Source organism: Zeugodacus cucurbitae, chromosome 2 (genome assembly GCF_028554725.1).
Source record: "Zeugodacus cucurbitae isolate PBARC_wt_2022May chromosome 2, idZeuCucr1.2, whole genome shotgun sequence".
Taxonomy (NCBI): domain Eukaryota; kingdom Metazoa; phylum Arthropoda; class Insecta; order Diptera; family Tephritidae; genus Zeugodacus; species Zeugodacus cucurbitae.
In genome coordinates, this window is record NC_071667.1 from 43,278,494 (window position 1) to 43,422,672 (window position 144,179).

Here is a 144,179-nt window from a genome sequence, read left to right on the forward strand (position 1 = left end):
TCCCACGTGATCTGTCAAATACTAATGCATGAAAATCCTAACCTCAAAAAAATCACCCGTTATAATAATTTTTTTAAAGCCATGAAAAGGATATATATATACTTTTGTAAATATTATATATTTGAAATAAATATTATATACATAGACGCTTATATTATATTTTCTCCGCCACCTAGCAATTATTTTAATACGGAGTTAATAAGAATAAACAAGATAGAAAATATATATGTACGTATACGTATATATTTTAGGAAGCAAGAGAAATTTAACAAAATAAGAAAGGAGGTACTGAAGTCTGTGTAATTAAATGCTGATAGTCCTTTGTACTTGTCGGCTAGTGCTGGTTTTATCATATAAATACAATGGGCTAAAAATGGGCTATGTACTAATCAGGTACCAGAAGAATGGAATTCTAGAGCTCCGCAACAAAATCAAATAATTACATACACTATCGGACAAAGTGCAAGTACATCTTGTAAATGTAGCGAATTAAGTGCATATGTTCAGATGGATTATTGTACATCCACAGCAGCGCACACCTTGCAAGCGGGAAGCCCACTGAGAAGTTAACTTGTCACACTCTGACACAAATGCACACATACGAACATGCAGGGAAATGTGGGCGTCGAGGTAATTTCCGCATTGTTTACACGCATAATATTGGGAAAGGATTTAACATGGTGAGCCCAAGGACCGGCATAATGAGTGCAAAAATTACAATGGACTAAATGGCCAAAAATAAAGGATAAAATTAGTAAAACGACTCGGCAGATGAGACACAAAAGATTGTCGAGTAATGAAGCAATTGAACGATGATGCGAAACGAAAGAAAAGAACCGAACTTTCCCATTTAGTGTACCTGTGGGCATCCAATATAATTTCAAATGCGACTGTGATTGCCATTTCGTGCACTACTTGCGAATATTGACAAAAGGATATGCTTGGAATAACGAATGCGGATGCGAAAGGACGTGATTTGACTGCCGTGCTAAGAATGCGAAGGCATAGCGAAGTGATTGACAAAACTTTGATTTGGCATTGATGCTTGGCTGTCAATCGAATGTTTTGCAAAAAAAGGATTTGCCCTTGGGCATTTATTTTATTGCAACTGATTCTCTTTCAATAAATTAGGTTTTTAATACGACTTCAACTACAGTAAAAATATAACCAGGTGCCCTAATAATATTATATTACAATAACAAAAATAAAACATCTGTAACATAGAATATAAAATTGTTTAAATAATTTACTGAAATTTGTTAAAAACATTATTAATTCATTTTTTTTAGATAAACCATCAACTCTTTTGAGGATGTTTAAAGCTAAAAATTGAATAATTTAAACACTTTAAACTCAGTATTTCAGTATATATTTAAGAAGTTACAGAAGTGGCGAGTTATAGAAGTCAAATGCTCACACCAGCTGCAAGAAAACAAAAAACATATATACGTACGTAACAAAAAAAAGTAAATGCATATACATAGACATGCATATACTGAGAATCGCAGACCACCCACAAAAATATCAATCATCAAATAAATGAGCCGCACGCAGGACATGCGCGATACACAGTAGGAGCGAGAAATATGCTTGGATGCTGATAACGATATATTGTACTCATCTGCGTCAGCATCACACGCGAGAGGGTGGCTTTAGGCTATTGCACAGGACGGTCGGATCGGTAAAGAGCTTTTAAACAACATTTCAGGGAGTGGGAAACTTTTTCGAACTTCAGTAACTGATATTAGTAGAAAATAAGGACAGTTAGAATACAGTAAGCTTGCATAAAAGACAAAATTATATTCATACATATGTATATGACCAATTCAAAGATCAAACCGGAAAAAATAAATAAATTTTGAATTTAAAATTATCAAGACAATATTCGTTAGCAATACAACACAATATTGTTCTGTATTATTATTTTTTTGTTTCGATGCAGATGAGTACTAATGCATATACGTGTATGCATCTATATGAGCTTTATTTAAAAAATTAAATTGTTTCAAATTCTATAAGATTTGTAATTCTTAAAATGTGTAGAGAGATAAAATTATTTTCGCGGTTTGAAAAAATATATACATCCCCAAAGATGTAACATAATATTATTGCACGGACAGTTAAATAAATTATTACACGAATTAATTCAATTAAACTATAATTGTCTGAATTAGGTTGTAAAACTAAAAATACACATTGGCAATGGCGCCCACTGAACGTGTCTTATAATAAAGGTTAAAGGTTACAAACTACAAAACTTTAAAGTATAACGTGTAAGAAAGGTTGTGGTTCGAGTAGAACCAAATAGGGAATCCTCAAGAATTTCAAAAATCATGTTATATACGAGATAAAATTGATCGAATGTTCGTAATAAAGGGTTTGGGAATATTAGTAAATTTATTAATTTTGGGCACGACGTAATTATATATATACATATATCTAATATATATAATTTTTGTATATATTTATCAATCCGCTATTATATTATATTTGAGTGTTTATGCGAGAAACATTCAACATTCAAACATTATGCACGTTTTCTGTACAATTTACTTATGTTCGAAAAATTTGATAAAAATGATAAAAATGATTTGATTAATTTTTTGATTAGTTTCTTTGAATTCCGCCATAGTCTGCAGACATGACTCGATACATTAAAAAAAATTTATCGGAGCAAAATTTCATAGATTTTGTAAATATGTATTCCAGTTATATGTAGAATCGCTGCCACAACCATTAAGGTACAAATTCAATGGTCACTATATATGTATATTCAGTCTCCTTTTTTCATCATTTCATATATAATTTCACACTCACTTTCATTTTCATGAACATTAACTATATACTTCACTTCACATTAGAGTTCAGAATAGAACTGAATCCTAATTGAATTGTTTCGCTTTGTCCCATACAGCTTTTTAATATATTCCACTCAACTTCCCCATTTGCTCTAAAAGTCAGATTATGTTCCTACTGCGGATTCAGCTGACAAACATTTATCATTAACAAATACAGATGACAAACAAAATCAGTGCTACTGAAAACATTCGGAATAAATTTAAAAGTATGTTTATTTGTATTATACCACGCAGAAGTACGACATTGTAAAGAATGTCATAGCTCAGACGATCTTAATGCAGGATGGTTTAATGCTACTGAAACCTGTGTTCTGCTGTAGTAATTGCTTTCAATTGAATTTTAATGCTATGACATTATTCAAACTTGTTGCCCGTGTTTGTAAATTATCTGATTTCTTTTTATAAAATAAGAAGAAAGTTGTACAGGTAAAACGGGAGCCACTATGTATACACTTGACCAACATATGCCTACTATTAAAAGCTTCCCAAAATTATATGCATATTTTGTAAAGGAATTTCATTTCATAAGAGATAATTAATTCCAAATATTTAATATGAAATAATCTATTGGTTGTTTCAGTCAGCGCTACTTCTATTTCTGACATTTGAGGTAACGACTTTTAGACGGCGCGATGATGTTTATCGACTTTTATATAGATAAGTATAGTGTGTGAAGTTATACTATAAAATGATTTCAATGAGAACTTTGTTTTAGACCTCCTTCATAGGATTTTTGGCTCTTTGGTGAACGCTTCTCTTAACTGTTGTGCTAATAATGTTGAAAGTACTATGTCCTTAAACTTAAACTTCACGCCTCTGCGGAAATAAATTTCAAACGCTAAACTTAATTACAGATTTGGAATTTCCTTGATTGAAGCTCTCTATACGAAAATTCCATTTGTACTTATGAGTACGTATGTGCTTACTTCTGAAAGACATCTGTTTGTTCTGTTACTGGAGCATTTCTTATGTTGTTAATGATTGTGGTGCTATTGCTGGTACTTGTACCAGCAGTTTTTGATGTTCACGATAACGCACATTTTAAAAACACTGGCTTCCACAGTTTGCCTGCATGCGCCAACGAATGGGCTTGTTCGAGTTTAAATTTTTATTCTGGTGCCAATTTCTTCTTTTGCACTAATACCCAGCTTCACATTTTTTCATGTATTTAATTCATTTGTTTAATTGAAAATGTCGTTACGCTGCAGCCTCAACACAGTCGAAACAAAGAAGACCTTTTAACTCAATTGGTCTCTTGTTGCACAAGAACAACCGCTTAAATTATAAGGAACCATCTACACCGTTGAGGCTAAGTGCAAATGGCATTATTCGATCTTTCTTGATTCAATTTTTAATACTTTTAATTTACTTTATTTTATTTGTTTGAAACAGTAAAAATTACGAATAACTCAACCACTTTCTGGATCGAAAGTTCGAACAAAAACATACATATCCGTAAATTGCCGTTTTATAAATTGTTTTGTTATATACTAATATTATATAAACCTTAATAGAACAATTCAAATGCTGTCTTAAAAGAAGTAATGTGCTTAAGGGGCTATTCGATCGAATGTTTCGAAGTTTTTTGGACATAATAAGTTATATTTTCAGCTATATTTTAAGTTTTTTATTTTTACAAAAATATTGAAAAATAAAGGAGTTATGTGCTGTCCAAACTGCGGTCATGAGTCCGGCCGAATGAGTAGCTGTAAAAAAAATTAAAAATGTTATTAAACTTGAAGGTAATTTTTATACAATGACCTACAATTTTTTAAAAATATCAAAAGTGCCATAGTTCTGAAAAAAAGTTTCGTTTTTTGGTTTAAAAAAAGGTCGTTTTTGTAATGCCAAATTGATATTTTCAACCAATCAAAAAGTTCGTAGGTCATTGTATAGTAAATATATTTATGAATACTCAGTTTAAATTTGAATTTCGGACAATTTCTCGTTGCGTTATGAGGTCAACAATTTTGAAAAATGTCGTTTCGAGAAAGTTTCAACCAAACTGTATTCAACAAAGTGAACTAAGTATTTGTCATACCCGTTTGTGACAATAAAATAGTAAACAATTCATGTATTTGTTTACATTAGGCCGTCTTTTTTATCTTGAATAATATATTATATATTGATAAAATTGTTTGCAATTTGTCAGTTGGAGCACAAAACATTAGTAAATTACTTCCATGAGTTGTTTTGCATAAGCAGAAAGTATTCGGCATTTTCTTTTATTCATTTAAAATATATATTTTTTGGTTTGAAATTTGTTTACTTTTGAATTTCAAAATTTGAATTTTTGAATAAATGTAAGGGTTAAATCAATGGCAACAAACATGTCAAATTCGGGTAAAAAAAAATTAAATGTCATATACTTAGTTCACTTTGTTGAATACACTTTGGTTTCAACTATAGATGTTTATACCTGTGAGCGGTCGCTTTTAAAAACGCTGCCCTTCCCGATTTCTCGAGATATTTTTGTATTTAAGTATAAACTATCGAATTAGCCAAATAAAAAAAAAATCGATTTTTTGAAAGTGTCACACTGAATGTCACACTAATCTATTTGGTGCTGATCAATAATTTTAAGCTTTTCTATCAAATTCAATATTTTCTACTTTTTGTTTTCAATTTGCACATTTCTTTTGAAATTTTTCAATATACAATTTTAATTCTGTTTTTACCACAATTTTATTTGATTTTTAACTCTTTCTAAATTTATCTTCTTCATGTTGTTCATTACACCAATTACTTACAAATCCCTGATGTTCGTTATTTAATGTACTCAATTTAATAAATTTGCTTGTTCGTTATAAGCGGTTTTCATTAAAACGAATATTCGTTATTTCGGAAAACTACTGTATATATAATATTATGGTCGAAAACTTATTATTTTACAGTACGGTACATAAAACATATAATATGTTTTTAAATTTTACATATTTCTTGGTTTTATAAACGGAAATGTAAATAATTTTTTTAACAACTTCTAAGCCAAAAATTAATCGAATGCAATTGAAAATGTCGTGCAGAATAAATGTTATCAAAGATCCTTAGAGTTACATTCACATTTGTAAATACATTTCAGAATCTTTTTTGAGAAAAATTACAAAAGTAATGTTCTTTTATTTCTATTTGAAAATATTAATACCACTGAATAAAAGTATTAATAACGTAGTAAATACATATATGTAGCATATAAATATCGAGAGTATTCATAAATACATATTTATCACTATCCATTACCTACATAATTATTATGAGTCCTCGCCTGCTTGCTGAATCAGTTATACAACTTAAATCAAATCACACTTCGCCATACGATTATGAACAAGCAACAGCTAAAATTTTACTTTTATTTAACATATTTATTTTTTCTTTATATGAGCCAACTAGCTCTAAACTAAAAACGGAATATTTAATAGAAAAATTAAAACAAAGCCATGTATGTCTTATTATTTAGCCAATAAAACTACATATTATTAATTTTATTTAGCATTTCGATATGACTGTATAATTCTTCGGGTTTTTATATACTATTCAAGAGAGCGTCATGATCATCAACGATCTTCATTCAACATCATGGTTTATTGATTCCTCACCAAATAAGTAGTAAGAACTTATGTTGCTGGCGCTTTAATTTCGAGCATATTAACCGGCTTAATGATTGGCACCTCCATTTCTTCCTCCCCGTGATAAGCACGAGTAGGCTAATTTTCAAACAACATTGCTCCCCAGTCAGCTTTTTTTTAGGAAGCAAGAAAATTCTGCCACCACACTCTTGCTTCCCGTAATAACTACCTGTTTTCCAAACTCGTCCAAGCAATCCCAGCAACGATTTATACAACCATCACCAAACAGATAGATAAGTCTTTCTCGCTCGCACTAATTGTTGTGATGCTCTCGCCATTGGCCTTTTCCACCCTTCGCTCGTAAATCAATTATAGAAGGCGGAGCCAACCACGCGTGCGACCGCAAAGGCAGTATTTTCGAAATTGCATTAGAGAATGGCATCTCGCTCTTACCAGCGGTGCACGCGCGCACCGTCGCTATGATTTACGATTTTCGAAACTCCTCGCCATACAATGTTGCTCTAACCAACAGACGTTCTCTTTTGTGCGCCACAATGTACAAGTGCTTTTGCCAACTTGTAGAATTGGCTGCTCAATTCCAACGCGGACTTCGAACGGGGAGCTTACGCGTATATCAATTGTTTTTATTGCCGATTAGGAGTTTCCGTTGGCGTTCGTCGCAGTTATCGGTCGGTATTAAACACGCGTTTATTTTACGTACTAAGTTATGTGCAAGCTTCGCGTCGAAAATATCAAATTTGTCTAATAGGAAAACTGTTACTTTCCAGCAGGAGCATAATTTTGAAACTTATAAAGATGAAGTGAAAATAAAGCTGATAATATTGTGAGATTTACATGTTACCAGGTATAAAGTGAAACTAAACTACTAAAATTTAAAAGTAATAAAAGTTACGAGAGCGAAAACTTCACGATTTCAAATAAATTATATTGTATTTTAACTATATTAAATGAGAAAGTATGTCAATGAGGCATATAGTATAGTAATATTATAGTGAAAATGACTATTCAATGATTAAATGTGCACTAAATATGTAAAGTACTGCCAGTGACTATGAGCAACTAACAAATTTTCGAATGCACAATATAAAGAACAAAAAAATAACTTGGCAATTATGAAAACATATTTACATATTGCGCCTTTCCGATAGGAGACGGTTTAAAAGACAGGCAGATGTTGGTCGCATTGACTCTTGAAACGTGGAAAGTGGATTACGCTAATATGTTTGTTTATATCGGAAAGATATTTATCCATTTATTAATAGGATCAGTAGTATTTTCCAGTATAAACGATAGAAGAAATACCTCTTTATGGTATAATATTACAATTGAAAACATATATATATACATATATTGTATACAAAGAATCATATATAAATATATTTTGTTTTTATTGTCAAATTGAGAATGGCTTAGCATGCTAAAATCAAATATTCGAAAACAACGAATATGATCCTTCAAGTACGTACACATATGCATTTATTATTTGTGTACGTATACGTCACATGTATGGACGTACAGGCAGTGTGTGATATTCGAAAATTCTAAATTCGAAACTGAAGCAAATAAATATACATACATGTACAGAAGAGCACCACAGATCGAGAAATAAAAAATATCAAACATCCCAACCATAAATGCATGTGTAGATATGTATGTGTGTACATGAGCAACATATAGAGAAGATGTCGAATAAATTGAGACACTCAACATAAGCTCTTTCTCTTTATTTTCGAAATCGACAATTTCTGCTTTAGAAGAATTTGTTATTCCAATATACAACATACATACATATACATATACGTACATGCACACGAACGCCACAAATAAAGGCATATCAATTCAACTGAGGTTCACCACATACCTCGCATGTATCCATATACACATTTACATGCATATGAATACATACACACACTCACAGGCTCGAGTCGACGGGTAGGCCAAAAGCCACTGCCTTGACTACTTGCTGTACCAATGCGAGTGAGCGCAATAGACGAGGCAACGACAACCAGAGCAGCAAGAATTGCGGGTTAGCATTGGCAGCGCCGTTTCAATATTGTTATCTTCGTCTTTTATTCGACTGCTATAGAGGGTCGGGCATTCGTCTACTTTGGTTCGAATATTTCATTTTTTTACTTTTCTCAATTTTTTCGATATCAACTTTTTTCTTAGTTTTTTACTCTCTGGCTGTTTATAAATAATGTAATGCATTTTTATTTTATTCAACCCTACACCCCGCTTCTGCTATAACGAGCGCTCTTTTTCTCATACTAATTTATACTCAGCGCCGCAGTCGCGTTGCCGCAGCTACAATTGGATATTAGCAGCTACTCGCGAGCAAGACGATAGGCATACATACATCCATACATGTGTATGTACTTACACTGTGTATGCACACAACCATACACATACATACATACATGTGTATGTACTTACACTGTGTATGCACACAACCATACATATATACATGTGCATATCTATGTATGTGCTATTGGATTATGTGCGCCGCTGCTGGTATCGCAGAGCAGAGGAGTTTTTTATTGATGCCGAGATATTTGTGATTTGAATTATGTCCAAGTAGTCAAACAGAAACATTGGCGCTTCAAGCACGTATTCTCGGGTTAAACAATTCTAAGTTCAATCAAACTAACTAACCCATACGATCCGAGCAGATCCCATCCGATCAGCGCCATCATCCATTAATTTAACTAGTTTTGTGTAAAATACTCTTGGAACGGTAGACTGCGTGCCCGTGTGTAAGGTGCATCGACATCAAGTGTACTGATAATAAATGATGGATTATTAGCGGACTACATTAGCCTTTAACTGATGGTGATTCAAATCGCATCGCCGTTGATGGCGACTCTTAAATCAAAAGGAGCAACAGTTCCGGGACTGCTTGCAAATAAACGATAAATTTAATTCTACTTTTATGAAAAATAATACCAATGGGATGATTCAAATAAAATTGTTCGTAAATTTCGAATTATTTGAATAAAAACTATTATAGGGTACGCGACGGGTTAAAAAATAAAATAAAGAAGAAAATGTAAAGTGGAATAAAACTAAAAAAACAAAATAACTACTTTCATTGACATTTAAGTTCAGTGTTGTACAAATTCTTAACTGAGAAACTATCAAGTTTCGAAAGTAAAAACGATACTATGAAAAATTATTGAAAAACTAATGGGAAATTCTCAAAACTCGTAGATAAGCGATCTGTTCAAATTTGTGCGTAACTACCCCAAACTACTGCAAAATAATATTTAACTTCATCTGCGAAATACCAGTAAAGACACAGCAGCAGCCGTAATTTAAAAATTTAACAAAGTGAAAAGTTGTCTGTCTGCATTGTCATTATTTATAAAATTTATGTGATCGAGTGCCACATTATGCTACCCCAGACTAGTGGTAAATTTATATATTTGCGCCGCAATCATACACTGCCGCCTCATTGACCGATCAACTGAGCATATCTAGTTCAATACATAACGGTTGCCTAGAGTTCAGTTGTCACCGGCGGGGAACTAACCGAACGCCATCAACTCACTAATACCATCATCTGCTCGCGCTGAATGCGGTACAACACATAGTATTTGTAGTAGCAGTGCGCTTTATTGTCGGCCGGCAACTGAGCTAACAGCAAAAAAAAAAAACATAACATCTGTGTGTACCGACCAATAACAATTAGTCACCCGAATATCCGCTACAGGAATTGTGGAGCCAAAGTTGAAAATTACAACCTGCAAACTGCGGCGACGGCGACGGCATTTAGTGGCAATTGTGACGATCTCGTTTGATTTATGGCTGCATGCGTTTTGTTGGACCGTTGTATTTATAAGTTGTTTATGATTATGTTATAATCAATGCTTTTTATAGTGAATGAAGTGCATAGTTAACACTGAATTTGGTGGAACAAAATACTGTGACAATTTTAAAAGTAATGTATAATTATAACAATTATATAATTGGAAATTTAAACTGAAGCCGATTAAAAGATAATACATCGTACATGATCAACGTACACTAACAACGTTTCATCTACATCAGTGCAGTCGTTTTACTTAGGTGAGTTACCATCTAAATCTTATATTTCACAGAAATATCATTATTACCTACTTTAAAGTTTCATTTAATATTTTTACAGAATTATCAGTTTTTAGTTTAGTTTTTGTGTTAAGAGTGGATAAAGTGGATATAAACAAGCGGATATAGGCCTGTTTAATAATTTTTTTCCTAAGCAATATGTAAAAATTCCACTGATGTCGCTGTGTTATTTTTAAGTATTCTCAACGGTCTGGTTTTGGTATATTCTATAATTGGACGACTCTTACGTGCATATTTCATAATAATCTCAGATCTTAGTTCTTAATATAGAAATTTCATATTTATTTGCAACTCTTAGATGTATGTAGGTGCTATCTTTTCCTAAAAATAGACTATAAATACGATAAAAAATACCAAGATACATTTTATACAACAAATTCATAATTTGCTTAAATGTTTAAAATCGCTTTCGTTCTAATAGGTTTTTATAAAATGTTTGACTATATTTAAAAAATATATACATATATATATTGTGAAAGACCCAGCTAAGTTTGACGTTCACCAAGTTGAAAAAGTCTAACCCTTTAGAGTGGGTTTCAAAACTATGTTTATAATATTCTCCAAAAATTTTAAATCTATCAGTGTAAAATTCTAAGAGAAGGGTTCCAAAGGGTCTAGGAAGTTCCACCTAGATCTGAGCGTTTCAATTTAAAACTTAATTTTATCTCAAAGCTACGATTTCACGATTTCTTGAAAAGTTATGAAGCGATTTTGTTTAAATTTTGCATACATCTTTACAAAATTAACTTAAATATGCGAAATTTTAACTAAAAAAATATTTTTCGGTTAAAAGTCTTTAAAGAATTCAAATTCCAGAATTATCAATGTTCTGTTGAAATATTTTTAGTTTACTGATTCTAGATATTGATATAAAGAGTTATGCTGTCCACGGCAAGAGCATTGTTGTCTTTAGACGTCAAGTGAGACGAGGTACCAGCGTCTCAGTTTTCGGATTTTTTAAATAAAATTTCACAAAATACTGTTTAACCCTCTCATGTCCGAATTAAAATGGGCGGATACAACATTTTTTAGTACAGATACATATTAGTCTGAACACAAATAAGAAGTGATAAAAATTTCAAAGTCCTATAGTCACGAATTAAATCATTTTAAATAAACTAAACACTTTTCTCATGACTGATTTTTTTTTACCTCTCTTATCTTTATTTATTTATATAGTTCACTTTGTTTTAAAATAAAATAATTATTTATAAGTTTAATAAGTTGAAACCAATTAAAATTAACAAAAATAAAAAAATTGAAAAATTAAATTTCTTCAACAAAAATATTTTTCACGGTACCACAATATTTTGTTTCTCGATGTAATAAAATATAATCATCAAGCAATTTTGAAGCTCGTAGCAAGCGCATTAGTTTTTAAGTGTTCAGTTGCCATTTAATGTGAACAACATTTCTTACCGATATTACTTGTGTCACATTTTAGATTTGTAATTTGGTAATTTCAAAATGTCTCAAATATGATTATAATGTATATAAGAAAATATAATCAATAGAACTTGGGACTGGACTCATTTAAATAAAAATAAAATTTAAAATTAAAAAAATTATATTTGAGTAAACTAAAGTATATTTAATTAAAATTAATTTAAAAGTGATTTCGCTGAGGTCAAAAACATTATGTTTAAAGGTATGAAAAATCGTCATTACATTATTATATGTATGTCTACGGTGTTCAAGATCGCTCGCGTGTCACTTATCGTGAAAAAAACTTTTCACTTCATTAAAATGAATGCAGGGGTTTTCAAAATAATTAAGCTCGAGAAAGCGAATGTCGGACAAAACAAAGTGAAACAAGTGGAATATAAATAATCGCATATACGAGTATATGGATATGTACTTATGTATGTATATGTATACCTGAGCATATACAAATTAAGGCAAAACCGGCATTCTAAAGAATTCGTAACAAGACAGTTCAAATGATAATAAATAAATATAAATTATTCTACTATCTGTGCCATACCACAACTGAGCTATAGTTTTAAGTTGCGCCGCATTACAACTTGTGTAGAATACCATATTTCGATTCGATTGACCGAATGGACTAACAAGCGCACTTCATCTCTGATGTATTGCATTTTTGGGAGACAGAGGAAGTCATGCTGATCACAGTTTGAATATGGTCTTAATTTGGGCGTGCAACTACAAAGTAGCATATGTGAGTCTACTCGTATGCTTATCAACATGATTAAAATATATTTAGATTTATACACTCCACAGTGAAAATAGATGTTAACGCACCTACTTAAATAACTAGGAATTATGCAAGAATACCAAATGAGCACGAGTACATAGGAAACTCTAATTTTATAATGCAAACCTAAAATGGAACTCACATGGTGTCTAAATAATCTATAGTGTTTCCAGGCCATCGCAGCATTGAGTGAAAGTGAAAGTATTTGCTTATTTGATCCATGTGCATTCACTATGTATATACGTATATGTACATATATATAGAACATAAATCCTTTAACAGAAGTAAAATTGGTCAACTCGTCCCTGCTCACTGCTCTTTGCATACTGTGCACTTTGAAGATATCCAGCGGGTGGCATGCAAATAAATGTTTGGAGCGCTATGCACTGCGGCACTCCAATTCATTTAGTCCAAACTATTGCACAATGTGGCTCAACAAATGTCATGCGTGCTAGGTAAAACCCATTACCAGCAGAGATCTCCAGTAGACGTCAGCAAATGAATGGTGGCTTGCTGTTTCTGTTTCATCGACAGACGAAAAATGCGCCGCATAAAATGAATTTAACTCGGTCTTCCTTTTATTTTCCCTTGATTAAAAGAAAGAAATTTAATATAATTTTTTCTACACCACATGAAAGTGGCCGCCATAGCAATTCATTTCAATTTTTCAAGTTGCAATCGTATTCAGAACTGTGGTTTTGACATCCCTCGGTCCGTCCGTTGCACTAACTTTTTTATATTTAGTAGTGAATAATGCTTTATATAATATTTCGTTTCTCGAAGCACCTTGCGATTTCAACGCATTTCGGTAATATTATTCATCGGCAAGTGTATCAATGAAATGGCGGCAATATTAAGGGAACACAGCATATAATAAAATTTCACATTTCTAAGAACATTTCAACTTAGTTCTCTTTTGACTATAAATCAAATATGAAAACGGCATCAGGAATCACGCAAACTCTTAAGAGGTTAATATTTATTGGTCTTGTTTATGCTATTTCAACGAAAAAGACAAACTTTCATAACAAAGGCGGCGTTGCAATTCATTCGAAAAAAACTGAGAGTCAAATATTGTACAATAAGTGACTGCGTACATTTGTTTACACTCGTGACAAGACTCAGGAGAAGTTTGCACGCTATCCGAACGCAAATTACGCTACAAAGAACTTGAGAAAACTCAATGTGGCAGGCGGGGACTGAGAGCGTGTTAAGTTTAAATTTTTAAAATATTAACAAATAACAACTTATAGGAACATATACAAATAATTTAGATAATAATTTAAACACAAAACTGTTTTTCGTTTATTCTATTACTATGAAAAGTTTATATTAATCTGTTATTTCTTTGAATATCCGAAAACATAACGTTTGTATTATTAGATGACATCAAGCAAATAGGCAAATATTAACTAAGGATATAGTTACTTATATCATGTCTTGTAACTTAGTTGAAAAATATACACGAATATTATACGGTTTCAAAATTGGATCGTTGAAAATTATAAGAACCTTATATTTCGAGAAATACGATTCTACTCCTGGTACGTGTAATATTTAAAATATATTTTTTTAATATTAATTAATAATAATAATTTTTTAGAAAATCTCACTTTAACTCTCTGTCATATATGTATGTATGTTCTATGCAGGAATATTTACTAACAAATTGTAATAATAAGAAAACGGTCAATATTTTCGTATTGTTACTAATTTCCAATAAGCTGAATTTCGAAATTACAAGTCAAATATTACGATTTTCTCTTGCTAATGCTATTTGCGTGTTTCTAAAACATACTAGAATTGCTTGATGTATCATTTGAAACATTAAGTTATGCGGCATCAGCCCTGTTAAACAAAAATCCATTCTTAACTCAATTATTGGGTTTACGGTTTCAAGAAACCCACACTTAATATTATAACGGGTGATTTTTTAAGAGCTTGATAACTTTTTTTAAAAAAAAAACGCATAAAATTTGCAAAATCTCATCGGTTCTTTATTTGAAACGTTAGATTGGTTCATGACATTTACTTTTTGAAGATAATTTCATTTAAATGTTGACCGCGGCTGCGTCTTAGGTGGTCCATTCGGAAAGTCCAATTTTGGGCAACTTTTTCGAGCATTTCGTCCGGAATAGCCCGAATTTCTTCGGAAATGTTGTCTTCCAAAGCTGGAATAGTTGCTGGCTTATTTCTGTAGACTTTAGACTTGACGTAGCCCCACAAAAAATAGTCTAAAGGCGTTAAATCGCATGATCTTGGTGGCCAACTTACGGGTCCATTTCTTGAGATGAATTGTTCTCCGAAGTTTTCCCTCAAAATGGCCATAGAATCGCGAGCTGTGTGGCATGTAGCGCCATCTTGTTGAAACCACATGTCAACCAAGTTCAGTTCTTCCATTTTTGGCAACAAAAAGTTTGTTAGCATCGAACGATAGCGATCGCCATTCACCGTAACGTTGCGTCCAACAGCATCTTTGAAAAAATACGGTCCAATGATTCCACCAGCGTACAAACCACACCAAACAGTGCATTTTTCGGGATGCATGGGCAGTTCTTGAACGGCTTCTGGTTGCTCTTCACCCCAAATGCGGCAATTTTGCTTATTTACGTAGCCATTCAACCAGAAATGAGCCTCATCGCTGAACAAAATTTGTCGATAAAAAAGCGGATTTTCTGCCAACTTTTCTAGGGCCCATTCACTGAAAATTCGACGTTGTGGCAGATCGTTCGGCTTCAGTTCTTGCACGAGCTGTATTTTATACGGTTTTACACCAAGATCTTTGCGTAAAATCTTCCATGTGGTCGAATAACACAAACCCAATTGCTGCGAACGGCGACGAATCGACATTTCACGGTCTTCAGCCACACTCTCAGAAACAGACGCAATATTCTCTTCTGTACGCACTGTACGCATTCGTGTGGTTGGTTTAATGTCCAATAAAGTAAACTGAGTGCGAAACTTGGTCACAATCGCATTAATTGTTTGCTCACTTGGTCGATTATGTAGACCATAAATCGGACGTAAAGCGCGAAACACATTTCGAACCGAACACTGATTTTGGTAATAAAATTCAATGATTTGCAAGCGTTGCTCGTTAGTAAGTCTATTCATGATGAAATGTCAAAGCATACTGAGCATCTTTCTCTTTGACACCATGTCTGAAATCCCACGTGATCTGTCAAATACTAATGCATGAAAATCCTAACCTCAAAAAAATCACCCGTTATAAATATTGCATAACAACAGGACTGCTGAGTTCAAGCCAACATAACGCTGCCATACAATGGAAAACTGAACAAAAAGCAAAATGACCACAACAATGGAAAAACATTAGCACCCACTTCGGCCAATCGAGAATGAAACCCCCATCAACCACACATGCACGATAACAATGGCTACCACGCAGTGTCACTTTGCCTTTTGCCTTGAACAGACTCATTTCGGCTGTTCGAACCGCATTATTACCATAAAATATGCCATCCACCAATAATAATGACGCAAAAATTGAAAAACCATTAATGTCTGAAAATTATGAGTGCACACAATGGAAACAAAGACAACCACACAAAGGCCCAACAGCCAGCCAACTGTATTGAGATACAAGGTATTTACGAGCATATCAACAACAAAAACTACGCAGTCATAACCAAGCAAGCCGAAAAATGCATTGAAAAAATATTTATGACTGTTTTTATGAGGTGCTTACAAATTTTTATGTATTTTTAATGGGCTGTGAACAAACAATGTAACACACAAACAAGTATGCGACATGAGCTCGTACTATTTGATGCCTGCCTACCATAGCGAACACAAAGTGTGTGAGCGGTACGGTGAATGCGCGTGCGCAACTGCCCTGAAATTCATATTTTCACTTATGAATTGTTTGTAAACGCACATACATATACACATGCACATATCGTATAATGTTGGTGTGTACGTGATGATCTTATTGTCTGAACACTCATTTTGTAGGCGATTGTTCGCGAGCGTAACACCGCCCATGTCGGCGACAACAAATATGCAATTGCAAATATTTTTAGTTTGTAAACATTTATGATTTATTGAATTGATAATAAAATGACATATACCTTTATCGAAAAACCTAAAAAAACGCGATTTTTTATTGTAAAAAAAATAATAATAATAATTTTGTAGGCGATTGTTCGCGAGCGTAACACCGCCCATGTCGGCGACAACAAATATGCAATTGCAAATATTTTTAGTTTGTAAACATTTATGATTTATTGAATTGATAATAAAATGACATATACCTTTATCGAAAAACCTAAAAAAGCGCGATTTTTTATTGTAAAAAAAAATAATAATAATTAGTCATTTATTAATAAGAAAAAAGAGATGTAAGAAAAAAGAAGATTCATCAGAAACAAGGTTTCCTATTGGTATCTTCGCGAGCTCCTTGGAAGATTTTGTACCAAATTTACATATAACTTTTTTATCCATTTCCATTTATTTTAAAATAATAGTGTATAGACATATATTTACATGTCTTTCCAATATAACCCGGCGTTTACCCTTGATAGGGTGTGATCTCTTAGTTTAAAGTGATTTCCAAACAATTTTATATGGAAGGGACCCTGTCGAAGAAAATATTTATTTCTATCATTGCAGTTTTGAAAAATTCTTTCAATTTTTCATAATTTTTTACTTTGACATAGAAAAGACACTATAGAAAATTTACATACTTTCACAACTAATGAACTTACACACAAATAAGGTCGAGTAGATGCCAACAACATCCACTATTGTTGTAAAAATTACGCCAAATAAGAATTACAGAACTGTCACATTATGTGAACCTTCTTCAAGTGTCGATTTTTACTGATTTATTGCATTATCTAAACCGATTTTAAGGACTGAAATGAAAATAATGCTATCAAACAGAATTCGCCCTTACCTGCCGCAATACGAATTCGTTCTGCGGTTTGATTATTATCAAATTGCACAAAGATCTTTTAATCGACAATATTTACTTACACACAAGAAGAAGGGTCGACCCTAAAGTGAAATGCAATTATGTGGAAAACAAAAAAAATTCAGATGGGCGTACAAAACCTTAACAAAAGTATTTATATATATATATGTATTCCATTGTATATACATATGTATCTATATACATATTTTAACTCTTCATATAAGTAAATACCGACAAAAGTAGTAAGGCCTATTTATGAACATATGATTGTCTATTTAAATACGCATGCCTGTATACCTTCGACTAAGCACCACATATTTAAAATGAAGCACTCATACATGTGTACATGTGTGCATACTTCAAGTGTGAACTTCAAATGTGAGGAAGGAAACGAATAAATGCCCAACTGTCGCAGCAATGAATTGAAATAATTTATTACTTTCTCATAAGACAATTAAAGCGGGCAGACGAGAGCCGACTTTGAGTCAGACGGAGTCAGTTGTACAAGCAACCAGCCGTAGATTCAAAAATACAGCTAGTGACTATTGCGTTTGCGCGCACTTTTCTTTGTTTGTACTCGCATATAGTATGTACATACATATGTACAAATACTTTCTTCGACTAGTTGGTGTTTTTTTTTTATGAAAGCGGTGGAAGAACTGAATGGAACAGCAGATCCCTCCATGTCATTGAAAGTATTTATATGTATGTGATTATAAGTACATAAATATTTGTACTAGCATTTTAGCGCCAATTAAATGAAACCCTCGAGCGCTTTGCGGTGCTCAAAAATATCTTTCTAGTTCATTTTCATTTGCATTCGAAATATTTATTATTCATGGATTTAATTAACACCAATTGAACTGCATGTCGCACGAACTATTACTCGTAAACTAAACGAAAGCAATTCCTAACCAACGTAAATAAAATTTATGGCCACATATGATGACGTTCACAATAACAAAATAAAAAGGCGATTCACTGTGTATGATATGAAATATTAGGTAGTTTTGAAAATCCCAAAATCAAAGCGGACGAATTTTGAATGACTCTTTAATGCTGTATTTCTAAAATATATGTATGTATATTTCATTTGTTAATCGAATTTTCAATCTGAATTTCACTACAGAAAGTTGGTTTAAAATTTATGAAATTAAATCAATTTAATCAATGCAGTTGAGTACATGAATGGCGGCCAAAAAACGTAACAAATTGTGAATACCGCTATTGAATTAAATCAGTCTGAGTTCAACGCAGAACGGCGATACATCATTCCTCCGATTATTGTATGAATTATAGATGCTGCCGCGAACGTGATGTTCTATATGTCCGCTACCAATTGGATTGAACGAATATCATATTTTTTTAAATTTAATTTATTAAATTCTTACAACTAATTATTCCCAAATAATTCAAAATTTACATGTTATAACTATATAAATTCGTGTCAAATTCCACACGCCGTATCCAATTTGTATACGTCATTTACACTTAGACTTATTGCGATGGCGTAATAGACTTACGACTTCCTTAGCGATGACGTAATGATTTCTACGGGAAGGTTAGCTGGTCAAGAACTTTTGCTACAATAACTATACCTGTACATACGTACATATAGTCTTCCTTTAGGGAAAATGTATTGTCAGTAAGCAGAAATAATTTAGACAAACACCATTTGAGCTCTTTACCATAAATATGGGTGTATTTGTATGTATGTATCACTCATTTGTATTGATGCAACTCCTGCTCACAGATGGGCATGACCACGAACACAACTGAAGCCAACGAATTTTCTGCCTCTTTTTGCCAAATTAAACGATAAAACCAACGTGGCAAACCTACTGTTGTTTCTCCATTAGTTCCTCTGTTCGGCTGAATGCCTTCCCCCGTTAGTTGATGCAATCATGTGAACAATGAAGATTGCTTTTATTTTATTATTTGTCGTTATTTTAAATGTACTTGGCAGTAAAATGTTTAGACTTTAAGAAATAATATACTCATATGTTAGTTCACATATTTGGTAGCCTTTAAATTAATTATTTTCATTATTATTAACTTAAATTGTGCAAATAAAAAAATAATAACATTATGTAATTATTTAGGTTTTAAAATTACCGTTGAAGTAAATGCATACATTATATACTATCGCTATAAAGCAGAATACAAGTTTATCGCCATTTTATTACCTCTTATCCTTTTTGACATAAATACGTGAATATGTGTGTTAACCAGTTCCGTACAATGAAAGCTTTACGCCGAGCAAAAAATTTCTGGTCTTGCCGGTGGCATAAATTGCTCGCTGGCTCCAAATTATAGGTTCTTCCTCAATAACAGTACATTGCTATTGTAATAAAAATGAGGCAAAGAATAAACGCAAAAGCATATGATAAAGTTAGACTTACTTCTTTCGTCTGAACCCCTTTCAATTTGTAGCCCTCATGATGATTTGGTTGCTACTTAAGTGAAAAATAAGTATCCTAACAGTTGTAGTTTTGTTTGTTCATTTTACTTTCACGCTGTTTTAAGTTGGAGTTGGTTGGGCTTTACATGTACTGGCATCGTGTCAGGTTGTGGGTTAACAATTTAGTTTTTAGTCTTATTCTCAAAAAATTCACCTGGAAAAAAGTAAGTATACTTAAATGTTTAAATCTACTTTTCCTATGCCAATAGCCATTGAGCCAATGTGGCTTTAAATTTCCAACTTTCAATAATTGAACACAACAATTTTACACGTCAATTCTGGCGTTAAATTAATTTATTTATTTATATATATTTAATAGCATTTAATAGTTATCAACTCTTCAATTACTTCTATATTTATTATCTTTGAAGACTCTCAATTCTTTATGTAAACTCCTATTTATGCTAAAATCATTTGAATTTGGAATATGACCAACAAGTTTATAATATGTCTTCCTTTTTGGTTATTTACAGATATTTAAAAAGCTGTAAACACGAATTGACTGGCTTGAAAATTTTGCGCTTACCTCAGCTCCTAAATAAACCGACAACATGGATCCCGACTGTTTTGCAATGTCTTCATATCAGTTCGTCAATTCGCTCGCCTCTTGCTATCCCCAACAAATCAACCCTCAGCAAAATCATGCAGGGAACCCCACCGGCGGAGCAAGTGTCACAAACAGTACTGGCGGCCCTGGAACGAGTGGCGGTGGCAGTGGTTCCGGAGGACAAAGCAATTCTAGTGCTGGCACTCCTGGCGGCAATGATTACTTTCCAACTGCCGCTGCCTATTCACCAAATCTGTACCCAAATACACCACAATCCCACTATGCCAACCAGGCGGCGTACAGTTTAGGTGGGACAGGAGGAGGTGGACAACAAAATCCCGACATGGTGGACTACACTCAGTTGCAGCCGCAACGATTGCTTCTACAACAACAGCAACAACATGTGCATGCGACGGCGCAACATGCCGCTCAACAGCAACAATCACATCCGCAACAACAACAGCACCAGCAGCAACAACCAGCGCAACAACAAACCAATCTTATTTGCAAATACGCCAATGATCCCTCAACGCCCACCGGCAACAATAACAACACCAACACCAGCAACAACAACACAAACACTCAATCTTTAGCCAGTCCACAAGATCTGTCGACGCGGGAGATCTCACCGAAACTGTCACCTACGTCAGTGGTGGAGAGTGTGGCAAGATCGCTAAACAAAAGTGTTTTAAGCGGCAATCTGGCCGCGGCAGCAGCGGCGGCCAACATAACAAACAATCATGGCGGTGTAGGTGGCGGCGGCGGGTCTGGCGTGAATGTCAACGTCAATGTGAATGTGCCAATGCACAGTCCTGGAGGTGGGGACTCCGACTCGGAAAGCGATAGCGGCAACGAGGCTGGTAGTAGTCAAAATAGTGGAAACTGCAAGAAAAACCCACCTCAGATTTATCCGTGGATGAAGAGGGTACATTTAGGACAAAGTAAGTTCAACAAGCCCTTGAATATTAGTTGATTTGATTTGATATTTTTTTGTTTGAATTGACCTTTCACCATTACCGATTGCTTATGGATTAATAAGTAGCTAGGCTATTTGAAAATAATCAAAACTGTTTGTGTTTTGTTTATATCAAAAAGTTCATATAGACAAATGATAACGTTGAAATTTGATGTACGAGCTCACACCAGCTTGTCTGCTCTGCTCGGAACGAATAAATCATGCAAACATTGGGGTAACGGAAATAATTTTTATAGTCCAATTTTTTGTATTTCAATAACAAAACTGTGGAGTACTTCAACCTCAATACCTCGAACCCTTAACTTTCAACAGAGCATTATGTCAAAACAAATAAACAATCTTTTCATGGCACTTGTACTTTCTCGCGCCAAAGTGTCAGAAGAGCCGCTGCGGGAAAGCTTCTCCAGCACTCATGCATAGTCCATACACTGATATTTATGTAGTGCATTCACTGGTACTAACAGCATATTACTCTCCAGTACACGCTTTGCCTCGAGTGCTCTTGCGCTACTCGCTTGAGTACCAACGCCCTCTCAAACACTCCCAATTATCATCGATATGGAGAATTTAATACCTACATATGTACTTTCTATTCTATACAGAGAGGCAGATAAACTCTATTGTTGATATTATTTAACTATTATTATTAACAGAACAATATCAATGTATATCAGCTAATTAATAGAAAGATTGTGGTGCCTTATTTCATATTGAATTTCACTCGATTTTTCTTTCTTTATAATTTTCATATCAATGAACTCTTCCTCTTATAATGTGAATAACCTCCAAACTTTTACCTTTTTCTTTTAAACTTTTTTAAAAAGCTCTCAATATTAAAATCTCTTAAATTAAGGTGAATATGTGAAACTCCGGCTGTACGTTATGCAGGATCAAAAACATTTGTTTTTACTTGGATAACTTTAAAAAAATATTTAGCCAATGCAATGTCTCCGTGACCACTTTTACAGATTCAAATAATTTTTTTTGTTTCTAACTCAATTAACAAATCAAAAACATTAAAAATATATATGCTCTTTATGGTAGCTTACTATAATAATAATCTAGATACTCATACATTGTATTAAGCTGAACTAAAGTAGAATTAAATTAAGTTAATTGCTCTCCATTAACTTTAAATACGAATTATAAAGCGCATGTACATACGTACATACAATATGCATATGTAAGTGTGTGAGCATTCTAATTTAAAAGCCAAATAGCACCTAAGCGTTGCATCAACAGAATTCAATTTTTCACAGCTACGAATATTACAAATGGATTTCGTGCTCCACAATCAGATACCAACAAAGCAAGAAGTCAAGAAGCTGCAATAAAATACTAAACGAGTGCGCCATAATGATTATAGAATAGCAAAATGTGCCAGAACATGCACACACATACGCGAGTGCAACAGCATTCATGAAAATTTATTCCACAAACAAACATGTGTACATATATAGGTAATGAGGTACATACATACTCCCACATATAAAATATGAATATACAAATGTATATGTACATATATATTTTGTATGTTGTTTGTGTGAGAAAATTTGTGTTATGAAGCATTTGAAAATAATTACTAAGTAATTATTAGTAAATTGTAGTATCTGATGCGTTTAAACTGAAGCATGCCTCTGCCGAATGCCCACCTAGCAGACGTCCGCCCTTAGTTAGCCACTAGCTATAGCTTTTCTATGTATTAGCAACTGATACAAACGAAACGGTTTGATCGCGGCAGTTTCGGAATTCATGTGATGCTTTACTCCCAATTCCTTGCAGTCCACAAATTATGATAAAAGTAATTAAATGCCAACGATGCATGAAAAGTGGTCACGTAGGATTGTATTCGTCTTGAAGCCAGCGAAGCCATTGGCCATTGTTGCCATTCCATATGATGTTAGCAAGTGCATAAATATTGCATATTTATACTCTCGCAACATAGTTGCTAAAGAGAATTTTATAGTTTTGTTCACATAACGGTTGTTTGTGTCACCAAGAAATAAAAGAGTTAGATATGGGGTTATATACATATATATAAATGATCAGGATGACGAGTGGAGTTGAAATCCGGTTGTCTATCTCGCACACCAATAAAGCTATATAAACAAAACTGCAGTCGATTCTATTACACACACCATGAAAATATTTAGTTGAAATCGGATAGTAACCACGCCCACCTCTCACACAAAGGTTATGTTGAAAATTACTAAAAGTGAGTTAACTCACTAACGAAAAACGTCAGAAACACTAAATTTTACAAAGAAAAGAAATAGCAGAAGGAAGCTGCACTCAGATTTTTTTACAAAATGGAAAATGCGCGTGGCATCGCCCACTTATGGGTCAAAAACTATATCTCAGGAACTACTCGACAGATTTCAATGAAATTCGGTATATAATATTTTCTTGACACCCTGATAACACGGATAAAAATGGGCGAAATCGGTTCACAACCACGACTACTTTCCTTATAACTCAATTTTGAATTCCACTTTATTCCTTCACTTTATATTGTATACATAGGAACCAATGAAGATAGCGGAATAAAACTTTACACAAATTGTGTGTAACGTATCTGCCTTCATTTGTGAAAAAATTGTCGAAAACGGACCATAACTTTGCAACTCCCCAGATATCGAACATGTTGAACTCAGCGCCTAAGGGTAAATTTTAACCGAAAATTTGGGTAAGTCTCTCAGATAATTTAATGTAATTCAGAGGAAATGGTTTTCTTCTAATAGTGTGTCTCTGTTCCAAAAATTATTAAAATCGAATATAGGTTTTTCAAAAATACGGTGAGCTTTATTCCGCATATATGTTTTGGTTAATATGTGAGATATCTTAGCAAAATAAGTGACCGTTTAGTCTTGGATAAAGTGGACCTAGCTGGTGAAAATGAATGAAATCGGTTCAGGAATTACCTCAACCCTCATATACTATATATGAAGATTTTCGTTATTCTATTAAACTTTATGCCGAATTTATGGGTAAATTTGTGTGTTATGTAAATAAAATTTCTTCAATAAATTGCGAGAGTATAAAATGTTCGGTTACATCCGAACTTAGCCCTTCATTACTTGTTTTCTTTCATTTGCTTTTTCGAGACTTAGTCGTTCGTCATGACGACCGACGAAGCCTTGTCTGTTGTAAGCGTGACAAGTGAGCCATGTTTCGTAAATGCCAAATTTTGGGAAATGGAAATTATTTTATAAAACAACACACACAAACCACAACTCGCTCCCTACTTCACATGACCAATGAAACCAATATTTAAATTATTAAAACAAACAAATGCTTTAGAACGCACACATTTTGGAAGAATATTACGCCTATTTTCGTTGTAATATCAAGGGTTTGAGTCGAAATGTTTACCAGTTGTTGTTGCCATATAACTTTGACAGACATTGATAAATAAGGGGTATTTCGCTCGTTTTAGTAGTGTGTGGCAGATAATAAGCTCATTGGCAGAGCCATTGAAAGATCTCGTGTGCCACGCATTGATTGCTTTTTGCAAAGTTGCGATAAACCGACTGACGATCAGTCGACAACTAGAACAACGTCAACAATCCGTTATGTATATGCGCTGTTGACAGCAGAAACAACAACGCCAACAATGCCAATATTAACGCAACACGACATGTGCACTGCCGCCATGACGATTGTCTCATCGCCGCCACCATATAATGCTTGTTGTTGTACGTACTAAATTATTTTCTGATTTTCCTCTGCTGGTGTAGAGCATTTTCAGCAGCTGCTTAAAAACTGTATTGTATGTACTTTGTTACAAAATTGGTGGTAAGCAGTCAACATATTGTTGGACACCACAAGTGCTCGAGTTTTCAAAGCGCACAAGATATGGTAAGGTGAATTCCGTTGTTGGGACCCAATAAAGATACTTAATGAATTTTATAAAGAGTGTATTGCATTGTGATTTTCTATTTTTCTCAAGGTTGCTACTGTGTGGAAACTAAATTTGCTGTATGAAATTAGTTAATCTTATAAAGCATTCTGCTTTTAGAGTCATATCAACTGAGCAGTGACGTTTATACATTTTCCATTTTATAGAAAGCAATAAGTAAAGTGCGGTCTTATGATCTTCGTAATTACTATTAACTAATGTATTACACTAGATAAAAGTGAAGAAATTACATACTTATATATGTACATATATACCTTCTGATAATATAACACAATTTATTAACACTGTATTTACTAAGAATTTGTAAATATGTATATACACATGTGTAGTGCGAAAAACTTAACTTGAAAGACAGTACAACAGGGCAACAGATATATTCAGCTTTTATTTTTACTTAATGTTCATAAGCACAACACTTGCGAGCCAGTTGAAATCAGTTCCCCAAGTGGCAATTTTCAAGCAACGAATCAGTGCTCATGTACACAATTATGCAAATTTGTGTCAACGAATCTGGCTGCCACTTAACGCCAGTTAACAGTAATTAGGTATTCGCTGGTTAGTGCATAGTGTGGACAAATATTTAACTATGGGAATGGTTGGCCATTTAGTTATTACATGGTCTGCATTTTACTCCTTCCATATACTATTCACAAATTCATATTCGAATAAAAACACCGATCATTTCGCAGAGAAAATATGTACTCTACCAATTATAGAATATGAAACTATGATATTTAGGTAAATACACGGGGACAGAGCAACTCGCGCGAGTTTCTTATTTTTCTTTTAAACTTTTTATTTCAAAATATTTCTTCACGCCATTCAATTCTTCTATGTTGCATGGAGGGTCAGGGAAAATCTTTGCAGCCAATCTCAGCTTTTGTGGTCCGCAACTTACGTGAGGTTGCACATAAGCACTACAGTTCTCCGCAGTTGAAACCAGTTTTGAAATACTCTCCATCTACATAAACGCTTCAAAGCTGTATGTATGAAAATGTTTGAGTGTGTACTCGGACCAGATCATTTTGCATACAAGTATGTAGATATGCTATAGAATTCTCTCTGATTAAATTTGAATTAATATTAATGAATATCTTGGGAGTTTCTGTAAATGTTTACAACTATCACAAGGATATTTCATTTTACTAAAGGTTGTCTAACCACTCGAGTGTACTAATGTTCATTCACTAATGGAAGGTATTCGATTTTGGGTAACAAGAGCCAATGAATGAATGATTTTAAAAATTCAATGAAACAAATGTAATAATATACATATATTTACATATTTACATAATTGTGTGTGATTGGCGTTGCAACCGTTTAGCCGGTTATAGCCGAATCGACGATAGTGCGCCACCTCTCTCTCTCCTTCGCAGATCGGCGCCAGTTGGAGATCCCAAGCTTAACCAGGTCGCTCTCCACCTGGTCCCTCCAACGGAGTGGAGGCCTTCCCCTTCCTCGGCTTCCTCCGGCGGGTACTGCATCGAACACTTTCAGTGCTGGAGTGTTTTCGTCCATTCGGACAACATGACCTAGCCAGCGTAGCCGCTGTCTTTTTATTCGCTGAACTATGTCAATGTCGTCGTATAACTCGTACAGCTCATCGTTCCATCGTCTGCGGTATTCGCCGTTGCCAATGTTCTGAGGACCATAAATCTTGCGCAAAATTTTCCTCTCGAAAACTCCTAGTGTCGTCTCATCTGATGTTGATATCGTCCAAGCTTCTGCACCGTAAAGCAGGACGGGAATGATAAGCGACTTGTAGAGCTTGATTTTGGTTCGTCGAGAGAGGACTTTACTGTTCAATTGCCTACTCAGTCCAAAGTAGCACCTGTTGGCAAGAGTTATTCTGCGCTGGATTTCGAGGCTGACATTGTTCGTGTTGTTGATGCTGGTTCCCAGGTATACGAAATTATCTACGACCTCGAAGTTATGACTGTCAACAGTGACGTGGGAGCCAAGACGCGAATGCGCCGACTGTTTGCTTGATGACAGGAGATATTTCGTCTTGTCCTCATTCACCTCCAGACCCATTCGCTTCGCCTCCTTATCCATGCGGGAAAAAGCAGAACAAACGGCGCGGTTGTTGCTTCCGATGATATCAATATCATCGGCGTACGCCAGGAGCTGTACACTCTTGTAGAAGATTGTACCTTCTCGGTTTAGTTCTGCAGCTCTTATAATTTTTTCCAGCATCAGGTTAAAGAAGTCGCACGATAGTGAGTCACCTTGTCTGAAACCTCGTTTGGTATCGAACGGCTCGGAGAGGTCCTTCCCAATCATGACGGAGCTTTTGGTGTTGCTCAGCGTCAATTTACACAGCCGTATTAGTTTTGCGGGGATACCAAATTCAGACATCGCGGCGTAAAGGCAGCTCCTTTTCGTGCTGTCGAAATCAGCTTTAAAATCGACAAAAAGGTGGTGTGTGTCGATCCTCTTTTCACGGGTCTTCTCCAAAATTTGGCGCATGGTGAATATCTGGTCAGTTGTCGATTTTCCAGGTCTAAAGCCACACTGATAAGGTCCAATCAGTTTGTTGACGGTGGGCTTTAGTCTTTCACACAGTACGCTCGATATTTAGGAGGCTGATCCCACGGTAATTGGCGCAGATTGTGGGATCTCCCTTTTTATGGATTGGGCAGAGCACACTGAGATTCCAATCGTCAGGCATGCTTTCTTCCGACCATATTCTGCAAAGAAGCTGATGCATGCACCTTATCAGTTCTTCGCCGCCGTATTTGAATAGTTCTGCCGGTAATCTATCGGCCCCCGCTGCTTTGTTGTTCTTCAAGCGGGTAATTGCTATTCGAATTTCTTCATGGTCGGGTAATGGAACATCTGTTCCATCGTCATCGATTGGGGGATCGGGTTCGCCATCTCCTGGTGTTGTACTCTCACTGCCATTCAGCAGGTCGGAGAAGTGTTCCCTCCATAATCCCAGTATGCCCTGGACATCGGTTACCAGATTACCACCTTGGTCTCTACATGAGGATGCTCCGGTCTTGAAACCTTCGTTAAGTCGCTTCATTTTTTCATAAAATTTTCGAGCATTACCTCTGTCTGCCAGCTTCTCAAGCTCTTCGTACTCACGCATTTCGGCCTCTCTATTTACATAATTGCTGAAGGAATATATATATATTTTTTTTTTCAAAAACAGCCGAGGAAAGAAAATATCAGATAAAATACATAAGTGACAATGACAATTAGAACGCAATTACACAAAATTCCTCGTCCTCTTATTTAAGTCCACGAATGTAGAATTATGTGAAAGTATTAACAAGTTCGTAATTTATTTTGAATGAAAAACATTTTATGATTAGAAAGTGCAAAATAATTGCTGCAGTGAACATTGTATTTAAGTTTTCTTTATTTAAGATTTGGATGACAAATCTCGGTAGCGTTGTTTTGCTTCGCCCATTCTAGGCAAATATTGAATTCTAATATAGTAAATTTCTTCGTATTGAAGATCACGTCGTTTGTTTCTCCACCTAGGGTTATCATCATCGGCACAGTGAACTTAATTTTGCTTCATCTATCAGAAGGCATCTATCTACTTCTTAAAACTTGAAATGTTATGAATATTTGATGTATCTTCAGCTAGCTGTAAACGTATGTTACTCTAAAAGAGGAATATTATCTTCATTATCCCATTTGGTTGATACGTCAAACAATATGTAAAATGATGACCAAATTAAATACACATTTACCGCATTCCATACATTAACTAAAAAACATATTGAATTTTTCAAGGTTATCAAACGTTGTGTCCTAAAAGGCTTGTTTTGTAGTTTCTTTTCGTAATCCTTTTGACATTTTAGTGATGGGCTATATAATAGCAGTGCAGTTTGGAGGAAGGCATATTACCAATATTTGACCATAAGTACTCTTTAACTTTCCATCTTTGGGGTTACAAGGAGCATTATCAATAACTAAAATAGCCTTTTCAGGAAGGTTTTCGACACGGTTTTTTTTAAATGCGCACTCGCCTGAAACCAATGTTTTGTGACGTCAGTTAAAACTGACTCAAATCTCCCAAAAAGCACGCGTTTAAGAGTCACAACAATAAAGCTGGAGTCCTCCGAAATTTATTCAAACTAAGGAACTATTACCAAAAACAATAAGTTCTTGTCGCAAGTATTCCCGCTTTTCTAACGGCATTGCATGAATAACTCCATTTTGCTTCACATTTATGTTCTGATTAGAACTTAAATGTCTTTCTGTGTTAATATTATATATGACAAAAAATATAAACTATGACTTTGATGATTTAGAAGTATAATATATTACATTTCAGAATATATGCTCCATTTCATTTGTTTTAAAGATAAATATATGTATTTTTGGGCTTAATTTAATACAACTAATAAGCTTCACACTTATAAATACATAAATTCCATAGTACGTTTGCTCTTATTGCACTTTTGTGTTTATTCAGACCAACAACAATCGAGATCCTTGCATTTATAACAATCAACACCGTGAGGAAAATAATACGCTCGCATCGCATATTGGTTGTCCATGGGGAAAATGAGATGAGCACGCGAACGCGTTCGGATACTTATGCACACTCTATAAGTAAAATAATAACAATCGTTATGATTAAATGTAGCAATTTGAAAAGTCGTGTTCGAAGTTAATGAAAATGTAATTGGGTACCTGTGGCAGCAGTCTACTAGCCGCCCATCAGCAAAGCAGCAGCGCAACGGTGCAACCGGCTGGTCAACCAACCAGTCCGTCGGACAATCAACTGCCATCGACACACCAACACATTTACCGCCATTGCCACCAAACGCTTTCTATTAAAGTTAATGCCAGAACTTGTTATGTAGCAGCTTCAGCAAATATAATTTGAAGTTTAAAGAAAATGGTGAACATAAAAAGTAGAAAAGTGAAGTGTTTAAGTTGGGAGAGAACAAGAATGGATCAAAGAATGTTCAATACATACACGCATTCACATAAGTATATATGTAGATGATCTAGAATGGTTCTGACGAAGTTCTGACGAAGTTCTGACGAGGCAAATTTTGTACGTGGATTCTCATTCAATATTAAAGTAATACAGTATGAATATCCAATATATTTTACGCAAGGTTGAATCATTTAACTCGTTTGCAACCTATTTATTACAAGTCGCACCTTCAACTGTAAAATTACTGCTATGACTGAAGTTACAACTAGATGCGAATAGAATTATAAATAGACCCTGTGGTATTTTAGAATACTTTCCGATTAATCTGACTAAACTATTAAAATTCATTTTCCGCTTAGAGTGGAATTGAAGTTTAAAACAAAGAAGAGGAAGTCTTCTGTCTAAATATTCTCGCAAATCATATACATTTTTATATTGATGTTACAAATAAACGATAAGTGAGGAAAAGACTCTTGTGCAACATGTTGCCAGAGTAGAGAATGTTTGGGAATTTTTGTATTGATGATATTGTACATCAGGTGAATAAAGCCTATTTATAAATGCATACAATACACTCACAGGAGATGTCCATTATGTCCATGTATACAATGGCGCCAATACACCGGTTGATGACGGGCAATCGCTGAAAGCTCTTTCATAAATATCACATCTCAGACATTTTTGTACGGATTTAAAAACAATTGTTTACTACCCACTCATACACATACATATATGCAATATGTATCTGTAAACAGAGCAACAAACACAGAAAATTAAATTTCACTTTACGGCTCGAGTGCTCTTTTCACTTATCAGCTTGGTCAATACGTGACATAGAAAATTTGAACATAGATATACAGTTATATATTTGTGAATCCATCAGTAAACATTAGGTGCTAAATGTGCCGGTACAAAGATTAAAGTGCAATATAGAAAAAAATAATTGGAATGTATAGGTAAATGGCAAAAAATGCTGGTAATAAATTTATTTAAATGCCAGCAAAACGTTCAGGAGAAATTTATCAAATCAAAATGACAACCGCCATCATGATACATGATTTAGGCACTCCTAAACGAACACAGTAAACATTCAAAGCCATGTTTAGAATTTCAATCGTACACTATATTGACCTCACGGCGGTAAAAGCGCCCACGCATTCCGACCAATGTCAAATTGTTAAAGGCTATGTCAGAAATACCCGCCAGCCGGCAGCCGGTAGCCAGAACGTGCGTTCATAAAATGCAACCTAACGGAGAGCCGTGAAGGTGAGACCGCACCATCGCAAATTGGTTGCAAATTCAACTAGAAATGTTGAATTATTAATAAACATAAGTGAGCTATGAGTATCGGCTGGCCACGTGCGCTTTAGCCAGCACATAAAAACACGTACATATGTACATATGTATTTTTGTTATTGCAAGTATACATACTTATTTATATACATATTTATATTTGCTTTGCAAAGTATATTCGTTTTTGCGAGTATTATGCGGGTATATTCCTGAAATCTGGTTCAAAAGTATTGACATTCTTTTATGCCGATTTCATATTTATCACATTTTAGGCAATAATAATAATACAACATTTTTATGATATTGCTGTAGTTTTTATTAACTATTTTGTAAAGTGATGCTTCGCCTATAATATGATTTTTTTATAAAAAAAAAATATTTTGTTCAAATCGGAATATTCGTTTCAAAATTTGCTCACTGTCCTGTGATAACTTATTAGATTTTATAAGAATGTTGTTCATATCAAAAATACAGTTATGACAATAACTACCCAGAAATAGGCTTTTTTGATGTTGGCCCCCTTTTGAGTATATATATAGTTATGGAGCCACGACAATAGGAGCAAATTCAGTAATATTGAAATAATTAGCGTTTTGTGCTCTATTTTGTATTATTGGCACCTCAAGATTCAAAGTCAACATATTTTTTGGATACTATACCTGCAACATTAAATTTCGCTTCGCAATTGCTAATTTCTGGCATTTAACTGAAAAGTATAAATTCATTTTTTTAAACTGCATCCTTTCCGTTATTTACAAACACTATGTTTATTTGTGTAATGAAAGCAAAAACAATAAGGTTTAATGTACAAGGTGCTTATATTTGATTTATGGTTACAACTAAATCTTGAAATTCACACCTCAACATATTGGGTGGGGGAGCTTACTGCTTTGGGCTGTTATTGAATTCATGATGTTATCAAAACAACCCCTAAAGTGAGCAGAGGGGTGAAGAATCGGTAGTCGTCCAGGAGTAATGATAAATACGTATTTAATTTCGCTCTGCTTTCTCTAAATGATTTTAAGACCGAAAAGTTTAAAGCGACTTTGTAGATAGTTTGGTACTATGTAACCGCTTAATGAGCACGAAAACAAATTATTAAAGAACCAAACACTAAGCAGCAACAACACTCGATAGTTAAAAACTCCGCTTAACAACATTACCGAGGCTCAAAAGTCTGTTGAAAATATAACAAATGAATTATCTCCATAATTAATGAGCTTTTAATTTTGAATGGTTCTTACTTGAAAACAGTTCAGAAAAATAGCAAAAAGTGTAAATCAAAAAACTAAGGACTGCAATTGAAATAAGTAGCAACAACTAACTAAAAGTAATTAATTTTAATTCATTTGTGGATCAGAGCAGCGGCAAGCTCCGTCTGTGGCCGTCAATCTCTGTGTCCGTTGAAGACGCGGCGCTCAATTGGCCAAATACGGAGTTGTGTTGTTTTTATCAGCGCAGTTGTATCTGCATACGATTTTAATGTGAATACATATTTTTTCACATAATTTATGTGCGCATTTACGCCAAAGATAATTACCGTCTATATTTCCTTTAAGGAGAACGTCAAAGTCGGTCCAAGCTTTTGAGAAAACCTGTACGAAACTCCTGTGCAAAGCGCGCTATTAAACGGCTATACAATTTCAGTTTAGACAGCCCTGCATGCACATATGTATAGTATAGTATGTACATATATGTACGTTTAACACAGTGAACACCGCTACATAATTACTCTTCATATGTACACGTAGGGGAACATGCATTTATGTATTTAAGAGTAAATGCCTGAAAGTTCATAAAGAGTGTAGTTGCCGCTGACATGCCGTGCAAAGCGTTGTATAAAGAGTTTAATTCTAAATGACCACCTTACATAATTATGGGGCTTCCGAGTAGGGAGCTCACTTGTTCAGCAATTCAAGCTGAACTTCATTTTATCAATGTATTATTTATATACTATACATAAGTGTTTATTCAAGAATTATGTAAAAGCAGTGGTACCTGTTCCAAACTTTGCTCTCCAACAGTACACTACTGCGTTAACCCTTATTTCACGCGGCGAAAAGTGAGGAACAATTGCACATGAGGAAACTGTGCTTCGCTTTGAAGCACACCTCACAAAACTAAATGTCATCAAAATCATAATTTAAACTTTATAGTAAATGAAGATTTCAAATAATAAAGACCATAAGTAGTTCTGTACATATTGCTAAGGATTAACTAATATGAAGCGATTGATTAAAAGTTGAGTACTAGAATATTAAATAAACTTTCGAAGTATACCATCCAAAAATGGTCTTCAAAAACATTTACAAAGAGACAGTCGGCTGACTAGTTGTACCGGGTTTAATACTACTAATATCGCTGCCGGCTATATTTACGTACATATGTATATCGCTGACACGCATACCTTGCCAACGTGTACACCACGCATTAAAGTCACTTAGCATGATATTTACTTTGCTCACAATCCACTGATTCTTGCATCGCGGAACCTGTTCGGCTACTTGCTCAAGTTGTTTAATTAAATTGCGCTACAAGAAGAGTCTGATCTTGGCAAATGAGCAAAAAACACAATAAGCAATTTAAAGGCAAACACTACAACAACGTTTGCACAGTGCCGAATTAAAGTAGCGACTGCTGAGTAATTTTAATGGGAGTCCTGTTCTCTCTTCTCCCTGCCGCCCCACCGCCCATACAGTTGAATGAACACACCTTAGTGCACCATATTCATTAAGCGCCACTCAGAAAAGGAGCTCGTCGAAGCCATTTTTCTTGCAAACATTTCGTTTTTTAGCTTTCTTTGGAGCCACCGAAAATTGCGCTTCTGTCCACTTCTTTCGCCTCTTAATGAAAGACAGTGACCCATACCAGCATGCACACATGCAAACTAATGGTTACATCAACGTCAACGCGCAGCCACTATAATCTGTAGATACCCCAACAGCGATTCTGCAATGTGGTGCACCGCTATGCAATCAATCAAATTGGAAATATTGACCACAATGAAAACTTCCAGGCAAGAAAGTTGCGCACACTTTATGTCGAAGGAAGTGAACTTTTTATGCTCGCCATAAAGCTTGTAGTCAACGCATTCATTGATTTGTCATTAATAATATTCACAAAATTATATATTTGCTCATGGCGTTTGGTCGGAGCATTTTTTTCTGCCTGGCGGGTGTCGTAATTGTGATAAATATCTTTTCGTCACCAGCACACAAAATACGAAGAAGTACGATTGGCATATCTGCAAAAAATAAATATCAATTGAAGTCTTCAATGGCTTCAGCAGAGATTCTGATCAGAGATGCAGACGCGGCACTTATATTGCATAGATAGTTGCATTTTTCTATCAATAACTGTTTTAAATTCATTTTTTTTTTCAATGTTCAGTTTTTGATATTACATAATCCGATGTCTTTTAGTTGATAACGCAATCCTCCAGGAGGTGCCCATATCTGATCTGAGGGATGAACTATTCATATCACTATTATGTTTCATGAGATTTAGAAAATATGCAATGCACATAGGACCGACTACATGTAATGAAGTAGAACCAGAATTTTTTTCAGTAAGCGAATAATAAGTAAATAAATATTTAAGAAAAAATATATTTAATTTTTAGGAACTTATTTTAGGTTAGGTTAGGTTAGAGACCAATAAGCCACACATAAATCAGTTTTGGTACTTTGCGATACCAGATTGAGTATCGTCTTGTAGTCCATGAGGAATAGTTATCCTGTAGGATGCCTGCGCCTGACGCGAATTACAAAAGGTTATTTTGCTGCTGTAAAACTTTTGACGTCATTTTAACGCTTACTCTCAAATTACTTATGTGGATTGATCTGTTACTGCGATTTAATTTATTTTTGATAAAAGATAACAATTTAATAATAATAGAAATTATTAATCGAATAGGAGATTCCCTTTGACTTGTATCATGAATATGCAAACTATTGTTGTGGTCTTACCAACAAATCAAACTTATTAAATAATAGTTAAGAGCTGTATGGTATTATTTGTGTGCCGATGTTTACAACATCCGGCTATTATTAATATGCAAATCTCAGTTATTCTACGTAAGCGGATTAAGGAATGCTGGTAGCCGAATTGAATTTTCATAAAACAGACATTTAACGATTACCAAAAATAGATAAATTCATAACATGACTAAGAGCTAAACAGATTGCCACATGCGACTAGTAGTTTTTAGCAATGCAAAGCAACAAGCCAACAGAGGCTTGTACACAATATACATACAGAAGTGTGTAGGTATTCATTTAAGCCCACATATACATATAGACTAGCAAGATACATCCAATATGGCCGCTAGCGCTACATGTCAAACTTAAAAAATCTTAAACGTATAAAAGATACAAAAAATATGCGATCATTTACCGCGTACGTGTTTGCCTCGAACAGAACAGAGACTCGCGCCCATCTTCAACTTTGCGCACCACAAAAGATGCTTTGATTTTTTTTTATTTACGCATTATACTAGTTATTCTTTGCTTTCGCTTTTTGGTATTTTGTTTATTTTTTTTGTCTTTATATAATCTCACTTCTGCAAAGTAAGTCAGGCTCGCATGTGGAAATTTGTTGTTGTTACACAGATCTGTAAAAAGCCAACGCCAACAACAATGATCACATAGCAACACCACACTGTGCGCATCCGCCCGCCCTTTAATGAAGCGCGAAGCGGAACGAACGCGCTTACGCCACTCCACCAATGGTTCATTGGTTAAAGCCATATCATATATAGCTACAACAGTATCCACCAGCGCAGATCAGCGCTCCCAACTAATATTTGAAGTTGAAGGTAAAAGATGAGCGAAGTAAGTGTGTACATAAGTAAGTGTATTCAGCCAAATATATTTATATGTATGAACAGCTTATGGTCCTTTCTCAAAAGTTAGTGTTGTTAATTGTGATTTCCATTTGCACCAAAAACGTTTATCTACTTTTCAACACCAACAAAACGACTTTGAAAATGTGTAACAATGGAGCAAACAATACAAAGACACTGGTGCTATAAAAAAGAAGACTCCAAGACGTAGTAGACGAGTTTGCAATCAGCACCACCTACCGCGTACTTGAATATACATACATTCATATGGTGTACAAAACCTCAATATGGTTCGAAATTGCAATTATGAACTGTCATTGAAAGAAGAATATCAAGTAACTTTAAAGAAACCTTATAAGCCAATACAATGCAAATGCCACATGCGAAGTTGGTAGAGCTTAATGCTTCTACCGAAGCGTACATCAGCTGTACCGCACAGTCAACATGTGACGTCATTTCACTTGACTGAACAGCTGAAATTTCTTAGAGCACAAGCTCAAAAGCCCAGAAGTCCTACAAACAAAGAAAATGTGTGTGCCAAAGGAACACTATTTATAATAGGTTTTATTAAATTTTACCGTAGTACAGTGTTTTAGTTTAAATTTACTTGCTTCTTTTTCACATAACTTAAATGTGTAAAACTACAGATGGACGGGCAAAAATCCTAATAATACCAATAATATGAACTACTAAAAAAAGTATTCAGTTAAAGAAAGAAGTTTTTAATAAGTTAGCTATGTAGTATTTTCTAGATATTTAGAGTAAATACAACATATAAAAATTTAATTTCTACAAGAAATACTAATATTTTAATTGCACAATTTTGTTTCATATTATTTTGAAGCACATTTCCTTTGACATCTACACACTGTATCTTGTTGTTGTAAAGGCACATGCATAGAAATTTTAGAGAAACACGCTTTACAGCGAAACAATCAATTTACTTTCTGACATAATTTCCATTTTTCATCGAAAACTTAGCGCCAAACACAAACATTGCTGAAAAGAAAACTCAAAAGGGCACCCAAAAAACAATAGAACACCCAGAAAAAAACATGCAAAGCGGAATATTAGGTTCATTCACGATATATGGTGTTCGGTTTAACAAATTCTAAATTGTTATTTATGAGAAAGAAAAAAGCGCAGAAGCCTACTCAATTTCACAATAAAATCGTTGAAATACAATAAAAAAATTATATAACCATATATATGTATGTCCATATGTAATTAGCAAATTTCGATGTTAGATCAAGTACTGATTATAGAAAAAAAAAAACAAAAAAGATAAAAAAACAAATTTTCATACATTGTACTTACTTTGCACGATATTATGTAACAGCAAATGCAATATATTGTGAATCAACCTATTAAATTTAAAATAGGCGGAAATGCAAAGCCAAAAATGGCAGTACCACATGTTCTAAAGGTTGGGGAAGTTGTGGAATTTCCTAATTTTGTGGGTGCGAAATGTGTTGACTGGGGCAATGGCAGTCAACGTTGCCATTGTCCATTGTTTGCATGTTACACTTTTCACTTACACTTGTCGTGTTTGCAATGTCAGAATTCTCGAAATTCATTTACCATTTGCGGACACTAATAACATCTTTTCAAGAGCATTTGATTAATGATTGAATATACGGCAAATATTTCCACTCACTTAACAACACCAACACTTCGTTAAGATACTCCACTTTTGCTGCAATTGTTTTTTAATAAAACGTTTCTCAATTGCTATTAAAAGTAAACATTGTATACACCAAAAACGCAGCATTTGTGGGTGTATTTCCAATCTACAGCTTCCACCTGTTGCACAAACACTGCATGTGCACATGCACACAACCATATATACCACATTCTCCACAGTAAGTTCGTGCCCTCTTGTTTACACTTTGAGCTTTAAGCGCTTACACAAACTCTGCACATATTGTAAAGTGAAACACACAAGCGTACATGCATACGAGTGGCGTTCAGTAAGACTTCGAGTGCCTCATGAGCTTGTGCGTATTAAACAAACCCTCGGAGAGTTTAACGCCTTTGGCCATAGCAATCGTAATATCATTTGTCGCATCATGTCGCCTCACTTCAATAAGAATCATTTATCATGACACGAACTTCTCATACGATTTGATTAATTTTCTTTTTCCGAAAGAAATTAACCCGATGCTGCTTGCTGCCACCAATTTGTTCGCCGTCGACCCCACCAACACCTTCCTCGAACAAACGCACAATGCCATTTCAGCACCGCAATCTACATCTTCAACTTGAATATTTATGTTATTTGCTGCCGACTGTGTTGCCTTCACAGCACAGTGGTCGCCGCGCTCAAATCAACCAAAATCTCGCTGATATTTAAAGAATAACTTTGCCCGTCGTCGTCTTTCCATTTTTATGCCGAATGTATTTACTTTGTGGCCGTTTGTTATGGGGTCCTACTGATTCCCAATGCACATAGCTTGAAGATTTATTTCATCCAGCTCTGCTCATGCGTGTCGCAACCACATATCACGTATCCTCCAGCCACCACTACTCTCTGATTCAGCTCCACGCACTTAAAAACTGCACAGCACAAAAAACCACATGCTCTGATTTATTTATGGATTTTGAAAGTAAACTAAAATGTTTATTGAATAAAACATTCATATTTAGCGAGTTTAAGTGCGTAAACAAATCGTTTAGCAAAAACTTTTAATTTCAATAAGAACTGAAAAGTTCAACCAATAAATAAAAACAATGAATATACATACAAATATAGAGGTCCAAAAAATGATGTAATATAAATGGTCGGAATTATTTAATCCGTTACATTAAAACTGTTTACAGTTTCTTTAGGCCAATTTGACCAGTTCGAAGGTGAGTGATGGACTCTAGCTCTCGTTGTGACATTCATGCCACCTCTTGTGATTTGTGTTATTTATTGTTTTTCTTGAAATTGTTGTTTTTCGAATGCCAGTGATGCTTGCAGAGGTTGATGCTATGAGGTTGGGTTGTGGTCGCGTGGTCAGGTCGGAAGTAAAGTGATTTATGATCGCGTAATGTGATCGAGCTAAGGAACATGAGGAATGATGTACAAACACAATTTTATACCAATAATAATACTATTTTATAAAGAATTATAATGGGCATGATACACTTTTTACCATATTTTCATTCATAAATATATTTGAGATGTTTCTATCTTCTATCAAATGTATTGTTTTGCTTTAATCGATTTATGAAATAATTATTTCACGAATTTAAAAACATTCCTAATTCTGATATGTAAACGCTGAAGTGAGCACGACGTCGTTCATCTGACATCACTGAATAAATGCGCTAAACACGTCTTGCGAATCGATGGATTAACTAACTGTCCAACAGTCGGATATTTGCATTCAATCTTCCCAAATACTGCAGCACTTATGGGCCCCACACGACGTTCGCCGTTGCGACTATGAAATGACAATGACAATGGAGCTCACATTGCATTGCATTCATAAGTGCATATACAGTAGACAATTTTTTACTCGTACGTATGTATATTTTCTTCCAACACTATACTAACAAGAATGAAAACATTCACTGCAATGCGCATTGCTTAATGTTAAAGTTTTGTAGATATCACCACTTCTGACAAATGACAATTACAAGCAAAAGTGACAGTCTACCTGCAGTTTTTTTATTTACGATCACCAAACGAACTGCCACGTTCGCTGACGATGTTTCTATTCATTTCTTTACGATACGACTTTTTGTTGTTGCTTTTTGTTGTATCACTTTGTTGTTAAGTACTTACTTACACTTATACACCTTAATATGAAGTAAACAGCTAAGTAATAAATACCGCAAAATTTTTACAAAAAACATTCATAATGCAATTTGTTTGTCAATTAAAGTAAATTGCAATTAAATGCCGATGAATAGCCATTTTACATACACATGTATGCATAATGTATATTATATATTCTTAAATATAAAAAACATTGAAGACACATATGAAGTAAGTACGACTTGCAAATATGAAGAAAATCAACTTTCCAATTAAACAAAAGTAATGAAGTACTGGCTAAGGCTGGCACCGACAAATAGGAATAAGGATATTTGAAATTGAGACGAAGGAAATCAGCATACTCATTATTGAGCAATGTTGTGCGTCGATTTCGTCCACCAGAATATTAGGGTTAGATTTTATGGCTGATTCTCGGTTAAGAGATCACTATTGGATAATTATAGCCATGTTCTTTGTTTTATCAAAAAGTTAAAGTTTTAGTTGGTTTACGCAATCGTTGAAACGTCTCGAACCCATCGCAAAACTGCTGAAGCGATTCAATTCGACACTATCGAATTTCGAGCGAAAAAATATTAGGGCGGTACTTACATGAGCCCAGCTAACTATCCTACTGCAAACCGTAAAACCTCAACGGAACTCCCAAAATATGAATTTTTAAACTGAAATAATTTCAAATAGTCTAGGAAAACCCCGTAGAATTTAAAATCTAATATCTTTAAGAGCGACTTGACCTGTAACTCTTTAAGTTGCTCTACCATTCATGTGTAGACTCGACTATACTATACTGGTAAAAGTATAACACAATCTATAAATTACTGGGTTTGTTGTGTTTTAGACATTTAATAAAAACAATTTCTTGTAAAAAACATATATAGTGATTTTTTACGTAGTCCCTTAATATGGATAACTTTTTTATCAACGTTTATCATATGCTAATTCCGTGTCACTCAATACGTTACATTGGCTGTCATCATCGTTGTCGATATTCGTGTTATTTTGCATACCATTCAGAAATTCCTCAAGATGTGCATTCACCACCGAAGTGTACAAAAATACAATTTTAAATTTGAATTGCCAATTCTCGCTGCCGTCTGCACGCCCCAACTCTTTTACGCCCATCATATACATTGCATTCCACAAAGAGTCGCTAACAAGTGTTGCCACACAACACAGCTGGTGAATTCAAGGTAAAAACTGATCCCGGACAATCCGATCACTAAACGGATGCTGTGATCCACCGTTGAATGCTGGCTGCGGGCCGTCAGCATATGAAGAAATTGTGTACCAAACGCTGCCAAAAGCTATACACAAATCAAGCGCATTTGCTCTATAATATCGTTTTTGTACTTACTCTTACTGTTGGCTATTCGAAGAAGACACGAAGGCATTGCGGCCTGTCAACTTTTTGCTGAGCATCACATTGTTGTTGTTGTCGCGGTTTGGCATTGTCTTGTGTCACTTTATAAATTTTCATATGTGTACGAATTTTGCATATGTTACGACCGGATCAGAAGTTTTAGACAAAAACTGTCAACTGATATGTTAATCTGCTGTCAGTTTTGTGGAGTTGCATTCGGCTGGCCACTTGTCTTGCACGAAAACACAAGTTCATGTGAACTTCTGCGGTAAAACTTACACAATTTTTTACTGAAGTTATGGCACTCTTCATTTACAACACTTACGACTGAGCATTTTCGTATTTAAATGCGACCTTGGACCTTGGCAAGCCTTTGAATATCTAAAGGAGCATTTATACATATAGATTTTTATGAAAAAAAATGGTTCAACCGAATAGGCGCCAATTATAAGAGGATGTGGATACTCTCCCTTTCATTATTAAAATAAGAGAGTGCGTCATAGTAAACTTTTCGGTCTCTTTCACCAAGGCGTGCTGGCAAATATGCACGCGTCAGGCAGACGCTGCCCTAATATAATATAGTTTCACACATTCTGTCCTATGGTATTTACGAAATGGGGACAAAGTTGTAAAACGTTTGAAATGGACATTGACGCTGTCAGAAAAGCAACAGCATGCACAGCGCATGGTGTGACATAAAAAGCCAGGTGCTGAGCGGCTATGCGGCTGCGATGCTATGATGACTTTGCCTATTGCTGCATCGTCTTCTGAGTCGTATCATGCGTCTTTGAGTACAGCGGCAACGATTGTTAATGACAGATTTGTTTTGCAACCATTGGCAATAGGCTATAACAAATTACTTAGCGCCTGATATTTCACACATGCTATGATCTCAAGCTACACATCTTTAGAGCATGATATATATGTACATACATTTTAATATTTGGTTTTTGTTTATTTTATAATAATCGTTGGTATTAACGCACTTTTAACAGTTGCTTTTAGATTTTTTTTTGATCATCGTTATTAGTTCTATGTGAGATCGCGTTAAATTGTTTAATTAAATAAATATAATTTGAAATTGCAATTCAATGGACCTCCAATTCATTTTTATTGTACACCACCGACTTTGGACCACTTCAAATTAAATAATATATTGCATTAACAGTGTATCAAGACGGAAGTTTCTTGATTCATTTTATTGATTTATGTATGCCCTACAATCGAAGAATCTTTACTTTATTAAAAAACTGAAGCCGCACTTTGTACAACAAGATGAATATTAAATCGCAAACGTCTACTAACTTTTACTCTTACCGCATAATATTCTACTATTTTACGCTCCTGTATTGTCTGCAATCATATATGTGTGTATGTATATGTATCTGCAGGATCAGAGTATATAAAGGTAAATTTGCCACCAAGCGGGTTACCTGTCACGTCCATTTACGCCAACTATTGTGGTCATAACAACAATATAACAATGCAATAATCCGCACAAACTTTCATGTGTGTACTTATGCACACACAACTCAGGTGTATGCTTGTGTGAAAAAATGAAAACTTTTAATGGAAAACAAGAAATATTAGTTTTTCAATAATTTTTGAAAACCTAACTGACAGTTTGTCTAATGCTTACACCGTTTTGGCGGAACTCTCGCAGAGCGCTCAGTGAATTGGACGCTGCCACTCACAATGTGTTGGTGGCAGTGGTCTCACATTACAGTCAATTTATTTTAACGCTTTAAGTGTTTCGCAATAAATAGACTTTAAGTTGAATGTAACGGGATTTGCATGATTCCTTTTCGAACCGTTCATCATTGATACTATATGAAAATCGATAGCAAAAACTAAAATATTTTATTGAAGGTTCAAATAGATATAAATTAATGTATTCATTTGGAACTGAGGATCTTAAAGATTAAGATTATGCCATAAGTTAATTGCTTCAATAAGGCGATCGGTTACATTTATGAAAGTCGTATTTATTATTATATATTTTATATTTACGGTATATAATATTTTATATTTACGGAATAATTAAGGATTCCTAAAAAATATTTTAAATTTTTAAATATTTCCAATTTCGTTAGTGAATAGAAATAGGCTGCTGTCAGTTAAAACTACCTTCTATATATGCTCATATATATATATGTAGATATGTATGCAGATTTGACTGCGAACGTATATTCATCAGTTCCGGCGCACAACTGCGAATGAGTGATGAACTTGTAGTATTTGTGCACGCCACATACCACATACCACAAGTAAATATGTAGACGCTCCTGCTGATTGTGACCACTGAAGTTGTTGTCAATCTTCCGCTTTCTGCTTCTGTCTGCTTGACGGTTGTTTTGCCAAGCGTCTGGTTACTGTCTACACGTTGCTGACTTGGTCATTAGTTTTAACCCCTTCACATAGACATACATACATATATGTACATACTATACTTGTGTATATATCTACATATATGCCGGCTGGGGCATATGTTCTATCAATATAAAGTACGACCAATATTTCCACTTTCGTTCTCTCTTTTTCCATTTCCATTTACTATTTTTGGCGCGCTCTTTGACATCTCACCGCACATGTCTTTTTATAAAAGCAAAAAAAAAGCATGAATTTGTATGGCTGTGTTTAGGTATGTGCAGTAGTGCATAAAAGCGAGTAATTCAACGCAATAGAGGCGTGTGCGTTAATTTCGTTTGCTCCTCTCTTTAATCGTCTGTTTTTCTGCACGTTACACATGTCCGTAAGGTGTATATGTACATATGTATGTATACACGTGATGCGGTTGCCACACTCAAATGCACCTTAATTAAATGAGTGGTAATTAATTTTAAGTTTAATCGGAAATTCCATTTAGATTTTCTCTTTGATTGATATGCTTCGACATGTTTGGCGGTTTGGCGTCAAAACAAAGTCCAGAAACATTCAGACGCACATATTTACATACAAATATACATATGTACGTTGATTATTCCCACATGTGAGAAGCTGGCCGTTTCAAGGCTATTTCATGGTATTTACAAAACCAACACCGTTGTCAGCTTGTTATTGATTTTTTATAAACAGAGACGCATTTATACTTACACTTCGTACTAGAGTAATCCATTACAGTTATCATACAGTTGAAAAAGCGTCGGCTTAAATTGGGGAAACTATTGAACTATATAAAATATTGTCGAAATAACTTAATATAATAATAATGAACAATTTTCTATTTGCACATCTTATTCATGCCCGATTTATTTTGGTTCCATTTACTAACTAGCTGTTTTGACTATCATTTCATTTATATTTTTTTACTATTTTGCTCTTTATATAACACACTCATACAGAGGTGTTTCGAAGGCGTAAGCAGGCGTTCACTGCCATTTGAGTAATCGACAATTAGAATTCTTTATCGGAAATACACCCCTGCGGAAGTCAGCGCTTCATCGCACCAATGACAATCACTCATTCTCTAAATTGATCTAAAGTAGCGAAACGAATACAACCTTTCGGTGCATACTTGTCTAGACCTACACCAATGTGTGCAATACAGTTTAGCTAGTTTTGTCAATTTTGACTTTGTACAAAATTTAATATAGAATAGTACTGAAAACATTACTATTCCACTCATATGACAGTCAGACTAACATAAGCCGTCTACCCAAAAGTACAACAGATTGTCAGATGAAAGGACGGCAAAGAGCCATGAGATGGGCGCTCACCACCCGATTTATGCTTTACGGTATCGCGTCTTTGGACACGATGCGCTTTTCATAAAAAATCACGTGTCAATGTGCAATTTAGACCCAAGACTTGATTGCTGTTTAAGTTTTCATAGTTTTCCAACTACATACATACATACATCGATGAACAAGCACAAAACAACAACAACACTGTAAACCAATTGTTGGTGATGGCATAGATTTGCCGTAGAGCTACAGTCGCTCGTGCGGCTGATAATGTCGATTTTTACCGGCTTTATTATTATTGTTGGTACGCTATAAGAAGCGGACAAGACGCGTCAACTCTAATGAGGGGGCGTGAAGTGTGGCAATGTAGCCAACTATTTTTATTTCTTTATTTTTGTTTTTCACTTCAATTTATATTTACAAGAAATTACCATTTAGTGAAGCATTACCTACACACATAAGTTTGGCTTTTTAATCGGGGTGGAAGCATCTGTGAAAAGAAAAATGCAATATGTAATTGTGGAATGAAACCCCCGGAACAATAAGCACAAGAATAATAACGAATACGCAATGAGGCAAACGGACGTTAAGGGCAAAGAATTTAACTTAAAGAAATGCAACAGTATTTAAAAAATGTGTGGCAGTGAGTCAATATCACAAACAAGGCTGAAAACTGTTGCCATTATTAAGTGTAGTCAAGAGCTTCTGCAAACAAAAGTGCACTCACACGACTGTAGAAACGTATATGGATTGCAATCCCTTTGTTTCCAATTAAATGCTGGGAAAGTTGACAAGTGTCGTTTGTAACTGTTTAGGGTCGTTTCACTTAGCTCATAAAGGTATAACATCAATTTCAGCTTCTACCTTAAATACTCGTATTCAATAAATAACTGTAATAATAAAATCATACTGAGTATCTCACGAACTCATTCCGGCTTATTTTGCAAGCGATCTTAATCTGACTCATTTTAGTCACTCACCAGATCAAGTTGACTGTTTTTTTTTTGTTATTTTGTTATTGTTCCACTCCTTTACATTCTATGCATTTCATGACTTGATTACATTTTCGTTTTTCATTGCAGGTACTGTTAATGCCAATGGCGAGACGAAGCGACAACGGACCTCATATACCCGCTATCAGACGTTAGAGCTGGAGAAAGAATTTCATTTTAATCGATACCTGACCCGCCGAAGGCGCATTGAAATCGCGCACGCGCTATGCCTCACCGAACGACAGATCAAGATCTGGTTCCAGAATCGTCGCATGAAATGGAAAAAAGAGCACAAGATGGCTTCTATGAATATTGTACCATATCACATGGGTCCATACGGTCACCCTTACCATCAATTCGATATTCATCCGTCACAATTCGCCCATTTGAGTGCATAGGACGCGTGGCACTTTTCGGGTACTGGTTAGAGACTCAATCAGTTGTATCAGGAACCATATCAGACGGCGGCAGCAGCTAGTGTAGCAGCTGGCGGATATCAGACACAAAACACACAAGACTCCAGCATGGCCCTGGGCGGTGGTGCAGGCGTCGGCGTAGGGGTTGGGGTCGGTACGGGCGGCGGTAATTCACTGTTCGCTTCAGCGGCCGCCTCCAATTCTGAATGTGTCAAATATCCACAAGAGTTCTGATCTCAAATTATCTTCAGAGAACATCCACAGCAATTGCAACTACAACAAGAGCACGAGCATCAACAACAACACCAATACCAGCAACAACATTTAGAACAACACTCGCTGCATCATCATCTCATCAACCAGACCGAACGTAATCCCATTCTTCAACTATGCGAAGAAAAAGATTTGTGCGAAGATGCAGAAACAACGACAGAACTGGAGTTCAAAGACGAAATCGTTGGTGGTGGTTGTAACATGTATTGTTGCTGAGAGATGCTAATGTTGTTGTTGCAATAAAACTGTAGATGTTTTCGAGACTGCTGCAGTAGCTGCTGCTAGCGACTGCTAACAACAAGAACAACGATGATAATTTCTGAATGCAACTGATTTGTGCTAAGCAAGCAACGAGCCTCTAAATATGAATATGGCTTTCGTGGAGATTTGGCAAATAACGCCGAAACTTCCGAGAGTGGCTCGTGCAGGTTTATGATACTGGTCAGCAACAGAGGAATTTCAAAGCGTTTTTTCGTTTCATTTTGAATCTTGTAAATTCGTGATGTGCACGTTGAAACTCCTCTCTTTATCATTTATAAGTACCTCAATGGACTGACAAAGCTTTAAACTGAAGACTTTGCATTTCGTCCTCTTTTTCGTGAAATTGCGAAAACCGTCCAGTATGATAAACCGCTATATTCTCTAAGCAGTATTCGAAAAGCAACTAGTTCTAAGTAAACAATCAGCACTGCCGTCCGCTCAATTACTGAGGTGAATGATAGAATTCGAAATTTTAAATATTCGAAAAATGTTTTATCAAACATATGTATTTGTATTTTATTTATTAGTGAAGGGCAAAAAATGCTTTGGCATCGGCGGCAGTGCTGAATTTAGTGTAAATGTAGTTTAATCTCCAAACATTGTACAGACTAATACAGTACTCCACAAACTGTCTCAGAAACTTTTTTGGTTATTTTTTTGTTTTATGTTTTCTGATCATATTAGCCTCAGCACCTCAGCACCTCTCAAACTTCAGCGATTCAAAAAACACTTGAGAATTGTTGAAATGTTGAAAGGTGTTGCGACAACTTTTGAAGAGACAAAATCTTGTTGAATGCGCAACAGTACTTAATTTCATTTAATACAAATATAATACCATAATTAAAATACACAATAGCACTATATTAAAAATATTATTATTTGTTAGCGTACTCATCTTTGTACAAATCATATGTTTGTCATGTAAAATTATGTTCATGTTTGTATATATTAAAATTATCTGTTTGAATTTTGAATTTTTTATAATATAGCTTTACATTGTTTTTGTTGACTCTGAACTTTTAAGCATTTCCGGGCACTAGCAAAATTTGCAACTGAACTTAACTAGCACGTGATTTTAGAAAACTTTTATTAATAATAAACATTAATTTATAACCCAATAACAAAACAAATTCGGGGAAAACAGGACATTTTTAGTAGTCAATAAGACACAAGTTAAACACCTACTGCAAATACAAATCTGTACTGATATTGAAACCTATAAACTTTTGCAAGAAATCATAAATTTTGCTCTTGTGTAAATTTTTGATATTATTCTTATTTCGTTTGTTATTAGTCTTATTAGCAAATATGAAGTTTCCAAACATGAAAACTTTATTTACTTTGGCGCAACACCAGACTCACATGGAAATTATAAAAATATATATTTTTACTTAAACTTCAAACTTCACACTCTACTTGCAAAGGCATTTGTAACGATACATACTTACATACGTAGCTACATATAAATGTACAACCATGTACACAAGTGGGCGTCCAATTGTATTCCCCTGTAATGATAATGTTAGTGCATTCGTATCAAACGTATATGGAGGTAGTCTAAAACAAATTGAAAATATTGCTTCATCCATAAGTAATTTAGTTAAAATATGATTAATTTTAAAAAGATAATGTAAATCATTTTAGCGCAAATTGTTTGTATAGCGATTTTTATTTCTACAGTAAAGTCGTTTAATCTTAGTTTAGTAAGAGATTTGCAATATCAGTATAAATAGCGATTAATACATATACACATATATCGATTACGATAGGATGTCTAAGTGAGTCTTAAATGTATGTACACAGATATCAACACAATTTGTATAAGAATGCTGCATTCCATGTAAAGAAATTAAATGTAATAGTTACATAATAAATCTCACAAACAATTTGTCAGTGAAAACACTGACAATATGTATGACTTCAGTTTGTATTTCCATATGTACCTACACATATGTATTATGTAATATGCGTACATACACACACACACACTCATAGATGTGCATGTATTTAGATAAAACAATTGCCCCGGATGTAGTGCGCAATACAAATAAGTATACGATTAAATATAAGATTATAGTAACGCAATACGTATATAACTAAGATAAGCATAGATTAAAAAATTCAAAAAGAACAAAATTAATAAAACATTTTAAAAAATATAAGCTTTGTCATTACATGACTGCTTATTCCTTGATCGGGTGAGAAGGGTGGGGTGAGGTGGTGGAGAAAACAGTTACTTGACGGTTAATCATGTATGTGCCCGGGTAGCTCAGTCGGTAGAGCATTGGACTTTTAATCCAAGGGTCCAGGGTTCAAGTCCCTGCTCGGGCGAGTCTATTATTTTTTTCATTTTAATGTTTAAAAGTTCCAAACATTCGCATTGAACAGAAAAAAAGAAATTGACAGAAAGAGCGTCGTTTGAGACACATAACTGAGTTGAATTCCAGAAGAAATCGACAATAATTGCAAAATTGCCTAAACTAATTTCAGTTAGCTAGTTTCCATTGTCTATCCATATATGATGAAAAATTCAACTTCAATTAGGAACACATTGTAGAGATCTCATCCCAAATATTTTCTTTTGCAATTACTTGTAAACATTCAAAACTTTGAATACCTTTTAAATCCTCGACTGATATGTGGAGTGACAGTTAGCAGTGACCTCCTCCTCGTGTAAAGTTAAATAAACTATCCGATTTTGCGGTTTCAATGATTTCGAAATTAGCGACATCTATGAAACGCGGAAACTATTTTGTCGAGTCGGTAAGTGAGTTCAATTCGATCGATTTTTGCTACGGTTTCAGTGATTTCAACTTAATATTTTTCGATTGTATCGACAAATTTTTCGTTCGAAACGAATTCAATGTTTAGAACCATTATTTACGAAATCCACATGTTGGAACTGACCCCATAAACTCTAGAAAATTTTTATACTACACAGTTTGAAACAGGAAAAATATTCCACACCTAGTAACTAATTATTAAAGTTGCAACCATGGTGAGAAGATGGCAAGAAGGAAACTTGCGGTAAGTGGTTGTCAAATTGTGCGAACGATTGGTTTTATGTAATTACTACATGGCATCCACAACTGCTTCCAAGTTAACAAAAGCATGTGGTAAAAATATTTATGTCGCCCGGGTAGCTCAGTCGGTAGAGCATTGGACTTTTAATCCAAGGGTCCAGGGTTCAAGTCCCTGCTCGGGCGTAAGTCAATTTTTTACTATCAATTATATAAATTAATTAATTAAATTCATAAAATATTAATTTTAAAAACAAGAACCAAATATGAAAAGAAGTACCTAGAACCAGAATTTGTATGGTATTAAATATACAGTACGTCAAAAGAGTATATATTTAAATTGACTTCGTATAAATTGAGAAAATTATTAATTAGGTTTATTTATTTAGCACTTGCAATACAAAGTCTAATCTTTAAGTGTACGAGTTTGAGTTTACTGCTGAATTTGAGTGTTTGTTTGTCCTCTTCATAGTTTTCCTTTTGAATTTACATTTTTAAGTGAAAATTATTCAACTATCAAGTACAATACAGAAGAATATAATAGAAATAGTCGACTTCGAGCTTTCTTTCTTTCTTTCGAGTTTCGAGCTTCTGCGAAAATTTTGTTATTTCATTACAGATGATGTGTCTATATTTTCTTGATCTTTAATTGTGGTATAATCTCTGTTAATCTAATTTTTTATTTTAATTACCGTTTGTAAGCGGAAGATACAACCAAGACAAAATTATCCACTGAACGTTCCAATTATGTTCGCCCACTCCAATAAGCGGACAAAAATTGTGTACGATTTCACTTATAATATATACATATGTACATATAATAGTAATAAAATTATTGACATATGTATGTATATTACATTTATTGACTGCTGCAAAGTAAGATATTTCTAATTTTCTTATGTAATCCGTAATAAAGAACAAATTTACATAGGTATATTTACGCTGCCGTTACACGGGAAAGAACTTGCTTTCAAGTTGATCACACGAACTAATCGTCAAAATTAATATGAATTGAAAGCCCTGACGTAGGCTGTAGATTGCGTCGGAAGATTCATGTTCCATACAATGCACTGTTTGTGTACAATCGTAAAAGGGAATAATTCACTTATTTCAACTTTATTGGAGAACTCTATACTCAGCTGACAATTTCTTGATCATCAACTTGAAACCCTTCTTGGCTAAAAAAATTGAAAGCAAGACGGCTTTCAAGTTTGAAAAGTGAGAAAAAAGTGTGAGTCTGTGGCAACTTGAAACCAATTTCTTGAACGTGTAACGTCCGGGTTACTACAATCCAAGGTGGAAATGTGTTACAAAATAATAGTGACAAATAATGCTGACAACACTATAATTCAATGCTTATGGTCTGAACAGCGAAACATAACAGAACAGCGCATAGGAAACATAAAGCTGATTAGCCTATACAAACATATCACGTAACAGTTGTCAAATTTATTGTGTTTATCATTTTGAAAATATGCTCAATAAAGTTATTGAGACTGTATACTTTTTTTTTGAGTTGCAATTTTTGTATATCTACCGAGCTTATAAAAAGCGTAAGATAGGCAGCCAATTTCGGCTCTGGGCTGTTCGTCCAATAAATAGAGATCGGAGAAATAATGGGTACTTCCAGAAACATTTTTTTAAAATGAAGCACCAGGATGAGGATAAGTTTTTCATCCACACAAAAGCACAGTACGCCTGATTATACTTGAGACCAAAGTAAGTGCAAAGTAATGTGGAAGAAATTTGCACCCATATATCTTAGCGAACCAACATTATCCCACTATAAAGACATTGCTCTTGACTTTAAAGAAAGGTGGAACATGCCGAACTGGGTTAGAGCGATAGACGGCAAGCATATAGCAATAACATGCCCAAAAACCTCTGGCTCCATGTATTTCAACTACAAAAAGTTCTATAATATTGTCCTAACGGCAACCTGCGACGACAAGTATACCTTCACATCGGCGAGCGGTGGAAGTTACGGTAATCAAAGCTATGGAGGTAGGGCCTATTGTTAATTATTAAAAAAATAGCTTAATACTTTATACAATAACTTGTTCTTCAAAGTTATTTTTCAACATTCTAAATTTGGAAGGGCACTTTTAACAGGCCATTTGCCGCTTCCACCAAGTACTCCGTTTTGGAACGAGTCGTATGAAACATTTCCATATTGTTTCGTTGGCGACGCAGCGTTTCCGTTGAAGCCAAATCCTACCCTGGTTCTCAATTATCTCGAGGAAAAGAGGTACACTTCTATAACTCGAAGATGTCCATAACTCGAACTTTTGAATCGGCAATACCGTTTAAAAATCAAATTTCATCCGAATTTCCTTCCATAACTCAAACTTCCCTAACTCGAAGGTCTCCATAATTCTTGAATTGGCAATTGAAGTCAAACTTCATACAAATTTCCTTCCAGGACTCTATATCTAAAATATGATATTTCACTTATGGATTGCATAAATCATATAACAAAGGCATGGGATACAGACGTCAAGAACCAAACAACAGCAAACAGCAACAAAAAAATTATGGAATACATGTTCTAACGTATGTACATAAATCTATATTTTATAGTTTTTTGAAAAATTGTGTGTTTTAGTGGAAATTCTATAACTCGAAGTCTTTCTAACTCGAAGTTTTTTTGTGGATTATCGTGATTCGAGTTCCAGTGTATTCAATTACCGCCTATCTAGAGCACGTCGCGTAATCGAAAATAGTTTCGACATTCTTAATGCACGTGGGCAAAGAACGTGCGAAGTACGTGCCAACGTCAAATAACGTATAATAACGTATACGTTCTTTGCCACAGCGTTCTTATATTATGCTCTGTGGTGGAAGGTGGAAAAACTTAAATATGTAATTTGACACTAAAATATTATGTGCCCGGGTAGCTCAGTCGGTAGAGCATTGGACTTTTAATCCAAGGGTCCAGGGTTCAAGTCCCTGCTCGGGCGATAATTATTTCTTTTTTGTATTTTAATTTTAGATATTTCTAGAAAGTAATATTTACAGCCGGTTTCACGAAATTTTTTAATTGAAAATTAAGTTCCATTTAAATAAAAATTAAGTCAAATGGTGAAATTGAAATAAATTATTTTTCACTTAAATTTGTTTCGTGAAACCGACTGTTAGAATCACATAAATAATATATACCATATAATAATATAGTATCGGGAAACGAAGAGTTTCGTACTTTCAAATTTTGAATACAACTCTAAACAAACTCTAAAGAAATTTCGATGGTGCACACAGTAATTACGAGTTTTTTAGATTTTGTTTAAATTAATTATGAGTTTTTAATCATTAAAATAAAATTAATAGAAATTATGTTATTAAATATTATTTACATATACAGTGGAACTTCTCTAACTCGAATCACGATAATCCACAAAAAACTTCGAGTTAGAGAGTTTTCGAGTTATAGAGAAAAATTCATTAAAACATAAAAATTTTTAAAGAGCTTTAAAATATAGATTTATAGCCAATTTTATTTATTTACTGGCATAAAGTTTTTGTACATACGTTAGAACATGTATTCGAGTTATGGAGAACTTCGAGTTAAGGAAAAAAGTTACAGCCGGTTTCACGAAACAAATTTAAGTGAAAAATAATTTATTTCAGTTTCACTATTTGACTTAATTTTTATTTAAATGGTCACGCTTTGCCATTTAAATATTACTTAAATACTATCATATGTAACCATGGTTACGCTTTTCTCTCAGCTGAATTCCCATTTGTTTACCATTTTGACAAAGAAATACAATTTATTTGTTTACATAAATCAGCTGTTATTCTTACTAACATCCCTGCCTTTTAATAATTTGGATGCCAAATGTCAATAAAGTTGAAACGCAGGAAATTTAGGTGCAAAGTTAAATAAAAATTAAATGGAACTTAATTTTCAAATATAATAATAATTAAAAACTTTCGTGAAATCGGCTGTTATGAAACGAAATTAGTATGAAATTTGATTTTCAAACGCTATTGCCGATTCAAAAGTAGGAGTTATGGTGATCTTCGAGTTATGGAAATTCCACTGTATTTTCAGAACATATACTATGTATGTATTTCTAAAAATTTATTTAGTTTTATTAAATGTAAAAAGACACATAAGAGATATTTTTCAATTATTAAGAGATTAAGAGATCAGTATTAAAATAATTCATATTCTACATAAAAAACATTTTAAACTATTGATAGTATTATTAAGTTGACAATGTTGCATTCTTAGGTTGTTGATTGGTAGCTTTAGTTGATTAGTTGATTAAAACGGAGAATGGCTATGATTGATATTCGTAAATTCAAGCATTAGCCGGAGAGCATTAACTTCACAGATTCGGACCACATGTTCGACTTAATGGCGAGTTCTCAAATTCTTAAAACTAGAGTACTTTAAACAAATATTATATTATTACAGTAAAATAAACTGTTCTTTTCTTTAATTTAGTGTAATACTCGGAAACATAACTTCGAAGATTTAGTTTATTAATTTTATTAATAGTTTAGTTTAACACGTGCATTATCTTTAATTCTGCAATGAAATCCAATAATTTTAGTCTGGCAGCTATGTACGTTGAATTATTTATGAATGTTGTGACGCCACGTAGCGGCAATTTAGTGAACTTTGTAGTTTCTCACCATTTTAGCAGAGATCACAACCAGCGTTGGTGAAAAACTTAGTAATAAAAAAGGCCATAGTGAGAAAAAGGATTTTTGAGAATTTGTGAATAAGTGCCCGGGTAGCTCAGTCGGTAGAGCATTGGACTTTTAATCCAAGGGTCCAGGGTTCAAGTCCCTGCTCGGGCGTAAATTATTTTTTTATTTATATTTAAATTATTAAAATATAAATATTTAGTTTTAATTGTTTTTGAGAATTAGCATGGTTTGGCCTGTTTTTTCGTACTTATTAGTTTGAGTTTATTTCATATATCATGATACCTTATAGCTTTAATATACTGCAATAATACCAAATTTAGATCACAATAATTTCATTAAAAAGAGCCTATTGAAATTATTTTAACAGAAAGGCACTTAAAATTTTTAATATACAATTATTATTATTTTAATATCATTATTCAATAAAAGTCATTATAATTCATATACCTAGTATAATATAAAATACAATTGAACTTCTATAACTCGAAGTTCTCCACAACTCTAACTCTTGAATTTGCAATATATATCATGTATGTAAATTACCTTCCGTAACTCAGAGCTTTTTTGTGGATTACGGTGATTCGAATTAGGGAAGTTCAATTGTAATTAGAAAATAGCTAGTGATTAAAAGAGTTAAGTACACAAAATTTCAAAGTTTGTTTACTTAGCTTAGTTGCCACCAAATTATTAATATAATTTTATATGGAGTGGAACAGCGTTCAATACTCGTATACATATACATACAATTAGCACCTTCTCTTTACATTTTCATTTAGTACCGAAGCTGTTTTCGAGGTTTGTCTGTCTATATTCAAAATTGGAAGTGATTTTTTTATTTTCAAAGAGTCTATAAAGTGCTTATGCGGGCCTCTATACTCACATATGTTATGTGCATGGCAACATTACCCATTCAAGCCATACTGGCGAATGGTTAATATTTTAATGAGTTCAACTTTTAACACATTTTGGTGTAAAATATTTTCCACTCTTCCGATAAGTAAAAAAAATATCAGTTATATAAATCCATACATTTCATGCATATTAAATGAATGAGAATCGTAACCATTGAATTAGTATTATTTGTTGTAAATTTTGTTTGTATACATATGTATGTAAGTACTAAATATTTTCTGAATATTTTAGATTATTCATATAATCTTTTCCGTATTTGATTTTTTGCTTGAGTTTTCATGCGGAATTTTATGATTCAATTTCAAATATTAATTAATATAAAATTCGTAAGTGGCATTCAATCGAAATATTAAATTTTCTGAAAAATCTATATAAAAATAATAATATAAATATATATACATGTATAAAAATCAATTTCTGTTCGTTAGTCTAGCAAAAACTCAAGAACGGCTGAACCGATTTGGCTAATTTCGTGGAGGTCTAGGGAGGGTTTAAAAGGTGAGAAAAGTTCGAACAACTGCCGGAAAAGTCTGAAAACAGCCCTTTAATTATTCCCATACAAACGTTTTCTAAATAATATGAAGAGTGACTTTTCAAAAGTGACTTTTTCACAAAATAAGAAAACGTTCTAATGGAAATATTTATAGACCTACTGAAAAATAGATTTTGTGTTTAGGAACCATGTCATTACATTGTTTTAATTACATAATTTGGTAAAAACCTTGCCATTTAGAGCAATACAATTAAAAAAAAACAGAATATCCCCTTTAGTTTTGTACTACGCTGTAAATATGCCGGTTTTGGCAATATACATATACAGAAAAAATGGCAGAAAAGGCTGTACTCACATTAAAATTGGAAAATGGGCGTGGTGACGCCCACTTATGGATCAAAAACCATAACTCAGGAACTACTAGACCGATTTCAATGAAATTTGGTACATAATATTCTCTTAACACCCTGATGACACGGATGAACAAAATCATAAAATCGGTTCACAACCACGCCTACTCCCCATATAAATCTATTTTGAATTCCATCTCATTAATATATATACATACATTAGGAACCAATGAGCATAGTGGAATAAAACTTTACATAAATACTGTGTTTGAGCTGTGGGAACACTAGTGGAAAAATTGGAAAATATGAAAAATAGGATTACCTATCCGTTGTGCTTCATTTCACAAATATTTCTTGTTCAATCTTTGTCTTTCGGTTATACAAGGCTTTTCTATCGCGTATAACCAAAGTCAACAGAATGGATTTGCACTTTTATCCACATTTTCCTTGTCTGCATAACTGCAAAATACTAATTTGGTATTTTACCCTTTTGTATTATAGAGTGGCTGCAGGTGCAACAAAATAAAAAATGCAATTTAGGCCGAGATCCTAAACAAATAAAATACTTTGTAAAATATCCTGTTATGTTTTGAAATGAACAAAGCTATAGTGTTATGAGTAAAAATATCGCATTTAAAAAGCTTTTTTACTTGGAAACTATCTCGTGCAGATTATAATCCAAGTGACGAATTTGATCACTAAAAACAAGACTGCATACTTATTTTAAAAAAATCTAAATATCCCCTTTTGAAAAGACACTCCGCAAATGAAGAGTCATTTCGAACATTATTGCATACAAACAATTTGTAATCTGCATACATATACAGTGACAGACATTCATTTAAACGCATGCTTATTATACTCTCGCAGCAAAGTTGCTAAGAGAGTATTATAGTTTTGTTCACATAACGGTTGTTTGTAACACCCAAAACTAAACGAGTTAGATATAGGGTTATGTGTACCAAAGTGATCGGGGTGAAGAGTGGAGTTCAAATCCGGATGTCTGTCTGTCCGTCCGTCCGACCGCACAGAAGCTGTAACTTGAGTAAAAATTAAGATATCTTGATGAAACTTGGCACACTTATTTCTTGGCACCATAGGAAGGTTGCTTTCGATGGGCAAAATCGGACCACTTCCACGCCCACAAATTGGTGAAAACCGAAAACACATAAAGTGCCATAACTAAGCCATAAATAAAGCTATGGAAATAAAATTTGGTATGAAGGATCGCACTATGAAGGGGCATATTTGGATGTAATTTTTTTGGGGAAGTGGGCGTGGCCCCGCCCCTACTAAGTTTTTTGTACATATCTCGCAAACCAATAGAGCTATATAAACCAAACTTTCTGCAGTCGTGTTTTTTAGCCACTTCCTAATGCAGTCCAAAAATGACAGAAATCGGATAATAACCACGCCCACCTCCCATACAAAAGTTAGGTTGAAAAATACTAAAAGTGGGTTAACTCACTAATGAAAAACGTCAGAAACACTAAATTTCACATAAGAAATGGCAGATGAAAGCTGCACTCAGATTTTTTTACAAAATGGAAAATGGGCGTGGCGTCGCCCGCTTATGGGTCAAAAACCATATCTCAGGAACTACTCGACCGATTTCAATGAAACTTGGTTTGTAATAGTTTCCTTACATCCGAATGATATATTGTGAAAATAGGCCAAATCGGTCCACAACCACATCTACTTCCTATATACCAGATCTTTGAAAACAATCTGAATCGTTTATTTTACAATATATAAAGTAAGCACTAGTGAAGATATCGGTGCAGAACTTTGCACAAATACTATGTTAATAGTGTGGCAGCCCCATTCTAAAAATCGCCGAAATCGGACCATAGGTTTTCACGGCCCCATATATCGAACATGAGGACCTCGGTGCTTCTAACATAATATTATGGTTTCCAACTTTCAATGGACTTTATACAATATATATGACGAATATGTGAGTCAAATTGTGTATTATATAATATTAAAAATAAAGTTAAATAAATAAATTGCGAGAGTATAAAATGTTCGGTTACACCCGAACTTAGCCCTTCCTTACTTGTTTTTTTGTGTTTCTGACGTTTTTCGTTAGTGAGTTAACCCACTTTTAGTAATTTTCAACCTAACCTTTGTATGGGGGGTGAGTTATATACAAAAAACCTATTTGGGGGCGGGGTCACACCCACTTTTCAAAAACAATTACATCCAAATGTGCCCCTTCCTAATGTGATCCTATGTTCCAAATTTTATTTTCATAACTTTATTTATGGCTTAGTTATGACACTGTAGAGGTTTTCGGTTTCCGCCATTTTGTGGGCGTGGCAGTGGACCGATTTTGGCCATTTTCGAAAGCAACCTCCTCAGGGTGCCAAGGAATATGTGTTCCAAGTTTCATTAAGATATCTTAATTTTTACTCAAGTTATCGCTTGCACGGACAAACGGACGGACAGACATCCGGATTTCAAATCCACTCGTCATCCTGATCATTTATATATATATAACCCCATATCTAGCTACTTTATTTCTTGGTGACACAAACAACCGTTATGTGAACAAAACTATTATACTCTGTGTAACATGTTGCGAAAGTATAAATATTCGGAAACGATGGCCATGCAAAAATGTGGCGTAAAACTAGAACAGCATATCAAACCCAAACTTTAATTTCAACCGTTAAGCATGGTGAAGGTATCGTCAAGTGAAGGGAGCTTGCACAGTTACAGTGAGATATCTAAGGGTTATCGATGATATATTGGACAAATCTGTTTATACAAGTATTTTGGAACAACATATGCAGTCTAAATTAGATTGCTGGATCTCGGAAGTTCTTGGATATTCCAACAAGACGACGACCCCATGCATATGGCGGGCTTAGTGAAGCTGAATGGCTGTTGCATTATGCTTCTCGTCCGCTCTATAGTCTGCCACAATCATCAAATATGAACCCGCTTGAGCATTTTTATACTCTCGCAACCTGTTGCACAGAGTATCATAGTTTTGTTCACATAACGGTTGTTTGTGTCACCAAGAAATATAAGAGTTAGATATGGGGTTATATATACATAAATGATCAGGATGACGAGTAGATTTGAAATCCGGATGTCTGTCCGTCCGTCTGTCCGTCTGTCCGTCTGTCCGTGCAAGCGATAACTTGAGTAAAAATTAAGATATCTTAATGAAACTTGGAACACATGTTCCTTGGCACCCTGAGGAGGTTGCTTTCGAAAATGGGCAAAATCGGTCCACTGCCACGCCCACAAAATGGAGGAAACCGAAAACCTATACAGTGTCATAACTAAGCCATAAATAAAGTTATGAAAATGAAATTTGGAACATAGGATCCCATTAGGGAGGGGCACATTTGGATGTAATTTTTTTGGAAAAGTGGGCGTGACCCCGCCCTCAAATAAGTTTTTTTATATATAACTCGCAAACCAATAAAGCTATATAAGCCAAACTTTCTGCAGTCGTTTCTTTTAGCCATTTCCTTATACAGTCCAAAAATGAAAGAAATCGGATAATAACCACGCCCACCTCCCATACAAAAGTTAGGTTGAAAATTACGAAAAGTGGGTTAACTCCCTAACGAAAAACGTCAGAAACACCAAATTTTACATAAGAAATGGCAAAAGAAAGCTGCACTGAGATTTTTTTACAAAATGGAAAATGGGCGTGGCGTCGCCCACTTATGGGTCAAAAACCATATCTCAAGAACTATTCGACCGATTTCAATGAAATTCGGTAACACTTTCTTGACACCCTGATGACACGGGTGGAATATGGGCGAAATCGGTTCACAACTACGTCTACTTCCCATATAACCCAATTTTGAATTCCATCTGATTCGTTCACTTTATAATGTATTCATAAGGAACCAATGAAGCTAGCGGAATAAAGCTTTACACAAATACTGTATTTGAGCTGTGACATCACTTGTGGAAAAATTGTCAAAATCGGACCATGACTTTTCAAGGCCCCTGATATCAAACATGAAGAACTCAGTGCCTAAGGTTAATTTTTCACCGAAAATATAGGTAAATCCCTCAGATATTTTAATGTAATTCATTCCCTCTGAATTTTTTTCTTATAACAGTTTCTCTCTGTACCTGAAATGGTAAAAATCGGGTCATAACTTCCCCCAGATCCTATATACCTAATTATAAGTAATATTAAATTAAGTGATCGTATAGTCTTCAATACATTGTATCTTGGTGGTGAAAACGAGTGAAATCGGTTTAGGAATTACCTCAGTCCCCATATACTATTTATGATGATTTTCGTTATTCTATTGAACTTTATGCCGAATATATGGGTCGAATTGTGTTGTCTTTATAAAATTACATCAATAAATTGCGAGAGTATAAAATGTTCGGTTACACCCGAACTTAGCCCTTCCTTACTTGTTATGAGCTATTATTATTTAGGAGTGGTCTTATATTTAGCCTTTGGAAATAGAAAATATGGTTCTATCTACGCCATGCCGTCAAAAGTAGTTATTGAAGCAGGAGGGAGACCAACAAAATATCAAATTTATTTTATTCCCTTTATATTTGTTTGATTAAGTCAGAAAATGAAACTCTATGCACTGTATTTAAACGTTTGTCCCGCGTAATTTTACGTTTTTTATGAAACGTAACAATGTTGTTTTTTTTTTTGCATTCCATTATTGATTAATTATCTATTATAAATAAACTGCATCATTACATTTGTGTTTAAACACTTAATTTCAATAAAAATTTAAACTTTTGTCTTTGACTGTATATTATAAAGTGAACGAATCAGATTAATAAATGGTACCAGATTATCAATAGAAGAGAATGCAAGCTACATTGGACTAACCTTGGACAGGAGGCTCTCTTGGAAACCTAACTTGGACGGAAGGTTCAATAAAGCTTATACAGCACTTTATACCTGTAAAAGAATGGTGGGCCAAAATGGGGTCTATCACCTCAAGTAACTCATTGGCTTACACGACAGTAATCAGGCCAATTATGACATATGGAGTATTGGTCTGATGGCCAATAATAGAAAAGAAATTCGCAATAAGGCTACAGGAAAGTGTTAAAAGAACAGCAAGCATATGTATCAGTTGAGCTCTTAGAACAACGCCAAGTAAGGTGTTAAATGTTATTATTCACATACTGCCTATATCCAGTGGAACTTCCATAACTCGAACTTATATAACTCGAAGATCTCCATAACTAGAACTTTTGAATTGACAATAGAAGTTAAACATCATACAAATTTCCTTCCATAAATAGAACTTTCCGACCAGGACATAATACAAAATTTAAAATTTTACAATCGCGGCACAATTTTTAAAGAGTCCCTATATTCGTTTGGAGGCGATCAAAAAATATGATATAAATCATGTAACAAAAGCAAGGGATACAGGAGTCAAACCGCAACAAACAAAACTACAGTAAATAACTAAAACTGGGTATAAATCTATATTTTAAATCTTTTTGAAAATTTGTATGTTTCAATGAATTTTTATCTATAACTCGAAGTTTTTTTGTGGATTATGATGATTCGAGTTAGAGAAGTTCTTGTTTTGTAAACAAGTGGTAGCAAAGTCAGCACTTAGACTGAGCGATTCATCGAACCATCAATGTTTCACTTCAATATGTTTGCATCTCTAATTAGAATACAATGGAGTGTTCTATTGACAAAGTGATAAAAATGTTCTTCAAATTATTTAGTGTTACCAGAAGGGTAGTGAAATTGAAAGATAGGCGCCGCTAATATTCGGCCCTACTTTGATTATTCTTGATAAAAGATACTGTTTGTATGTTGATTATAAATTTGATAAATTTATTGTTGACTTGATAAATTGTTTATTTGGTATATTAGTTTATTGGCAGATTCTACAATGTAGAATGTTCTTCTAATTTAAGTTTTTTTCAAATTATAATTCAAATGTATTTTCCAGGTTTTACTAGTTCTATTTATTCCAATATTTATGATTTCTTATGGTTATCTTTTATTTGCTTTATGTTTAGTTTCACATAATTATCTGTAATTAGTTTTATGTTATGTAAAACACTATAGCTTGAACAATACGGTTTATGTATGTACATATCAAAAGAAGTAGGGGTTAATACATAACTTTGAGGCAATCCTTATCAAACTCAGTTAGATTGAAAATAAGATCGCATAGTTTTATCTATCTATCTGCTAAGTAACTTTGAATCCTATTGAATTCATTTACAAGTATTCACATTCATTACATTCGAATACTTCACTGATTCAATTCCTGAAACCAAGTAATTATTTGCTGCTTCAAATTTATATACTGTCGTATGTTACTCGGCGTTTAACAGACTTCTTCATCTACATAATGTTTGAATCAATAACCCATGACTTCTATACGGGTTGAAAACGTTTCGATCCCGGCCGGGTGATAGCGCCAAAAAAAAAAGAAGGTGAACATGGGTACACGTAAAATTATATTAATTTTTTTTGGAACTCATGTAACATACCATTCATGAATTTTTGCAAATGAAAATGCTTTGCACACGGATAATAATTTTTGGATGCGGCTCTAATTATTATAAACTGTTCAATTTCAGTATAATAAAATAATCATGAAATTAACCCGATATTCTGAAATTGACATTTTAATCGGACAATCTATAGTGTTTTAAAGACTGTTTAAAAATAAACTAAAACAAGTAAGGAAGGGCTAAGTTCGGGTGTAACCGAACATTTTATACTCTCGCAATTTATTTGTTTAACTTTATTTATATTATATAATACACTATTTGACTCACATATTCGTCATATATATTGTATAAAGTCCATTGAAAGTTGGAAATCATAATATTAGGTTGGAAGCACGGGGGTCCTCGTGTTTGATATATGGGGCCTTAAAAACCAATGGTCCGATTTCGGCGATTTTTAGAATGGGGCTGCCACACTATAAACGTAGTACTTGTGCAAAGTTCTGCACCGATATCTTCACTAGTGCTTACTTTATATATTGTAAAGTAAACGATTCAGATCGTTTTCAAAGTTCTGATATATATGAAGTAGGCGTGGTTGTGAAGTGATTTGGCCTATTTTCACAACATATCATTGGGACGTAAGGAAACTATTACAAACCAAGTTTCATTGAAATCGGTCGAGTAGTTCCTGAGATATGGTTTTTGACCCATAAGTGGGCGACGCCACGCCCATTTTCCATTTTGTAAAAAATCTGAGTGCAAGTTCCATCTGCCATTTCTTATGTGAAATTTAGTGTTTCTGACGTTTTTGGTTAGTGAGTTAACCCACTTTTAGTAATTTTCAACCTAACCTTTGTATGGGAGGGGGCGTGGTTATTGTCCGATTTCTGTCATTTTTGGACTGTATAAGGAAATGGCTAAAAAAACGACTGCAGAAAGTTTGGTTTATATAGCTCTATTGGTTTGCGAGATATGTACAAAAAACTAAGTAGGGGCGGGGCCACGCCCACCTCCCCAAAAAAATTACATCCAAATATGCCCCTTCATAGTGCGATCCTTTATACCAAATTTTATTTTCATAGCTTTATTTATGGCTTAGTTATGACACTTTATGTGTTTTCGGTTTTCGCCATTTTGTGGGCGTGGCAGTGGTCCGATTTTGCTCATTTTGCTCGAAAGCAACCTTCCTATGGTGCCAAGAAATAAGTGTGCCCAGTTTCATCAAGATATCTTAATTTTTACTCAAGTTACAGCTTGCACAGACGAACGGACGGACGGACAGACAAACATTCGGATTTGAACTCCACTCTTCACCCTGATCACTTTGGTATATATAACATATCTAACTCGTTTAGTTTTGGGTGGTACAAACAACCGTTATGTGAACAAAACTATAATACTCTCTTTAGCAACTTTTGTTGCGAGAGTATAATAAAAGAACGTTAACCTCGAGACCAATAAGGGGACTTAATTTGAACTTTTTTTTGCTAACACATTGTAATTTGGTTGATATCATCAAAAAAAATCTATTTTAAATATAAATTTACAAATTACCTTTCGATTTTTGAATATTTCCTTTTACATAACATGTCCATTATGTTTTTTTTTGTTTTAATTTGTTATAATTTCAATTTTAATTGTCGCAATCTAGAGTGTATGCTGTGAAAAATAGGACAAATTAGTTCACAACCACGCCTACTTCCTATATACCAGAACTGTGAAGTCAATCTGAATCGTTTATTTTACAATATATAAAGTAAGCACTAGTGAAGATATCGGAACAGAACTTTGCATAAATACTGCATTTATAGTGTGGCATCGCCCTTCTAAATATCGCCAAAATTTGATCATAAGTTTTCAAGGCCCCATATATGGAACATGAGGACCTCAGTGCTTCTAATATTTGTTTTACCGAAAATATAGGTAAGTCTCTCATATGTTTTGAAGAAATCCAAAGGGAATATTTTTCTATTATTAGTAGGTTCTATTATCTGTTATTGTCCTAATATTAGGGTTTCCAACTTTCAATGGACTTTATACCAATATATAACGAATATGTGCGCCTTCGTGCCAAAAATCTATGAAATTGGGTCATAACTTCTCCTAGCTCCCACATACTTAATATTAGGGTTTCCAACTTTCATATATAACGAATACAATTTTGTGTTATATTAATAGAATTAAATAAATAAATTGCGAGAGTATAAAATGTTCGGTTACACCCGAACTTAACACTTCCTTACTTGTTTTCCATGAAGTTTCGAACATAAAATTGAAGCAGCGAGTAATTTCGGATATCAATTCAATTTTGATACTTGGATTATTCACCTAAATAGGTAAATAATAGCTGTAATCGATTGGTCACTTCTCTGCTCGCTATCTTTGGGCGCTGCTCGCCTGTCAAAAATTATACATGTGTTAGCAACAACAAAGTTATCTAGTTGAATTCGTGCAGGAGAGTATGCGGATACCTCATTAAAAATTGTATCGCCGCTTGCTTAGTGCTGCCAAATTTTGTTTTACATATGTAGACTATTCACAATGGTAAAAACGACTCAAAGGACAAATTTTAGACAAAAATGGCAATACAATAAATCATATTTTTTATTGTTTTTTTTTTATATATTACTTTGATTGATTAAATAACCCGTAAGGCATAGACGCAGCTCGAAACAAAGAGAGCACTATTGCGCATAATTTAACGAGCAACGATTTACTCATAGAGATAACATAATTATGTTAACATATAAGTACTTATGTAAATGAATAACAGGGCACCTTACATGAAATAATATGTCTGGATATACATATGAAATGTAGTATATTTGAATTGTAAAAACATTGACTGTCAATTCATGTATTGAACTCTGAACTCAGTAAGACTAAGTAATAGAGTTTGTTAAAGCATCAATGTATAAGTGTACATGTGAGGATTAATTTTCCAATTACTTTTTGTTTATAACACAAACTTGGTGTCTTAGATCTTGAGAAAAATCTACTGTTAATCCTTTTAGGTTTTATTAAAATGTTAACATTGTTATGTAGAAATTTCGTGAGGAATGTTAAAGCAACTATTGAATATTTCACTATTAGATTTTTAGAATTCAGAAAGTAAAACGATTAAATTCCATTCGACGTTCTACAGACTTCCTCTATTACAAGATTTCTAATCTGAATTTTTGATGACATGTAAGAAATCCATTTCACTTCTGCTTTTCTTAACTCTTGCCGCCATTTGCTAATATTTTGTTTTACCATGGGTGAAAGTCCTGCAATCTCTTGTTGAACCATTTCTATAACGTTTATAAAATTGCAACTCAAATAATTTGACTCACACTTGAAACCCCATTTGGTTAAGAAATAAAATAGTGTTTCTTGTCTAGAGTTCTCAATTTGGTTCTTCAGATTAGAACAGTTTCTTTACGTTATTTTTAGAGTGCGTTTTTGTTTCGGGACGCTATGAATGACTTTATAATTCAATGGCAGTTCGCACCGTTTACGACGTTGCATACCGCAAGAGTCTAGTGGTGTAGAATAAGAAGGCATTGAAAAGTCGAGCATAAACAGACGACCTGATTTCTTTAGTAATCACAATTATTGTCAGTTAGCATTAGGAGAAATATCGACTGAGATGATTATTTGAATACTTCGCTCAGGCAGTGTTAATTGCATTATGTAATAGAATTTCATGCTTAGAGAAATTTCAGCATCTCACTAATTTATAGCATTTAAGCCAACATTTATTGTTTGTTCTCTTCTTATCTTGTGCTAAGTGTGCGCATACAGAGGCAAACAAATCTATACATAACTCTAGCTACAGCTAAGCTGGAGCGATTACAGTCTGTGAACTGTTGCTAGAGCTCTGATTTGCTGTTAACTGTTTGATGTTCATTTGTTTTTCGAATTCGTTATTCGTATTTTGTAGCAGTTTGCTTTGCCATTGTGAGAAATTTTGTTCAAACTAAAAAATTGTATTCCTACGAATGTTTACCACCGTTATTGACGATGTGGTGCGTATTATTTGTTGTGCTCACCGTTGGCGCTCTCTACCTAGCAGATTCCACACCATTGGTTGAGCGCGACGAGGTTAGACATGTGGTGAACAGCAGCTCAATATAATACTTCAGTTGTTAATTAAACGCCGAAGTTAAAGGGTCTCTGTGAGGAAATATTAGTGACACAGCGCCATTCTGCGCAATGCCGTCGCAAACGGTTGCGGATATTACAGCAGTATCCTCACACAGGGTTGGATATTGAAGCTACCACCATTAGCAATAACCTTTACTTCAGTGAAGGGTGATTTCCTACTAGCCTGTACCGAATTGAGTTTGCATTAATACTAAAAATAATTGTTTAAAACGAACGGAAATATTTTTAAAAGTTTGATGCAGTAGAACAAGCATTTTTTAAGCATGAAATATAAAACAGAATCGTGGAAAAAAGTGGATACTGAAATGTGGTAAGTACAGTCTTGGCGCAGTATTAGAGATATATACTTACAAATGTATGTATATTTAGAAAATTAGAAACGAAAATGGAAGAAAGTTAAAAATTGTGTCGACAATTGCTGGCAATAAAAAGTTCAGAGTGCAAAAAGAACGCCTGTCATCAATGCGCAGACGCGCCTCATACCATTGTTTGCTTGCCTTGGTTTCCAATGGGCTCGCTGCCTACAAAAGCTATGTACATATCATTTTGAATATTTTCTGCAGAACTACTGGCATATAATTCATGCATAGACTGCAAATGTATGTCTTTTTCATTTGATCAACTATAATTCTGAAATTATGTGTCGCGTTTATTACCAATTTGCACAATTGCTCTTGTGTATATTTCACATTCCCAAGATGTATATTCAACTTTAAGCAAGCAAAAGCTTTTCATCCACTTTTGCTCCTTAAGACCGGAGCGAAGTAGGACGAAAAGCAAGAGAGAGTCCACCACCTCCGTTGACATTTGCTTTACAGTAGAATTGCTACCGATATTAAAAGTTGCATAGCTATTAACACCTCAGTTATGAGACCAACAACAATTGCTACTTCTAACGCAGTTTGAATGACTGTGCAGACGGAACCAGAATTGGAATCCACCCTTAAATGAACTTTGCGCTATCCAAAAGCGCCAGTGGTGACACTTGTCTGACTTTCAAGTATTAATTCATCATTTAGGTATACTAAAATATTAACAGAGAAACCAAAAGGTATAAAAAATAAAAATTATAGAGCTATCGATACCAGTTAACAGCTAATGGATAACTTAACAGCGAACGCAACCCATGTGGATCTTAAAAAACACTCACTTTTTCCAGACACTCCAGACACAGTTGCAATCCATTTCGCCGCTTTTTTATTTAGCTAGGCCGGAAGATCTCTCGCTCTCCCCTAACCGTCGACAGGCGAGCAAACGTTAGCCATTCCAATTTTACAACCCCTCCACCGTAACTCGAAGGCTATGAACAGGGTCGTTTTTCCACAATGCCTGCATACTTGCCTGACTGCCTGCTCGGCAGCCCGTCTAGAATTGTTCATGTGTGCATAAACGAGGCTCTTGGCCATTAAATGTGTGTGAGTGAAAATGAACATTTGCTTTTGTGTGCGTGTGTGTGTGCAACATGGCGGCCGTTTTGGTATAATTGTGTGTGAGGCTTCCAATTTTAGGGAAGGTCATATAAGAAAGTATATCTGTTTATATGTACATATGTGTGTATTAAACTTTCGCAGTATTTAACTAAGCACAAAATTTTGTATTTGACACCAATTTGCTATTTTAATACTTGGATATTGTATTGGTAAAAGTTTCAAAATACCAGAATGTGGTTAGTCAAACGGAAATACTCAAATAAACTCTTTACATTAATTAATATATTCTTTGAGATGTATTCTCCACGTTGTGTTTTGTTTGTTGGCGAGTCTTATTAGTGCTTATTAGAGGTAAAAATAAAACAATTCAGTCGTTCCAATATCATTATCGCTACAAAAATAGTGTTTGAAGTGTGCTTGAATTGTGCCAATTTGCGAAGAAGTAACCATTACACCACCATCCATTTACAAATGGATGGTCGGTATATATGTATTTTACAAGCTACAAATTAAAATTATACTGAAGTGATATTTCCGTAACATACGTAACAGAAACAGTTATTCTATGCTAAAGTTATTCAATATTTCCAAGTCAACATACAAGATGGCGCAAGCTGTATAATTTTTTATCTGTTTTGGGATAGATATTTACTTGTATTTTTTTCTGTTCTATTATATCTACATATATGATTTGGTGTAGTCAATAACTGAAGAGCTGAAATCATGCGACTGTATGTGTATAACAATATTAGTATTTAATTACTTACTAACTTAGCTAACATAATTTTCCGTATTTTTTTGCAACCAAAAATAGAGATTTAATTTCGTCAAAATATACTCGCATTGTAAACATATAAATAATCCCTCAAGACACGCATATTACACTTGAAACTAAGCAACTAAATTGGCACGATCAAGATCTTAACCTTGAAAACACATAGAGAACGATTTTTACTACAAATGTACATATATAATACATACACAAATATGTATATTACAGAAATTGTCATCAATTTATTTATTTGCTGCAAAATAGATTGTGATATTAATATATTATTATATATTTATTAAAATGTCATCGATTATAAAATGTGTGTTGCCGTGGTAATTAATTTGGTGTATTGTAATTCTTAATGGCAACTGTAGTCGCATACATATTAAGGGCAATAGCGCAGGCATCAGATATGTAGGTTGAAATTTAAATTAACATTTTATTTCATTCATTTTTTGATTTCTTCAATATCTCTATTTAGTGTCGTTTTAAGATATGCAAATTTTCTTTTTGTCAAATTAAGCTTATTCTGTTACTTGCTTAGGCCAAATTAGCATATACATAAATATTTTTCTAGTGACGGAGATTATTAACCTAGATATTAGAATAGTTAAATATTTAATAGACACAAATAATGGAATATCTTAGTAAAGTTAAAATTGAAATTATAGCAATTTATCTTAATAAATGTGGCGATTCGTCAATTTTAGCATTTTCTGTGGTATATTGGATTATCCAATGTAATCATCATAATAAGAAACATGCACTTTCATAGATGAATGAATGATGGGAAGACAGTTTCTGAGTTTATTATACTCTCGCAACAAATGTTGCTAAAGAGAGTATTATAGTTTTGTTCACATAACGGTTGTTTGTAACACCCAAAACTAAACGAGTTAGATATAGGGTTATATATACCAAAGTGATCAGGGTGAAGAGTGGAGTTCAAATCCGAATGTCTGTCTGTCCGTCCGTCCGTCCGTCCGTCTGTGCAAGCTGTAACTTGAGTAAAAATTAAGATATCTTGATGAAACTTGGCACACTTATTTCTTGGCACCATAGGAAGGTTGCTTTCGAAAATGAGCAAAATCGGACCACTGCCACGCCCACAAAATGGCGAAAACCGAAAACACATAAAGAGCCATAACTAAGCCATAAATAAAGCTATGGAAATAAAATTTGGCATGAAGGGGCATATTTGGATGTAATTTTTTTGGAGAAGTGGGCGTGGCCCCGCCCCCTACTAAGTTTTTTGTACATATCTCGCAAACCAATAGAGCTATATAAACCAAACTTTCTGCAGTCGTTTTTTTTAGCCACTTCCTAATACAGTCCAAAAATGAAAAAAAATCGGATCATAACCACGCCCACCTCCCATACAAAAGTTAGGTTGAAAATTACTAAAAGTGGGTTAACTCACTAACGAAAAATGTCAGAAACACTAAATTTCACATAAGAAATGGCAGATGAAAGCTGCACTCAGATTTTTTTACAAAATGGAAAATGGGCGTGGCGCCGCCCACTTATGGGTCAAAAACCATATCTCAGGAACTACTCGACCGATTTCAATGAAACTTGGTTTGTAATAGTTTCTTTACATCCCAATGACATGTTGTCTTTTCCTATATACCAGAACTTTGAAAACGATCTGAATCGTTTACTTTACAATATATAAAGTAAGCACTAGTGAAGATATCGATGCAGAACTTTGCACAAATTTTATGTTAATAGTGTGGCATCCCCATTCTAAAAATCGCCGAAATCGGACCATAGGTTTTTTACGGCCCCATATATCGAACACAAGGACTTCGGTGCTTCTAACCTAATATTATGGTTTCCAACTTTCAATGGACTTTATACCATATATATGACGAATATGTGGGTCAAATTGTGTATTATATAATATAAATAAAGTTAAATAAATAAATTGCGAGAGTATAAAATGTTCGGTTACACCCGAACTTAGCCCTTCCTTACTTGTTTTTTTATATCTTTGACGAGTAGCTAATCATTTTGGATAGCAAAGTATATAAGAAATACTTTTGTAAAGGGGTTTTCAATAAGAGCGCTAAAAATTTTTAAAACCGTTTGGGATATCAATGGAATACTTTACTCCTGTGAAAGTACATTCAATGCCATTATGTATGGAATTCGATTTCTTTAGCATCGCCACAACGGGCATGCTTGAAGAAGTCCAAGCCCATACTGCTGCAATTTCATGTTCAATATTCATACGAAGTTCATCAATCGTCGTTGGCTTGTTGGCGCCAAATCGCACGACGGCCAATTGGCTGGGCCTTTTCGTGAGGTAAAACTTTCACCAAACTTGGTTTTCAATAAATCGACTGTGACTGTGTGGCTTGTGGCGCCGTCTTGTTGGAACCACATATTGTCCAAGTCCATATCATCCAATTCTAGCCAAAAATATTCGGTTATCATTGAGCGGTATCGATTCACTGTAACGTGTCGATCTTAATCATCACGGAAGAAGTACCCCAATGACGCCGTCGGATCATAAACCAACTATTATACTATTTAATGCTATTAAACATATTGGGAATGGAAATTATCTTGAATTGTATTGAATTTGTTTGCATTTTTAAAGATATCCTACTAGACCAGAACTTACTACTACTTGAGATATCTATATAATTTTTTTCATAAAAATGTATTTCATATATGTATATTAATCTCTATTTGGGCTCTCCTGCAACCATATATGTATGTATGTACATACATATATCCATCAGCATGTGAACTAGACTAATGTAATGTGGTATGTTTTAAGAATTAGTGAGTTGCCCTTGCCTTGTCTTGAGAGAATTACACAAAAGAACTTGATTAATAATAATTAAAACTCAACAACCTTAAAATTTAAAACGTACGATTTATATAGCGATATTTGAGGCATGACTTGCAAAAATAATGTTATAATTTAATGTGTATACTGAAAATGGTTGTCAAACATAATACATACATATGTAGCATCAACTCTATTCTATTTGATACATTCCAAATATGCACATTACTTACCTTTCATATATTATTTTTATTGTTGTTATCACAACACACATATCTTTGCCATTAAAAGAGTTGCGAGTACAGTTGAAAAAACCTGTTTAAACTAAAGTTTAGTACTGTAAAAACAATATTAAAAACTTTTCACTGAAGTTCGATCCCTCTGTAATTCTTACCATTCTTTATTATTATCAGCTGAGAAAACAAACTTACAGTTTTGTATTTAATTTTAGTTGGAACACAATCAATAATTTGTTTTTAAATTAGTATGTTCAGAAACTATAAAATAACTGTCCCCTGTTTAATATCTAAAGAAAAAGCATTATTCCACTCCCCTTAAAATATGATGTACACAATATAAATATATGTGTGTATGTATGCGTTCATGCAACCATCCATCAAAGGCAGATGCAACATTTAAAACTGAAAGTGCGGGAATCTATTGTGGAGCGAATGTTTAGTCTCAGCATAACATTGCTCGAAACCCATAAGCCATAGTAATGCTGATGAAAAATTACTCGCTCATTTTTCAACGGAAACTTTGGCCGATGCCTCTCTTATTATCTTTTTATAAGTCATATCTTTTTTATTCCGTTGTTTATCATAGAGCTACAGAGTCGCGCAATCAACATTTTTCGAAAACAACAAACGGAGTTTAAAGAGGAACTGCCTAAAATATGCCAGAATAAAAACAAAAACATGCACTCGGAGGCAAAAGTCAACTGTTCATTTATTGTTGGCGGTCGCGTTTGCGCGCACACGTCTGTACAATGTCTGACCAGGTTCGCATCCGATTGTGCATTTCGTTTTTCGCGTTCCACGAATACGTATATCCACTTTATAACCTTGCCATTCGCGCAATGTTTAACAACAATAACAAACCGGCAAACAAACATAACATGCGGCAATAACCTTCATGCCAGTTCCAGCGTGCCAGAGCGGAATTGTTGCAACGATTACCTGTTCTCTGGTTTGTTTTCAGCATTACTTCGCAACATCCATGCTTTGACGAAACAATGTCTGATATGTAATACTAGGTGCCCAAGGTGCCCCATATTCAATTGTATTCGTATGAATAAAACAACAATCAGTACAGGCGATGAAGGGTAGGCGCGCTATCATTAGGATGGTCATAGCATTGTATAAAAATTCTCACCATTAAGGTCCTCCATTGGACGCGTTAGAATTAATTAATATTGTACATTTACAACTTTTAGATCTCTAGCAGGGATTGTGGGTCGCCCTACAATATGTATTTTACCTTCAAGAGCATATCATTTAAAACATGATTTTTGCATAACCACATACACCCCACAAATTGAAGGATGTAACCTTATAAAGTACAGGTTTAAATAATGAAATTAGAAAGTCTTGAGTAAAGTAAATAAAACATCATCGACGAAATAAACGGTGTAATATACTAAATCCAGATTATGCACTGCTTTAACAGCAACTTGATCCACAACACGTTGCCAAGTAACTATATTTATAACAATATTTATTTATGTGGAGAAAAGTTATCATCCTAAATATACTTTTTTGAGCTGTATGTGATCTTCTAATTTAGCCATTTAGTTTAATTAGTCATAGAATTTTAATTTTCAAGGTAATAGAACTTTAATTAGATTTCACAAAGGATGGGAAAATTTTCAAAATCTTATTGAAAGCGCAAAAAAACAAGCAAAGTGTTTAAACAAGATTTATTTGAGAAAATATACATAATAAATATATAATTCATTAATCATGATAAATGCAACACAATAACCAAACAATGTGCTTAGAAAGTCACCCCATTCAAAAACATTTTTACAAATTAAATGAAACTCTTGAAGCTCTTGGGAAATCTGATGACTCCTCAATAATACTATTATATATTGCTGCATCACTATATATATGTATGTATATTTGTCTGTAGTCATGTTTCTAACCCATATACCCACATATATACATACTGCATTTATTTTGCCAACTCTGGGGTAAATGATCTTTATTAATGGAATGCGCCGCTTCGTTGTTTGTAAACAACAAACCGGCTTTAACTATGGTAGTGAACTTGCTACAATAAGATACTGAAGGAAATTGTAATTTCGCGATCTGACCGTTGTTCCGACTTTTCGGCAGAGGTATGAATTGGCGCTTATGATGTGCAAACCGCGCACCAAGTAAATACTCGCTTCGAATGACTCCTTGCATACTTATATATGTACGTATATCTACAAAGTATAAGAATATATTTTTGTTTCGATGATTATTTATATTAGTATAGACATATATGTATGTATGTATGTATGTATGCATATAAGCCTCAACCGGAGTAATAGTTTTTCCTAATGTAATGTAAAAGTATTTTTATTGATAAACATTAAAATCCTTAATTTAAGCAAAGTGATACTACTTGGCTTTTGAAAACATGTTACGTTCATTATACTGATATATACATACATATGCACATAAATGTAGTATATACGTATGTATATATGGATGTAGTACGATGAAACCAAGGCTGGTCGTGATCAAATATTTTTCATTAGTTTCATTGGTGTTAAATGGCTTGACACGTGAATTTAATTATCACCCGCCGAATTGAAACAGTTATTTACGTAAAATCTAACAGTAGTACGTTAAGTGGCCTACAAAATATACTTAAATACATAAGATAATGTACAAAAATGTTGGCGAATACAATTCAAACAGTTCATACAATGTAAGATACAGTGCTACTTAAATTTTTTTAGCTTTTCTTACCGCTTTTTTATGTAGATACATCAGTATATTCACATATTGATATTATTATGTATTTATAATCCGCATTTAGTTTTCTTTCCCGATGTACTCAGTTGTAACTGAACGAGAGATTGCTGGACTGAACAAATTTTTAATTAATTAAAAAAAAACATTGCCACCACACACTAACACTAAAATGTTATGTAATGCTTTAGAGAATTACATTTCATCTCTCTTAGCTTTTGATATCTTACTTAACTATATGTATTTGGAATTGTTATTGAAATAATTCAAATTAAGCAACTTTGTGTAAAACTGATCGCTAAATCGTTGTTTGCCAATGTTTATAAACTTCTAACATGACTTTTGATTTATTAAATCTAATAAAAAAAGTAAGGAAAAATAAGGAAAGCCTAAGTTTAGCTGCAACCGAGCATTTTATACTATCGCAATTTACTGATAGTTTTAAGGTAGCGCCAGAGTTTGTCCATATATTCGGCATAGGGTCCGCTGGAATAACGAAAATTATCGTACATAGTGTATGAAATAATTCCTGAACCGATTTCACTCATTTTCACCACCAGGGTACAATATATCCAAGACTATATGCTCGCTTAATCTGGCTAACATATTTCACATATTAACCGATTTATAAGATATACGATTCACATATTAACCCATCGTATTTTTGAAAAAACTATAATTAAGTATATGGGAGGTAGGGGAAATTATGACCCAATTTTAACCATTTTTGGAATAGAGACACACTATTAGAAGAAAAAAATTTCTTCTGAATTAAATTAAAATATCTGAGAGATTTTCCGATATTTTCGATGAAATATTACCCTAAGGCTGAGTTCTTCATATTCAATATCCGGGGTATTGAAAAGTTATAGTCCGATTTCGACAATCTTTTCACAAGTGATTCCACAGATTATATACAGTATTTGTATAAAGTTTTATTCCTCTATCTTCATTTGTTCCTTATGTATATATTATAAAGTGAAGGAATGAGATGGAATTCAAAATTGAGTTATATGGGAAGTTGTCGGTGTTCGCTCTCTCTTAGCAACTTTATTGCGAGAGTATAAAAATCTAAACCAAATAAATATGAGATCCGAAATTTGGGTAATAATTAACTAATGTCAACAAATAATTGAGAAATAATAGATATGTAAGTAAATTCTATTAATGCATTTATAGTAAAGTAGAAAAATATGAATATGGAAACATATATTGTCGAGGAAGGGTAAAAGGCAGATTTGGAGCCCTACTACTACCTGGTCCATATTGCCCTCCAATATTTACCCTCCAGTATTTTTATGTTTTTTCAGGTTATAATATATTTTGCGTTTGAAGTTATTGTTTCACAAAAAAAAAACACAAAAAAAATATTTGTTTTCTAAGTAAATCAAATAAATTCGATTGTATATATGTATTTGGTAAAATATATACCAAACAATTAAGGAAAGGTTAAGTTTGGGTGCAACCGAACATTTTATACTCTCGCAATTTATTGCTAAAGTTTTATTAGGATAACACACAATTTTACCCATATATTCGGCATAAATTGAGGCTGAGGTAATTCTTGAACCGATTTCAATCATTTTCACCATCAAAGTGAAAAGTTTGAAAGTTTGTGTTCAGCACTTAAAGCCCACCGCATTTTTGAAAAACCTATAAAAAAGATTGATGGTCCACATTTGCCTACTTTACTATACACATGTTCATATATAAACTTGATCGGACCAAAGTATGCTTCCCTATATGATAGGTAAAACTCGCGTAGTCGGCACAATATTAGGACATATCACATAAATACGAACAACAACCACTCTACTCTACTTTATACTAGTACTCGCACATGTGTGTATACATATATGCCTACCTACCCCTATGTTTAATGTTCTTGTAATGTGTCTGCAACGAGAGCATCGTTGCAAAGTAGCCATTGAAAGTGTACTTTAGTGTGCAGAAAGGATGAAGCCGAACACTGACTGACTCTGTGTGTGTGTGAGAAAGCAGATTATTGGAGAGTGAAAGAGCAAGAGCACAACTCGTTAGAGGTGGCGCCGAATAAAAGTGGAAGAGTAATACATACATATGTGTTTTTATAAAGGTGCGCGAACTCATATGTATTGTTTACTCAAATCTTGACTGGGCCCTCTTGGGAAGCCACTACTCCCACAAGTGAAACACTTTAAAACAGAGGTGTGCACATGAAAACATAGCAACGAAATATCATTGTAACTGCGGATATAAGTAGGGATATATACTCTTTGACTTTATAATCGTTTTAAAATCACACTAACTAAATTGATGATAAGCCGATAAGTTGTACAAACAATCACTAATGAATTGTAATACTTTTATTCTGCAGATTCTAATGAACTGGCTTGTGTAGGTATTACTCACCTTTCTACCTCTATTTGTGTATTTTTCAGAGAACTACCGTAAATGCCATTGAGAGAAGTGATTTGCAAAATGAGCAGCTCGAAAGTAAATTCTCAGATCAGTGGTGCTAAAGTCATAAAATTGACAACGTTTAACCTACTTTACAGCTGAACAACAAATAAGCAAAAAAGGAACAGGATGACAAAAACATCAAACGGCGGCGGGGTTGACTATTTATAATTCATCGTGAAGTCATACATTCTACCGCTGTTGGTGTGTGTGTGTGCTGCGCTGGTCCGAGGGCGTTGGAAAACCCGCCGGCATTCGTAAATGCGAAGAAATTTCAATGCAGCCTTTCATCCTTATTACTTGCTGTGCTGCTGTTTTATGCCATGCAATAGCACATTGTGCCGACTGTTATGTTAAGTTTTCGTTTGGAGTTCACATTTTCTGGTAGGTATTTTATTCTTGCCGTTGCAATTCTTCTTCTATAAAATTCTTTCAGCACTCTTGGCTCAGCTGCTGGTTCTGAACCGAACATGTGCGCTCGCTCAGCTCGATTTTGTTCTGGCCAAAGTTATGGCCACGGGTGGCTTTGTGCTTGTGAACATGAACGTGGAACACTGGGGAACTAGCATGTATATATTCGTAGCATTTATAAAACTACTCACAGGCATCTGTGCTGTTCAGTTTGTTTTTTCCTGTGCGCTGGGACATTAGTCAGCAGTATTAGTTCCACAATATCAAATATCACAAATATGTTTATGTGTTTTTGGATAATAATTTCATAAAAAGGTAATTGAATTATACTGGCAGCATAATTGTTTTAAACAAAAATATATAATCTTCATACTTTTTATATAAAATTATATATAACATTTTTATGTACATGTGTATGTCACTGAACTAATCCTAAACGATTTTGCCGATGTGAATGAAATTTTTTTGTGTGTCTTCAGGTGAATTCAATAATGGTTTGTTCAATAATTTTCCTATGATTTGTATATCGCTGTTGATGTCAAGTGAATGCCTAAATGGATCAAGTTTGTGCAGAAATATTATTTTAATTTATCCAAATATCCAACGTATATTACACAAAGTTATCATGACTATAACAAATGAATCAACATCAGCAATCAGCAAAACTTGTATTGATATTCTCACCGAATTAGAATGTGTGGTTGGTGATTTTCTATTTCTTTGATAAAGTCATTAAAATTTTAAAAAGTTCGAATTGGAATCAGAATTAATGATACGAATAAACTTGGAATAGTGAATTTTTCAAAGGGTGACTACTTTCTCAAAAGCTCGGAGCTTATATTTTTGATCGAAATAGCGCATATATACAACAACTAATTGCTAATTATTAAATCAATCAATAAGATAATATGTTTACTATATTTTCATTGTCCTACAGTGAAAATTTATGTATAAATAATAAAGTAATTATATTATATTCTTAAGAACCTTTCGCATTTCGAAATAAACTCATTATTTCTCGGCATTCTCATCTGTTATATTTTTGATCGAAATAGCGCATATATACAACAACTAATTGCTAATTATTAAATCAATCAATAAGATAATATGTTTACTATATTTTCATTGTCCTACAGTGAAAATTTATGTATAAATAATAAAGTAATTATATTATATTCTTAAGAACCTTTCGCATTTCGAAATAAACTCATGATTTCTCGGCATTCTCATCTGTAGCTATTGAGAAAAGGTATCAAGCACTAGTGACTACAATTCATAAAACTCCTACTATTTTCACCTAAGCTGTACGTAGTAGACTGACAACTAGGTGGTAACGGTAGGAATAACTACTGCATTTGTCTTAAAAACAACTCTTCTGTTCAGTTGTGAGCGAACTTAACCTAATTGCCGGAAAGTCATTTAAGGAGGAGGTTGATTGATGATAATATTTTAAATAAACACTCGCACACACATTCAAGTTCTAACTAGACCTAATTACTCATTCTCCGTTGGTAACAGAGGCAGTGGGCCAGCCAGCGCACGAGGTGTGAACGATCAATAATATCATATCACAACTTGTGACTATAATTGTGCATATCCACATACATATACGATATTTCTTCGACTGTGCGGCCTCTTTTTGTGTGTAGTTACTGCATGAATATGCGTAAAGTAAAGTAATTCCGACGGCCTTAGAGCACTAAGTTGCTTATAGATAGTAATGTGAAAAACAAACAAAACTGTTACGAAGAGGCAACACCTTTTAATCAACAAACATAATCAAAGATAAAAAATCAAATGTACATTATATTTTACTTGTATTCGATTTCGGCATATTTCTTTACGAGTAATGACATTTTCAAAGTTTATCAACCGAACGTTCAGCCGAATTTGTGTTTGTCTAAGACATTATGCATACATATGTATGTATGTACATATATGCGCTCAATTTCAGTATCTTATCGGTAAACTCATACGTCTTCGACGAAAAGACACCCATCCAATTTCACAGATACGACGATACAAATTAGTTCGATTTCCATGCTTTAAATCGTAAAAACCCTTTTCCATTCAACAATGCAACCTTCTCTGATTTGTTTTAAAGTCGGAGGAATTTGCGTTGAACTCTTGGACAAACAATTTTATCCAAAGTTTTCGACATTCTATTCATTATCTACAAAAGCCTTCCATGAATACATGGCTGCACATAGTTCTCAGTCGATACTGGATCGTGGACGGATAGAGAACCGATAAACCAGTGCGAGTTGCTTGTTGTGTGGACAGTAAATAAATGTCCCGGGTGAGGAAAGCTAAGGATCACTCATTGTTTTGTACTATATTTAATATTTACAATAACATTTCTAGTTTGTGATCAGTAAAATTCATTTGAATTAACAAGTTGTGTTAGTTCTTGCGGTGATATATAAATATATATGTATGTAAATTTTCACAACAATTAAAAACTTTCCGTGTGGTCAGAGTGGTGGTCAGTCCTCTCGAAGGATTTGTTGCCGTGGGCAAAGCACCGAAAGAAGTCTTGCACGCAATCTATTGACGTTAAGGAAAATATGTATGTGCTGCAGTGTGACAGTCATAGCAGTGATGAAACTTTTGCCACTTTTCATCATGTTCAACCTCAATCTAGTTTTCAGGTTTTCAAAGGTTTTTTCAATTGATTTAACAAGTATTATAATACATACATACATATATATTCACACAACTTATTTCTAATTACAGATTTCAAACAAATGGAAGATTTGTGTTTATAATATTTGGGAAAATAGCAACCGGACTATAATAATGTTTTTGGTCTATAAAGACAAACTAACGGTTTGAAGTGGCATCATTCTGTTCTACATCCACCCTGTAGATCCGAATTTGTTTTGATTTTTTGGTGACAAATTCGGTTCTAGAGAGGTTTGTGTGGTTCAAAATACAACGAAATGAAGTGTTGACTATGTGAAATCCAATGAAAACTATGTACAAAACACCAAAGTTATATACGCATAATATGTATAAAAAATTGTGTAGCAGGAGCAAAAGATGAATTTTTTAATTAAGATAAAACACTCCCATTATATATAACAAAGGTTGCAAATTGTTAGTGAATAGTGTATGTATGTACACTGGGGAAGCGGAAAATTTAACATTATTTGTGATGTTCCGTGTTTGGTGTTCAGAGTTGTGAGAGAGAGAGAGTGTCTAGATAATAAGTAATGCGTAACTAACATTAAATTAAATAAAATTATATTTTATTGTTTAACAAGCAGGAACATATGCAAATAAATGTATTGCTTTTAGGAAATATCGCATATTTTTATTAATCTTCGTTTCGAATCTCTTTATTTTTTAAACGGTTTTTTTGCGGTCTGGCTTGTAAAAGGAAAAGTCAGGGAACTATGAACCCTTGGATATATGTTTCAAATGTCTACCAAATAAAAAATATATAAAATATCTATTAAAAAATTTACTAATATTATGCAAAAAATTAATTTAAATGACAAAACAAAAGAGTTCACGGTCCTAAAAATAAGTTTGCTTATGGAAAATTGAGGAAACCATAAAGGAAAATGTTAGTAATCTAAAAAAAAGGCGAAAAAGTCATGTAAATTCCATAGACTATTTGAAAAGCTTTTATTTTCACAATTTTGGTGGTATCGAAGATTTTATATGTACACAGTAGACACGTCCACGAGTTGCTGATAAGGAATCCGTTAAATTAAATTCTATTTAACTATTTGTTATATGAAATTATAGCAAATAGCAAATAAAAAAGTGACAAAAATATATAGTATAATAGTAAATATACAAGAATGATAGAAGACAAGATTACGACAGGCGTTTACAGTTAGCTTCTTTGGGTTTTGAGTTCCTGTTGAGTGACAACTTTCACGACCCCGAACACGCGAGCAAAACAAAATTGCACGGTAGTACAAAACAATAAAACCAAAACAAAGAGCTGAAGTCAAGGCTAGTGCTTAATTATTATTTAAAATTGTAAGTGAAAAATGTATTAACTTGAAAAAGAAGTCCGCAATGTTGTTAAAACAATAGTACAAAAAAGTCGTCTATAAAGAATTTTTTTCACTTTTCCAACCAACAAAAAAGTTGGCAAAATGGCGAAAAAATTTGGAACAAAACATATAATTTTAATTATAAAAATGCATTATTATATTGGATCATTTTATAAATGAAGATTTTAAGAATTACGTTCATTGTGATATTTTATCTGCACATTATTCAATTTGATTCACTATGTTTCACATTTCCGTTTTCCATTGACAATTCTTCTGTTGCCTATTTCTAATTTGGACTATGGATATTAAGTACTTAGGCTATCAACTGGCTGAAAAAAATAATATTATGCACTCATGAATGGGTTAATTTAAAGAGGAACCCAAAATTGGCGTTTCGCTCTCCAACGGGAACTTCATTGGCAAGAGCACCATGTTTCACAAAATATTATGTGAGTACCTTTTTTTGACATCCTTGAAAATGAAATGGACCATTATCATTATTCAGCCAACAATGTTTTCCATCAAAATCATCCCAAGTATTGTCAAGGAAGGGTAAAATTGGATTTCGATCCCGAAAATTCTACGGAAATATCCGGCGACTAACAGAAGGTATCAAGACCGGAGCATACTGCTGTAGGACCCCCAGAGGTACTCTAGTGGTTGATGCCCAGAGTACACTGAGTTTGTGGAGGGAACACTTCTCCGATCTGCTGAATGGCAGTGAATGTACTACACCAGAAGATGTCGAACCCGATTCCCCAATCGATGACGATGGAACAGATGTTCATTGCGCGACCGTGAAGAAATTCGAGTAGCAATTACCCGCTTGAAGAACAACAAAGCGGCGGGGGCAGTCTGGATAAGGAAGCGAAGCGTATGAGTCTGGTGGTGAACGAGGACAAGACGAAATTTCACCTGCCATCGAACAAACAGTCGGCGCATTCGCGTCTTGGCTAGGGATGCAAACATCATAAAATGAAACATCGATGGTTCGATGTATCGATGTTTCTTCAAAACCCATCGAAATCAAAAACATCGGCCATTAAAACATCGATACATCGAAACATCAATGTATTTTTGAACTTTTTTAACTTATTTTAAATTTAGTGTGAAAAGCTAAGGGATACAGAAGCATAAATAAATGAAATGACGAAACGAAACTTAACGAATTCTCCGTATTTTACAAAAATCGAATTCCGATGTAATAAAGCGTATCCAAATAGAGGGTTTCGGGTTAATACCCGAAAAAGTGTGAAGGTGTGAAGTCAAATTTTTATATAAAACATCGACATAAAACATCGTTAAAAGTGACATCGATGCATCGATGTTTTTATATACGAGACATCGATGGCTAACATCGATGCTTTTTGACGAAAACATCGATGTTTCAAAAACATCGATACATCGTTTGCATCCCTAGTCTTGGCTCCCACGTCACTGTTGACAGTCATAACTTTGAAGTTGTAGATACTTTCGTCTATCTGGGAACCAGCATTAACAGCAATAACAATGTCAGCCTAGAAATCCAACACAGAATCACTCTTGCCAACAGGTGCCTCTTTGGACTGAGTAGGCAATTGAAAAGTAAAGTCCTCTCTCGGCGAACAAAAACCAAACTCTACAAGTCCCTCATCATTCCCGTCTTTCTTTATGGTGCAGAAGCGTGGACGATGTGAACATCCGATGAGGCAACACTGAGAGTTTTCGAGAGAATCAGCGAATAAAAAGACAGCGGATACGCTGGCTAGGTCATGTTGTTCGAATTGACGAAAATGCTCCAGCTCTGAAAGTGCTCGATGCAGTACCCGCTGGTGGAAGCCGAGGAAGAGGGAGACCTCCACTCCGATGGAAGGATCATGTGGAGAAGGACGTGGCTTCACTTGGCATTACCAATTGGCGCCAAACTACCAAAAGAAGAAATGAATGGCGCACTGTTGTGGACTCGACTATAACCGCGTAAACGCTGTCTACGCCAGCCAAGAAGAAGAAGATTTACCAAAAAAAGTTGGTGGTCCATATTTGCCTACTTTACTATATATTATTTGTGTTTAAAACTATTCAATTTCAAATTCAAATGTGTCAATCGTCAAAGTGGCGTGGTAGCGATATTTCATTCAAGACTCGGAAAATTATGTGCTTTACAAGAATGGATACAAAAACCTTTAATATCTCTGGTGCATCGACAAAAGAGGCTTGCATTTCCCAGAAAATACACTGATGAACCTGATTCGTTTTGGGATGACGTCAAAGGAAAACACATACATACATACATAGTTTTGTAATGTTTTTTTCATATTTATTATTGTTAATAAGTATTTTTGTTATTAATAAGAAATAAATGTGACTTTCATTCTAAAAGAAAAAATATTAGATCGAAGTATTTGGGAAAAAGCTTGGTAAGTATTATACCTCGAGGCAGGATTCATTTAAATGCCACTTAAGCTCAAAAGTCTTGCATGTTAAGAGGTATATATGTATAAACTTATTTGGATATGATATAAAGATATTGGAATGGAACACGCTACAAATGAAATTTAACGTAAAGAGAATTTACTCAGCCTTTCCCAGCACGATTATAAACTTTCTCAGTAAAGATCGATGAATAACAGGAACAAATATCAACGATAAATTAAACTGGGTACTATTTACCCATTTGGATTGATTTTACAACACTTTCTTTGGGTGGAAAGATTCAATGTGGAAAATATCTAATGGGGTTTTGTGTAAGGATAAGGCTTTATACCAAATGTCTTCGTATCTATGTATGTATATTTGAACATGTAATAAAAAAATTAAAATTATTTTGTAAATTATATTAACTCTCTCATGCCCGAATTAAAATGGGCTGAGCTAACATTTTTTTAGGACAGATTTATATTAGTCTTAACTCAAATATGAAGTGATAAAAATTTCAAAGTCCTATGTATCCTGGTTCATTAGTTACAGAATGTTGCTTATAGGCACAAAATAAATTATTTTAAATAAACTAAACAATTTTCTTATGATTTTTTTTAAATAACTCTCTTATATTTACTTATTTATCTAGCTCACTTTATTTTAAATTAAAACAATTAATTTTATGTTTTTGAACACTTTTTGTATAACCACTTTTGTATAACTTTTTTCGAGAAACCGATTTTGCCAATTTCTCTCTGCGGAGAACTCTTACTGAATGAAACCGTGCAGAGCTCATATCAAAAAAAGTAACTGTAAACTTGCGCAACACTTGAGTCTACATAATTGAAAAAACCGCTGGTCAAAAATATTTAAATAACGAAAATTAGAAGCCGATAAGTACAATGTTGCCTATAGGCCTCTTCCTGGGGTCCTGTTTGTTTAATATTCATCCAATTAACCTGGTTAGAAGTTTGTTGAACTTTTTTATTATGCGGTTTTAAACTCTAAAAGAAAATATTTGAAAGCATTAAAACCCATCATTGTAGAAACGTTTCAATTAGTTGTAATACCAGTTTAGGATAATCGGTCCGGTTAATACACACATATACAGCCATGGACGTATAAAATGAACAAATGCGAACCAAATATTGTATAAAATTTTTTAAGCCGTAAATTAATTTAAATTAGAAGGGAAAACCAAATCTTTGTAAAACGGTAAACTGAATTTTTATAGTTGAATGATCCAAAGCATATCGCAAACATAGTACGGCATGTGTCCCAGCTGTTTCGTGGGATATTGATGTTTTCGTCTATTTTTATATTATCAATATGCTATGGATGCTACCCGAAACAAAGTTGGGCTAATAGATTTTTACGAAATTTATAATTACAGTATTATTCCGAAATAACGAACATTAATTGTCAGAGCAGTTCGTTACATCGAATTTTTCGTTAATTCGAGTAATCACTTGAGATCAAAATATTTTTTCTTTAGTAATACTCTTTCAATGGCTATTAAAAACTTGATTAATCTTAAATTGCTGCATAAAAGTACAGCAAAAGAATTTTAGTAGACCTCTTGAAATATTTCCTTCCCAACTGGTACCTTTTTACTGACGGCTTCCGATGCTTGAATCGTTTCGTTTTAAATTGATAGACAACCACCATTCATTGATTTATAATATCATTCGCCAATAGATGGTATGTTGCACAGTAGCTTTTATCCGCTTTGACTAGCAATCGCGACATCTAGCGGAAATTAGATACTTGTGTTTTTAGCAGAAAATGTTAATGCATTAGTTATTTTCTGGACAGAGAATGTTAATAAATTTAATTTACATATTTTATAATTTATTTATAAATATATTTATATATATCCATTGCCATGTCTACCTCTATATTTTTCATTTCTGCCAATATTAAACATTTAATAAAAACATTGAATTTTGTACAAATAGTTTTTTGTAATTAGATAACAGCACGATAATCTGTCTCTATTATACATTTACATAATGAATCCGAAAAGCCTTCTAAGGAATGGGATACAATTCCACCACCACCATTCTACACATTTTGCTAAAATAAGTACGAATAAACGGTATTTAACTGGAAGTAGGGAAAAGTAGGTTATCCAGCTAGCGATAACTGGTGGTGGTTAGGGATGCAAACATCGTGAAATTAAACATCGATGGTTCGATGTATCGATGTTTCTTCAAAACCCATCGAAATCAAAAACATCGGCCATTAAAAAATCGATACATCGAAACATCGATGTATTTTTGAGCTTTTTTAACTTATTTTAAATTTAGTGTGAAAAGCTAAAGATATACACTTTCTCTTCAACCTTCCGTCCCTGTAATTATAGATAAATTTGACAGCTTACATTTCACTTTTTGGTGGACCAAATGTCTTCATCCGAAGATTCCGTTGTATCAGCTCGATTCTTTGATTTGAAAAAAGTATTTCTTTTAGCCATAGCATTTTTAAAATGCAGTAATTTGAATCTCTGATCTAAAGCAGTAGCCTACGCTAGAATTAAATTTAATAAATAAATCATAAAAGTAACCTCAGTATTGTCCAAGCGCACATTCCCTTAACGAATTCTCCGATTTTACAAACATCGAATTCCAATCTAATAAAGCGTATCCAAATAGAGGGTTTCGAGTTAATACCCGAAAAAGTGTGAAGGTGTGAAGTCAAATTTTTATATAAAACATCGACATAAAACATCGTTGAAAGTGACATCGATGCATCGATGTTTTTAGATTCGAGACATCGATGGCTAACATCGATGCTTTTTGACGGAAACATCAATGTTTCAAAAACATCGATACATCGTTTGCATCCCTAGTGGTGGTTAATTTCCTTATCTTTGCCTTCAATTTAATAAAAAGTAAAAAAATAAATACTTGTATTTTCGTTAAATATGATATAATTTGTATCCGTTGTGAATTTTTTATAAGGGTTTGAAGTATAATATAGGAAAACTAATTATCATAAATTGGCATTAGAAAGTATGTTTGAAAACATATATCGACGCAATTTCATTTAGTGTGGTGTGTATGCTGGAACCTAGATAGACTTTTTTATTACCTCGAAGATATACTCGCCAACAGTGACTTGGTCTCCTTATCGCTGAGGTTCTTTGCAGAAGGTACTTCGTTTTACTCTCGTTCACTACTAGATCCATTTGCTTTCCTTCATTTTCCAGGCTTGAAAATGCTGCGCACACGACCCTGTTGTTGCAGCCGACAATGTCGATAGTTGACAGTGCCTAATATAATCATTTAATTAATCTATAGAGGATGTACTCAATATCCTTCCCATTGACCATTTACCTCTTTCGCTACCACTTAAGCATCATATTTAGATAATGGCTACATGACTTTCGTAACATAGTTTTCAATCCCCAACTTTCTCCTCAAAGATCTAAATGTGCATAGTTACATTAGCGTATCAGTTTTTTCCAACAGAGGACGTCATCAAAACCTGCAATATAATTGATCCATAGAATATTAATTAAACTCGAACATTTTGTAATTAGATATGTACATATATATGTATGTACTATTGATTTGTATCTCATTACCTTCCAAAAGCTCTCAAAAGCTCTTGCGCGTTTTACGTGTAAATAAAATTTCCATTTAATTTCAATCTGTCTGTTTGCGCTTAAAACCAATTAAATATGTATATGTGTGTGTGATTAATTGCGACAAGTTTGTTGATTCCATAACTGCGATCGATATACACATTGTGTAAGGGAGCCTTACGAAATACATTCAATATTATTTATTAGATGCTTTTTAAATACGGATAGTGTTCACGTTCGGTCTCTCTCATTTGCAAACATGTGTTCAAAATTTACTGAACGAACTGAATTCTGTATATTGAAAGCACATAGACTTCAAATGACATGTAGAATTCCGGAGATGAGGAAAGCCTACTATGTACTTTACTTTTCGAATAACGTTATAAGAACGTAAGAGTGCCCATTTACAATGCCAACTTACTTGTCTCGTTATACTGATCATTTGCCTCATATAAATACTTACGGTATGTTGCAAATTCTTTTAAGTTATTAGAAAGCCACACACTGTCATAACGAGCCACTCCCTATTATTATGACATATTACATTTATGTGTACATATTACGTAAAATCTTGAACGTAAAACTTTTCCGATATCTCAGTGTGTTCTGCTGGCTATCCAATAATCGCAATTAAAACTTTCCATTACTTATTTCACGCTGCCATATACGCCATGTATATAAAACGAATCACTTGCATATGTTCACATAAATTATACTGTACTGTACATATGTATGTATGTATGTAAATCAGTGTTTCTCAATACAATAACATAACATAACAATAGCTAACTCGTAAACATTTCTTCTGAGCAAATTGTAAACGTGAGTAAGAGTCTCTTAAATAATGCAATCTTGATCTTGTTTGTTTGTATATATGTAATTGGCGTTGAAACTGTTTAGCAGGTTATAGCCGAATCGACAAGAGCGTGCCCTGACCTAGCCAGCCTAGTCGCTGTCTTTTCATTCGCTGTGTTCTGAGGACGATAGATCTTACGCAAAATTTTCCTCTCGAAAACTACTACTACTACTCGTCTCATCGAGTGTTGACATCGTCCACGCTTCTTCATTCTAAAGCAGGACGAGAATAATAAGCGACTTGTAGAGTTTGATTTTGGTTCGTCGAGAGAGGACTTTACTTTTCAATTGCCTACTCAGTCCAAAGAAGCACCTGTTGGCAAGAGTGATTCTGCGCTGGATTTCGAGGCTGACATTGTTGGTGTTGTTGATACTGGTTCCCAGGTATACGAAATTATCTACGACTTCAAAGTTATGACTGTCAACAGTGACGTGGGAGCCAAGACGCGAATGCGCCGACTGTTTGCTTGATGACAGGAGATATTTCGTCTTGTCCTCATTAACCTCCAGACCCATTCGCTTCGCCTCCTTATCCAGTCTGGAAAAAGCAGAAGTAACGGCGCGATTGTTGCTTCCGATGATATCAATATCATCGGCGTACGCCAGCAGCTGTACACCTTATAGAATATTGTATCTTCTCTATTTAGCTCTCCAGCTCGTATTATTTTTTCCAGCATCAGGTTAAAGAAGTCACACGATAGTGACCTTGTCTGAAACCTCGTTTGGTATCGAACGTCTTGGAGAGGTCCTTCCCGATCCTGACGGAGCTTTTGGTGTTGCTTAACGTCAGCTTACACAGCCGTATTAGTTTTGCGGGGATACCAAATTCAGACATAGCGGCATAAAGACAGCTCCTTCCGACCATATTCTGCAAAGTAGCTGATGCATGCACCTTATCAGTTCTGCGCCACCGTATTTGAATAGCTCGGCCGGTAATGCATCGACCCCCGCCGCTTGGATGTTCTTCAAGCAGGTAATTGCTATTCGAATTTCTTCATTATCGGGTAAAGGAACATCTGTTCCCTCGTCATCGATTGCGAAATCGAGGTCGCCATCTCTTGATAATGTACTTTCACTGTCATTCAGCAAGTCGGAGGAGTGTTCCCTCCATAATACCAGTGTGCCCTAAACATCGGTTACGAGATTACCACCTTGGTCTCTAAATGAGAAGGCTCCGGTATTGAAACCTTCGTTAAGTCGCTTCATTTTCTCATAAAGTTTTCGAGCATTACCCCTGTCTGCCAGCTTCTCAAGCTCTTCATACTCACACATTTCGGCCAAATGCGTCTCCCTCTTCAGCTCTCTGCATCTAACCCATCCCGCACGTGTTGTGGTCGTTTGCAACGTTGCGAGGTAGGCAGTCTGTGTCTGTTCTCCTCATTCCTCATCGTACCAGCTCGTTTTTTGTCGTTGTCGTTTTCGATTGTTTCGACTTCAGCGGTACACAGCAAGTTGGAAATGCCGTTCCACAGTTCCCATATACCGAAATGCTGATGAGTGCTCTCAAGGAACAGGAATTCAATTCGAGTAGAAAATGTCTTGGCTGTCTGCTGCGATTGCAGCTTCTCGACGTCAATCTTTGCGTTTGTTGACCTGCGTTCTTTGCTGCACCGCGTCAGGTGCGTTTCTTCGCTGCTACCAGATAATGGTCCCAGTTTATATTTGGTCCTCGGAGCGTACGCACGTCTAAAACACTAGCGACATGTCTTCCGTCTATCACAACTTGATCGATTTGGTTACGCCTGTTTCTATGAGGAGACAGCCATTTTGCTTGAATTTTCTTGTGTCAGAATATTGTACTACAATCGACCATATTTCGAGCGCCAGCGAAGTCGATCAGTTTCGGGCCGTTTGGCGATGTTTCGTTATGGAGGCTGAATTTTCCGACTGTTGAGCCAAAGACTTCTTCTTTACCCACCCTGACGTTAAAATCGCCAAGCACCATTTTGACATCGTGGTGGGGGCAGCGCTCGTAGGTGCGTTCTAGGCGCTCATAGAAAGTATATTTGGTAAAAGCGTCCTTCCGTTGGGGCGTGGGCGCAAATAAGCGATATGTTGAAGAACCTTTTATGCGGATTTTGGCTAGACGTTCATCCACCGGGGTGAATGCCAAGACTGGACGACGGGGTCTCTCTCCCACCACAAATCCACCTTCTTCCGTCCTTGTCCTGTCCATCGCACTTCTTGGATGGTGGTGATGTCAGCCTTTAGTCGTATGAGAACATCAATCATCAGGGCAGAGGCACCTTCCAAATTAAGGGTCCGGGCATGCCATCAAATCATGATCCTTTAAACGTTTGCAGGGGTCGCCAACAAATGGGGGATTTCTCATCCGAGGCTTTCGTCGATTTTTCATTGGTACTTCGTTTTTATGTGATGGGTCTCAAACCCTACGCACAATCGCATAAGCGGGTTTCGCCTTCTCACTTTAGCTCGCCCCCAAACGGCTGTTTGTTGGCTACCCAGAAGATACTTGGTCTAAAACCGGAAGTCGTGAGCTGCTTGAACCATGTGGAGAAGAATCGTTGCTGGCCGCTTCCAAGTGAATGGAAAACAAAAACTTTCCTCACTTACTTGAACGTCTACACATGATCCCTTCCTTAGATCTTGTTTACATCCAATTAATTTGAAACTCGTGTCTACTTTGATCGCAAAAAATATACATATGGGTGTATGTACTTACTATATGCATATACATATGTACAATGCAAATTCTGAGTGGTTAGGTAACTGTCTAGATACAGATATCTATATCTATATCTAAAGATAGAAATATTTTATCAAGTTCCAAATATTTTTCGAGTGCTATATAATATTCCCTCAACAAAAATATAATATCAGATGATTTTGAGAGTCTTTTGTCTGCGTTAATGAATGGTATAAAACACATGACAGAACGATACAAAGATGAGTCTGTGTTGTTTTTGACGAAAATTTTTCTTGCAGAAATTGTGATGCGATCTGAATTATGGAGATCATGGACACTAGACCTATTTTCTTCGACTTTAATACATAAATGTCAAAGAGTATATTGCAGCTCATAATTTCAGCCATCGAATACAACGGAACCGGTTGTGCTAATTGAATTCTGAGCTATAGTATGAATTTAACATTCAACAGATGAGATATATATTTTTAGATGTTTGTGAGTTTTTGTCCATTACCAATTAAATTAAATTAAAACGTATTATTTAAGATAATCAAAGGTCCTACAACAAAGAGCTCACTGATGAATCTCTTTAAGTGATGGTAATACCTCTTTTCTCTGAACAATTTGAGATTCGCCGCTATGCTGGCCAGAGTTATTTCTCCAGAAGAAAACTGCATTCGGTGCAGATTTTATACAACTTGCGAATGCACAGTGGTTCCGCCCATAGGCCAAAAATAAAAAAATCCATCTCACGTTTTTTGTCAAAATTTACACCGATGGCCAAACTTCTTATTTGCAAACCAGATTTTCCTACAAATCTAACGGTACTTTCTAAACATAGAGTTAATTGGATGAATAACTTTACATTTTCAAAGCACATCAGAACTTCCTCAGCAACAACGCACTTCAAATTGTTCTGGTAATTGTTCCGGTTATAGAATCAAGATTATTTTTAATGGTTAATTCAGACTATTGATGGTTTTTAGATTTTTTTTTGTGATTTTTTAATGTTTAATGTGACCTATAAATTTTTTTTGCGTCTTCAATTTGTTTACATAAAGTTTTAATTGTGTTCCCCCCCGATCCCCCGTTTGGTTTATTTTATACTGTCTTTGTCAGAGCCTTAAGGTAATAAAAATGTTAAAGTTAGGTGCGGAAATTTGCGGATGTATTTTCAATCGTCAAAAGACTACTTCCCTATGAATTTACTATTTTTATACTCTCGCAACAAATGTTGCTAAAGAGAGTATTATAGTTTTGTTCACATAACGGTTGTTTGTAACACCCAAAACTAAACGAGTTAGATTTGGGGTTATATATACCAAAGTGATCAGGGTGAAGAGTGGAATTCAAATCCGAATGTCTGTCTGTCCGTCCGTCCTTCCGTCTGTGCAAGCTGTAACTTGAGTAAAAATTAAGATATCTTGATGAAACTTGGCACACTTATTTCTTGGCACCATAGGAAGGTTGCTTTCGAAAATGAGCAAAATCGGACCACTGCCACGCCCACAAAATGGCGAAAATCGAAAACACTTAAAGTGCCATAACTAAGCCATAAATAAAGCTATGGAAATAAAATTTGGTATGAAGGATCGCACTATGAAGGGGCATATTTGGATGTATTTTTTTTGGGGAAGTGGGCGTGGCCCCGCCCCCTACTAAGTTTTTTGTACATATCTCGTAAACCAATAGAGCTATAGAAACCAAACTTTCTGCAGTCGCTTTTTTTAGCCACTTCCTAATACAGTCCAAAAATGAAAGAAATCAGATCATAACCACGCCCACCTCCCATACAAAAGTTAGGTTGAACATTACTAAAAGTGAGTTAACTCGCTAAGGAAAAACGTCAGAAACACTAAATTTCACTTAAGAAATGGCAGATGAAAGCTGCACTCAGATTTTTTTACAAAATGGAAAATGGGCGTGGCGTCGCCTACTTATGGGTCAAAAACCATATCTCAGGAACTACTCGACCGATTTCAATGAAACTTGGTTTGTAATAGTTTCCTTACATCCGAATGATATATTGTGAAAATAGGCCAAATCGGTCCACAACCACGTCTACTTCCTATATACCAGATCTTTGAAAACAATCTGAATCGTTTATTTTACAATATATAAAGTAAGCACTAGTGAAGATATCGGTGCAGAACTTTGCACAAATACTATGTTAATAGTGTGGCAGCCCCATTCTAAAAATCGCCGAAATCGGACCATAGGTTTTTAAGACCGCATATATCGAACACGAGGACCTCGGTGCTTCTAACCTAATATTATGGTTTCCAACTTACAATGGACTTTATACAATATATATGACGAATATGTGGGTCAAATTGTGTATTATATAATATAAATAAAGTTAAATAAATAAATTGCGAGAGTATAAAATGTTCGGTTACACCCGAACTTAGCCCTTCCTTACTTGTTTTTATATATATTTGTATATGTACATACATACATATGTATGTATGGAGACGATTAATTTGAATAATAATTATCTATCATCTAAGTTGGACCAAATTACATGTATATGCCAACTTTCATGAATATCAGTTGACTCGTTTTTGAGTTCATTCGGAACATACACACGGACACTGGATTTTTATACTCTCGCAACAAAAGTTGCTAAGAGAGTATTATAATTTTGTCCACATAACGGTTGTTTGTAAGTCCTAAAACTAAACGAGTTAGATATAGGGTTATATATACCAAAGTGATCCGGATGTCTGTCTGTCCGTCCGTCCGATAATAAAAAACACATAAAGACCTATAACAAAGTCATAAATAAAGTTATGAAAATAAAATTTGGAACATAGGATCACATTAGGGAGGGGCACATTTGAACGTAATTTTTTTGGAAAAGTGGGCGTGACCCCGCCCCCAAATAGGTTTTTTGTATATATTTTGCAAACCAATAAAGCTATATAAACCAAACTTTCTGCAGTCATTTCTTTTAGCTGTTTCCTTATATAGTCCAAAAATGAAAGAAATCGGATAATAACCACACTCACCTCCCATACAAAGGTTAGGTTGAAAATGACTAAAAGTGCGTTAACTCACTAACGAAAAACGTCAGAAACACTAAATTTCACATAAGAAATGGCAGATGAAAGCAGCACTCAGATTTTTTTACAAAATGGAAAATGGGCATGGCGTCGCCCACTTATGGGTCAAAAACCATATCTCAGGAACTACTCGACCGATTTCAATGAAACTTGGTTTGTAACAGTTTCCTTACATCCCAATGATATGTTGTGAAAATAGGCCAAATCGCTTCACAATCACGCCTACTTCCTATATACCAGAGCTTTGAAGACAATCTGAATCGTTTACTTTACAATATATAAAGTAAGTACTAGTGAAGATATCGGTGCAGAACTTTGCACAAATACTATGTTAATAGTGTGGCAGCCCCATTCTAAAAATCGCCGATATCGGACCATAGGTTTTTAAGGCCCCATATATCGAACACGAGGACCTCGGTGCTTCTAACCTAATATTAGGGTTTCAAACTTTCAATGGACTTTAAACCATATATCGGACGAATATGTGGGTAAAATTGTGCATTATATAATATAAATAAAGTTAAATAAATAAATTGCGAGAGTATAAAATGTTCGGTTACACCCGAACTTAGCTCTTCCTTACATGTTGTATATATTTTGCAAACCAATAAAGCTATATAAACCAAACTTTCTGCAGTCGTTTCTTTTAGCTGTTTCCTTATACAGTCCAAAAATGAAAGAAATCGGATAATAACCACACTCACCTCCCATACAAAGGTTAGATTGAAAATGACTAAAAGTGCGTTAACTCACTAACGAGAAACGTCAGAAACACCAAATTTTACATAAGGCAGAAGGAAGCTGCACTGAGATTTTTTTACAAAATGGAAAATGGGCGTGGCGTCGCCCACTTATGGGTGAAAAACCATATCTCAAGAACTACTCGACAGATTTCAATGAAATTAGGTATATAATATTTTCTTGAAACCCTGATGACACTGGTGGAATATGGGCGAATTCCGTTCACAACTACGCCTACTTCCCATATAACTCAATTTTGAATCCTTCTGATTCGTTCACTTTATAATGTATACATAAGGAACCGATAAATATAGTGAAATAAAACTTTACACAAATACTGTATTTGAGCTGTGACATCACTTGTGGAAAATTTGTCAAAATCGAACCATGACTTTTCAAGGCCCCTGATATCAAACATGAAGAACTCAGTGCCTAAGGGTAATTTTTCACCGAAATTATAGGTAAATCTCTAAATAAATTGCGAGAGTATAAAATGTTCGGTTGCACCCGAACTTAGCCTTTCCTTACTTGTTATATATTAAGATTATTCTTATAGGTTGAATGTGGGGGTTGGATGGGTGAAACTATAACGACAAATCATGTTCATCTTGTTTATCGCTTTCAAAATTTTTTTTAAAAAGCCTTACTGAAATTTTTGACGCTCCAACTATGACCATAAGAAGTATTTTAGCGCATCATTGCCAAATAATGGCAATTACTGTTCTATGTGAGCTATAGGACCTAATAGTCCGAGGTGGCCAATTATTTTACTACATATTTAAAATATTTTCTAGATTTTTGGTGAAAATTTCATAGCGATATCTCAACGGGAATTGTTTATGACCGCCTCTTCATACAAGCCGAACCACTGTGGAATGGTCTAATTTTTCATGTAAACTTTGGATCATCCGATGATATAACGATAGTAGGCGCTAGATCCATTCGGTAGGGTGGAATTGAGATTCGTATTATACAGACGTCAAAAGAGTTCGAAATAATATAGAAAGAGTAGCGGATTTGCAGTCCTAGCCGCTCTAGGCCCTAGGCCATGTGCCGCCCCTTTCTCAGCACCCATCATTATAGACTAAAGACATAATTCATGAATTCACTTTATTCCCACTTTTAATTGATTCAGAAAATTGTTTAACTAAAAACTAGCGGATAAAGCTAGTTTATAATATTTTCCGAGATTTCAGGGATGATTGGACATTTAAATAAAAATTCAAAAATGGTTTTAGGTTTTGTTTTTAATAAAAAAATGTTTTACTCGTACAATGTGTTACAAAACTCGCCTGCACTTAAGCGCAGCAAAACCATTAATCAAATCTTCGCAATTCAATTTGCTTAAAAAATCAGCTTCTATGTTAAGTAAAGCAAGATTGTTTAACCTCTGCTCCGTCATTGTTGTGCGTAAACAGTTTTTCACTCTCCGCAAACAAGAAAACGATCTTCCTCCAGTACAGTTCGGTTCGTAACCATTTCAACAAACTGACTCCACTCTTTCGCTCCTCACTTTTTATGCTGCTGTGAGAACGAAAATGAAGACAATCTTCTGTAAAATCGTCTTCTAAGTCAGTGGAATAAATCATTTGCAATGCCTTGGCCTTATCTTCGACTTCTGAGATGTTTAGATTAGTCAGGTTGGTAATAAAGTAAAATTTATTGTAGAGTAATTAATAAGCATCCTGACGTCTTTTCAGTTCTTCAGACAATGTATCAATTACTACCAAAAAAGTATTTATTCTAAAATTTTCACGGCCATTTTTTTGTTGCATCTCTGCACCTGTATTTGTCTCGCCAGGAAGCAGCTTACGCTTTCGATTGCGTCGTTTTTCGTATTCCTGTACGAAGGACAGTTTTTTTGCTTTTTTTTTCGAAATCATCGAAATTCTCTCTTGTTTCGCCAACTAAATGTATTAAAGCCTCGTACAGTTCTATGACAATGGTAATGTCAATTTCCACAATCTGAAGTTTTTTACTTGTGACATTAATGCGATCTAGTAAATATCCCCAAAAAACAACCATGAGGGCCGTTTCAAAACGTTCCAGTTTCAAACGAATACCTCTTGCTTCGCATATAACGGTTCTCTTCTCTCGTGTGTCATTTTCGATGGTGACAAGCGCTTTATGGATTTCATTCAACGATTCGCGTAAACTTTTGCATGTGTCTGCACGAGCTGACCAACGAGTGGTTGATAGAGTTTCGACGGTGAAATGGGTTTGAAGGAGTTCCCAACCCTGAGTTGTCGCTGCAAAGAAATAGTATAACTCTTGGAGTAGAGAAAAGTACGAACAAGCCTCTTGGCTGCTTTCAGCTGCACATTCACCTACTAAATACAGGGAACATAGTCGGCAAGGAGTGAAATTACCTTTATTTTAGCTTGCAGGCCGTTATAATTACCTGACATGTTAGAAGCGTTGTCATATGATTGCCCGCGGCAGTTTGAAATGCCAACTCCCATATCAGTTAAAGTTAAAGTAACAGCATCTGTCAATTGTTGTGATTAGTGGCCTGTGTTTGGAATAAACTTGAGAAACCGTTCTACAGGTGATCCATTAGGCAGGACATATCTGATTACATAAGTGAGCTGGTCTACGTGAGATATATCCGGTGTCGAGTCACTGATCAGAGAAAATTATTTTGCTGTTAATATTTCCATTACAATTGTTTCAAAAACTTTGTTTCCCATAAGTCGAATGAACTCTTCGCATGTTGTTGAAGGAAGATAACTCGTAAATCCTGAGCCTGGATTCCATAACGTGTAATGTGTTTAGCTAAGAACGGATCGAACTCGGCGATAAACTCTAAGGACATTAAATAATTTCCATTTGGGATTCATCCAAATTTTTCGTCGTGTCCTCTGAAAGGCAAACCACGTGATGCAAGTGCTTTTACGCATGCAACTACATACTCTTTTCAGAATGTTTTTCCAGTAGTTTATTACTTCATCTAATTGCATTGTTAATGCGCGGTCAATACGACCTAACACGTTGCTTCGTTCTTTCATATGCAGAACAGATAATTTGTAAGTAGGCGAATTCTCATGAGCTGACACTCGATGATATGAATTTTTCCAGTCATTGAAACTTGTTTTTTGTGGAACTGACTCTCCCCGCCATTAAAAAGCAAACAAGGACCTCAAAAATACAACCAGTACTTTTGGAATAAATTCGCGCGGAACTTTTTCAGCATTTAAAAGCTGACGTTCGAATAAATGTCTCGACAACTGTCGCGCTTTATCTTTGTAAATGTAAATTCTTACAAATGTGATCACGCGTGAACAACTCGTCGATTGTCCATTTAGCTGTATCGTATTGATTTCATAGAGCTCCTGGTCCGGAGGATTGGGCTGCACTGCCTGCCACTCCTGGTACGAGTGGGATATCTTCGGCTTGTTCTTTTGATATACTTGCCACATTGATCAAAGTATTTTCACTTGAAGACACTTTAGGCCAAATCGGTCCACAACCACGTCTACTTCCTATATACCAGATCTTTGAAAACAATCTGAATCGTTTATTTTACAATATATAAAGTAAGCACTAGTGAAGATATCGGTGCAGAACTTTGCACAAATACTATGTTAATAGTGTGGCAGCCCCATTCTAAAAATCGCCGAAATCGGACCATAGGTTTTTAAGACCGCATATATCGAACACGAGGACCTCGGTGCTTCTAACCTAATATTATGGTTTCCAACTTACAATGGACTTTATACAATATATATGACGAATATGTGGGTCAAATTGTGTATTATATAATATAAATAAAGTTAAATAAATAAATTGCGAGAGTATAAAATGTTCGGTTACACCCGAACTTAGCCCTTCCTTACTTGTTTTTATATATATTTGTATATGTACATACATACATATGTATGTATGGAGACGATTAATTTGAATAATAATTATCTATCATCTAAGTTGGACCAAATTACATGTATATGCCAACTTTCATGAATATCAGTTGACTCGTTTTTGAGTTCATTCGGAACATACACACGGACACTGGATTTTTATACTCTCGCAACAAAAGTTGCTAAGAGAGTATTATAATTTTGTCCACATAACGGTTGTTTGTAAGTCCTAAAACTAAACGAGTTAGATATAGGGTTATATATACCAAAGTGATCCGGATGTCTGTCTGTCCGTCCGTCCGATAATAAAAAACACATAAAGACCTATAACAAAGTCATAAATAAAGTTATGAAAATAAAATTTGGAACATAGGATCACATTAGGGAGGGGCACATTTGAACGTAATTTTTTTGGAAAAGTGGGCGTGACCCCGCCCCCAAATAGGTTTTTTGTATATATTTTGCAAACCAATAAAGCTATATAAACCAAACTTTCTGCAGTCATTTCTTTTAGCTGTTTCCTTATATAGTCCAAAAATGAAAGAAATCGGATAATAACCACACTCACCTCCCATACAAAGGTTAGGTTGAAAATGACTAAAAGTGCGTTAACTCACTAACGAAAAACGTCAGAAACACTAAATTTCACATAAGAAATGGCAGATGAAAGCAGCACTCAGATTTTTTTACAAAATGGAAAATGGGCATGGCGTCGCCCACTTATGGGTCAAAAACCATATCTCAGGAACTACTCGACCGATTTCAATGAAACTTGGTTTGTAACAGTTTCCTTACATCCCAATGATATGTTGTGAAAATAGGCCAAATCGCTTCACAATCACGCCTACTTCCTATATACCAGAGCTTTGAAGACAATCTGAATCGTTTACTTTACAATATATAAAGTAAGTACTAGTGAAGATATCGGTGCAGAACTTTGCACAAATACTATGTTAATAGTGTGGCAGCCCCATTCTAAAAATCGCCGATATCGGACCATAGGTTTTTAAGGCCCCATATATCGAACACGAGGACCTCGGTGCTTCTAACCTAATATTAGGGTTTCAAACTTTCAATGGACTTTAAACCATATATCGGACGAATATGTGGGTAAAATTGTGCATTATATAATATAAATAAAGTTAAATAAATAAATTGCGAGAGTATAAAATGTTCGGTTACACCCGAACTTAGCTCTTCCTTACATGTTGTATATATTTTGCAAACCAATAAAGCTATATAAACCAAACTTTCTGCAGTCGTTTCTTTTAGCTGTTTCCTTATACAGTCCAAAAATGAAAGAAATCGGATAATAACCACACTCACCTCCCATACAAAGGTTAGATTGAAAATGACTAAAAGTGCGTTAACTCACTAACGAGAAACGTCAGAAACACCAAATTTTACATAAGGCAGAAGGAAGCTGCACTGAGATTTTTTTACAAAATGGAAAATGGGCGTGGCGTCGCCCACTTATGGGTGAAAAACCATATCTCAAGAACTACTCGACAGATTTCAATGAAATTAGGTATATAATATTTTCTTGAAACCCTGATGACACTGGTGGAATATGGGCGAATTCCGTTCACAACTACGCCTACTTCCCATATAACTCAATTTTGAATCCTTCTGATTCGTTCACTTTATAATGTATACATAAGGAACCGATAAATATAGTGAAATAAAACTTTACACAAATACTGTATTTGAGCTGTGACATCACTTGTGGAAAATTTGTCAAAATCGAACCATGACTTTTCAAGGCCCCTGATATCAAACATGAAGAACTCAGTGCCTAAGGGTAATTTTTCACCGAAATTATAGGTAAATCTCTAAATAAATTGCGAGAGTATAAAATGTTCGGTTGCACCCGAACTTAGCCTTTCCTTACTTGTTATATATTAAGATTATTCTTATAGGTTGAATGTGGGGGTTGGATGGGTGAAACTATAACGACAAATCATGTTCATCTTGTTTATCGCTTTCAAAATTTTTTTTAAAAAGCCTTACTGAAATTTTTGACGCTCCAACTATGACCATAAGAAGTATTTTAGCGCATCATTGCCAAATAATGGCAATTACTGTTCTATGTGAGCTATAGGACCTAATAGTCCGAGGTGGCCAATTATTTTACTACATATTTAAAATATTTTCTAGATTTTTGGTGAAAATTTCATAGCGATATCTCAACGGGAATTGTTTATGACCGCCTCTTCATACAAGCCGAACCACTGTGGAATGGTCTAATTTTTCATGTAAACTTTGGATCATCCGATGATATAACGATAGTAGGCGCTAGATCCATTCGGTAGGGTGGAATTGAGATTCGTATTATACAGACGTCAAAAGAGTTCGAAATAATATAGAAAGAGTAGCGGATTTGCAGTCCTAGCCGCTCTAGGCCCTAGGCCATGTGCCGCCCCTTTCTCAGCACCCATCATTATAGACTAAAGACATAATTCATGAATTCACTTTATTCCCACTTTTAATTGATTCAGAAAATTGTTTAACTAAAAACTAGCGGATAAAGCTAGTTTATAATATTTTCCGAGATTTCAGGGATGATTGGACATTTAAATAAAAATTCAAAAATGGTTTTAGGTTTTGTTTTTAATAAAAAAATGTTTTACTCGTACAATGTGTTACAAAACTCGCCTGCACTTAAGCGCAGCAAAACCATTAATCAAATCTTCGCAATTCAATTTGCTTAAAAAATCAGCTTCTATGTTAAGTAAAGCAAGATTGTTTAACCTCTGCTCCGTCATTGTTGTGCGTAAACAGTTTTTCACTCTCCGCAAACAAGAAAACGATCTTCCTCCAGTACAGTTCGGTTCGTAACCATTTCAACAAACTGACTCCACTCTTTCGCTCCTCACTTTTTATGCTGCTGTGAGAACGAAAATGAAGACAATCTTCTGTAAAATCGTCTTCTAAGTCAGTGGAATAAATCATTTGCAATGCCTTGGCCTTATCTTCGACTTCTGAGATGTTTAGATTAGTCAGGTTGGTAATAAAGTAAAATTTATTGTAGAGTAATTAATAAGCATCCTGACGTCTTTTCAGTTCTTCAGACAATGTATCAATTACTACCAAAAAAGTATTTATTCTAAAATTTTCACGGCCATTTTTTTGTTGCATCTCTGCACCTGTATTTGTCTCGCCAGGAAGCAGCTTACGCTTTCGATTGCGTCGTTTTTCGTATTCCTGTACGAAGGACAGTTTTTTTGCTTTTTTTTTCGAAATCATCGAAATTCTCTCTTGTTTCGCCAACTAAATGTATTAAAGCCTCGTACAGTTCTATGACAATGGTAATGTCAATTTCCACAATCTGAAGTTTTTTACTTGTGACATTAATGCGATCTAGTAAATATCCCCAAAAAACAACCATGAGGGCCGTTTCAAAACGTTCCAGTTTCAAACGAATACCTCTTGCTTCGCATATAACGGTTCTCTTCTCTCGTGTGTCATTTTCGATGGTGACAAGCGCTTTATGGATTTCATTCAACGATTCGCGTAAACTTTTGCATGTGTCTGCACGAGCTGACCAACGAGTGGTTGATAGAGTTTCGACGGTGAAATGGGTTTGAAGGAGTTCCCAACCCTGAGTTGTCGCTGCAAAGAAATAGTATAACTCTTGGAGTAGAGAAAAGTACGAACAAGCCTCTTGGCTGCTTTCAGCTGCACATTCACCTACTAAATACAGGGAACATAGTCGGCAAGGAGTGAAATTACCTTTATTTTAGCTTGCAGGCCGTTATAATTACCTGACATGTTAGAAGCGTTGTCATATGATTGCCCGCGGCAGTTTGAAATGCCAACTCCCATATCAGTTAAAGTTAAAGTAACAGCATCTGTCAATTGTTGTGATTAGTGGCCTGTGTTTGGAATAAACTTGAGAAACCGTTCTACAGGTGATCCATTAGGCAGGACATATCTGATTACATAAGTGAGCTGGTCTACGTGAGATATATCCGGTGTCGAGTCACTGATCAGAGAAAATTATTTTGCTGTTAATATTTCCATTACAATTGTTTCAAAAACTTTGTTTCCCATAAGTCGAATGAACTCTTCGCATGTTGTTGAAGGAAGATAACTCGTAAATCCTGAGCCTGGATTCCATAACGTGTAATGTGTTTAGCTAAGAACGGATCGAACTCGGCGATAAACTCTAAGGACATTAAATAATTTCCATTTGGGATTCATCCAAATTTTTCGTCGTGTCCTCTGAAAGGCAAACCACGTGATGCAAGTGCTTTTACGCATGCAACTACATACTCTTTTCAGAATGTTTTTCCAGTAGTTTATTACTTCATCTAATTGCATTGTTAATGCGCGGTCAATACGACCTAACACGTTGCTTCGTTCTTTCATATGCAGAACAGATAATTTGTAAGTAGGCGAATTCTCATGAGCTGACACTCGATGATATGAATTTTTCCAGTCATTGAAACTTGTTTTTTGTGGAACTGACTCTCCCCGCCATTAAAAAGCAAACAAGGACCTCAAAAATACAACCAGTACTTTTGGAATAAATTCGCGCGGAACTTTTTCAGCATTTAAAAGCTGACGTTCGAATAAATGTCTCGACAACTGTCGCGCTTTATCTTTGTAAATGTAAATTCTTACAAATGTGATCACGCGTGAACAACTCGTCGATTGTCCATTTAGCTGTATCGTATTGATTTCATAGAGCTCCTGGTCCGGAGGATTGGGCTGCACTGCCTGCCACTCCTGGTACGAGTGGGATATCTTCGGCTTGTTCTTTTGATATACTTGCCACATTGATCAAAGTATTTTCACTTGAAGACACTTTAGACACTGCAGAATCATGAGTTGACGGAACGCCACTACTACTTAAAACGTCGAGTGTTGGGTCAATAATAGGATCTTGAATATCTGTATACAGTTTTCCAAAGAAATCGTCTAATTTCCGCGTTTTTTTAATCGTATCTTTTTTATCATCTTTTTCAGCGGCGATTCGCGGCGCGACGCACCGCACGCGCGTAATTACAATAGGCTAGGTACCTAAGTACCTATTCTTCCTAGATACTTTATATGTACGATGTACGAAATTATTTATACTTTGATACGCAAAAATAGTGATTTAGGAAGATTATATAAGCATACTGTTAAGATACTTTGCATTTGAGTTATTTCTTGTTAATCTTGTTGTTATCAGTGATTTTTTTGGCACGATTTGCCGCCCTAGGCCCGGGCCTACTGGGCCTTAGGGCAAATCCGCCACTGTATAGAAATCTTCCGAATGCAATACATACAAATCTTTCGCGTTTCCTTGCACTGATAAGTAATTAGCACTATAAGAATCCTAAGCTTCTATTCTTTTAATTGGTCTAAAATTTGTGTATATTCAAAAGGCACAAATTTCACTATTTGACACTCAATCAAATAGTTTATCAAAAACTGTATGACCGTGAACATATTATCCCAAAGCCAGTTAGAATTAATTGGTTGTTTATTACTCTTTATCATTTACTATTAACTAAATGATTTGATATCTGAAGGCCCGAGCAACCGATATTCACCACTGTCAATAACTTACTCAATCTTACTAAAGCTGAAGCTCCATAGCTCGCGTATGTGCTCGACTTCGTATATATCGAGCACCTCGATAATTGCGTTTTTGAATGCGTTGACAGCTGTGATAGAAGGTGATACACATACACTTTTTATTTGCGAGTTTGAAAACGAACTGAATAATATGGACGGCGATTTTAAATTTTTAGTGATTTTTATAAGCAGTGTACATGAATACCTCGAATTAAGCAACGGAAGGAAAATTTAAACTGTCTACCTCGTTTATTAAAACTTCATCATCCCTTATCTTTAAGTTACATTAAATATTTGATAAATATATTAGTAATAAATTAAGAAATATTATATTTCACAAAATAATTAAAACACACAAAATAGTAATCATGTTGGTTGCTATTCTTAAGAATGTGAAGCTTGCTTGAATTTTCAACTTCTGTGCGTCTTCGAATCCGAGTTCGAATTTCGGAGCGTTGGTTGCGAAAACATGTGAAAGCTATGTAGCTCATCTCATAAGAACCCCTGCAAGTTACTTATCTTATGGAATATTGGTTACCTGTAAAGAAAGCTTGTATTATTTTTTTGGTCTCTTTTGTTCTAGCAGCAGGAAAAAAGTTACCATTTCTCCTCTTTACGGCATGTCGGTGTAATTATCTTGCTCGCTCTCTCTCATTGATTTTGGTGCAAATCCTGCATATGTCTTTCTGCTCTAATTTGTATATTGTTTTGGAAAAGCATATGTCACTCTGTGGTTAGCACGGCCCCATGTAGTAGTTTTTGATTTAATCAGCCATATATCAGTGGAGACTGTTCGATTTATCATTTTCAGGGTAACCCTTTAATCACAGGTATTGGTCATTTGTTGGGTCACCGTTTCGTTACTTAAATTTGGTTCATTGGTCTTCATTGGTATTTATTCTATAGGTCACCTACTTTTCCGTTTAAAAATGAAAAATTTAAATTGTTTTATTTTTATTTTTATTTATTTAATTGTATGAGGTATTTACATTCAAAAATTAGTATGGTATTTTACATTTTTAATAATTATTATAGATTAATTTTTAAATATTAACATTTTAGTAGAAAGTAAACTTTAATTTTTACAAACGTTTATACATTAAAAAAATATTGAAAATGATAAATTGTAAGTTCAGCCTAATAATGCCTCCATAATCAAATAAGAAGCAAGATGAACAACTTCGGCGCCTCAATGTTGTTTTTAGAGTTCTGTTAATTATCCATTGTGTAGATCCAAGGGCATCATAGGAGACACTGTGTTTAGCACGTCGAAAATAAGTGTTAAAAGTGCTACTCCAAAAGTCCGATGTAATTTGTAGTACACCATCCGATGCCTGAAAAATATTTAAAGTTGGTTAGAAATAATTAAAATATCTACTTATATTCGTAGAACAAACCTTGTTATTTGCCTCTTGCGTTGTGCGATTTTACTTTTATTGTGAATTTGAATATGTATAACTTATTGTTGCTGCTACACTTGTTACACCATTTGGCGATTATCCACCAATATTATAAGCATGGGATGTATTAATACCAACTCTGTTAAATAAAAAGAATATCATTATTGTTTTGTCTTAGTTTTGCAAATAAATTCGTTTCAATAATACCTGTTGTTGTAGAATATTTTGTGTTGTATTTCTAGGTGAATGATTTTTGTTACTTCCTGACACAAAGGACTACGAGTGCTTCTTCCATAATACGTCGAATTTGTAATGTACGATTGATGAGCGATTGCCTTGAAGAACTGCTGGTAGGATTCCCCGCACCCATACCAATTATAGCTACCTTCCTATATGGGAGTATATGGGTGGTATCCAGCTAAAGCTTTCTCCGAAATTTGCAAATATCTGAAAAGGATAATAAAAAGATAAAAGTATATTCTATCAAAAGATTTTATGTTTAGTATATGCATATATAAGGTTTGATATTATCAACTCACCCAACTGCCTAAAGTGGCATAATCCTTTTTCAGCTTCTCTTTTTATACTCTCGCAACAAAAGTTGCTAAAGAGAGTATTATAGTTTTGTTCACGTAACGGTTGTTTGTAAGTCATAAAACTAAACGAGTTAGATATAGGGTTATATATATCAAAATGATCAGGGTGACGAGACGAGTCAAAATCCGAATGTCTGTCTGTCCGTCCGTCCGTCTGTCCCTTCAACGGATAACTTGAGTAAAAATTGAGATATCTTAACGAAACGCCACGCCACGCCCACAAAATGGCGAAAACCAAAAACTTATAAAGTGTCATAACTAAGCCATAAATAAAGTTATGAAAATAAAATTTGGAACATAGGATCGCATTAGGGAGGGGCACATTTTAATGTAATTTTTTTTGAAAAGTGGGCGTGACCCCGCCTCCAAATATGTTTTTTGTATATATCTTGCAAACCAATAAAGCTATATGAACCAAACTTTCTGCAGTCGTTTCTTTCAGCCGTTTCCTTATACAGTCCAAAAATGAAAGAAATCGGATAATAACCACGCCCACCTCCCATACAAAGGTTAGGTTGAAAATGACTAAAAGTGGGTTAACTTACTAACGAGAAACGTCAGAAACACTAAATTTTACATAAGAAATAGCAGAAGGAAGCTGCACTCAGATTTTTTTACAAAATGAAAAATGGGCGTGGCATCTCCCACTTATGGGTCAAAAACCATATCTCAGGAACTACTCCACCGATTTCAATGAAATTCGGTATATAATACTTTCTTGACACCCTGATGACACATGTGAAAAATTGATGAAATCGGTTCATAACCACGACAACTTCCCATATAACTCAGTTTTGAATTCCATCTGATTCCTTCACTTTATAATGTATACATAAGGAACCAATGAAGATAGCGGAATAAAACTTTACACAAATAGTACATATCATCTCTGGCTTCACTTGAGAAAAAATTGTCGAAAACGAAGCTATAACTTTTCAAGACCTCAGATATCGGACATGTTGAACTCAACGCCTAAGGGTAAATTTTAACCGAAAATATTGGTAAATCTCTTAGATAATTTAATGTAATTCAGAGGAAATTGTTTTCTTCTAATAGTGTGTCTCTGTTCCAAAAATTATTAAAATCGGATAATAACATCTCCTAGCTTCCATGTACCTAATTACAGGGTTTTTCAAAAATACGGTGGTCTTTAATCTACATATATGTATTGGTTAATATGTGAGATACTATATCTTTACGAAATTAAGTGCGTGTATAGTTTTGGATATAGTGTGCCTAGCTGGTGAAAATAAATGAAATCGGTTCAGGAATTACCTCAGTCCTCATACACTATATAGGACGATTTTCGTTATTCTATTAAGCTTTGTGCCGAATTTATATGTAAATTTGGGTGTTATCTTATTAAAATTTCTTCAATAAATTGCGAGAGTATAAAATGTTCGGTTGCACCCGAACTTAGCCTTTCCTTACTTGTTAGTTTTGCATGTACGCACCAGATGTGCGTTGCAGCTCGCTTTGCCTTCCGAGACCCTTTTCTGCTGTTATTTCCTCAAAATAAGCTGCAGCATCCAGTCAACCATAGTACTGTAAAGAGAAAATTAAATAAATGCAAAATAATATCAGTAATAAATTATTAATGCGCACTTACATCCACTCACTACAATTTTTCTTTTCATATGAATGGCGGCCATGAAAGAGATTTTGATCGGTTCATCCTAGTACGTGCATCTACAAAAAGTTACTATTGCGTATGTGTTGGTAAAAGCAGAAAAACTTTGCATGTGTAGTGGTGTATGAGTTAGCTCCGTCTTGTAGGGACATGTGTATTCAACTCAACTGTCAAACGTTCGCATTCGCATTAGGAATGCAAACGATGTATCGATGTTTCTGAAACATCGATGTTTTCGTCAAAAAGCATCGATGTTAGCCATCGATGTTGTGATTCTAAAAATATCGATTCATCGATGTCACTTTCAACGATGTTTTATGTCGATGTTTTTTTTCAAATTTTACTCCACATCTTTGCAGCACTTTTTCTCGGTATTAATGCGAAAACATCTGCTACGGAGAATTCGTTGGTTGAATGTGCACTTGAATAATACGGAGAATTCGTTGGTTGAATGTGCACTTGAATAATACTGAGAATTCGCTTATGAATTAATGCGAAATAAGTTTTACAAAAAATCGAAAATACATTTTGTGTGACAGTCTATTTCGTGCTATGTGTGTTAGAAGTTGTTTTTGAGCGTTTAATATAAGTGTTGTTTCGAATTCATCTGTTATCAATCACAACTTTATTACAGGTGTAGTGAATATAAAATATATGCAAATAATTGCATTAGACGATTAAATATGTACACAATATTTCAGATTTTCAAAATGCTGCCTTCAAAATTAAAAAGCAGGGTCTGGAGCTTCTTTATAAGAAATTCAGATGCTTCCGCCACATGCAAAATCTGCAGCAAGAAATTAAAAACATCAGGTAACACGTCGAATCTTCGCTGTCACGTTGAGAATGTACATAAAAAGGTATTACTCGATCAAGTTGATGATGCAGAATGCTCCTCCAAAACTACGCCGCACTCGGAACCAAAACAGCGAAAAATTTCTGATATAATGAACATAACACCAACCGCTGGGACGACAGCGTCAAGTGAGTTATCCGATAATAGTAGTAAGAAGACTGCATGTATTGAATCGTCTCCTAGTACATGTACTCCGTCAGTACTGCAAAATAAATCGGATCAGTTGCCAGCGCTGATCCAACCTAATGTGAAAGACTTTTTTGAGCAGGTCAAAAGTATTTCTTACCAAGATGGGTCTAAATCAAAGAAAACAAGTAAGGAAGGGCTAAGTTCGGGTGTAACCGAACATTTTATACTCTCGAAATTTATTTATTTAACTTTATTTATATTATATAATACACAATTTGACCCACATATTCGTCATATATATTGTATAAAGTCCATTGAAAGTAGGAAACCATAATATTAGGTTAGAAGCACCGAGGTCCTCGTGTTCGATATATGGGGCCTTAAAAACCTATGGTCCGATTTCGGCGATTTTTAGAATGGGGATGCCACACTATTAACATAGTATTTGTGCAAAGTTCTGCACCTATATCTTCACTAGTACTTACATTATACATTGTAAAGTAAACGATTCAGATCGTCTTCAAAGTTCTGGTATATAGTAAGTAGGCGTGGTTGTGAAGCGATTTGGCCTATTTCCACAACATATCATTGGGATGTAAGGAAACTATTACAAACCAAGTTTCATTGAAATCGGTCGAGTAGTTCCTGAGATATGGTTTTTGACCCATAAGTGGGCGACGCCACGCCCATTTTCCATTTTATGAAAAAATCTGAGTGCAGCTTTTATCTGCCATTTCTTATGTGAAATTTAGTGTTTCTGACGTTTTTCCTTAATGAGTTAACCCACTTTTAGTAATTTTCAACCTAACTTTTGTATGGGAGGTGGGCATGGTTATGATCCGATTTCTTTCATTTTTGGACTGTATTAGGAAGTGGCTAAAAAAACGACTGCAGAAAGTTTGGTTTATATAGCTCTATTGGTTTGCGAGATATGTACAAAAAACTTAGTAGGGGGCGGGGCGCCGCGCCCACTTCCCCAAAAAAATTACATCCAAATATGCCCCTCCCTAATACGATCCTATGTTCCAAATTTTATTTCCATAGCTTTATTTATGGCTTAGTTATGGCACTATGTGTTTTCTGTTTTCGCCATTTTGCGGGCGTGGCAGTGGTCCGATTTTGCTCATTTTCGAAAGCAACCTTCCTATGGTGCCAAGAAATAAGTGTGCCAAGTTTCATCAAGATATCTTAATTTTTACTCAAGTTACAGCTTGCACAGACGGACGGACGGACGGACGGACAGACAGACATTCGGATTTGAACTCCACTCTTCACCCTGATCACTTTGGTATATATAACCCTATATCTAACTCGTTTAGTTTTGGGTGTTACAAACAACCGTTATGTGAACAAAACTATAATACTCTCTTTAGCAACATTTGTTGCGAGAGTATAATTACTGAAGCAATTGTGAAATATATTATAATGGACAACAAGCCATTTTCCACTGTAGAAGGAAAAGGTTTTCTGCAGATGATGAAAGAACTGGTTCCGCTTTTTAAAGTTCCAAGTAGAGAAACAATAAAATCACGAGTGGATGAAAAATATGAAGCGCTGTCTTCAATTTTCAAAGAGTATATTCGAAAGTGCGACAGCTATTGCCTAACGTATGACATATGGACGGAGACAATGAAAAATCAGTCGTTTCTTGGGGTAACAATTCATTTTTGGACAATTTACGTTTGTTGAGTGGGACGTTAGGAGTAATCGAACTGCACGAAAGTCATACAGAAGCTTATATAGAAGGAACTATGCGTAAACTTTTCAACGAGTGGAACGTTTCCATAAATAAAGTTTCTGCTTGTGTAACTGATAATGATTCAACCATGATGAAATTAAATAGAAGCTTGTTTGGCGAAAAAAAAATTTGGTTGTAACGCAATCAATAGATAAGTCCACGGAAGTATCAGCTTTGATAACTAAGGTGCGCGACATTGTTAAGTTTATTAAAAGAAGTGTTAATGCCAGTGATCAATTGCGGCAGAAACAAATAGACACCGGGGCTTCTACAAGTAATACCAAGAAAATGATTCTTGACGTAAGAACGCGATGGAATTCATGTTTTTATATGTTAGAGAGATTTGTCCAGTTAGTCCCTATTTTAAGTGAAGTACTGCTCACTCGCCCAGAAGCACCCTCTATGGTTAATGCCTCCGAGCTGAACAAAATTAAGGAGCTGATTGAATTATTAAAGTGTTTTGAAATTGTGACCAGGGAGATTTCGGCTGATACCTACGTTACCATTAGCAAGGTTACCTTTAGTAAGCTGTTTAACTGAAGCTCTGACAAAAATTTCAGCTCAAGATGCTATTGTAGGGGAGCTAAAAAGTGAACTGCAAAAGAACATGAATAAGAGATTTGACAAACTTGAATTTAATTCAGTTCTGGCGTTGGCTACTGTATTGGATCCGAGATTCAAATTACTGCATTTTAAAGATGCACTGGCTAAAAAAAAAAAAACAGTTTTGTATTTAAATAGTTTCATAAAGGATGCAAATAATAGCGTTAGTACGTCGGAATCTTCGGATGAGTTTGCAACAGAAAACCCGTTTGATATTTGGAGCCATCATAAACAGTTGGCCCACCAAAATATGAAATGTAAGTTTTCCAATTCATCTGCTATTACAACAACGGAAGTTGAAGTGCAAATGTATCTTGGATCGGCTGTTGCTTCTATCAATCAGAATCCAACAGAAATGTGGGATGATATGAAAAATGTATTCCCGGAATTGTATAAACAAGCTTCCAAACATTTATCTATTGTGGCCACTTCAGTACCTAGTGAACGACTGTTTTCTAAAGCTGGAGCAACGATCACACAGCAAAGAAATCGCTTGACAGGAAAAAGACTTTCCAAATTGCTATTTTTAAATTCTGTTTTAAATAAATAATTTGTTGTTTGTTAAAAAACTATTTATATATTTTATTTATTGAGAAAAGGTTTTAATAGGTAGCTCAAATATATATCAACTAAAGGCGTACTACTGTATTTCACTTATTTATGGTTCTGAAATAAGCCTTTTATGCTCACTTATAAAATACGTTAAAAAAGTTCAAAAATACGTCGATGTTTCGATGTATCGATGTTTTAATGGCCGATGTTTTTGATTTCGATGGGTTTTGGAGAAACATCGATACATCGAACCATCGATGTTTAATTTCACGATGTTTGCATCCCTAATTCGCATACCCGAGCTATGGAGCTTCAGCTTAAGGCTATCCATACAATTTCTTGACTAAGATATCTACTTTTTTCGAACTCAGCACAGATTTAATATAAACAAGACTATTGTATATGTATGTAAGAAGAAAAAAGCTTTTTCACCAAAAAATTCCACTGAATTCTTCATGAATGAGCTGATCTGGTCTAGAGTGCGATTGTGTACAATTGGAACAAATATTTACTTTCAGCACAAAGATTAACTTTGCATATCCACATTTGCTTATTCGGAGAGAAAAATATAAACAACTAAAATACACAAAAGCTTAGTAACCAAACAACACGTGACATTTGCAGAATCCTATATGACATTATCAGTTAATGTTTACAATAGAATTTTTAACTCACGCAACATGTTGCATAGGGTATATGCATTTTGTTGACCTAACGACGTTTGATTGTGCTACTCACCAAAAGTATATAACAAACATTGAGGATTTGTAAGTACACTCGGTTTAACGAACAACATGGAAAAGATATTTATTTAGAAAGGCGAAAATCAAATAAAATCGACGTAAAAACAAAATTAAATTGAATTGAAAAATTCAAAACAAATGTGCAAATTAAAAAAAAAAAAAATATTGTATACTCTGCAGAATAACTAAGAGTAGCACAATAGAACAATATAAATTTCGAAAAACTTATTATATTGATTGATCTTTAGGAAAGAGCCATGGAATATAATATTCGTATTCCAACGAAGCGAACGACGACTGATCAAGTTTTTAAATAGCTATAGGCATTTACATAGTATAACTATTGGACAAATATTTTGATCTCGTTTGACGTGAATTTGGTTTTTATGCACATTACGTCTTTTAAGACAACATTTGAACTGTTCTGTTATGGTTTTTCGTTTGTTAACAAATAATTTAATACTGCAATTTACGGATGTTTAACATATTTATTTTTATTGAGTAATCAAATTAACCAAAAATTCGATGTAACGAACAGGCCTGAATGTGTTTGTTATTTCGGAAAATTAACGTAGTAGAATAAGTTAAAGATGATTTCTTATTTATATATCTGACTGCAAATTCTGAAATTCCACGAGATCAAATTAAACCCGATATTCAAATATTGTTCGTATTACGAGACTATTTTTAGCGGGAGTTAAGCCCTCAGTGTTGAGCTGTCTAGTAAAGTATTATATAATAATAATATTATGAAAAATAGCCACTTAATATACTTACTTTTTCATATACAGACAGGCCTGCAAGAATTTAACGCTTCTGACGTTTTTATTTGGTTTTGGTACATATCGCTCATTTACTTGAATAGTGTCACAACTCAAAAAAGTCGATTTTTCAGGAGAGCGATTTAAAGTTTTCAATTGTCTCTTATTTAGCAAATATAGAAAAATTCCATCAGTTTATTTACAAATCTAGTGCCCTGTAATATATTAAATACAATATTGAGCATAAATGGACCAAATAGAGTGTACTAATGCTATTTCTTGGGCATAAACCTGACTCAAATGTGTCGTTTTTGCTGAAAAAAGCAATATGAAAAATTTAATTAATTTTTCAACAATATCGTTGTAATACAAAATGTTTCGTTCTTTCTAAAATGAAAATCAAATTCACCTTTTCACAATATGTGTTGGAACACCAAATATGTCGTTATTTCGTAAAAAAATTATAACTAATTCTGGCACAACTGAGAAGTGTCGTTATTGTGGTTAAAAACTAATGCAACATAACAAGTTTAAGAACGGCAAATTCTTATATCACGATTTATCTTCCTACGTATCGGAATGAAATTTTTATACAATATGGACGATGAAATTGCGCACATTTCTGCATACTCAACTCAAAAATCGTGTTTTTAGAGTAATGACACTATTCAAGTAATTGAGCGATATGTACATATATCAAGAATTCTAGAAATTTTTTTATAAAATTCTGTACAATTCAAATTTTGGCAACATTTGTGAGGTAGCTATAACTCTTTATTTACCAACATCCTCAGATCGTACTGAGATGAGTACCAAGTTTTGTCGAGATATCTCCATTTTTACTCAAGTTATTGCTTGTACGGACAAACGAAAGGACAGGTGGACAGACAGATATTCGGAATTTAATTCGTCTCGTCATCCTGATCATTTTGATATACATACATATGTTCATTATAATAAAGCTACAGTATAAGCTACATCTAAGAACATAAAAAATGGAGCAAAATCCACGAGCGAAACACAAAGAGGCTGAAAGATTCGAAACAACAAGAGTTATTCGTCACCAAGTTATAAATATCATAAAATCTCAAAAAGCATCATATGCATGTGCATATGTATGTATAACATTAAACGATCAACATACAAAATTAGGTAGTATAAAATGTGAAAACTCAAAACAAGTCACACAAGTTTGGCACATACAGATGTATGAACATATCTACATAAGTATGTACATAGATATGTAAGTTCATTTCATCAACACGTGACTGACTAATATGCCACGAATTGAATGCTGACATGCTGAAATCGCGTGAGATATTACGTCATTGGAAATGAATGTCGATAACGTTGAAAATGCTCAACGGTACAACGTTGTTAGTTGTTGTTCGACAACTGGTGTTCGTATGTTTGTTTCAGCTCAGCACAGCTTAACTGAGTAATTGTCTTTTTTGCTTCCAACGTTTTGACGCTGTTTTACTGTTTTCGACATTCATTCATTGCAACTTCGCTTTCGACACAGCTTGAATAATCGAAAATGGACTTACGTATGCACATGTACATGGACATGGATATACTTATGTATACGTAGGAAGAGAGGTGTACTTAAATGCCAGCCAGTAAAATATGTATTATATTGTTATCTTATTATTACACTGTACAACACTCGGCTGGATATTGAAGTTTGAGACATACGTAAATAACGTGTGTTCTTCGATTTTAATAATATACTTAATACTTACCAAGCCAAACAGGGTTAGATCGTCGAAATGGCAGCCCTTGGCCCTACGGATTCAATGATTAGGTCCATTGCTGTAGTGGTAGAAAACATAGTCTAATTTAGGGAATGCTAAATGACAGTCCTTGGCCTGAAAAAATTCATGTCCTCAACAGCAATGGGATCTACTTCCGTAATAGCACATGGTTGGACAAACTGCTGAGGTTGTTTCGTACATTCGAATGTTAATATATAATACCGGTAAAAATATGGACACTATGTATGAAAACGCAAAAAAGCTATTGTTTAGATTTTTGAGTTAAAATGTGTACTCCTAAACTATAACATGTAAAGGAAGTAAAAACCTCTCTATATAATATAATAATATATGTTTTTTTTTTAATTCCAGTATTGTCCAATTGGAATTTAAGTACTATTAATTTTTCAAAGTAAGTCCTCCTTTCATGGATTTTAACTAAATATCGACAGCTTTCATGACAATCTACCTAGTATTGGATGGATTGGAGAAATCGACTGCTTATTATACTACCCAGCATGGCATTTCATCTAAATTGCACTACTCAGGTGAGGATTTCCAATGTCAATAGCCAACTGAGCAACAACCTTCATGGAAACGTGTATACACCAATCAGGCTAAAGTCAAATACATACGAATAAATTTAAAACGATTCGAAGTAAACAAGCATTTGTCACGTTCACGTGCCCTATGTTTTTTCTCTTTACTTTACTTTCGAGTCATACACTTGGTTGCAGACCAGTCAGAGCACACGAAGTGAATAACGCATGTGAACAACATCCGGGAACGCAGCATTTTCAACTAATATGACGTTTTACATACACCTACACATGCTTCACTCATGCTCATGTATATATGCCAATAGATATGCGCAAGTTTACCTTCTTACATACTTTTTACAATAACACGTTGCTGTCACATGTTACTAATTGGAACGTCTGAATAAAAAAATATGAAACGTTGGCTGGATTGTATGAAAACAAACATTCCACATACACTGTTCGTACACCTATATTTAAATAGTGTTTTATATAAACAACATATAAGTGAGTATTCTTATCATCGCATTGTGGTGAGTTCATTTCACGCGATCACATTAGATAACACTATCACACATGTTTGTAAATATGCCAGCGAAATTAGAAATTTCTAAAGTATTAGGTGCTGAAACCTGCGCCAAAGCAACAGTTATGAAATGCCAATTTTGTCAGGTAATTATTGTTAAAAATATACACACACATATCAGCACTTATTTATAAATATGCCTCTATATACTAAATGAGCGCCTATACAACAAACGCTTACCAACACACCATGGGTCCAATGACAAATGACGTGTATATAAAGATAAAAATTTCCGAGCTTTTACAATAAAAAAAGGTTCTTTTTCGAAAACAGTTCAGTTATTTATTGATTTTATTTTGTGAAAAATTATAAATTTAAATACATAAGAGACAAAAAACTAAAACTATTCTTTCAAAAACAAACTTTTTTTATTATTCATTCATTGATGGTAACGGCTTAAATTCAGGGTATGTACATACATACATAATTTGTAATCTGTTCGATAAACAGACGATACATTAAAGATAAAATAGTCTGTCAGAGAGTTCTTCGGATGTAGTCCTCCTTATACTTTGACCGATTAGATATGCCATTTTATGCGCATATTGACAACACGCCGGTATGCGGATAGTGCCCGGCCAATTATAATACATGAAACAAAGTTTATATGTCAGTCTTTGTATAATATCAGGGCTATACATTGCGTCATCTCTTAATACTATATAATGAGACGGAGTGACAGTTCCTTGGCGTACAGTTTGTGACACCAGATAAAAATCATACATTTTGGAACGCGTAATGCATTCGTCAACGACTGTACCTGGGGGCGGATTATCGATACCGGATCGATTCATAGCAAAATACCGTGTATTTATTCGCTTTTGCACAACGACAAAAGTGATTTTGACGGCATAATCTGTAAAAGCCCGTTTGCATGCCGCCTCCAATTGTGGTATCTCATGACCGGAACAAAGTGGCAATTGACCATCACCAACACCATCGCGATAGATAATAATACTGTCAGGAAATCTGCCATTCTCTCGATGAAAACGCGTTACGGCAGCTGTAAATGACGAGCATAGACCGTTTACGATCTCTTCCCTCCTTCCTTGTATTACTGCTTTGCTATACCACTTTGTGTAACTGGAGTTCAATGACGCTACAAAAGCCGCCACGGAATTTCCCTTCTGGGCGGCATCGTGGTATGAATCTATCCCACAAATCATAACATTTTTAAATGGAATTTTCACGGACCACAGTGATCCACCGAGTTTACAGTTCATTTGCAACATGATCTTTTGAACTATCGAACGATTCTTTCCCTCATTCAAAAGAGTTCGAGCATTAATTACCTGCGAAGGTATTGGTATCTCCGCACAGCAAACTTTTTTAATAGCCGCATAACGATCGTCACGATTTGTTGGACTAATGCATACGACAATTTGTGATTGACCATCTATATGACTTCTCAATGCCTTCACAAAAGTATCTACTCGATCATTATCCAAGGTAATCATTTTCGGCTTATCAACGCGTATTCCTAAGGCACGGGAATTTCTATCTACATGTTCGTAGAAAGTTTTGGCACATCTTGTATCACTTTTGCAATGAACTAATAGCCAATTTGTTAAATGGACCACCTCTAAAACTTCATTGTTGCATACGTACTTAGAAAAGTCTGCATTCAATCCAGCCCCAAATTGTCTTTTTGCAAAAAATATTTGCTCTTCTTCAAATTGTCTGCCATTCAAACATTCATGAGAGTTCTTCAATGTTAATCCCCAACTTTGAAGTATGCTTTGAGCCTCTGGACAGTTATTAACGTTAGTGAAAAATTTCTCCAATGCAAGCAGCCTTTGATTCGGTGAGACCCTTGTAAATGTGGCGATCTCACGCATTAATTTATAGTCCGAGCGTATGTCATCTCGTAAGCCAGTCAAATAGCATAACTCAGGAATCAGACAAACCACTAAGTCTTCAGCCGTTTGCTTATCGGCGGTTTTTTGCTTCTTTATGCTAATTATAAGCGGCTGACTTTCATCTTTAATTATTATGTTATGACTCTGTTTGTAATAATCAATATAAGACAGCTCGGCGTTTTTGGTTTGGAATGTTGCTTTGGGATTCTTATCAAAGCAAATATCGTCTATTCTATATGTTCGATTATTGTAGCGAGTTATAACTATGGAACCCAATAAAAATTTTTTGGCATTTTCTTGGAACAACTTTGAGTTGGAACGATAGATCTCAACTAATGATTCAAGCACAGTCTTCTGACATAAAAGTCGATGCGATACATCACAACACAGCATTAAGCCACCTTTGTATTCGTCAATTGCAGTTACATAACCAGGCCATACTTCTAATTTAGCTTGTGGAATAATTTTCGGCGCTGTTGGATCGAATTGTTTTCGGTCAAAGCGTACATAATTTAATGTTTTCATAACTCTATCGAATAGCACATTATAAAGATGTATGCAATTTTTGAGGGCTTCTTTTCGCTTAAATAAAATGCGTATTTCGATATCAGAATTGTCTGCTAGACTTTTACAAATATATGTAGTTAATTTTTCTTTCAATAAAATCGGCAAATAAAGAGTTACTCCGTCAAATGTTTTTGTGCCACCAAATTCATCACGATGTTCATTTAGGTATTTCATGCGCAAACTAAGTGAGTCTACAGGAGGATGAAATCGTACTTCATACACATAAACCCCTTTTTCGGGATCAGACGACAATCGAATGTAATTGCATGCTAAACGCACTGGCATACCCTTACTACCATGTTTAATTTCTGGGTTATATATATCTGACTCAATTAAGTCCATATTAGGTTCTGGTTTCGGCTCCAACACTGGTTGTGGTGTGGGAGCCGGCATCGACGTTACGGTCTGAGTACTCAACTGTACCTCTGGCTTATCCGGAGTAAATAAGCTTTTGAACACATTTGCCCGGCCACGTCCGCCTGAGGTAGAAGGTTTATTTAAATTACTTGAAGAGGTTGAATTTCCTTGATTGGTATCGTCGGATGAACGACCTTCAAGAGTCATGTTAGTGCATGAGGAAGCCAGATCATCTAGCAGCCTGCCCCGTCCAATACGGCGATACTCTCCAGTAGATTGAAGGCTTTTGCTTCCCAGCCCACTATCTTTTTGTGATGTTTCGCCATCAGTTGAGTCTTTCTCCACCTTAAAGGAATACAGGAACCCACGTCCACGTGCAGCCATTGCTTTGGAAAAAAATCAAATATTAATCTAATAAAAACTATTTGTTTTTTGTTAAGATTTATTTTCTTCCAATAAAGAATTATGTTGGATGGAATTATATTAAAACAAGTAAGGAAGGGCTAAGTTCGTGTGTAATCGAACATTATATACTTTCGCAGTTTATTTGTTTTAAGTTTATTAAGAGAACACACAATTTGACCCACATATTCGGAATAAAGTCTGCTAGAAAACAAAAATTATATATAGTACATGGGGACTGGGGTAATTCCTGGACCGATTTCAACTATTTTTGCCAACTGCTAATTAATTTTAATTTTTTTATTTTATTTTACTATGATATATAGACATATTAATCGATATATACGGTATAAAGTCCACCGGAAGATTGAAAATCCGAATATGATGTACATGGCGCAAGAGGAAATATTGTGTATATTGTAAAGTGAACTAATCAGATGGACAAGAATTGTGGTATATGGGAAGTGGACGAACTTGACACGAACTGTACTCGTCACCCTGATCATTTTGATATATACAACCTTATATCTAAATCGTTTAGTTTTAGGGCTTACAGCCAACCTTTAGGTGAAAAAAATCACAGGTGTGAAAATTATATATTTATTCAAATGTTACAAAAAATATCATGAATGCGTATAGGTAAAGTTTTAATCTCTACATTATGTTACATATTAGTTATTCTATAACTATGCGATAAATTTACTACTTTGAAAGTCCCGCTACAAAGGTTCACAGTATGAAAGGGAATTTTTGAAGAAATATTTTGGGAAAGTGAACATTGCACCGTCCCTAATATGTTTTTTGTACATATGTATCTCACAAATTAATATAGTTACATAAACCAAATCATTTCCAATATACTATATAAATACTATACTACAGTGGAACTTCCATAACTCGAACTTCTATAAGTCTAAGATCTCCATAACCCGAACTTTTGAATTGGCAATAGCATTTAGAAATCAAATTTAATACCAATTTGCTTCCATAACTTGAATTTCTACAACTCAAAGTTCTCCATAACTCGAACTCCTAAATTGGCAATAGAAGTAAAATTTCATACAAATTTCCTTATATAAATCGAACTTTTCGACCAGGGCATAATACAAAATTTAAAATTTTAATATCAAAGAACAATTTTAAAGGAGTCCCTATATACGTATGGAGGCGACCAAAAAATATGATATTACACTTATAGATTTCATAAATCGTGTAACAAAGGCATGAGATACAGACGTCAAAAGAAAATTGCAAAGTTTTAATGTATTTAAATAAAAAAATTTGCGAAGTAAATAACTAAAACTGTGGGTAAATCTATATTTTATACCTTTTTGAAAAATTTTTGTTTTAATGAAAATTTCTATAACTCTAAGCTTTTTTGTGGATTATGGTGATTTGAGTTAGAGAAGTTCCACTGTATTTGAACATTCTGTCAATTAATTGAATGCTAAATAGCCCACACTCTACACATCAGAAACCAGATTAGATGCAGATCATTTCATTAGCATCCTGATTTTAGGGTGAAATGGGTGAAATCGGTTGTTATAGCGGCAAAAAACATTATATCATCTTATCAAAATAATTTTAAGGAATGCTGCCGATTTGACAGTCCTAGGCCGGATAAGAACCGAATTCAGTGCTCATTGCTAATTACATATTTACGGAAAATATCGGTAAACAAAAATGTGTGAAATCGTAATGACCAGATTTCAGCTATAGATCCGTTAATTTACAGTTTGTTTAATATTTGTTTGCAAAATGCAAATAATACAAAAAGATTAACTTTGAAATGAACATATTTTACACTATTATTATAACATATACATATCTAGTAATAGGTAATATTAAAAAAGGAAGAACAAAAACATTGGATAGACTTCAAATAAGCAAGAACAACAAAAATCAAACTGTCAATTAATTGAATGCAAACGAGCGGGGTTTTTTTTCTGGCTATATGGGACGATTTTTCTGATTTTTTTTTTAATATTTATACTCTCGCAACATGTTGCACAAAGGGTATAATAATTTTGTTCACATAGTAGTTATTTTTAACATCTAACACTAAACTGGTTAACTATAGAGTTATACATACCAAAGTGACTAGGATGACGAGTAGAGTTGAGATCCGGATGTCTGCCCGTCCGTCTGTCTGTCCGTGAGAGCGATAACTTGAGTAAAAATTGAGAAACCTTAAACTTGGTACAAGTGTAACTTGGCACCTTTTTTTTAAGTGGGAGTTGTCCGGTTCACAAATATGTTTTTTGAATATATCTCGTAAGCTTCTTAAGCTATATGAACCAAACTAGTCACATTTCCTTGAAAATAGGTGAAGTCGGATAATACTCACGACCACATCATACAAAGCTTATCTTGAAAATTACTAAAAGTGCGTTAACTCACTAACGAAAAACAACGGAAATAATAAATTTTACAGACGAAATGCCAGAAAAAAACTGCATTCAGTTTTTTGTTTTAATGGAAGCTGGGCGTGACGTCGCCCTACAACCACGCCTATTTCCCAAATAATACTATTTTAATTCCATTATATATGTATATATATGTATGTAAATCGAGAACCAAGATCCGAGGTAGCGGATTAACAATTTACTCAAATATTGTATTTAAGTCGTAGCATCACTTACGGAAAGAAGGTCAAATTCGGAGGTACTTAGAACGTATTAACGCCACCGCAGCAAAAATGGAATAGTCAGAAAGTACAAATAACCGGCTTATTTTAAGTTTTTTTTATTTAGAACTGGTCGATCCAACTCCGGGGTATCCATAAAAAAAGTAGCAACGTTAATACTTAAGTACCAAATCGGACTATAATTTTTCAACACCCTGAATATCGAACATGAAGACATGTTATAAAATTTTCAATTACACCCGAACTTATTTGTTTATTATTTTCTTTCAATCAATGAAAATAAATTAAGTGGTTAAATTTTACGTAAACTCACGATTTTTGCATATTGTTTTGTTGAGCTTTTCAAAGTCCGAAAGTATAAAATGTTCGGTTACACTTGAATTAGCCCTTTTTTACTTGTTAAAGCATTTAATTTCTGTTAGACATAAACGAGTATTCGAATACCGTTATGTGTATTTTTTATGTTCATTTCAACTGTACCATTTTTATTTATGCCATTGAACTTAAAGCATTTAAATTCAGTTACGCATAACTGAATGGCTACTACTTTTTCTAATTAATAACACCTCTATTTCCTAAGATCCGTCCAAAATAATGTACTTTTTGCTTTGTAGGATTCTACTTTCCAATTAGACTGATGATTTGGAAAAATATTTATCATGATTAAAGTGTTTGAAAAACATGTTAATAGTGATTACATTGGTACTAAATCCCCAAATATTATGTAAAAAATTCTTTATTATTGTTGTTGTTCTTGAATAATTAATGAATATTACTTTAACGCTACCGTTAGTAAACAAACAAATAATTCTGGCAAAAATATAAGATAATTTCTTAATATCTATGGTTAATATAAAAGATAACTATTTTCACTTTATATCAAACATAACCACATATGTAGATAGAAAAATAATAGCTTTTTGACTTACCGCTATAAAACTGATATTAGCCAAACAGCCCTTTCTTGGCGCTAGTAAAAGAATATACACAAATCCGCTTGATGAAAAAGCAGGAATCAACAATTCATCCAGCATCCGAATCGTATCGAATATTAATTGTTTTCAAAGTAAAGACGCCGATCACAAAACCACGTGAGATTTAATTAGAATTAGTTAAGATTACACTTTATAAATGTTTATATCCTTAAATCGGTAAAATGTGTGCCGGAATGATTTAATGAACAGTAGAATAACGGAAGAATATATGCAAAATTGCAAAAACATTCAATTGGCTGGCAATGCATTTATTTTGTTTTGTTATTGTACGATGGTAGAATGCAGGGTTGCAAACAAATAAAAATAATTAGTGTATTACCAACTGCAGCTAAAACAACTAATAAATTTCGGAGACTAGAAGTAAAACAATTCTTAATAAAGATCTCTCTGTACAAATAAAATCACATACTTCTTTGATTGCAAGGAATTCTACATTGTTTTGTATACAAAAATTAAGTACTTATGTCAAAACATTTACAACAACCCTTTCAACGTGCCATATTCACAAACGCAAACGTCATATTTTGTAGATGCCAGACCGCTTATAATAGTAAAAATGCCTTCAATGGACTTAAAACATAATAACTTTTACTTATTTTTCAAGGGTATATCTCGAACGTATAACGAATATGAATATAGAACAAACATATGAAAAGTAATATTTTGTTTAAAGAAATGCGAAAGAGCGCAAATCTGCTTTTCCCGTGGTTTTTTTTAGCAATATCTACTTTGGTGTACGTCTGGCAGTGTCAGTGTATCTTCATAGCAGTAATATATGATTATTTCCACATGGCAACAATCGCTCAAGTCGATTCGGCTTTTCATATCGAAATGCACGTACCCTACAGGAAAAGTAGATATTAATAATATACAGCTCAATATCTTGAATGATATTGGTACAAATCTTATAAGTAATACTTATATAAAAGTATTATTACTTAAAAGGTGTATACACGGTTCTTGTTAATGATTTTGTGAGATATTTTTATTAGATTTGAACTTTTCTTATGATTAAATTAGTTAAACATGAAACTATTGTGTTCGTTTAACTGCCAAGTATTATTATACATAATATACATAGCAATTAAAACTGTAAACCATATTATTTTTTATGTTTTGCCATATAAATATAACGAATTACGTATCAGTCCATAACTTAACTTTTAAGAAGCGATAGGTCCAAGATGAGACCGTCGGTCATACCTAAACTACATTATAGTTGTTACAAACGTAAAACTAAAAGTAAAATCATTCATTATTAACATTCCCTACAGAGCAAAGATGTATTCGTATATACATATTTATACATAAACTCGTCTTACGTAGTAACTTTGCTGTTGGTGTAGTCATAGTCGTAGCTGTGTTGCGTTTTGTCGCGTTCGTTGCTAAAATTTTGTACCGTGTTGTGTCTCGTGTTAATTTTAGAAAATCCGTCCAATTCATTTGAATTCAGACAGTGCTGGTACACGGGAGAGCGTTTAGTGGGCGCGCGATATATAATACCTTCATTGCAAGTGAAAAGCAGAATCAAAATTGACCATAGCCGTGTTCTAGTAATTTTTGCTTTAAAATAGTTAAATATTGAATTTACGAAAAGTGAATTTAAAGTTCAATTAAAACAGCAGAGTGTATAAAGAAATTATAAAGTCACCACATTCCATTGAATGGCAAGTGGTTGTAAGTTAAAAAAAATATATGTAAATATACATATAATAATATGCTGAGCAACTGGTGTAATTCCAATTGGAAAATAATTATTTGTACTTGTTAGAGAAAGAAAGACGACAAATAAGGAAGAGAGTGGCACGTTTTGTAAAACTGGACAAAAATACAAAGTACAAATCCATCTAATATAAAAGATAAAGCGAACATTTCGACAGCAAACGTAAACGTGACAAATTGTGAAACGTGTATATTATGTATATAGAAAAGCTTTCCACTAAGGAAACGACAGAGAAGTAAAGTGAAAAAGTTCGTGTGCTACTTGCTGTCTCAAATATCTTATAAAAATCACGTTTTCGACAGTATTCTTCACGTTTTATTTTTGTAAATTAAATTTGGTGTACGCGTAGCGACTGGGAGGCGATTCAAGGTTTTCGTGTGAAGTAAACCTGAAAGAGGGAACGAAAAGCGAAAACAAAAAATAAAAAATAAGTTAACTTGTTGAAAAGCAAGACGAATAAGTAAAATATTTCGGGCGGTGTCGTTCGGTTGCTGTTACTGTCGCAGTTAGTGTTTCCAAGCCATTGTTGCTACCCCTACATTACTTGAATGTGAATGGAAAATTTCAAATGAAAACCGACAAATAAAGCAGACACGGAAAAATTAAGAAAATTGTAAATATCGCCTAGCAGTGGAAATGATTAATATGTATAGTGGCTTTTTACAAAAAAACTGACAAAAATGTATTAAAAGGATTACCACGTTACTGATTAAGAAATCTAACTACAAATAAATAAATGTCCATATACATATGTATACATGTGCGCCTTGTGAAAAATTTTTACCAGGAGTGTTGGTATTAGTGAATGTATTCACAGATAAGAAAATATAAAAATACGTTTTATTATCTGAAGAGTCTTATCAGTTTGGTCCAGCTTTTTCACAAATTTAATTTAAATACATGTATTGCCTTCCTTACAAAGATGCAAAACATAGTGAAGTGAAGTGAATAAATTGTATTGAAGAATAAGGAGTGAAGTTTTAAAATAATAATACATTTGAACATATGTATGTGAAATGTAATGTTTATTTTAGACAAAAGGCGCTCAGGTTATGATTTAAGTGCCTATAGCTACAGAAATTACTTCTGGATATTTTAAATAGTCCAAAAAATAGACATAATGCGAGTATTGTTGTAAAATTTGACATTGTGATAATATTGTACCTGCTCCAGGATTTGGAAACATTCTACATTTCGCGACCAATCCTTCTCAACATTCATATAAAAATTATCGGTATACAAAAGTAGTAAAGTAAACTACAAAGATTACAGTCGTTGAAAAAACCGCAAACCAAAAAAGCAATTTTTGTTCCAAGCAAATTATTGAAAAATTTTAAAAATTGTTGAAAATATATTTGTGTAGTTTTATTAAAACCAATAATTGCTACCACAACTAACACAAAAAAAAATAGGTGTGAACCAAATGTGTTGTGGTTGCACATACATCCAGTGCTCCAAAAATAAATAGAAGTAACTGAACAGGAAATCCAGTAACACCTTCATTACGAATACGTCCAAAATTATCAAGAACACCCAATTGGTCGTTCCATCTACTGCAATTGTCGACTCCAGTCAGCTAACAACCATAGTCACCATTCCACCTCAACTGCAACCAGCTCACAGGAACAAAATTAAGTACGAAGTTATGGAATCGTACTGGAGCGAAGCAAATGGACACGCTCCACATTCGGTTAAGTATGAGAGGTAGGTATGAACAGTTATTTCAATTTATTATTTTTTTTCTTTTTCAAAAATCATTCCAATATAAGTATTTATAATTTTATTTCAATTAAGTAGTATTAAGCACAAATATATGTAAAAAAATTGAATGTTAATATAATATATAATTATTAAAACAAAAACTAAAGTTTCTTTATACATGAGCCAATGTACAAATATAACTTTATAAATATGCATATTTGTAGCTAAATTAACAGATTAAAATGGATTGAATAAATTAATGATGCAAATATTTTTAAAATAAAGTCGAAGAAGGAAATTCAAAAAATTCAAGCACTCAATTAAACAACTAACTTTTCGTTCTTGTTAAAGTTGTATGTATAAAGTTACTTTTGCCCATTACTGTACATACTATCAACTGTATTACAAACTTAGTTAGATGTACTGAAATATCGAGATATTTTTATAATATTTGTTGATATTCATAAAAGTTTAATACTTTGATGGTTTATCTATCATAAAGGAGTTGAGAGTGTCAAGAAGGAAAATAGGGATGTATAATTGTATAATGTATTATACAAATAACTACAAAATTAGTTTCAAAAATTTTCTTTAAAAATTCATCATATTAACATACACACATATATATGTACTTATTCTAAATAAACTTTAGACGACGCAAACGACGACATTTTTGTCATGTTGTTAATAACATGTAAATGGGCTGGGAAAACGTGGGAATAATTAAAGCACTTGTAACCTCAAATAGTTAAGTGAAACTAAACGCACGACATGTCAAACGTGATCGGCGTTACGCGACACCAGCGGCTTTGTGTTCGTTAATGTTCTTGTTATGCTCGTATGTTCAAATTGTTATACGTCGTGTATAGCGGGGGAAAGGTAACCTGACATGTTAGCCAACAGAAAACGACGCAACGACATTAAGCAGCTAATACCCAGCGATTGAATAACGTCAATAGACACATAAATGTCCAAGTAAATATGTACTTGGATATCCGCGTCAATACAATATTATTGGCATCATTACTGACGACCACATCAATTAACAGTTTAATATTAATTTGTGTTTTTTAATATTTTCAATTAATATTTAAACTCTCTACACTTATATATACATACACGTGTATATGTATACATTAAAAAAGTTTATGTATAAGCTGCATATTAAACTATGTACATACTTGGATCAGCAGCGGTGGTAACCAACATAGTATTCAGTGCACTCAGAAATTAATAAGTGTTATATTTATAGAAACAAATATAAATGCAGTGTTTGCGTTACGCGACTCATAAATTCCTTTTATTTAAAAATGTTGGTATAATACTATACATTTTATGTGTCTGTATTTATAAATATATATATATATACGTGTATAATACCCCTGACAGACGGTGTACATAATTCAGTACGTTTAATAAAGTGTGTTTATACGATTGTGCCAATATGCATATTGATTGGCTAAGTAGCCACCTATCGCCTGATTTTAATTTTGAACCCACGCAGCACTCGAATTCGATATGAGTAGGCGAAAAGGCGCTACGTCTCTCATTGTTAAAGCTATATACATATATATGTTATGTATGTATATGTTTGTTCGTTTGTTGTTTGCTTTTTTCAATATGTAATTTATATACACCTGTTTATGCATATGTGCGAACATATCTACTTGTTTATTATAAAACTCAGAGTAAGGAGAGAATAGAACCGTCATGTTTATATATACACGCATATGTAGACTATGTACTATGAAACAAGTAGACACCCATTTAGTTTTGTTTGCCTGTTGATTTTGAGATAGTTGTTTATGGATTGCACACGTGTGTCCTTTAGAAGGTCATAGATGAAAAATATCAAAACAAAGAGGCAGTTGCCTTTAACACACAAATACATGTTTAAATATATAAATATTTATACATACGTACGTGCTTACTTGTCGACCGCATCGAAATTATAGTCACTGTTTTGTCGGCTGATGAATTTTGTTTTATTTTTAGCCTTTAAATATGTGTGGCTATTTTATCACATATTTTTTTTTTAAAGATTGAAATAATCTAGTGTTTGCTTTATTGAATTAAGGAATTACTTTTGCGGATAGTCCACATCGTTTGTTGCCATTTAATTGTTGCCTTTAGCGGTTTGATGTATTCGCGTCTCAATCTGCTGTAGCTTTTTGGTTTCAAATAATTTTGATTAGAAAGTAATTTATTCATTAAAAAAGCAAAAAAAAAAATGTGTTTACTGAACCATATTATTTTTTAAATGGAGCTTACCGCCATTGCTTATGAAATACAATAAAAATTTCGTAAAAAAGAGAGAAGTAATACTCAAGCAAAGAGCACGTGATCATAAAGTAATAATGCCAGAGTAGCCACCACAAATTTACTTAGCCTTATACATTTTTATTATGGCTTGTATGTGTATATATGCATATACATATGTGTGTGTATGCATATTTATACATATACATATGCATATGTAATAAGAGTGTTTATGTATGTATTGATATCAGACTTGCTGATTAAAAGCATGAGTGTACATAAACGCATATGTATATAGTATATGTGTATATTGAATATACATGCATATGTACATATAAGTAAATAACCACTGTGTATCAAAATACACTTCGAGTTCGTTCTAAACGATTTCGTTATCACTCGTGTTGATGTTGGCTTTTGCTGATAGTCTCTTATGATTGCAATTGTCTAACATCAACGTATAGAACACTCATTGGTTTTTATTATTTCGTATGAAATTAGTGTGTATGCATTACTTAAAAAAAAGCTACATATGTACATATACTTAAAATGTGAATCACATCTGCGATGGTGAAAAAAAAAATAACAAGTAAGGAAGGGCTAAGTTCGGGTGTAACCGAACATTTTATACTCTCGCAATTTCTTGATGTAATTTTATAAAGACAACACAATTCGACCCATATATTCGGTATAAAGTTCAATAGAATAACGAAAATCATCATAAATAGTATATGGGGGCTGAGGTAATTCCTAAACCGATTTCACTCGTTTTCACCATCAAGATACAATGTATCGAAGACTATACGCTCACTTAATTTAATATTACTTATAATTAGGTATATGGGATCTGGGGGAAGTTATGACCCGATTTTTACCATTTCATGTACAGAGAGAAACTGTTATAAGAAAAAAATTCAGAGGGAATGAATTACATTAAAATATCTGAGGGATTTACCTATATTTTCGGTGAAAAATTAACCTTAGGCACTGAGTTCTTCATGTTTGATATCAGGGGCCTTGAAAAGTCATGGTCCGATTTTGACAATTTTTGCACAAGTGATGTCACAGCTCAAATACAGTATTTGTGTAAAGTTTTATTCCGCTAGCTTCATTGGTTCCTTATGAATACATTATAAAGTGAACGAATCAGATGGAATTCAAAATTGGGTTATATGGGAAGTAGACGTAGTTGTGAACCGATTTCGCCCATATTCCACCCGTGCCATCAGGGTGTCAAGAAAGTGTTATACACCGAATTTCATTGAAATCGGTCGAATAGTTCTTGAGATATGGTTTTTGACCCATAAGTGGGCGACGCCACGCCCATTTTCCATTTTGTAAAAAAATCTCAGTGCAGCTTTCTTCTGCCATTTCTTATGTACAATTTGGTGTTTCTGACGTTTTTCGTTAGAGAGTTAACCCACTTTTAGTAATTTTCAAACTAACCTTTGTATGGGAGGTGGGCGTGGTTATTATCCGATTTCTTTCATTTTTGGACTGTATAAGGAAATGGCTAAAAGAAACGACTGCAGAAAGTTTTGTTTATATACCTTTATTGGTTTTCGAGTTATATACAAAAAACCTATTTGGGGGCGGGGTCACGCCCACTTTTCCAAAAAAATTACATCCAAATGTGCCCCTCCCTAATGGGATCCTATGTTCCAAATTTCATTTTCATAACTTTATTTATGGCTTAGTTATGACACTGTATAGGTTTTCGGTTTCCTCCATTTTGTGGGCGTGGCAGTGGACCGATTTTGCCCATTTTCGAAGCAACCTCCTCAGGGTGCCAAGGAACATGTGTTCCAAGTTTCATTAAGATATCTTAATATTTACTCAAGTTATCGCTTGCACGGACAGACGGACAGACGGACGGACAGACATCCGGATTTCAAATCTACTCGTCATCCTGATCATTTATGTATATGTAACCCCATATCTAACTCTTATATTTCTTGGTGACACAAACAACCGTTATGTGAACAAAACTATGATACTCTGTGCAACAGGTTGCGAGAGTATAAAAATTTCATTTCACTGACTTTAATACATACATACATATGTACATATGTATGTATAAATATGTATATGTGTATATATACATGCACGACGGCAAATATAAAAAGCTTGCGTAAACTTGTACCGGTCAAGAAAACGTGATTCAGTGCCAGTTTTTAATATTTTTTGTTATTTATATTTATATAATAATTCATTTATATATGCATATATGCATGTATATATAAATATAATATATGTATGTATGTAAATATAATAGGTGATGGAAATAGTAAGTTCCATGCAGAATCATCTGAAAGAGACTGGTGAATTTAATAATGTCTTCATACCAGTTTATACAAAGTTTAATTATTTCTCTACATTGTTTGTAGAATAATTTCCGTTTTTCATTGTGTGGTATGGTATGAACTTATCAGCTGTTGTTGTTTGATTAAATATACATATATGTATGTACGTACGTAAGAATGGTAAACAAATGTGATAACATACTTGTTTCTATATGCTGATAATCCCTGAGATTTTATATGTACATATGTATATACACAACCGAGAATGACAGGAAAGATAAAGCTACGAGATTTATTTTTAATCTGTATCTTATATTGAAATACTGTTATGTATGTATATGCATATATGAACATATGTTCCTATTGCAACCGTGTTGACATGTTTTACACTCAGCACTTCGTAAGGTTATAGGGTTTCTGGCGCAAATTCTTGAACTTGTATTGCAAATGCGTAATTAGTAACGAATAAAATATATATATATATATATGTATATATATATACATGTAATTAATCTGGATAGTAGCATATAAAGTAATGATCTGATATACACTTCTGAGCAAAATAATAGGTGTAGTACACAGTTTGTACATAAATTCATAAATGCAGATCCGTTCGGTTGCTCAATACTTTAAAAATTGGTCGATTACAATGTACATTGATAGTCGCAGTTTTCTCCGCAACCAAGAATAACCTCGGACCTATCCCAATACCCCATAAAATTTAAGAATTTTCTATATTTAAATTCTCCGAAAATGCACCGAGATTTTTAAAATTTTAATTTTTTTTAATTTTTTAATTTTTATCAGTTCGTATTTTTTGTTCTTTCCGTAGAAATTTATGATATCATTTTTTTATAAAATTTGATCAGCTTTGAAATCACTGCTAAATGTCGCACATACATACATTTATTTTTATACTCTCGCAACAAAGTTTTTAAGAGAGTATAATAGTTTTGTTCACAAAACGATTGTATGATATAGAGTTAGATATGTATAGAGTTATGTATACCATAGTGATCAGGGTGACGAGTGGAATTTAAATCCGGATGTCTTTCTGTCCGCCTGTGCAAGCTGTAACTTTAGTAAAACTGAGATATCTTGATGAAACTTGGTACACGTATTTCTTGGCACCATAGGAAGGTTGCTTTCGAAGATTGGCAAAACCACTACCACGCCCACAAAATGGGGCCAAAAACCATTAAAACATAAAGTGTCATAACTAAACCATAAATTATGCTATCAAAGTAAAATCAAAGGATTGTACTAGGATGGGGCATATTTGGATGTAATTTTTTTTGGGGAAGTGGGCGTGGCCCCTCTACTTAGTTTTTTGTACATATCTCGTAAATTACTAAACCTATATCAACCAAACTCTCTACAGTCATTTCTTTTAGACACTACCTTATACAGTCCAAAAATGGACGGAATTGGATTATAACCAAGCCTACCTCCCATACATAAGTTATGTTGAAAATTACTAAAAATAATTAATTCAGTAAAGAAAAACATAAAGATGATACAGCAGTGCTGCACTCAAATTGGTATACACAATTTTAAATGGGCGTAGCTCCGCCCACTTATGGGTCAAAGATTATATCTCCGAAGCTACTCGACCAATTTCAATGAAATTCGGTTCATAATATTTTCCTGGCATCCCAATGATATGTTTTGAAAAAAGGCCAAATCTGTTCATAACCACGCCTAATTTCTATTTACCAGAACTTTGAAGTTCATTTGAATCTTTTATTTTTATTTTAATAAAATGTTCGGTTACACCCGAACTTAGTCCTTCCTTACTTGTTGGTATATGCTTTTATGCAAACGTAAAAGCCAATAAGTACTTACAAAATAAATTTGCATAAATAAATGTGTGTTTTTTAAATTTACATGTTTCGTACCAGTAGGAGCCATTCAATCAATCACACGTTTATCACATTTTTCAATACAAATGTGTGACTTCAAATAAATAGCAACAGAAAAGAAAGATTGACTCGTATTATTAATGGAGTGAAGAATTACTACTTAATTTGTTTTGCAATTATTTTGACCAGCAATCAAAACATCATCACGATTCAATGAAATTGCAGATGTCAGAATAAACTGGGAAGAATCGATTGACCGTTTCAATTGGAAATATGGTGCACATGTGAGTACAACAGAGCTAAGATCTTGGGGTTTGTAGCACGTTGAGCACAATTGTTTTGCGAGCATTAATCGCAACTACGACATTCAATTGTCTCTCGTTGTTTTCGATTTCGGGATCTTGCCAACAACAGTAAAGTGTAAAGAAAACCAAAATGTTTGAAATTTCAATAAGTGTCAAACCATAAATGAGTTATTGGCGTTGATGATATTCAATGACAGAAAAAGGAAATATGCGAATATATATACAGTAGTTTTCCGAAATAACGAATATTCGTTTTAACGAAAACCGCTTATAACGAACAAGACATTTCTTTCCATTGAGTACCTTAAATAACGAACATCGGAGATTTGTAAGTAAGAAAACATATGTAGAAAGAGTTAAAAATAAAATAAAATCATGGTAAAAACATAACATGAAAAAATTCAAAAGAAATGTTCAAGTTGAAAAAAATAGTACAAAAAAATTATTGAATTTGATAGAAAAGCTTAAAATTATTGATCAGCACTTAACGGAAGTATAAGTGTCGGGATTCTGTAAAAAAATTAATTGAAGTGACCATAGTTTCGACTATATAAAAAAGTAATGTAAACCTTTTGAAAAATATGAGCTGCTTCTACAGAAATGAAATAGGTGAATTTGCTGATTTTGATTTGGTCCATTTTGGAAGAATTTAGCTGATAAAATATATGTACACTCTGTAGAGCACCAATGAGAAAAATATCCAAAGAAGGGACTGTCCTTTTATGCAGCAATTTAAGTAGTATTAAAAGGATAAAGGCAGCAAAGAAGAACAATATCGATTTCAAAAAGCTTATTGTATTGATTGAACTTCAGGAAAGAGCCATCTTTGTATTCAACGAAGCGACGATTGACCAAGTTTTTAAATGGCTATCGAAAATTACGGATCTTACATTGCTAATAAAAAGTATTTTGATCTCGCATAAAGCGAATTTGCTTTTTAAGTAAATTTTTGAATTGTTCTGTTATGTTTTTCTTTCGTCAACAAATAATTTAATAAAACAATTTTTTATACTGTAATTTTCGGATATTTAACTGATTTTTATTGAAAAACATTCCTATAAGTGAGTTCTCGAATTAACGCAAAATTCGACATAACGAACAGGTCTGACAATTAATGTGTTCGTTATTCCGGAATACTACTGTTTATTAATATCTTTTTGATATTAATTTATATCGCGTATCGAGTTGCCAAAATTAGTGCTTTACTTGCGCCTGCATGCTGTTGAATGGATTATATTTATTATAAATGCAGGTGGAGGTATGCAGTAGGAATGTGTGTGGTATTGATTTGCTGACGTTGATTCAAAGCTGTTGAAATTCTTATGGTACCGAATACCCTTCCTGCGCTACAAACGTAGATGACTAGGGCGTTGGGTTATGTCGTTTGAGTTACACTTAGCAACTAATCAACTAGCTCAGCCAACACGTTTACAAAATCAACACATACACACATACATGCATACAAACCAATTACAACGAATACAGCACAGCAAAACAGTAATTTTTAGTGGTGTTTTAAGACAGAGTTTAAACCGGTTTTTATATAATAAATTACAATAATGTTTACAGTGTGACTTACAGAGTTTGTGAATGTGGCGCGGTAAAAAATCTATTTATATAACAGTTAAAAATGGTTAAGGTGAAAATATTTTATGAAAACGGCAAGCAATGACTTGACACATTCCAGCAACAGGTTAAAAACTTAAGTATGCAAAGTTTGTGGATAATAAAGCAGAGAGGATTTTTGGGAGCTTTGTACAAAAATATCAACAACGTTTATGCATACGATTTTACATAGGATTGACTTTATGGAATATTCCAAAGATTCTCCGACTACCAATGGAGTAATAAATAAAGTGAATATATATAAGATGACAATCACTTCACTACTGCAATTGCTATCTATTAGTAAAATAATTATTTTTCTTAATTTCTTTTTTTATAAACAATTAAAAATCAGAAATAATTTTTTGTGTTATAATGAAGGAAATTAATTATAATATCTGTGAAAATTTTCAAATGTTGTTGTGTAGTACAGTTGAACTTCCATAACTAGGATAAGGTATATGTATGTTCAATTCTATTCTGGTTAACTATTTGATAAAGTGAAATTATTTATGGAGAAACTAAATACAGTGGAGCTTCCATAACTCTAACTTTTATAAGTCGAAGGTCGCCATAACTCGAACTTTTAAACTGGCAATAGCGTTTAGAAATCAAATTTCATACAAATTTCCTTCCATAACTCGAACTTCTATAACTCGAAGTTTTCCATAACTCGAACTCTTGAAATGGCAACAGAAGTCAATTTTCATACAAATTTCCTTCCATAAATCGAACTTTTCGACCAGGGCAAAATTCAAAAATTTAAATTTTACTATCGAGGCAGAATTTTAACAGTCCTTCCATATCGTATGGGTGCGAACAAAAAATATGATATTATACTTATGGGTTGCATAAATCATCTAACAAAGACATGAGATACAGTTGTCAAGAGCCAAACAATAGCAAAATACAACAAACAAAATTAAAGAATACTTGTTTTAACATATTTAAATAAAACGTTTTGCGAAGTAAATAAATAAAACTGGGTAATTTTCTGCCAAAGTATCGGGATTAATAAATCAGTTATGATCCAAGTAATTAATTTTTGTCGTGAACGATAAGTCATAAATTGTCTGGCAGATTAATACATTTTGTATTTATTTATTTCCCAATAATAATATTTTTGCTGAGGAATCAATTTGAAGTTGTATGCGATTGAAGTGTTTCAACATTTCGACATAAAATGTTTTGTATATGCGTTATTCTCATTGTGAAAAGTACATAAAGATGTCAAAATAATATGCATCCAATTTGGATCAAAGCGGTCAAAGAGTAGTGGGTAGTGTTACGTCTATTGTCTATTTTTTAGTGAAACCTTTCTCTACAATCTCGAGAAGACTCTACTACTTTCCAAGTTTTCCGTTAGCTTTAGTGTTTTGCGATAAATAATCCAAAACTTTATCTTTGGTTTTTTCTCGCGAATTTATCAAACAATTAACCACATATACCCTAACATACTACGTGACATGATATTTTTATATGTATAGATATGTAAGGGCTTAGAAGCTTTTAAATGTGTTAAAATAAATACATAAATACAGATAAAACGTGCCAACTCACTTCATTGGCCTTAAGCACAAATAAATACGTTTTTAGTCAGTATGTTCCATACATTCATAGATATGTATGTATGTACATATACACGAGGGTTATCTATCATACAGACGTTCGTATAAACTATACAAATAATATTTAACAAGTAAATGTTTATCATAGACATACATATACATATTTACTTACTTAGTATATAAGTTAGAGACACAACGTCAGTTACGATATTAATTATGATGATGCATTATTATACGCTGTTGTTAACCAACACAAATTGTAGTTAGGCATATTAGCAATGACGTTATACATATTGAAGTAAAAAACAACCTGTTTAAGTATTAAAAAATATTTATATACAAATGGAGCAAGAAACATGACTTTTAGCCCCGACTGTCATCATACCGGTAAACTTACACATATTTTCATAAACATACATACATACATAGGTACATATGTTTGCTTGAATACACGTTTTGTTAACTAACTAACAACTAGTCTTAATTTACAACTAGTATGAACCGCAAGACCAGCCAGTCACGATATTGCCTATTTACCGCACAATCAAATGCCGTGTTGCTGATGCCCAGCGCTCTGACGTCTGTAATATTGCGGTTAAAAGTGTAACGATCTCATTTTAGTTTAGAACAAATTCGTATGTACGTGACTACTCTAATTCGAACTATTTGATATTGTAAATTGGGATTGTTCAGGTCCGTGGTGTTTTTATTAAGACAATTTCTGATGCTTTACTGAGTGTGTCAAGTTTATATTTTCAATGTACGGACAGCGTTTGAGGCGTTTACAAATTAAACTGAGTAATTAATTCGAAACTAATAAAAATTTGATTTTTTTACCTTGATGGGGTCTTGATTTCGCATTGGTCAAGATTTTGATTCACCATCCACTCTTGCAAAAAGTAAAGTTCATTATAATGACGCTCACTGTAAATGTACATACATACGTACATTAACACATCCACACGTACAATGTTTATCACCACTACAAATAAATGTTGAAATAAAATACAAAAATATGTGTGTATGTATGTTATAATCAAAACAACTTTTATAATGGAATGTTTTGGAAAATTTCGAAATGCAAAAGCTACGATTAACACGAATTCGTGCGCATACATTGTAAATACACATGTTCGCCTTCGTCTATTTATTTATGTATGTACATATGTATGGCAACTCGTGCGCACAACTGTATAATCAAATGAAATTTGTGTAGTACTGCGCGCCGCCTTTAGTAATGGCCACGAATGTGTATACATTCCGGCATTTTAGATATACTCGTACATACATATGTACATATAGTATATACATGTTTTTAATCACACCATCACGCGTTACGATTGTACGACTAGGCTTTCAACGTTGCTGCCGTAAATTGAAAATAACAATATCACGTGAATTCAAAACTCAAAACTGCTGGAAGAAACGAACTGCCAAGCAAGTCAAGTGATGTGGTCAAAGTACGAAATGAGTGTATACAAACTACACTCTGTTGCAAAATTAAAATACCGATCAAATTATAGCCCTTAAGGGGTCAGGTAGTTTTCTGGCGTTGAGAAAACGGTTTTTCGTACGGTTTTTTGTTTAATATATACAATCATATATTTTATGTAGATACAGTCAAGCTTCCATACCTCGAACTTCTATAAATCGAACTTTTGAATTAGCAATAGAAGTCAAATTTCATATAAATAACCCTCCGTAACTCGGAAGTCTCTCTAACTCGAAGTTTTATGCTGACATGATTCCGTCCTATACAATGACCTACGATTAATGCAAAATATCAAAAATTAATAAAATGGCGTAGTTCTGAAAAAATGTCGTTTTTTAGGTAGAAAATGTCTTTTTTAATGCCAAATTTACAATTTTCAACAAATCAATTTCTCGTTGAGTTATGATGTCAGCAATTTTGAGAAAGGTCGAACCGAGAAAAACGCGTTTAAAGTTTCGACTATAGCTGCTATCGAATAAGCAAAAAAATAAAAAAATCGATTGTTTTTAAATGCCAAACCGGTATAGCCGCTTAAACGATTTGGGATAAATTCATTAACTTTTTTTGTAAATTTCGGACATATTTTATGCTTTCCTCCCGAAGGACCTTTTTTAAGCCATGTTTTCTCGGTATGTTGTGTTTTTTACTTCAATCTCCGATTTAAGCAACAAATTTTCAATTTTATTTATATCTGTGGATAGGAGAAGCAGCAATTCTCTTACTATTCCCGCCGTATGCGTGAGATCATTCTTTTGAAAGAATTAAGTGTCCTTTATACCAATTTTTTCGCCTCAAGTTGATTACAAAAGCAAATTATTAGCGGTTTTATAATTTTGCAATATTCTACTAAGTACTACTACTTTCTTCCAACAGGTAAACTTAAGTATACTATATTATGTTCGGTCTTATAATTTTGCAACAGAGTCTATATACTGTGAAAGCTCTCTAAAAGCTTTCATCATAAAAGTGCTTCTCTAATTCAATAATATACTTTAAGATCTATGAGATCGTTATAGAAATAGCCTAGTTGTAAAGTGGAACGAGTGAACACATTACACAGGCAAACACTCAACTTGCTTCTTTGAATTTATCAACTGATTCTGGTTAATTTGGGTGCGCCGAATTAAAGTCTGTAATCAGTTTGTCTCTATCAGCTCTAGTTTTCATGATATAGTTTTTTTATATCCTCCACTTAACTGATGACCTGAAAAAAAAAATTCGCAAAAAAAAAAGAAAAAGAAAAATAAGGAATAGAAATCAAGAGGAATTTATAATTGATTTGCTTGTTCTATTCGCGACACTCTCAAATTTAACGAATCAGAGAAAGCTAGTCAAAATGTATTTAAAAAAAGAAACAAGTTTACAATAACGCTAATCTAAATAGAAATATGGCAGATATCACGAGGAGTCAACTCACTGATTCTAGATACTGTATGTAAAAAAATACAACGCCAACCTCCTAACCATATTTGAACCGTACATAAACAGTGTGCATGTTTTATTGCTGAATGTACCCTTACAATTACTCATTATCGGTCCGAAATGAAGTATTTGGCTCTAGATAAATGAAAGACGAACCACGAGATTTAGACGGCACTGCTTGCTTCTAAAGTTTATCCATCCATATTCCATCCTGATATGGACATTTTCAACCACAATTTGTTTGGATGATATTTATCAAAAATTGTCCAACTTCAAGAAAGCGTTGCTAGTTTTCAACACCACTGTATACTCACACATTCATACATATATACATATATACATATGTTTATGTATGTATATATACATATATGCACAATATTTGTATTTACATTTGAGTTGTTGCTTCGTTAGTGCTTTCAATAAACTTGGCATTGACGTCATTAGATTTATCGACTTAGTGAGATCAGGTTATTTGCAGTTAAATCTGGTATACACTTGTGCATATGTTTGTAGGTGTGCACATCGTGACATACTCAATGTGTACACTGAGTATAAAATTGTAGACATTGATTATTCCAACTCACTTGCTGACTACCTCCTCTCATCGTGCTATTTTTTTCCACACTGCAAGGTGTATGTACATACATACATATGTACATATGCCTACATATGAAAGATGTATGTATGTGTGCATACTTTATCAGTTAATGCTAATGTTTGTTTATCTATTCTAGCGCGTGCAATTCTTTTCTATTTATAAAATACATATAATACATACATATGTTTGCATGTGTATCACACGGATTTTCTCCACATTTTGCGGAATATTAGCTCTACGCCCCTGAAGGCATGAAATGTGTATGTATTTTTGAAGTATGTTTTCTTATTGCTGTCCGGAATTTGCCGATATAATAAAGGATATTGATCACGTGTGTCTCAATACATATTACTGTAAACTGTGTAGATGCGTCTTCTTGTTAATACGAAAAAAAAATCAGTTAGCATTATAACTTATTAATCGGTATTATATATAGATTGTATATTTTTATGTAGGTACATAACTATATGGCGTGGGTTAATGTACTGAAGATAAGAAAGTATGTATATTGAATGTGAGTTTTTTGCGTATACAAAACCCACCAATAACAGTCACGTGTTTTTAGAATTGTTTTCAAGTACAGTTCAAAATGAATTAATTGTATTTGTCATACTCTACAAAGGTATATTGCAATTTTTTACAATTGCTTTCAGATGACCTTAGATTCACGATGTAAGGAAGTTCGACATATGTACATACATATTTATTAAATCAACTCGGATTTTACTTTATTTTATCAACTGAGTTAGCACACCGACTTTTCCTCCTACAATGCTCCACAAACCCATTTAATTTACGCAACTGTAAAACCACTCTAAATGCATGAAAGTGTATTTAATGACAGAACAGAAAACCGTGCTGAACACTCATCGGCTGAATGATGTTCTTTTCGTCATTGTTTTCTACGTTCATCATTCAATGGTCGCCGAACAAAACAAATTAGAGCTAAATATAAAATGAATCTAAAATGAGTTGCCGCTTGCTCGCCACGCCTTTAAGACGTTTGTTTATCATTTTGAACAATTACTTAATACCAGCTAGCGACTAGCCGAAGATGACATCGAAAGCAACTTCATATACTTGCAACTGAAGGCCCGACAACTCATCTACATTTACGTTTTGGCGACACTTGTTCTTTATGACATTCTTGCAATGCAATAATTGTTTTTTGTAATGCCCCTTGTTGCTACTTGACTTTGGTCACAAAATACAAAAATAATTACATATGTATGAATATATGTATGTAAGTACGAAATAATGTGTCAGCGCCGGCCCAAGTCAACGTAACGAAACAGTGGTTGGACGTTGCTCAACACGTACGTTTTCATGAATTAAACGAGTGATCTCGTTTGTGTAATACACAAACGAAATCGAAACGTTTTTGCTCTGTACACATAAAATGCATGAGTCTATTTCGGAAATAAACGTTTGACGTTAAACGTAGCGGGTTTGACATCGTTGCTCGTAATTAGTTGGCGCTCTCATTTGTTGATGGCGACTGCACGCTTGCAGCACAATCATGCAGAGCACACGAGATCTTCCAAAGTGTTAGATGTTATAGAACGTGATCGCTTCCATAAATGGTGTTGATGTATCGAATATTTGCCTTTGCATTTTCATATTGTCTTACAGCATTTTGAAATTAGTGTTTCCAAGGTATAAAATTCGAAGGTCGAAAAGTTCTACCTAAATCAGATACAATAAAAGTAAAATTACAAATTTACCATCATTAAAGCTGAAACTATATAGCTCGCGTATGCGAATACGAATGTGAAAGCGAAAAAACGCGCTTGACTGCGATATATCGAGCAACTCCATAAATGTGCTTTTGAATGCGTTGACAGCTGTGTACAAGGTGATACACGTTTTATTTGCGAGTTTGAAAACGACCTGGACAGCGATTTTAAATTTTATTGATATTTATAAGCAGTGTACATAGAAAATCTCGAATTAAGCAACAGAAAAAAATGTTAAACTGCCTACCTTGTTTATTAAAACTTCATCACCCCTAATCTTTAAATATTTGATAAATATATTATTAATAAATTAATAAATATTATATTTCACAAAATACTTATATTGTATCGAAGAAAACGAGCTTAAATAATTAAAACATACCAGATTGTAAGTAACATAATGTTGGTTGATATTCTTAAGAATGTGAAGGTTGCTGTGTTAGCGCATGAAAGTTGAAAATTTTCAACTTCTGTGCGTCTTCGAATCCGAGTTCGAATTTCGGAGCGTTGGTTGCGAAAACATGCGAAAGCTATGTAGCTCATCTCATAAGAACACGCATTCGCGAGCTATGTAGTTTCTGCTTAACTGCCACTAATGACTATGATGAATAATGAATGAGAATGGAATGTTTCAATCATCATATAGTCTATGTGCTGATATGTACATATATATTCTATAAATATGGAATGACTTACACATTACTCATACGCTATTGCTCTCACAGCAAGCCACATATTAAATTTGTGGAAACGAGGTCAATATTGTTGTTTTCGGCACACTGATTCGATTATTTGTGTTTAGATTAAAATTACATTACATATCTACATGTATGCACATATCCGCGCTTGAACATTTGTTTCTATCAATATACAGTAGTTTTCCGAAATATCGAACCAATTAATTAACGGATCTATTCGTTACATCCAATTTTTCGTTAATTCGAGTACTCACACAGAGGTAAGTTTTTCAATAAAAATTTTCAAATTAAATATTCGTAAATCGCAGTTTAATAAATTGTTTTATTAAAATATTTGTTAAAAAAGGAAAACCATGGCAGAACAATTCAAAAAGTAATGAGCTTAAAAAGCAAATTCGCGATATTCGAGAGCAAAATATTTTTTTCATTAGTAGTACTCGTAAATTTCTATGGCTACTTAAAAAACTTGATTAATCGTCGTTCACAATAAGTTTGGCCAAATTGGTATTATTTGTCTTTGCTGCTTTTAGCAATTTTGCGCCACTTAAATTGCTGCGTAAAAGCACAGACACTACTTCCTTGGATATTTTCTACTACGGAATATTTCCTTTTTGTAACAACAGCTCATATTTTTCGAAAGGTTTGCCTTATTTTGTAATATAGTCGAAAAGATCTATTTGGTGCTAATCAATCATTTTAAGTTTCTCATCAAATTCAATATTTTTCATATACACATTTTTTTCAATTTGCACATTTCTTTTGAATTTTTTCAAGTTATATTTTAATTCTGTTTTTGCCACGAATTTATTTGATGCATATTTTTCTACATACGCATATCTTCATCATGTTGTTCGTTAAACCGAGTACTTACAAATCCCCGATGTTCGTTGTTTAAGGTACTCAATGTAAAAATTTGCTTATTCGTTATAAGCGGCTTTTTGTAAAAACGAATTCGGAAAACTACTGTATTTGGAATTTGTCGGAAAAGTTCTTTTCAAGCCAAGGCAAGTCAAACAAGTATTAGCGTAGTAGTAATCAAAAGTGTCACCTTTTTGGTCCCTGATAATAACTCTTTCAGTCTTATGTTCTTTCTTTCGTTCTCAATTTCAATAAAAGGTACTGAAACATAACCAACTTTCTTGAACAATCCATCAATTTTTCTTTTTCATCATCGAGATATTCATACTTGACGCCTCTCCAACGAAAAT

At 34.1% G+C, this 144,179-nt stretch overlaps 3 protein-coding genes, 4 long non-coding RNA genes and 4 other non-coding genes across 16 annotated transcripts in view; 8 read left to right on the forward strand and 3 right to left on the reverse strand.

The window, feature by feature from the left end:
* The first annotated feature begins 7,009 nt into the window (after positions 1-7,009).
* Positions 7,010-48,841, forward strand: Scr (homeotic protein Sex combs reduced). 2 transcript variants are annotated; one of them, XM_011196319.3, is made up of 4 exons: positions 7,010-7,289; positions 9,453-10,510; positions 20,635-21,649; positions 46,537-48,841. In XM_011196319.3, exons 3-4 carry the CDS (start codon positions 20,713-20,715, stop codon positions 46,842-46,844), a joined length of 1,245 nt encoding a protein of 414 aa, XP_011194621.2. In that variant the 5' UTR covers positions 7,010-7,289; positions 9,453-10,510; positions 20,635-20,712; the 3' UTR covers positions 46,845-48,841. The 2 variants fall into 2 exon arrangements, with proteins under 2 accessions (XP_011194621.2, XP_028901283.2); XM_029045450.2 differs by having other exon boundaries at positions 10,322-10,510.
* An 813-nt stretch (positions 48,842-49,654) lies between these two features.
* On the forward strand, positions 49,655-49,727 carry Trnak-uuu (transfer RNA lysine (anticodon UUU)). Its single transcript has one exon. It is a non-coding gene; the product is annotated as a tRNA-Lys (tRNA).
* An 802-nt stretch (positions 49,728-50,529) lies between these two features.
* On the forward strand, positions 50,530-50,602 carry Trnak-uuu (transfer RNA lysine (anticodon UUU)). The gene has a single exon. It is a non-coding gene; the product is annotated as a tRNA-Lys (tRNA).
* A 2,701-nt stretch (positions 50,603-53,303) lies between these two features.
* Trnak-uuu (transfer RNA lysine (anticodon UUU)) lies at positions 53,304-53,376 on the forward strand. Its single transcript has one exon. It is a non-coding gene; the product is annotated as a tRNA-Lys (tRNA).
* A 1,779-nt stretch (positions 53,377-55,155) lies between these two features.
* On the forward strand, positions 55,156-55,228 carry Trnak-uuu (transfer RNA lysine (anticodon UUU)). Its single transcript has one exon. It is a non-coding gene; the product is annotated as a tRNA-Lys (tRNA).
* Positions 55,229-67,342: 12,114 nt separating this feature from the next.
* LOC105220358 (uncharacterized) lies at positions 67,343-81,551 on the forward strand. Of its 2 annotated transcripts, XR_003753266.2 has the most exons (5): positions 67,344-67,739; positions 77,818-77,872; positions 77,935-78,220; positions 78,273-78,562; positions 78,727-81,551. It is a non-coding gene; the product is annotated as an uncharacterized LOC105220358 (long non-coding RNA). The 2 variants fall into 2 exon arrangements; XR_852319.3 differs by having other exon boundaries at positions 67,343-67,739; positions 77,818-78,220.
* A 6,032-nt stretch (positions 81,552-87,583) lies between these two features.
* On the reverse strand, positions 87,584-89,565 carry LOC105220359 (uncharacterized). The gene is made up of 3 exons (XR_852320.3): positions 88,250-89,565; positions 87,999-88,149; positions 87,584-87,934 (listed from the first exon to the last, which is right to left on the reverse strand). It is a non-coding gene; the product is annotated as an uncharacterized LOC105220359 (long non-coding RNA).
* Positions 89,566-108,826: 19,261 nt separating this feature from the next.
* LOC128922973 (uncharacterized) lies at positions 108,827-117,410 on the forward strand. Its single transcript, XR_008472125.1, has 3 exons — positions 108,827-109,245; positions 109,313-109,595; positions 116,120-117,410. It is a non-coding gene; the product is annotated as an uncharacterized LOC128922973 (long non-coding RNA).
* On the reverse strand, positions 110,469-124,184 carry LOC105218612 (protein argonaute-3). Of its 3 annotated transcripts, XM_054235361.1 has the most exons (3): positions 124,109-124,184; positions 123,634-124,053; positions 110,469-120,041 (listed from the first exon to the last, which is right to left on the reverse strand). In XM_054235361.1, exon 3 carries the CDS (start codon positions 120,037-120,039, stop codon positions 117,331-117,333), a length of 2,709 nt encoding a protein of 902 aa, XP_054091336.1. In that variant the 5' UTR covers positions 120,040-120,041; positions 123,634-124,053; positions 124,109-124,184; the 3' UTR covers positions 110,469-117,330. The 3 variants fall into 3 exon arrangements, with proteins under 3 accessions (XP_054091336.1, XP_011192615.2, XP_054091345.1); XM_011194313.3 differs by having other exon boundaries at positions 123,634-124,181; XM_054235370.1 differs by lacking the exons at positions 123,634-124,053; positions 124,109-124,184 and adding an exon at positions 123,018-123,402.
* Positions 124,185-125,040: 856 nt separating this feature from the next.
* Positions 125,041-144,179, forward strand: part of Hey_0 (transcription factor cwo) — a 30,342-nt gene continuing 11,203 nt past the window's right edge. For both annotated transcript variants that reach the window (XM_011194308.3, XM_054235380.1), the window contains exon 1: positions 125,041-127,126. In XM_011194308.3, coding sequence (XP_011192610.2) covers positions 127,068-127,126 — 59 coding nt within the window. In that variant the 5' untranslated portion in view covers positions 125,041-127,067. The remainder of the gene's footprint in view (positions 127,127-144,179) is intronic.
* Positions 126,779-129,643, reverse strand: LOC114804750 (uncharacterized). Its single transcript, XR_003752878.2, has 2 exons — positions 129,047-129,643; positions 126,779-128,948 (listed from the first exon to the last, which is right to left on the reverse strand). It is a non-coding gene; the product is annotated as an uncharacterized LOC114804750 (long non-coding RNA).

Excerpts from the sequence above, each read along its gene's own strand:
- Scr (XM_011196319.3), top strand. The coding sequence starts at position 20,713 with ATGGATCCCGACTGTTTTGCAATGTCTTCATATCAGTTCGTCAATTCG. Across the intron at positions 21,650-46,536 it reads GAGGGTACATTTAGGACAAA|GTACTGTTAATGCCAATGGC; the intron begins GTAAGTTCAACA and ends TTTTCATTGCAG.
- LOC105218612 (XM_054235361.1), bottom strand. The coding sequence starts at position 120,039 with ATGGCTGCACGTGGACGTGGGTTCCTGTATTCCTTTAAGGTGGAGAAA.